Source organism: Xyrauchen texanus, chromosome 24 (assembly GCF_025860055.1).
Source record: "Xyrauchen texanus isolate HMW12.3.18 chromosome 24, RBS_HiC_50CHRs, whole genome shotgun sequence".
NCBI classification, from domain to species: Eukaryota; Metazoa; Chordata; class Actinopteri; order Cypriniformes; family Catostomidae; genus Xyrauchen; species Xyrauchen texanus.
The window spans coordinates 11,032,262-11,148,221 of record NC_068299.1 but is presented as its reverse complement, the minus strand read 5'-3'; the positions used below and the strand labels follow the sequence as shown (position 1 = coordinate 11,148,221).

The 115,960-nt window shown below is 37.3% G+C and overlaps 5 protein-coding genes across 14 annotated transcripts in view; 3 read left to right on the top strand and 2 right to left on the bottom strand.

Moving 5' to 3' along the window:
- Nucleotides 1-3,512: 3,512 nt before the first annotated feature.
- On the top strand, nt 3,513-41,094 carry thbs2a (thrombospondin 2a). 3 transcript variants are annotated; one of them, XM_052089873.1, is made up of 23 exons: nt 3,518-3,823; nt 3,930-3,995; nt 4,423-4,491; nt 4,876-5,429; nt 6,472-6,556; nt 8,490-8,683; nt 10,887-11,027; nt 11,133-11,226; nt 12,586-12,759; nt 14,940-15,116; nt 16,166-16,339; nt 17,039-17,166; nt 17,595-17,747; nt 29,692-29,910; nt 29,995-30,102; nt 30,477-30,636; nt 31,566-31,684; nt 32,827-33,061; nt 37,198-37,425; nt 37,507-37,778; nt 38,073-38,170; nt 38,262-38,401; nt 38,977-41,094. In XM_052089873.1, exons 3-23 carry the CDS (start codon nt 4,425-4,427, stop codon nt 38,982-38,984), a joined length of 3,528 nt encoding a protein of 1,175 aa, XP_051945833.1. In that variant the 5' UTR covers nt 3,518-3,823; nt 3,930-3,995; nt 4,423-4,424; the 3' UTR covers nt 38,985-41,094. The 3 variants fall into 3 exon arrangements, with proteins under 3 accessions (XP_051945835.1, XP_051945833.1, XP_051945834.1); XM_052089875.1 differs by lacking the exon at nt 38,977-41,094 and having other exon boundaries at nt 3,513-3,823; nt 38,262-38,409; XM_052089874.1 differs by lacking the exon at nt 3,930-3,995.
- A 4,980-nt stretch (nt 41,095-46,074) lies between these two features.
- Nucleotides 46,075-93,903, top strand: LOC127617651 (proteasome activator complex subunit 4A). Of its 4 annotated transcripts, XM_052089671.1 has the most exons (46): nt 46,075-46,571; nt 47,933-48,073; nt 48,490-48,606; nt 49,475-49,531; nt 53,388-53,432; nt 54,797-54,946; nt 55,401-55,464; nt 55,556-55,630; nt 55,820-55,942; nt 56,149-56,241; nt 59,910-60,175; nt 60,625-60,811; nt 62,200-62,289; nt 62,384-62,448; nt 62,563-62,713; nt 62,828-62,926; nt 63,017-63,083; nt 63,176-63,243; nt 70,193-70,408; nt 71,319-71,476; nt 71,635-71,730; nt 71,879-71,934; nt 72,024-72,080; nt 72,260-72,315; nt 72,411-72,509; nt 72,602-72,664; nt 73,857-73,952; nt 75,784-75,915; nt 76,114-76,323; nt 78,565-78,701; nt 78,864-79,047; nt 79,837-79,945; nt 80,060-80,213; nt 80,631-80,700; nt 80,870-80,995; nt 81,912-82,064; nt 82,217-82,321; nt 84,025-84,116; nt 84,312-84,443; nt 84,566-84,774; nt 84,916-85,001; nt 85,991-86,119; nt 86,316-86,471; nt 89,714-89,876; nt 90,730-90,863; nt 91,444-93,903. In XM_052089671.1, the coding sequence occupies exons 1-46, from the start codon at nt 46,321-46,323 to the stop codon at nt 91,576-91,578; spliced, it is 5,622 nt and encodes a 1,873-aa protein (XP_051945631.1). In that variant the 5' UTR covers nt 46,075-46,320; the 3' UTR covers nt 91,579-93,903. The 4 variants fall into 4 exon arrangements, with proteins under 4 accessions (XP_051945631.1, XP_051945632.1, XP_051945633.1 ...); XM_052089672.1 differs by lacking the exon at nt 49,475-49,531; XM_052089673.1 differs by lacking the exons at nt 89,714-89,876; nt 90,730-90,863; nt 91,444-93,903 and adding an exon at nt 87,435-89,704.
- A 431-nt stretch (nt 93,904-94,334) lies between these two features.
- Nucleotides 94,335-97,385, top strand: LOC127618163 (probable G-protein coupled receptor 75). The gene is made up of 2 exons (XM_052090460.1): nt 94,335-94,508; nt 95,047-97,385. Exon 2 carries the CDS (start codon nt 95,154-95,156, stop codon nt 96,813-96,815), a length of 1,662 nt encoding a protein of 553 aa, XP_051946420.1. The 5' UTR covers nt 94,335-94,508; nt 95,047-95,153; the 3' UTR covers nt 96,816-97,385.
- Nucleotides 97,386-98,097: 712 nt separating this feature from the next.
- On the bottom strand, nt 98,098-104,458 carry LOC127617985 (endoplasmic reticulum lectin 1-like). 3 transcript variants are annotated; one of them, XM_052090187.1, is made up of 14 exons: nt 104,197-104,458; nt 103,081-103,185; nt 102,915-102,995; nt 102,679-102,756; nt 102,544-102,598; nt 102,403-102,455; nt 102,086-102,309; nt 101,588-101,741; nt 100,779-100,940; nt 99,618-99,677; nt 99,376-99,491; nt 99,197-99,274; nt 99,028-99,110; nt 98,098-98,935 (listed from the first exon to the last, which is right to left on the bottom strand). In XM_052090187.1, the coding sequence occupies exons 1-14, from the start codon at nt 104,323-104,325 to the stop codon at nt 98,931-98,933; spliced, it is 1,383 nt and encodes a 460-aa protein (XP_051946147.1). In that variant the 5' UTR covers nt 104,326-104,458; the 3' UTR covers nt 98,098-98,930. The 3 variants fall into 3 exon arrangements, with proteins under 3 accessions (XP_051946147.1, XP_051946146.1, XP_051946144.1); XM_052090186.1 differs by having other exon boundaries at nt 98,099-98,935; nt 99,035-99,110; nt 101,603-101,741; XM_052090184.1 differs by having other exon boundaries at nt 98,102-98,935; nt 99,035-99,110.
- Nucleotides 104,459-111,539: 7,081 nt separating this feature from the next.
- Nucleotides 111,540-115,960, bottom strand: part of LOC127617954 (mitogen-activated protein kinase kinase kinase 4-like) — a 44,144-nt gene continuing 39,723 nt past the window's right edge. Inside the window, exons 25-27 of one of the 3 annotated variants that reach the window (XM_052090141.1) lie at nt 114,970-115,076; nt 113,244-113,423; nt 111,540-112,339 (exon numbers count right to left, since the gene is read on the bottom strand). In XM_052090141.1, the coding sequence (XP_051946101.1) occupies nt 112,319-112,339; nt 113,244-113,423; nt 114,970-115,076 (308 nt within the window). In that variant the 3' untranslated portion in view covers nt 111,540-112,318. The remainder of the gene's footprint in view (nt 112,340-113,243; nt 113,424-114,969; nt 115,077-115,960) is intronic. The other 2 variants (XM_052090139.1, XM_052090142.1) reach the window with 2 other exon arrangements.

Genomic DNA, 115,960 nt, shown 5'->3' with positions numbered 1-115,960 from the left:
AGATTCAGGGGTTTTTGGTGTGGAGAGAGAACTAGAGGGAGAAAAAAAGAGGAAATTATGCTGAGAGGTACTTCCTATTCAGACTGTTAGCAATGCAGCATTGCAGCACCTTCTGTGCCCAGGGACCCAGGGCCAGAGCTCCTCCCTGCCTAAACAGCCTATTATCTTACTTTCTCTTTCTCTCTTTCTCTCTTTTTGCCTCTGCTTTAAGCAGGGTGGAAAAAGTTCAAATCAGATTCATATTACTATGCTATAACTCTATTGTTCCTCATAAATACAGTAACTTTCCTCGGTGTTCTGTGTGTCTTTAGGCATGGATTTGTTTCTGTGCAAAAGAAAAGGGAACCAACAACTGAATGGCAATTAAATGCATCCAGCATCATGGGACAGAAGTGTGACCAATCAGCTGACTCCATTATGTCTCATTCTGAATAAAATTGAAAAATGCTGTAGTCCTGTTGGTTAACTAAAATTGTAATTATAATTTTGTATGTGTAATGCATGTAAGAAATTTTGTTTTGCTAGTGTTTTAAATTTGTTACAATCTGGCAAGTGATTTATAGGCTGTTTTTAGAAGATAAAGTCTTACAAAAAATAATTGCCATGCTCTGGTCTCTTGTCTGGTCATGCGCGTGCATGGGTGCGTGCGTGCGTGTGTGTGTGTGCGTGTGTTTGTGTCTACAAATCCTGTGTTTCATTCAATAGATACAGTAGATCCCTTTTCAAAGCCATGTTCCATTTTTAATGACTCTTGGAAAAGACAGGACAGGCCTGATAAGATCAATTTAATAATCCACATTATGTAAACACTTCCATGTGAGACTTTTGTCTGTACTGTACACTGTGTGGAGAACATTTTGATGGCACATCATTATTCTAAAAGGAGTGAAAAGCTGAGATCTATTTGTCTGTGTTTTTGTAAAATTCCTTAATCCTCATCTCTCCAACATCATAATGAAACATTCCATCTCTTGCGGATTCTTGGGATCATACTTATGTAACCTGTTATCAAGTACTTTTACTGAATAACACATATTCTGAAGGTAGAACAATAGCAATAAAACACATATTAAATCAGAACCTGAAGCCTATGCAACCTCTGCATACCATCATTTTAATTAAAGATAATCAGCTGTTATTGTTTTTTCTGGACGAAATCCATTGAGGTGCTTGTCAGTGAATAAAAATGACCATGGAGAGGGAGATGGCAGCATCAACATATAACACAGGCAGCAATATAAATCCAAGTTTCCTGAGACTTGAGAATCTGAGGGAAGCCCAATGTCACACTAACTCTGTTTTAGAACCCACACATTAAACACCCACATTTTAGTGTATGGAAACACACTGGTGGAACTAATGTTAACAACCAAATTGACATCCAATATGTCAGCTCATGTGTTTTAACAGCATGCATGTTTACTCTTCTCTGGATGAAATATCACTCTCTGGGGTTAGAATGAAACCATATAAGACAGACAGACAGACTTAAGTATTTTATGACAAAATAAGCATTTTGAATCAGCCGTCTGGCGTTTCCAGAGGAAATCTTTTCAAAGATTGTGCAATATACACTATGGAAAAACAATTTTATCAAATTATTAGTTCTTGTAACACAATACGCAAATCTTGGCTTGAACTTGTTGAAAAACACTGCAAATATACAATTCAACTGTAAAATTACACTAAAGATAACAAGGTTATGCATTTAGATTTGTTCATTAAATGCATGAAAAATATCATGTTAAAGACATTGTGACATAGAGATTTATGCTTGTCTCCAACTAGGAACTTGTTAGTTTATGAACACAGATGATATCACATCATTCTAGTTTGTACTTTTCTCTTGGTCCTCGTATGATGTATTTTAGCCCAAAAAGCTCACCATTAGCTAAAACCACACAACACCCTAAATGAAATTCCTGGGTTCTTTATCCCTTGATCCTTCCAATGGTGAAATATACGAGTCCTGTCTAATTGACACACACAGCAGTGTGAAGCAGAAACCTGCATAAAACCTGATTCTTTCCAGATTTCACGCCAGCGGAACAATACCAATGAACGCGTACATTTTCCTCTGTTTTCAATGACAGTAATTTCCAAAGTGTGTCCAGAATTTCAAAAATCTTTCCTCCCCAATAACAGTTTAAAAAGATTTACTTGGTTCATAAGAGAAAAATAAAAGCATCAAAACACGCAAACCTGTGAAGTGGGGGGCACAAGATTACGATGGGGATTTTGCTTCATCAGTGAGTCGATTTTTTGGAATCCGTTAAATAAAAGATGTCCTTAATCACCATTTCGGCAGATTATCTTTATGCCAGTTGGTGAGAAGGTGGCGACAAATGAGCACCTTTAACTTGTTATGAGTGAGTCAGTGAATGATCCAATGTGAATGTTCAAGACCGAAGCAATTGAAGTGAACAAGAACAATTAGTCCACTTAAAAGGTTTATTCAAAAACACAAATTGGTTTGCTCAAGTGAAAAAGATTTGACAAAAAGACATTATTCACAGCAGCGCCATCTTTGATTTTTTTTTGACAAGAATGACATCGAGGCTGTGAGAAATAGATGTCTCTTCAGTTGATTTTACAGTTGTTTAAAGTGTTTTTAGATTGTTCCATCGACTAAACATTGAAAAATATCTTTCCAAGAAATTTAAGTTCCAAGAAATTTAAAAACAACATACATTTTGTAAAATCTTATGTGATCTAGCAGCTTTTTGATAGCTTTATACAATGCATATCATTGAAGTGATGGTCATTTATTCCTCACAGCCTCGTTTTCATTCCCATCAATAATCAAAGATGGCGCTACTGTCTACAACAAACAGTAGGCCTATATAAAATACAGATTCAACATGCCAAGTAACGGACGACAACGTAACACAGTGTGTTCTGCCATGTTCTGAGGTGCTTGCGTGACCGTTTGAAACATGTTAAATAAGACAAACCAAAGAGTCCACGTTCAGAAATAAACCTGACTACGTTTTCCACACTCAAATTCAAGTAGTCCTCATTTTTATTGACACCGGAGAATGATTTACGACTCCTGTCGTTGAACCACAGATTTGCACGACGTGTCCTCAGAAACAGGCTCAACCGTCACAATACGTTAATAATGTCTATATTTTATAACAGGTAAGTATTCTATTTACATTTATACATTTTACCAGACGCTTTTATGCATAGACACGTATAATGCATTCAAATACATTTTATCAGTTTGTTATGGTTACATTTACGAGACATAAAGCTGATTGTTGCCTGTCATAGAGAGTTTTTGAATGTTTCCTAGTTTGCAAGTGGTTAACATTTGGCGGTCAGTGATTGTAGGCTATGCGCGAAAATCCACAAACTTCTCTGTCCATTCTGCACTGTGCTCTCATCTCAGAGAGAGGGTACCATATCTTGCGCAAGCCTCTGCCTCTCTGCACAAGTCTCTGAAAGTGCTTAATGTTCCTCCTCCCTGTGAGTTTGGGTCGGGATTTGGACGTGAAGAAGTTACTGGAGGGGAGGGCGCGATACATCAGTGCTAGAGCATTGGGAGGCTACCGGCATGTGACATTATAAGACAAGAATCATGTAATTCAGCCCCTTCAGCAGGTCCAGCTTTATATCCGAATATGACTTACTGTTGCGTATATAGAGCTTCAGTCCAGTAGTTCTCGGCCCATTGCACTGAAAGTCGCGAGCCGTGTGGATTTTATAGGCACTGTGGATTTTAGTCTTTGCGCATCTTGTAGACCTTTTTTTTTTCCTTTCAGCATTTTTGTCAGCATAGAGGACATATCATTTTGCGTTGGATTGCAAATTACAACAGGTAAAAGTCATTTTGAAGATATTGCAAATGTTTTGTTGCATTTAAAATAATAATAATAATAATAATAATAATAATAATAATAATAACAGTGTCCTTTGCCTCCTAGATTTTAAGGAATATTCCAGGTTCAAGTCAGGCTCAATCGACACCTTTTGTGCCAAAATCTGTTACAGTAAGGCATTTACAATGGAAGTGAATATATATATTATTATTATTATTATTATTATTATTTATTATTATTATTTTGTTGTGGTATTCAGCATTATGCCACAAATTGAACCCAAAATATCCCATTAAATAATTGTACTATTTCCCTCCATGAGAGTGACTGTTACTTGTTTACCTACTAAAACATGTTTGACAGACTGTGACTTCACAGTTTAACTTTTTGGTGGAAGAACCTGTTGCCAGCTGCAGCAAAAGTTACCCTGTTGTCAATTTGAAAATGCTGCATTTTAGAGTTGAGTAAGAAGATGAATTTTGGGAGGCCAAATTACACAGAAATCTGTCAATGTTGAACATTATGTTTTCATACAGGAATAATTAATTATAATTAAAAGTTTGTTTTTTATATATATATACTTGTGTGTTTCTTTAAGTTATGATACTCAGGAGAAGTCTCTGCTTGCTGCCCTTGGTGTTACTATGCATCAGAGCATTACCTGAAGGTAAAAGATTTACACCTGTTCCTAAATTGTTCATAATTATTTAAAATAGTGCACATTCTTCTGTTATTACTGTTCTTTACCCATTCAATCTAATTCTGATTACTAAATCTGTTACATACATTTTGAAGTTTGCCACTTTACCCATTATTATCTGTGCCTCCAAGAATAACGTCTGTGTTTGAGTTATTAATTGATAGTGGTACTCAGTGCAAAGTTGAAACTGCTTGTGAATGATATGGACCTAGACCTGAATTAATGAATCTAGACCTGAATTCTGAAAAGCTTTATTGGGTTTATATATTCGTCTTATAATTTGTATTGCATAATTTCACATAGTCATCTGTACTTTATTGAATCCCAATGCATCTGTACTTTCCTGAAAAGATGACCATGTTGAAGATGAATCTACGTTCGACCTATTCAAAATCAGCGGCATTAGCAGAAAGACAATTGGTGCAAAGCTTTTTAAGGGCCATGACTGGGACTCACCGGCGTACCGTTTCATCCGTTTTGACCACATCCCTTCTGTGAACACCCCAGCCCTTCATCAGATCCTCAAGCAGATCCAGAACAATGAGGGTTTTGTGTTTGTGGCCACCATGCGGCAGGACAAGGGCTCCAAGGGCACCCTGATTGGCCTGGCAAGTCCCAGTGGGAGCCGTCAGTTTGAGATTGTGTCAAATGGACGTGCCAATACACTGGATCTGGCCTACTTGGTGGAGGGCTCTCAGAATGTGGTGTCCTTTGAGGATGTGGACTTATCTGATTCGCAGTGGAAGAACATCACGCTGTACATTCATGGAGAGAATGCTCACCTCTATGTGGGCTGTAGCCTCATTGACAGTGTGATCCTGGACGAACCTTTCTATGAGCACCTGCGGCCAGAGGGACGTCAGATGTATGTGGCTAAAGGATCTATCAGGGAAAACCACTTCAGGGTAGGAGAAGTTCTTCTCCATCAAGTCTGTGCTTTTAACAATAATTCTGCATAATGATTTTCTGCTGGGCTGTAAATTAGAGATTGAAAAGATCCATGTTGCGTATCTAAAAGAGAAAGTCCATTCTATATTATAAATGTGTTTTTCCATATTTAAACGTATGTAGAGTATATAAGGTTTTAACTACACTGTAAAATTTGTTTTGTTGGTGTAACCTGTATTCAGGTTGATTCACTGATACTTGAAACCCCCCCCAGAGATTTAGAGTTTACATGTTACCACATGAAGTACATTTTTAGGTTGCCATTTTTCAGTGTAAACAATGTGGCTCATGTGGTAACATTCAAATTCAAAAATATAATTTAACATCCCTGAATCAACTTGAAAACATTAGGTCAGTGGCTGTCATCCTTTCTGACACGAAGCTCTCCTCTTCCCCTCCCTTCCCCACAAGATTTGAAGCAATATTCAAAACAAGGAGTGTCCTAAATATTACAATTAATCTGATGATTCTAGATTTTCAGGAACTGTCAGATTACATGTTGTAGGGCTACATCATGATCTTAGCTCATTTAAGCATTTCAATGAATTATCACATTTTAATATAACTAATTTAAAACAATTTAGTCATCCTGAGGCCCACTTGAAAGTTTGCTGAGGCCCCCTAGTGGGCCCCTGGCCCCTGATTGAAATAAACTGCATTTGGTTACACCAATAAAGCAATGGTTAGATCTGGTAGAAATATCTCAAGGTAACAATTGTAGGTTACCACTTTTAACAGCATATGCAGTCATACAAATGTACAATGGTTGCTAATCATGACCAAAATTAACGGGTTAACTTATTTATTGTATTAATTTAAGTAGACGTCTTCATGCTCCCTAAAGACTTTTAAATCTGATTGAACCATGACCAGATTACTACTTATTCAGCCTTGATATTCTATGGTGCTTTTAATCTGAATGAAGAAAATTATCAAGAATATAGGCAGTTTGGCCTTGCAATTGACTGTTGAAGTTATAATCTCTATGTCTTCTCACAGGGTTTACTACAAAATGTACAGTTCCTGTTTGACACCCCAATAGAGAGTATCCTGAGACAAAAAGGTTGTGAGATCGCCAGACCTGGTAAGAATTCAATCTTATCTCCTATGATATGTTTAGCATGGGAAAACCACAGGTGTTTGTGGAAGAGCTCAAGAAAGTTTACCTTCAGTGTCTACTTTCATGAACTCTGGCTTGTTTTTGCATAAGAGTAGTGTTTTAGGGATCAGATTATGCTCTCATAATGCCTTTATGTTTGAACACCCCAGGTTTCAAAAGCTCTATAGGATTCACTCTCTGCAGTTCATGATCAAATTTGTTTTAAGAGGGTTGATATGTTTTCCGTTGGATTCCGTTTTCATTTGCTGCTCTTTTGGCTTTCACCTAAGTGGGTCATGGAATCTGCAGATGAGTGCTGTGGAAATTTCTGACCATATTACATCATGTTTACTGGAAATGCTTGTGTTAGTTTGGTAGTATAAGGGTCAAGCAATGTGCACATGCCATAAAGAGGAGAGGTTGTCATGCTAACATGCATAAGTAAGGTGTTCATATGTCATAGTGTTAGGGAAGGTGGAAAAAATGGTAGAAGTACATACTCACATTATTTAATACACATACAATGGGTTCCCATGGTTGTGCCCATTGGTTTCCTGGTTGCGGTGCTGATATAGTCTATTTGATCAGTGAATAATCTCATTCCTAGAGCTGATTTCATTTTGTGCTGAAATTTGTCATTTTAGAGCATGACAAAAAAACTAAGCCTTGTGTAAGCTGTACGGGTGTAGCTAAGCATGCTGTTCCTTTTTATAATAGCTGAAAAAGTATGCAAAGGATATGTGCAGTTAAAAAAGGCTTCCATTTCCCTCTGGAAAATAAATGCATGCCAACACGGATGCATGCCATATGCTGAAAGTTAGGATGCCAGTGCATTGGTCTCAATAAACTCACGAGTGCCCCAGTTTAAGAGTGCCACGTATTATTAAATAAAAGCTAATCTGAACTGCACAAAAGCCTGCCTAGAAAGTCACTGAAACAGACATAAGCATGCACACACACTTATTTTCCCATCAATGACTGAAACCCTCCTGAGATTTGAACGAGTTCAGCAGTCTCTTTAAAAATGGCGAAGCCTGCATGAACCTCAGAGGGACCTCTGGAGGTAACAACATGGCTTCCTTGATTTAGTGTCTCCTGCCTTCCATTAATCTGTGGAAAATTTACACAAATGACCCCAAAATGGCTGCATATATCTAATGGGAGTTTTGGCGTAATAGACAGCATTCCTCTGCCGTTGCGTATTCCCCCCTCCTTTTTTTTATTGAAGACATGCCTTGAAAAATCACTGTCTTCATTTAATGTTACTTCTGAGTAGCTTCTGCACATTTATTACACATAAGTCAGAAGGGTGAGATATTGTGAAAGAATTATGTACTTTAGGGTTTTTTGTAATCCATGTATCCTATATGCTGCTGTATTTTTATCATAAATGCTCACATGATCCCTCTAAACTGAACTTGTTTGCATGTACCAACAAATTACAAATTCAAGTCTGTTTGCTATCTGTTTATCTTAGGTTTATCAATAGGCTCAGTTCTTAAAGGAATATTTCACCCAAAAATGAAAATGTTGTCATCATTAACTCAACCTCATGTAGTTCCAATCCCACATAACTTTCTTTTGTGGAATGCAAAGTAGTAATTTTTAAGGATGTCTCGTTTAATTTCAATACAATGGCTGTTGATATGGACTCACTTTGAAGCGTAAAAATGTGTGATAAATGTAGCCCTCACGACTCGGACATCATTTTCCAAGTCTTAAGGGCACACAATAGGTTTTAGTGAATAAAAGCTGAAATAAAAGTTACTTAACAGCGAAATCACGACTTTTCCCATTACTGTGCTTTGTACGTTTATGAGTGCGTGAGAGAAGCTTCTTCATTGGCAAGTCCCAAGTGTTGTAATAAACACATTAAACTAACATTGTCAATGACCCACTACTTTTTTTTCTCTCTCAGAGGAAGTCAGTGTGCTAAATGAGAGTACAGAGACGGTGTCTGTCAGTTCGGCCATGACCAACTTCATTGGGCAGAAGGAGAAACTGGCATCGGATATGTGTGAGCGCTCCTGCGAGGAGCTCAGCACCGTGTTCCATGAGCTCAAAGGTCTTCGTATCATCGTGGGCAATCTCATCGATGGCTTACAGAAAGTGGTAAAGTTACTTATACTTAGTGATTTCTTTATCATCACATTCCCTGGTCAGTAAAGGTCCTAGGTTCATCCTAAAATTAAATTTATGTCGTCATGTACTCACACTCATGCTGTTCCAAGCTCGTATGACTTTCTTTCTTTCGTGGAACACAAAAGTAGTTGTTAGGCAGAACAGTCACTATTTACTTTCATCGTATGGAAATAGATGCAATGGAAGTGACTGGTGCTTGAGACTAACCTTCTGCTTAAAATCTCATTTTGTGTACCACAGAAAAGCACAAAAGACATCTGGACTCTCTGAGACTCCAAACACAAATGTAACAATTTTCATGAAGGACAATTGAAACAAGTTTTCGATGTTAAATTTTGCTAGTAAAATATGGAAGCGTCATGATGTATCAACCTGATATTTAAATGTTAAGTGTATCCTTCGAGCTATTAAAATGGCCTCAGACCTCAAACAGAACATGGAAGTATTTTCCTTTGTACTACATAGAATTTTACTACAGATTAAAGATTTGATCTTGCTGTTTCAGATTTGAAAAATAAAGCTCTTGTAGTCTAAATAGAACCATTAAAGGAAAAAAGAGGCAGTGGAAAACGTGAAAATATGGGCTTGTGTTTTATGGCTTGTTTTAGAGGGAGATAGGAAGTGTGAATAGGAACAGAGTCGTGTCTGGCAGTGTTTAAACAGCCTCTTAATCCTCCACTGAGGGAGTCTGGGCATAATCTCTGGGAAATCTAGCCGCTGGATGCTGCAGGTCCCAGAGGCTCTTCCAGACCATGTGGTGTTCTGATTCACAGCCTTACACTCACAGCTACTACCTATGTATTGTGTTTTCACATATAAACACACGTTAATTCATCAGAACACCCTGACCCAATTTTCTGCTTTTCCTTTCTGCTGTTGTATATATTTAGTGTGCTTCAATAGTTAAAAATGAAGTAATGTTTCCATTTTTCTCCTTTTCCCCTTTACACTTTTCCTCCACATTCTGTCAATTTCTTCTTTCTCAACTCTACTCGTTGCCACAAATACAAATTGGAGAGTTAAGTGTAATTCTTTAGGTAATACTATAGTTTTTTGGGCTAAAAGTGTGGCCAAAGTTCTGGTCATGTCTAGAATAGGGTTTTGCCGATTCCATCATATATTAATATCTTGCAAATACTCTTTCTCATGGTATTGTATTGATACTTTAGATCTCCGTATCAATTTGTTTGTTCATATCATACCCAACAGTTCAATAATGAAGAAGTAGGTCGTCTAAATACTCTGAGACCAGCGTTTCTCAGTGTAGTCAGAGCATGAAACTGATTAAAATTTAATCTACACATTCTGTATTTCTTTCATGGACACGCTGGGTATTTCTCAGTCGAAATTGAATTGAGATATTGTGATGCACTGTGATATATTGAATTGTGGCTTATGTATTGCGATATGTATCCTATACTGAGATGCTTGGTGATGCTGAGCCCTAGTCTAGATGGTAGCCCTTGTTTTGCAAAATTCTTGTGAGATTGACAAGGTTCATTGTGTTTATTTGGAGTCCCCCATTTGCGGAAGGGCTGGACTGGCAATCTGGCATACCGGGCATTTTCCCGGTGGGCCGACGCACTTTAGGGCCGATCAGGTGCGGACTGGCCAGCGTGAGAACCGAGCCGGTGGGTCGGCCGCGAAACGTGCCGAATGGGCCACAATAAGCAAAAATAGGGATCCTGCCTAGGGTGCCAAAATGGTCAGAAACAGCCCTGAATGTATTTGAATACAACTGACTTTACATTCAAAAGTCACTTGTGGAGACTTTTTTGTGTCGTTTTAGCATGATGACCGACTGTTGATAATATGCATTGAAATCTTTAAGAGCTGCAGTTTTCAAGGTTCCTCATAATTTTCCTCAGGTGATTATAAGCTTTAGTGAACAAGTGTGAGAATTTTAGAGCTCAGGGCTTACCATCCAGTCATGTACAAAAGTTCTTCGGTCAGAGGTCACAATGAGAATATCATACCAGATTCCTACTGCCAGAGCTTCCTTTTGTTAAAGTCAAGGAGATTGATATTGAATAACGCATTAATTATTTTCCATACCATTCAAGTTTAAATCAGCTCTATTTATATTATATATGCATGTGGAAGACATTGATAGGAATATTTTCTCCTTTTGACCTTATGCATCTTTCTGTCTTGCTGTGCATCTGTCGGTTAGACTGAGGAGAACACGGTGATGAAGGAGGTTCTAGGAAATATGAATAACATCAAAGACAAGCGCATGTGCTGGCAAGACGGCCGACTCTTTGAGAATAAGGAGGACTGGGTTGTGGACAGCTGTACAAAGTGTACCTGTCAGGTAGGAAAAACTGTGGTATGATATGGATGGATGAGAAAGATCGAATAGCGATCTGCTTTTTGTTTTAAATAGTCTGTTGTTTTTATTTATGGCTTTATTCTGCAGGAATCAAAGATTGTGTGCCATCAAATCACATGTCCTCCAGTAGCCTGTGCCAGCCCTACTTTCCTGGATGGAGAATGCTGTCCATTGTGCCTGCGTGAGTAATGTTTCTGATATGTTTATGAAATACAAACAGACTCTCTCTCTGTCACACCATGTCTACACTGGATGCGAATGGTATGTCACAAAGCATAAAAACGTAATTGCTGCAATTATAATTAACAAAGCTGTCTACACTGATAGCACCCAATGCAGTTTTGACAGTATTGATGCACTGTATAGCTACTGCAGCACTTTTTTTCCTTAGTCTGTTTGAAATAAAATAAATTTTTCACAAATACTTGGTATTTGGTATTGTTTTCACAGTACTTAAAAATGTGAATTGACTTCCTGTAATAGTACAAATTTTGTATGGAAATGTACACTCAAAACAATATTTTACCCTATTTTTAAGATGTATCCATTTCAACTGAATAACAAATTTCCATCTAATTGAATTGAATAGTCTTGAAGAAAATGTAATTAATAAACTTGCATTTTGTAAGATTTGCACATTTTATTTTGTTAAAGATTAGGCAATTCAATTAGATGGAAATGTGTTATTCAATTGAAATGGATTCATCTTGAAAATAGGCAAAAATATTTTTTTTGAGTGTAATTGGTCCTGCTTGACCCGCTCTGAGTGTCAGCCGTCATGGGAGGCGAGCACACTAACGAGGAGGCTAAAGGCTACAGCCTCTAGCATCAGTCGCTAGTGTGCCTCTTGATGCCAGGGGAATGAGGTTTACATGTACGGCACAGCTATCACATACCAGCTTTCTCCTGTGAGCCCCCCCCAAATGGACATTATAATTTAAATATACCTAATGAATACCCAACTATAATTTAACTAATATATATTTTTAAATGTTTTGAATATGGTAAAAATGCTAATTCAATGTTTCTATCATTGTATTAATTTTAAAAAATAAAGTTTTTCACCCAATTTAATGGTGCTGTGTCATATTCTCAAGCTTACAGCTTATTGGAACATGGTACAGTTAGTCAACATTTTAGGATGACCTGCAGCTTCCGAACATCCAGCATAGGTAATCCCAAGATGTTGTGTCGCCACGTATTGTCGGTCATTTCTGTTGCAAATAGTGTCATACGTACATTCATAAACAAGCCAGATTTCTATTGAATACTTTTATAAGTTTTAATGATACAGAACTGTTATTGTTGGCCAACCACACATTTTTATTAACCGTGAGTAACAAGCATCACTGTATGTTCCCATACTCTGATGTGGGCTGAGAAAGATGATGTCATGTATATGCAATGTTGCTTTTGCTCTTTAAATATACTAGCCATGAGGAGCACCCTGATGGGTGTGGTGGTGGTGGGGTAAAAACGAGGTTTTATTTTAATTCAAGTCACCAGCACTAAATGTGCTTGTGTGTTTGTGTATGCACAGCTAAAGACAGCGAGGACGATGGTTGGTCCCCTTGGTCTGAATGGACGGAGTGTACCGTCACATGTGGGACAGGCACTCAGCAAAGAGGCAGGTCATGTGACGCCACAAGTAACCCCTGCAGCGGCCCCTCCATCCAGACCCGCCGTTGCAGCCTGGGAAAATGCGACAGTCGTGGTGAGACAGCTGTTCTTACCGTTTTCTTGACATACATTCTCTAAACACCTGCCATTTGTACATCTAGTTATTTTGATGGATTTTCGTGGAGGCAATTCTCTTGTCTGTTTTGTCCATAAAGCCTTAAAAGCAGATCTAGGAAGAAAACCACATAACAGCTGTTTGATTGGTAATGATTTTAAACCCTGCTTCTTGTGGTCTTTAGAAATGTGCTCTGTTACACATCTTCACCTTCTAACTGCAAGTGCATAGTTTTTTCTGTCTTTGTTTTGATTCTAGGTGTATCAGAGCATCAGCGATCATTGTAAAAATAGAAGTTATGTTCTCATCTAAAAGGGTGTGTGTTTGAAAGAGTGTAGCAAGAGAAGATTGAGTTCTCAAATGCAGCTGTCATATTAGGGTCGTTTGAGATGTCAAATGCCTCGCCTTGAAAGTAGACAAGATTCGGCGGTCAAAAAAGAGTTGTCAGTTTGGACAATTCTAACTTATTGTAGTGGACCAGCAAGCTACGTTTGTAACATTTGTATATTTTGTTGTTGAAATGGATGCAATGCAATTGAAATGCCATTGCTTTTACAAGAAACCCGATAAAACTTTTATTTAATTTCCCCTTTCCATTAATTTTTTTTAATTATTATTATTAAATTTGAATAGGGTTAAAGTCACATAGCCTATACAAAGATGACACTGTCCAAGTATAGACACAAATGATCACACACGATACACATAAACATACTGTATGCACACACACTGAGCTAATTATATTTTATATCTGCTAATCCTGAACCTAACCCTCACAAAAACCTTTTTGCATTTTTACATTTTCATTAAAACATTGTTTAGTTCATTTGATTAACAGGGACATTTGGAGTGTCCTCATTATGTACAGTAGTTTATGCCAGGTCATCCTATATTTTAGGATGGTTTAAAACACACAAACAATATTAGAAATAATGGACTAACATTTTAGAAAAGAATAAACACATTACAGTAATTTTAAGCCAATGAGCATTACACTTTGTTGTCATCAAGTCTTTTCCCATCTTTTAGTTTGTGCAATTGCAGCCGCCACGCTGTCGCAAGAGTATTTTGGCACACATCAGCATGACATCATTTCACACAGTAATTCTAACCGGCATGCTAGCAGTAATCACTGTTTATTGGTTCTGTGCAGATCTCAAGTGAGCATGCAAGCTGTTAAATAATCAAATACATAATAATAATAATAATAGTCAAATCATTTCAATAAAATAAAAATATTAAATGAAACAGTAAAATTTGAAGAAAAAGAACTAGTTAAACCAGTTTACCCAGACTCTGGTTCTCAGTTCATTTCCAGCTAAGGTCTTTGAGAAATTGCTTGTTTTTAGTGGTGTTTTCTAATTTTCAGTTTGTTATGAACTTTAGAAATAGGCCATATTCACTAAAAATCTCTGATTTTCATTCCCTTGAGGAATGCAACAGAATATGATACTGATTTCATTTTAAAGGCAATCTGAAGACTTAGTATCATCATGGCTGTTTTTTCCTCAATTGTTGTAAATATTTACGAAGCGTGCGCTAATAGATAAACTCCTTTCCCTCAGTGTGGGGAGTGAACTGCTATCCGTCACCCACTCTCAATGAGGTTTTAATGAACATCATCTGGCTCTTTGTGGTGTACCAATTCAGGACCGCTCTGCTAACTCTGGCTTACAACTGACTCAAATGTTTTTTTTATAACTGACAAATGTTACCAGCTGGTGTCTTGGACAGCAATTGACAGACTGCATTTGATAGGCCTGTGTTACATTTACCACTCTAAAAATATCCTTAAGTACTCATACATGAAACATCGAGTTTTACATTTACAATTGCCCAACAAAGTACTTTTAGCTAACTGTTCCCCAATGAATGTATGAAGTCAGATCCCCTCAACTTCACACAAGAGTCCAGGTATTTTTACCACAGGTTCATCACATTAACAACAATATGGACATGTTCCACAAGGTTTGACAATCTGAAAGGCTAGAGGGTGGTATGTCCAGAAGGTCAGGAGGTCATTGTTTCATTGAGTTCATTGGGAACTGGACTTAATATTGCAAACGAAAGGTGTCATTGTTTTGGGTATGTTTGCTGTCTTATGTAAGCCAGTGCATATGACTTTGATAGACATGCCAACTCCCTGGCTTTTATCATAGTCCGTCAAGATGGTGGTTGGAGTTTGTGGTCCCCCTGGTCTTCATGCTCTGTAACTTGTGGAGAAGGGCAGATCACACGTATTCGCCACTGTAACGCCCCCGTACCTCAGCTAGGAGGAAAGGACTGTGAGGGCAGTGGGAGAGAGACGCAAAAGTGTGAAGCCAAACCCTGTCCAAGTGAGTGCTGTGAGCCATAGAGTTCTCTTTAAGTTGATAATTTTTACATGAATTTTGACAGTTGGCATCATTTCACTTAGCTTTAAGCCTGTGTGTTAATATAATCACAACACATTTATGCATTTTTCCCATTGATATATTAGAACTTTCCTTGCATTGCCATACTTTTGACTATCAGCATAATGTTTTGCCCAGTTTGCAGCTTATTCTGGCCAAGAACTGCCAGTGTAGACAGGAAGAAACCATCTGACTGGCATATGAAGCAGCCAATTACAGTTTCTTTTTACATGCTGTTTAGAAGTAGTTACATCTGAAATAATTTAACTACAGGAATAGAATGGCATGGAAAAAAGTAATTAAAAAAATGGGACCAACTGTACAGAAAAATATGATGATTTTTTGAAAATGTAACATTTGGCCAAAGTGAATAATAATGATTATTTCACAAACAGAAAATGAAATAGTGGAATTTATAGTGCTGCTTGTGAAATCCTAGTTTACTTACATTTACATTTATGCATTTGGCAGACGCTTTTATCCAAAGCAACTTACAGAGCCCTTATTACAGGGACAATTCCCCTGGAGCAACCTGGAGTTAAGTGCCTTGCTCAAGGACACAATGGTGGTGGCTGTGGGGATTGAACCAACAACCATCTGATTTAGCCCACTACGCCACCACCACTCCGCTACTTGCCACTAAGTGCCTGAAACAATTTTTCATATACATTATTTCACAGATTTGGTGACATAACCTGGCAAACTTTGGTAAATCCAGTGATTAGTTCTTACTCAAAAGCGCTCAATATATCCAATCGGTACCTTGTAAATATGAGCAAGTCAGAATGTAATAGATGATTTCAGCCAAATCTCGCCATTTTTGTGTGCAGTATGCATCAGACAGTCAGTGAATGGATTGTGGGTGGTCCATGGGCCTGCAGCCTGAGGCTTTGACTATATTAGACCTATTTGCATAATGTGACCTTGGAATATAATAATAAATAATTTGTATACACAAACTTTCCATTTGAGATGATCACATCTTCTTGTAGTTGATGGAGCCTGGGGCCCATGGTCTCCTTGGGCGATTTGCTCTGCCACCTGTGGGGGAGGAACAAGGACTCGAACACATGTGTGTAACAGCCCTCGACCACAATATGGCGGCAAGAAATGCCCAGGAGACTCTCAGGACACTGAAGCGTGCAACAAACAGGACTGCCCTGTGGGTATGTTACTAGCTTTTCATAGCTCACTCTCTGAGTGTCTTGTGCAAGTATTACATTAGATGTCTCACTGGAACATTTGTCTTAAGATGGTTATTTTATATCTTCTGCATAACTGCATCAATGGTAACATTTTTGATTTAGAAGAGAATATAAGTAGAACAAGGAGTCACGCAACAGAAGATATGGCCCCACAGATCTCACCATCATTCAGTCAGTCCAACACACGAAAAAAATCGTACGGATTTGTACAAGTTGGGTTGTATGAATTGTACAAGTTTGTACAAGTTTTACAACAGCCAATCAGGTGATTCTCCCTCGTCTCCTTCTAAAACGCGACAATTACTTCCTGAATGATTCATGGCAATATTTTGGAAAACACCCTCAATATACAACATATTACACAACTGCCTAGAACTTTTGCATAGTACTGTACACTTATGGGCCTTCTTATACTGACAAATCATGTATAGCTTTTCTAACATTAGAGCAATGAAATTTCCTTTTTTTGGGGCACTAAACATTATATTTTAAGAGTTTAAAAATTAAGAAGAAAATGTAGCTGGTTCCGAAACCTCTACCTGACGCTTGCATCGGCAAAAGTGCCAATCCTGTATGAAAAAATTCTGTATGAAATGCATATAAACTTCATGAGTATAAAGTGTAATGTCTCTCTCCTCTACTCATTCTCTTCTCTCTCAGACGGTTGTCTTTCTAACCCATGCTTTGGGGGTGCAGAATGCAGCAGCGCCCCTGATGGCTCGTGGGAGTGTGGACCCTGTCCTGTCGGTTTCCGCGGGAATGGAACATTCTGTGAGGACGTAAATGAGGTACAAATGGGAAAGAGACTGGGAAAAAAATGATGCAGTCAGCAGTGTGACAAGCAATTGCTACAGTATACGGCATTACACATAATTCAACACAGAAAGCAAAGTCCATGGACCTCACTGTACTTTGTAGATACACTGATTTGGAGCCAACAAGACCCAATGAATGAGTAAAGGATTGACAGTTGTGTATTATAAAAATAAAGGGTTAGGCCATTGTTTGTCACTCAAAGCCTTAAGTTTTCTTGCAAAAATTCTTAAGCATTTAGCTCACTGTACAAATTTGATCTGTGCTGGAATAGTTTCAAATCTAGTTCAGAAAAACCAAGCTCTTGAAAAATCAGGTACTGACACACAGCCATGAACAATATGTCATTTAAAAAATTTGTCTTAGCATACCTGATTGTTTGTTTGTTTTTTCTATCTTATAGTGTGACTTGGTGCCTGATCTGTGCTTAAAAGTCGGTGAATCCCAGCGCTGCATTAACACGGACCCAGGGTTCCACTGCTTGCCTTGCCCTCCTCGATACAAAGGCAATCAGCCCTTTGGAATGGGAGTGGAGATTGCCAAGCAAAATAAACAGGTCAGTTATGCTGTCTTCACACAGACTGGATCAATTATTGCATAAGTACAAAACTGTGCTTGTTTCCTATTTTATGCACATTAGCCTGGCTGAATCTGACCTGTTCCGACTGTATCTTGAATATGTGAGACTCAACATATGTGCCTCTGTCCTCCTCGTTTGATCTGGTGGTGTAGGGACATTTAGAGCAATGAAAACTGCATGCAGGCCAAAGTTAAAGTTTTCCACTTATTAACAAGTTTTTTTTTAAGTCTGGCACAGGGCTTGAAATTGGTTCCAGTGGAGACAGTCCACAAGGATAAGTATGCTCTAAAATACATATGTGATATTTTGACATTCTTTCTTTTCTTTTTTCTTTTATCTAATTGCTGAAATGCTATAATACAACATCTAAAGGGGAAATGTTTATGTTTAAATACTATCCCACCTTAATATGAAAACACAACTATAAGTAACAATTTGTGCATTGATTTCCCTGAAAAGTGTAGACGCTGTGGCTCTATGACACTATCAAAACATTGCTCTGTTTGTTCATGCATCCCTACCAACCCTAAAATGAAAATTCTGTCATCATTTAGTCACCTTCAGGTCATTCAGAGAGAATGTTCAGTCTTAGTCACCCCTCACTTTCATCTTTTTTTCCATACAATGAAATTGAATGGTGACTGAATATTTCATTCTTCCTAACATCTACATTCTGTCTTATTGTTTTGATCTAATTCCTGAAATGCTATAATACAACATTTAAAGGCAAAATGTGTCATTTTTATGTTTAAATACTTTCTAATATCCCAGCTAAATATGCAGACAACTATAAGTAACAATTTGTAGGTTGACTTCCTGAAAATAATTAAAATAATGAACAATATAATTTATAATAAAAAGGGCTGTCAATCGATTAAAATTTTGAATCCAATTAATTACATGATGTGCCGATTGATTAACTGAATTAATCACAATTAATCGCATATCAATATTTAGAGTAAGGTCCCCAAATTTTAGCTGGAATTTTATCCGGTTACATAAAACAAATTTTAAGACCAAGCAGAAGCCTCTGCCAAACGCCTGCATCAGCAATTTGCAAGTACTAAGCCCCATTCCTACTATGACAAATTAGGGCTGCAACTAACTTATTATATTGATAAACAATTCATCTAACAATTATTAGAATGGTTATTGCAACGATTAATCATAAGCTTTTAACCGACTATTCTGCTTGTGTCCCAACTTAAAAGGTTGTATTAAACGTGCTTACTAACAATAAAGAGGAAAAACGTTTTTTTTTAAATACCTCTAAATGACATTCACTGAATTAAAGGGGTAAAAAGACTTTTTATAAGTTTAATTCAGTAAAGAAATTCACTGCAAAAAATGATATTGTTATCAAGTGTTTTTGCCTTGATGTCCATTTAAAAATATCTAAAAATCCTTAAAACAAGATTCATTTAATTGAGAAGCAACATATAAAATATTTAGACTAGCTTTAAGAGAATGCATCTTAAATATAAGTGTATTTTGTCTATAAGTGTATTTTTTTTACTTGGTTATACTTCTGCGAGTGCATTAAAGACAAAATATACTTATATGCAATATCTATTCTCTAAAAGCAAGTATAAATATCTTATATGCTTCTTCTCAGGTGAATGCATCTTTTTTTAAAGGATTTTTAGATATTTTAAAATATTAGTATTTTTAATATTATATTCAACATTCTCAGATAACAATATGTTATTCTGCTGTATAGTGTAGTAGTTTTTCATGCCAATTTTGTGAAAAATCACTCAGCATCTTTGGGGTTTTGATTTCAGAAGAATAGACTTTATTATCACACAATAAAGCCGAGTTGCCTACGGTGAAACCACAGTACCAACAACAACTACAACAACAACAACAACAACAACAACAACAACAACTCAAGCATCTTTGGTTTGGTTTTACTTAAATACACCTCCTCAAACAAGGTGGGGCTTACATGCATTATCTATCATGCTCTTCATTGACTCTGGTCTTGACCATATTAAGAAGTAACAGAATGTCCTTTGGAAGAGATCAATTCTCCCCTAAGTAATGCTATTTTTGTTTCTGCACACACAGACAAATAGTCAAACCTATGTGAGCACATATTCATCACGTCACAGGCCTTTACATAGAGTAAACTGCATGTTTACCCCTCAGACATAACTGTGGTATAAATCAACAAAGTTTTCATCGATTACTCCTGATTAACTTGATAAAAAATATACTACATATTCCCTCCTCTGTGACTTTCTATAGTCACAAATTAACATATTTAAGCATGTACGTGCTCCTGGTTTGGTCTTGTTTTTGGTTGTCACAGTTATGTAGATTGCATTAAACAAAATATTCATCCTAATTTTAAGAGTTCTTGCTTGTAGTGTAGATGTCTTCAACCCAGATGCTTTATGCATCGTAGAGGATCACCCTTTGGGGAGAGGTTAACCAGCACTTACACCCAGGGCGTGGTTCTTCATATCTTCTTATATATTCATTGAAGGAATCAATTTCCTCCCAAGTTGGTCTTTCTGTCCATTCAGGGTAGCTGCCATTGTATTGGGCCATTCACATCAATCAAAGTCATCTACTTTACTGTTGCTCGAATCCAAGATGATTTTACCAATGGTAACACACAACAGAATCTTATTCCTTCCACAATGTTGTTATCCAGATATTATATTAATTTTAGTTAATTGTGCACCCCATTTCTTTTGGCAATCAGGTCATGTTAATTTTTAGTCACCACCATATATTCTTTTCCATTCTTCATTATTATTAAAATGTACATGAGTTCAATAACAGCATAAACAAAAATAATTTTCCAATAGTAATTCTTCATCCTGCAAACAATCCCAGGTTTGCTTAATACTTCGTTAATAATTTAGGCACTTCTTTGTATGTAACGGTTCTCAAAGCTTTACCTCCAAAATCAATCTATAATTGGTCTTCTACACAGGGTGTGATCCCTGATAACACAGTGATAGAATGCTTGTTATTCATCGCTGTGATAAAATATTTTAATAAAGCGGTTATTAAGACACTGTCAGGTTGAGTGGAACTCACAACTTCTGGCAGGTTTCTTCTAGACCTCCCTTTTGATGCTTCTTTCCTTAAAGCATCCATCCACTTCCTTAAACCCAGTTCACCCTTCTTGGGCATGTTTCCAGGGCGGTGGCGCCCTGTCTTAGGCAGCTCTCATTTTGCAATTGGAGAGTCTTTACCCGTCATTGGGTCGTCACCTCTTGCCACTGGAGAATTTTACCCATTATTGGGTCATCATCACTTGTCTCTGGTCTCGGTACCGCTCAGTCTTATTATCCAATCTTTAATAATTTGGTATCTGGAAACAAACATTTTCCCTTGCTTCAGGGAGCATCACCTGAGAACCATCACAGCCAATGGAGCCATCTACAACTGCTCAAACATTGAGACAGTCCAAAACATGGTTAAATTCACAAAGCATTATTCACAGTTCAACAATCTATTGAAATTGTCCAAATGAAAAGTAAAATGCAACAATTGAACTCATTTACAGTTCACTAATTTCCATTCAAGTTGTTATATTTTCTCATTTAGCAAAGGTCATAAAAGACTTTGTCTCTTGGTGAAGACTATCCATCAGAACAAATCAAAATACAGGATCGCCTCTGTCAAGCTTCTAAGATGCTTAATTTAAATCATCACTTAATTTAATAATTTCTAGGTAGTTTTAGAACCTACATTTATTCTTCCAGATGTACACTCAACCAAATCTCTTATCTTTAGTATGAGATTCAAATTGCCCTCTGAAAACAACAAATCTTTAATCATGATGAGGAAAGCTGTTTGAACCTTTCCTTCATATTACTGTATCTAACATTATTGTCAAATCACATCATTTTCCATGTAAAAGAAAATAAAATCAAAAGAAAATAAAACAAATTAGTGATATGGTTCTAGCCCACTTAAAAACTTAAACTGAGAGCGAGAGGGAAAGAATTTTGAGAGAGAGATTGCACTCCTTCACACTGTTGTTACAGTTATTCCTTTTTTTTTCTTAGAAAATCACAATAACACATTTGTAATTCTACAACAGTGAGAATAGTGATAAATGTAATTTAATAAAATGATATAATCAAATATATTTTATTATATTATCTGCTTTCAACCTTTGCCATTGTAAACCATCTTCAAGAAAACTTCTAGAATTTCTACTTCTCTTATCCCTTCCCTCCTCGCGCAATAAAATTAATGCGCATTTGTATTCAGACCATTGAGAAATTTAAGTTTTCATTTAAAACTCTCTTATGATTACTTTCTCCCTTTTCTTACTCTTTCTCAGGAGAAGGAATTTTCATTATGTCAAATAAACCAACATAAATCACCTTTTTAAATTAACAGAAAATAAATTGAAGATTTTAAACAAAATAAAATAGTAAAGTGGCACAATGGAAGTTCAGACATATATCTTGTGTTTTGCAATAATTGATCAGTGAAATACATTATGTCCTTTGAATTTCTTACTAGTCTCATTTTTATATCCTAATGTTATCATCCTTTAATAATATGATTTTTCAGCTATTATCGTCTAATACTTATCAGCATTTCATGATCAATTATTCAGTTAAATAACAGAGACAGATGTCACTGTTCATAAACTGTATACCTCTTAAATTGTATTTTCATGGATTTAACTCAAAATAAAAATAGCTTACTAGAGATAGACACTTAATTAACACCTTGTAGTACTGATTAATCTTTTTCTTTAAAGTGAGGGTAGTCTTTGGAAAATTTAGGGGAGTAAACAATCCAATATGTTACTCTTACTTTGCCATTAAGTTTTTATATTTAACCTTCATATCAACAAATTCGCAATTAGATGCTGGATTGAAATTTAGACCCTCAGAACAATTTCGACATGGATATTACACCCATGGATGGCATTTGGAGAATCAAACATCCAATTAGTTATATATGACTGAAATCAACTTATCAAGAGAAATTTGAATCCACAATTGAAATATCAATTTAGTAATGATTACCAGCAGTCATGATAGTAAGAGGGCCAATCAAATAACAGCCCACATACTGTATTTCTCAGACTTTTTCTTTTCTCCGGACTGTCTCCTGTAACATAAGCTTCTTCAATAAATCATCTGGCCCAGCAATGTTGATAGACTGGTTCCAGAATGAGTTATTGAAATGACTTACACAATGCTGACAACAGAGAGAGTAAAACATGGTTAGCATCAATTTCACACAGAATATACACATTACATCAAATTATTTATGATATTCAATTTAATCCTAATGTTTCTCTATGGGTTTCACCTAATACCAATCTCCAATTTTTCCTTAGCATTATCAATATTTTGTCAATCAAATACACCACATATTGGGACTTATTTTAATTCTATCTGTCATGACTGGTCATATACCAAACCCAAGAAAAAACTTATCTAAGCAAATTTGAAACGTAGAGAACATGAAATGATTTAAATTATTCTTAAATTTATTTTCTTTAATTCTAGTCTCAGTGACAACTTTCAGTGTACCCATGATCAACCAATGCCTACACTGTATATATAAAACAAGAAATAAAAGAAAAATGTCTAATCTCAAAAGAAATCAAAGAAAAATGTCTAATCTCAAAAGAATCTGCTATCTCTTTTGTCTAAATTTGGGGGCCCCCTGTGTTTGACTAGAGACATTATGAGAGACACCATGAGAGACACCAGGTTGAACCCCTCCTGCTCTTTCTCCTTACAGAGTGCAGGATCGGTTTCTATTAAGAGCACTTAGGTTTCACTCAATCTCTCCAGTCAGACATTCCTAGCAAAAATAATAAACACTATCTGTTTTATTTTTGTTGGTTGATCAAGTTTACACCAATAAAGTTGCACACACATGTACATTGTTCTCCAGACATATTTAAACACATCAAAAATAAAACATATAATCATGGGTTTATATACATTTATATAACATTTATATATCAAGACATTATAGTTTAATTTAATAATGTTAAAAATGTTATTCTCTCATATTGGACTAGACAGAACATAAAACAGACACGAATGAAATTTTCATTTGATTTACTTTTCATATTCCAATTTCAAAATCCTTCTTTTAATCTCCCTTTCCCATTTTCTGTGGCTTTGATAACTACTGGCCACACTACAGTGAAATGACATCCACATTCTATCCAAAGTATTTGGAGCTGACCTTTGGGAGCTGACCTTTGGGAGCTGACCTTTGGGGTCACATAGGGAGGTATTTTTAAAAAGAACCCTGTCCTTTTACCCTCCTCTGCATCTCTCAGCTTTTCTCTGCCCTGTCTCATATTCCTCAGTGAATTTTAAATTTTCTGGATATAGCTCTTACTTTATTCTTTTTATTTTTCCTGTTCTTAGTTTTTACTCTTATCTTTTTTATTTATTTTTTTACATTTTAATCTAAATGTCTTTCTAAATCATTTTCCTTATCTTCTTCTAATATATGAATTATTATACCCCATACATGAATACATTTCCTATATGTTTGTCAATTTTTAGGATCGGTTTTCATCTAGATTTTAGTTCTTATTTCTCCACTTGTTCCTTCTTCATTTTTACTTGGCATATAAAAATGAAAAATTATTTTAGCACCATTAATTTAGATAAATCAATACATCTAGAGAATAAATTAATCTTTTATTTTTTAAATGTATTTCTTTCTACACTAATCTTCAACGGCAATATTTTGAAACAATTTTCCCAATTTCTTTCACCTTTACTTTTTAATACACAAAGTTCATTCACGTCACTTTATTATTTATTTATTTTGCTTTCTCATTTCTTTGAGATGTTACACAGTGGACTTCTAGATTTTACGCTTTCCACTGGAGTTTTACCTTATGTAATATAACAACACTTATCTTAAATACAACCTTTGTTTAAATTCCAATTACTTAGTTGACTTCAGTTTAATGCAATACACTGGACTTAAAGCTTTAATTCTTATTCTCTTTATTTATTATTTTATTTTTCTCCTAACTATTTTTGATTTTTTAAACTGATTTTAATTACTTTACAGTTGTTTCATTTTTTTTAATTTCAATTTCAAATGTTTTATTGTTACTTGTCCCTGTGCTTTAAAGGTTAAACTTTAAGCACAGATATCTTTTGACTTCTCTGTATGAAGTTCACTTCTCTTCTGTGACTGAGTAGTTCAGAGCCCTGTCATATTTTTCAGCTGCTAGTCTAAAAAAACCTCACAAGCTAAGAGTTAACTTTCTGTCTACGCAGCAAAGCTGAGTCTCTCTAACTTGGTCACACACCCTACAATATCTCTTGAATGTATAGATTATCTGCATGAAGTCAAATACATTTCTATGCTACAGTCTAGTTTAGGAGTTATGTTCTAGCCCATTCCAATCAACAGCTGCTAGACTAAGAACAGCCAAGACTAAATGTTTTCCAGCCAGTTGTAAGTTAACTTTTTGACTTCTTTTTTCCTAATTTTGTTTTACATCTATATTAAATGTATATTTCTATCTATATATCTTTATCATTGGTTTTATCTCCACTTCACAACCAGAATATTTATTAGGTGCCTTTTCTTCCTGTTATATCAGCTCTTCTCTGCCTCCATATATTGATGGAAGGTTGAAAATAGCCCAAATATATTTTCTCTGCTGTAAATTGCATATATACACCTTACCATTTATGCAGCACAGGCTGATATTTTGGAACATTTTTAGTTTTCTATATTTTAACAAAGTTAATTATTCCAAAGTTTCTCAAGACAGGCTTTCAGTCCAATCTTTGTACTGGGCTTATGTCTGTACTCAGTCATACACGTCCATACACACTTGCTCTTTACACACTTTCAAACACAAATACAGATACTCTCACAAACCACAGAAATGACCACACTTTTTACAAACACAAGGCCTTTATAAACACAGAGCTCACAATAACACAAAATAATTCTAGAACGCAACTATTCTACCACTCCTCTTGAGTGACCCGTTCCTACAGGTTTTATACACACAAACACACACTCCTCTTGAGTGACCCGTTCCTACAGGTTTTATACACACAAACACACACACTCCTCTTGAGTGACCCGTTCCTACAGGTTTTATACACACAAACACACACTCCTCTTGAGTGACCCGTTCCTACAGGTTTTATACACACAAACACACACTCCTCTTGAGTGACCCGTTCCTACAGGTTTTATACACACAAACACACACACTCCTCTTGAGTGACCCGTTCCTACAGGTTTTATACACACAAACACACACTCCTCTTGAGTGACCCGTTCCTACAGGTTTTATACACACAAACACACACTCCTCTTGAGTGACCCGTTCCTACAGGTTTTATACACACAAACACACACTCCTCTTGAGTGACCCGTTCCTACAGGTTTTATACACACAAACACACACTCCTCTTGAGTGACCCGTTCCTACAGGTTTTATACACACACACTCCTCTTGAGTGACCCGTTCCTACAGGTTTTATACACACACACTCCTCTTGAGTGACCCGTTCCTACAGGTTTTATACACACACACTCCTCTTGAGTGACCCGTTCCTACAGGTTTTATACACACAAAACAATTAACAAAAATTTACAGATGATTGCATGCAATTATTTCTTCTGGAATCAAAACCCTTTATTTATTCTTATTTTCCTTTTTTTATTGGTTTAGAAGAGCTTTTTGAGCGTTCTTACCACCACAGGCTGAACTGGCAAGTAACACAAACGTTTATAAGCAAAATATGCTTACCTCCTAATGGTGGCCACCGTGTTTGTGTTCAGCCTTCCCAGCCAGCCTGTGATGTAAAGACTCTGCTCTCTTCTGTCCCTGTTCGGAGCCAATTGTAGTAGTTTTTCATGCCAATTTTGTGAAAAATCACTCAGCATCTTTGGGGTTTTGATTTCAGAAGAATAGACTTTATTATCACACAATAAAGCCGAGTTGCCTACGGTGAAACCACAGTACCAACAACAACTACAACAACAACAACAACAACAACAACAACAACAACTCAAGCATCTTTGGTTTGGTTTTACTTAAATACACCTCCTCAAACAAGGTGGGGCTTACATGCATTATCTATCATGCTCTTCATTGACTCTGGTCTTGACCATATTAAGAAGTAACAGAATGTCCTTTGGAAGAGATCAATTCTCCCCCCTAAGTAATGCTATTTTTGTTTCTGCACACACAGACAAATAGTCAAACCTATGTGAGCACATATTCATCACGTCACAGGCCTTTACATAGAGTAAACTGCATGTTTACCCCTCAGACATAACTGTGGTATAAATCAACAAAGTTTTCATCGATTACTCCTGATTAACTTGATAAAAAATATACTACAATAGCTGCTAAAAAATTTGTACATTGTTTTAAAAGAGAGCCAAAAACATATTTTGTTGCAGTGTATAATGCAAATTTCTGTTCACTTCAATCCATCTTTAACTCACTAAAAACCATAAGAAATATGATAATAAATACACAGTGAAGTCGTGAGCCAATACATTATAATCAAGCTGCAGCAAGGGTGCACGCTCGAGGGACAAATGTCCCCGCAACAGAGTGTGCATCAGCTGGGTGCAGTTTCAATCTCTCCCCCTTAGATCAGGACATTCACGCAACTCATAGAAAGTCGCTGACCGTACAGAAAAATGCCAGTTTTGGAGTTTGTAGTTATTTACATTATCTGCTTCCATATTATTTGAACTTTAATAAAGCTATAACGCATTAAATATAACTGCATTTAAGATGTAATGTCAGGGTGTTTCCTTTAAAGACGCTCGACAGGCAAGTTTTGCTTCAGGTGGAGCTCCAGCTCCACTTATTCCACAATGAGAGTGCTTCTGTATTTACTTACTTTGTATTTTTGCATTATAATTCCCTCATACTTTGCATCACCTGAAGCTGTTTGGAAGGTTTAGAGTGCATCTGGACTGTGAGCTGTGTAATTCTTCCTCTCCTCAGTCAGGTGCGAACTGTTGTGCTGCTCTAATCATTAGAGTTTCTTATGATCTCATGTTACATTAAATGAGATGAAACGACGTTTTATTGTCGACGTTGTCGATAATGTAGACTAATTGTTTCAGCCCTATGACAAATGAAATGTTTAATTTCAAACGGCACATAATAATAATGAGTCAAGATACGTTTTTAGATTTTAAGTTTTATAATGTGTGTGCTGTTTTGTACGGAAGCCCTGAACTGCAAGGTGAAAAAATAAATAAATAGGGCTTAAATTTTTTGAAGAGAGAAAAAAAAAAAAGATTTTAAGAGAATTTTTATTTTTTTAATTTTGTACAGAAGCCCTGAACCGCAAAAAAAAAAAAAAAAAAAAAAACATTTGAAGGGAGAATAAAATGTAAGATTTAGGCTCAGGAAGGAACTGATTTTTTCCAGCTTGCGGTTCATGGCTTCTGTATTTTTGAATGTTTCTATCATTTCTATGTTTATTTAAACACAGCCCAAACAACAACATTGGCTTAACCAATAACATGAATTTGGGAACTATGTGTAGGCTAATGGAAGATGTTGAGAGTCTTCTGGAAACCTGTTTGAAAAACAATAATTATTTTAAATTCCATTTGGTAGCATCTGCAGAAGATACACAGCTTACCTTTCAATTTTAGTGTTGCCCTATACAAGATCCTTTCCCATAAAGAATGTTCTGCTATCATCTGTGGTAGTGGTAACAAAGTGGTTGAAGATCTTGGCTTGCCACCTAAAGGTACTTTTGTCAAACTCATCCCCAGGTTGCTTCAGAGAGATTGTCTCTTTAGAAAGTATTCAGGAGACCACTTTGGACAAAGTATGTCTGCTTAATGAAAAAGTCTCTCCACTGCTGTGCCCTATAGTGGAGGCCAACCATATAGATTGTACTTTCACTCAAGGTTCTGTCTGCCATTACTCACTGATGAATCAGTTTTGCAGATTTCTTGGAAAGCTAGCTCATGTTGTTCTGCTTAAAGGTTTTATAACGTCCTCAACTAATAGGTTTGTCACTGATCTCCAGTTTCACTTGCTTTGATCCAGTGAGCTAGAGTAGTAAATTTAGAATTGTCTCATAGCTCAGTCATATTTCACAGCTGAGATCCAAGAGCTTTTCAAATGAACTGCCCAGCGGCACAATTCTGAAACCATCAATAGGTTGAAATTGATCACAGTTTTAGTCTAAAACGGTCTCAACACATAGTCAAAGGGATAGTTCACCCAAATAATTTAAAATGTTTCATCAGTTACTCACCCTCAGGTCATTTCAAACCTGTATGAACTTTTTCTTCTGTGGAACACAAATGGAGATGTAAGACATAGAATGTTCAGTCTCAGTCATGGCATCTTTTTCCCAGACAATAAAAGTGAATGGTGACTGATGCCAACATTCTACCTACATTCTTTTGTGTTCTACTTTTTGTTGAACATCTATTTTTTCTATGACTACTTTTTGTTGAAGTGGTATTAGAGGTAGATGGATACCTCAGTTTTACCAATTAATCGGTGCCGATAGTTGCTTGTTGTAACAATCCCTATCGTTAAAAATCTATTGCGTTAGTTGCCGATAGTTTTCATAATTTCATAATTTCAAGAGATGAGTCCTGGTGTGTTTTGGGCTTGAATATACTTAAAAGTCCCACGTTATGCACCAAATCTTTTTCTGGTTATTTTGGGGATTTTGGTTGAACAATAAACTGCATCTGGGATTTTTTTCATGTAGTACTCTTTGTCTGTGCCCATCATAGTAAGGAAAGTATAAAATTATTTTTTTGGAAATTATATAAATCAATTTAATATACTATCATCTGATTAATTGGTTATCGGCCTTTCCCACCACCTTAGTTATCTTAATCGGCAAAATCCACTGTTGGTCGACCTCTAACTGCTATTGAGTGTTGCTGATGTTCCTTCTCCTCCATGCAGGTATGTGAACCAGAGAATCCCTGCATGGACAAGACCGACAACTGTCACAGGTCTGCTGAGTGCATCTATCTCGGCCACTTCAGTGACCCCATGTATAAATGCGAGTGCAAAATCGGCTATGCTGGGGATGGCCTCATTTGTGGTGAGGACTCCGACCTTGATGGCTGGCCCAATCAGAACCTGGTGTGTGGAGCTAACCAATCCTATCAATGCAAGAAGGTAACTGAAGTCCTTTCTTGTCTCCAAGTCTTGGCTACAAGAAAACAAATATGATAACTTGTGAAAATCCCTTTGCTTGTGCAGGACAATTGTCCTAACCTTCCAAACTCAGGGCAAGAGGACTTTGATAAAGACGGTGAAGGAGATGCCTGTGACAAAGACGATGATAATGATGGAATCTTGGATGAGGGGGTAGGCAAACTCTTTAAAGGGATAGTTAATCCAAAATATTAAAATTCATGTTGTTCCAAACCCATATGACTTTCTTTTTTCTGTAAACATAACATAAAAAAAAATGTTAGGCAGAAGGTTAGGAACTGACATCCTCAGTTGTATGGAAAAGAGATGTAATAAAGTGAATGATGAATGAGGCTAACATTCAACTTAACATCTCATGTTTTTTTTTAAAGAAAGTTTAAAGTGTTTGGAACAACGTGAGGTCAAGTAAATGATGAAAATGTTTTAAAGCTAAATATTCCTTTAATTCTATTGTTTAAATAAAAATCAGCAATTACACAAAGGTCATATACTGTATCTCCTAATTTATTTATTTATTTGTGCTCCAGGACAACTGTCCTCTACTGTATAATCCCAGGCAATTTGACTACGATAAAGACATTGTTGGTGATCGTTGTGATAATTGCCCATATGAGCACAATCCCGCTCAAATCGATACAGATGGTAATGGCGAGGGTGATGCCTGCTCTGCAGACATTGATGGAGATGGTGAGAAACTGCCAGCTGTGTTTCCTTAACAACTACCAAATAAACAATACTAATTTTAAGTTAGTACACCTGGCAAGCTTAGGTTCCAATAGTTGATCCCAGTGGTCGACCGATACACGTTTTTTAATGGCTGATGTCCATACAGAAAATGCCAAAAACTAATATAATGCACAAATATATACACCGATCAGCCAGAACATTCAAACCACCTCCCTAATATTGTGTTGGTCCCCCTCATGCCGCCAAAACAGCTCCAACCCACATCTCAGAATAGCATTCTGGAGATATATTCAGCAGTTACAGAAATACTCAAACCAGCCCATCTGGCACCAACAATCATGCCATGCTCAGATTTTATGCACTGCACTGCTACCACATGATTGGTTGATTTGATAATCACATGGATTTTGTTTGTGCCAGACGGGCTGGTTTGAGTATTTCTGTAACTGCTGATTTTCTGGGATTTACACACACAACAGTCTCTAGAATTTATGCAGAATGGTGCCAAAAACAAAAAACATCCAGTGAGCGGCAGTTCTGTGGATAGAAATGCCTTGAAGAGAGAGATCAACAGAGAATGGCCAGACTGGTTCGAACTGTCAAAGTCTACAGTAACTCAGATAGCCCCTCTGTACAATTGTGGAGAAGGATATCATCTCAGAATGCTATTCTGAGATGCGGGTTGGCGCTGTTTTGGCGGCACGAGGGTGACCTACACAATATTAGGCAGATGGTTTTAATGTTGTGGCTGATCGGTGTATATGTTTTATAGACTAATAACATTTAATTTTAGTGATTGGAATGTACACATTGGTTGTATACATACTATGTACATATCAAAATTCCAGAATATTAGCTGATTTATCATACTACTAACAGGCTTCTTTAACTGTGTAATGGGAACAACACTCTGTTTGGTTGTCCTGCAGAGGTTCTGAATGAGCAAGATAACTGCCCATACATGTACAACAGTGACCAGAAGGACACAGATATGGATGGAGTGGGTGACCAGTGTGATAACTGCCCTATGCTTCACAACCCTGACCAGGTACAACACACACTCCAAAAGCACAGGTGTACACAAATAGGAGGGATGATTCATAGCCTCTAGATAAGTTGTTCTCATCTGGTTTTGCTTCAGGACACATATTTTACATTGGACATTGAGTGGTGACATCATACAAAAATACACAAGTATGGCCTAAAAAAATCATACATTTAAATGTTTTAATATTACCATGAACGGCTTAGGCCCAACCATATGCTAAATTATAATTATGATGTTTTTAACATGACGTATGTAGTGTAGTCATAGTCATTCTTTTTTTGATTGCATAGTTTTTGAGGATGGGGGCATGCCATGAAAACAATCTGTGCTGGCATCTGACTAATTTGTATAGCTTCTACCAAGTGACAAATGAATTTCGATTTTACACCAAAATACTAAAGATTTTGATCGGATGCATTGTTTGACATCTACAACGAAAATACTCCCTTTTAGACTATTGAGCCAATAAACCTATTTATTTTGCTATTGTATTTATTTTCTTGCTGTCCATCCACAACCATATCAGAAAACTCCTGCGAACAGTTTCCGGTCACGACCAAGTTGAACAACTACTATACATGATTCATATTGGTAATTATAAGAATGACACTACAGCACTTTAAAGGGTAACTAAACACCTGCTCAGAGTCTGACTCCACCCACTAGAAATATTTGAAAATGCAGGAAAAGTGGGCAGACCCCGGCGGGGATAGAGGGAACGAACCGAGTGCGGGGCTGAGCGGAGGGGGGCACCTGAGACTCGTAGTGACGGATTAATTGACAGCTGCTGTCAGACTCTATGTTATTATTATTCCTCACACGGTCGCAAGACGACGTACATGAATCTGGCGTGGTGAGCTGGAACCTGCTTACTTCAGCTGTCACCGCTTACGTCACGAAGTACCGCAACAGCCAATAGGAAAATTCAACTGCAGTAGCCACCGTTCAACCTGAAGAGGGCAGCACTCAGACGTTTTTACACCATATATTGTAGAATTAAAACACTTTATACACAAATGTCAAAAAAATTACTTGAATCAATGACCAGTACTAATAAAGCCCCATGCTTACAGATCATTAACTAAAAAAAGTTGGTTTAGGGTTTAGTTACCCTTTAACTGAGAATTTGCACTTTTTGACAGTCTGACTCTGATAATGACCGGGTTGGTGACCAGTGTGACAACAATCAAGACATCGATGAGGACGGTCACCAGAACAACCTGGATAACTGTCCCTACATTCCCAATGCCAACCAGGCTGACCATGACAAAGACGGGAAAGGAGATGCTTGTGATTATGATGATGATAATGATGGAATCCCTGATGATAAGGACAACTGCAGACTGGTGCCTAACAAAGATCAACTAGACTCTGATGGTAAATGATAGTATTGCTTGGATTATACAGTAGTTGCATGTAAATTAAAATACTGTAAATAGAAGAGATTTTCTCTTGCTACAAATTGTGGAAAGAAAGTTTACACAAACGTACGCTCCCAATAACAGTTATAGAAATGCCGGGACTTCAGATCAGGGCAGGAACTTTACATATAATTGCTCCCCATTCTGTTTTCTCACAGAAGGCTTAAAATGGGAATTTCTTTCAGGCCTGCGACAGCATGCCTAACTTTACATCTGTAAAGTTTCATGGAGCCAGAGCAATCATCTTCAATCCATTCATGTTTTTACAAGTTCAATATACTATGCCACAGTTTTCCCTTTTGCATCATGTGCGATTTAAACATGTTTTGAGCTTGAAAATCAATTTTAGTGTAACCAGGGTCAGAGTTGTTGATCTCACCCTCTTGTGAGCTCACCATTCGCAGGTAGTTACTGAAGGGTGCCTGTGATTACCTCTGTGACATTTTGCAAGGGCTACCTGAATTTTTTCCTGCTGGTTGGAAAATGGAAACAGGTTACAATACAGGTACAGTTAAGAGGTCGGTGTTGTTAGATAGTAACATACTTTTCTCACCTCATTAGATTTTGTTTATTTGAGAGAGTCAAGATGGTTCCAAGGAGAGAAAAGAAACTGGAAGAGTCTTGCAAGAGTTGGCCTATGTGCAAAAGCCTACTTGACATTGCCATCATATTTTAGTGCTAGAGTCTGGTTTTATTAGATTTCACAATTGAAGCCAGTCACATGTTCATGTAAATGACATCTGAGATTGCTTGTTGTGCTTGGAGGAGAGAACTGGGATGCTAGGCAGAGTTTTCATCCATACTTCCATCAGATACAGTATTGAATAGTAATGTATTACTCACAAAAGCAAACAAGTACCAAGTGTTTTTGGTTTGGTGCAGATCTCCTACCAATGATAAGAAAATTCTGGAGGGAAGATTTAACCTCAGCATATCTCACTGATTCAATGTGAAATCAAAATTAGCGCTATTTATTTCTTAATATATTTTAAAGGGATAGTTCACTCAAAAATGTAACTTCTCTTATCATTTATTTACCCTCATGTCATCCCAGATGTGTATGACTTTCTCTCTTCAGCAGAACACAAATTAAGATTTTTTGAAAAATATCTCAGCTTTGTAGGTCCATACAATGCAAGTGAATGGTGATCGGAAATTTGAAGCTCCAAAAATCTCATAAAGGAAAAATAAAAGTAATCCATATGACTCCAGTGTTTAAATCCCAATCTTTAGAAGCATATAGTTGGTGTGGATGAGAAACAGAACAATATTTAAGTCTTTTTTTACTCTAAATCTCCATTTTAACTTTCACTTTTAGATGTGAAAGTGAAGCTAAACAGGCACCACATGTGACTTTCAGACATAAAAATGAAAGGGAATGGAGATTTAGAGTAAGAAAAGGACTTCAATTTTCAATTACTGGAGTCATATGGATTACTTTTATGTTTCCTTAATGTGATTTTTGGAGCTAAAAAAGTCTGATCATTATTCACTTGCATTGTATGGACCTACAGAGCTGAGATATTCTTCAAGAAATCTTTGTTTATGTTCTGCTGAAGAAAGAAAGTCATTCACATCTGGGATGGCATGAAGGTGAGTAAAGCCTGGTATACACTGTACGATTTTTGCCATGATTCTGCCATCTGAGACAATTTCGAGAATCCTTTAGGATTTCTGTCATCGCAGGGCAAAATCGGCAATCTAACAACATTCAGTGTGACTTGTTCACAGACAGCCGATTAATAGCCTTTGCGATGATCTTCAGCCTCCAAAGAAGTTCTGGCAGTTTCAGGAATTTAGCATCGCAGCCGTATAGTGTGACTGCTATTACGACGGCCAGATGAGATATTCCGCTTCTCTCTCGCACCCCAATTCACTTGGAAAGAAACCTGCTCTGTGTTTGTACCACCATAGCAACATTTGTGCCTAGTTATCACTCTCCTCAAGCACATTCAATGTTTTTTCTTCTTCACATTTTATATAAAAAGTTTTAATAAATAAATAAGCAGAAAATACTTGGAGAAAAGTGTAACAAGTGAGCAATATGAAAGCATTATTCACTGAATTAAATAAATACAGAGCTTAGGCTACAAAACGAAAATACATATTTACAACGTTATTTTAATGACTATTTTACTTTTAATAAATTCACTTTAAATGTCTGTAAACTTCTTTAGTTAATATTCACACCACTCCAATTTTATTTATAAATAAATTAATAAAATAAAATAAAATAAAAAGACAATTTTCTGGTATTTATGGGACATTTTAATCCAAATCAGCAAATACAGTTGGATACAACTATAGAAATCTACGTCATGTCTGTGCATCATCCATAGGGAATTTGCAAACGTAATATATTATCAGTAAATATGAATTTTCAAAATTTTGCATGGCTGATAGGTTACTAATCTAAAAGAGGAGAAAGACGTACTATAACCCTTCTTTTTTGTTTTCTCCAATGTGAACGGAGAAGTTTGTAATTTTTCAGGCCACAAGTCTTTTTATTTCCGCAATGAATATTTGCTTGTGGTAGATAATTATTACTCCCGCACTCACGTTCATTCTCAACATATGTAATTCTTAATCCGTAACGTTTGTTTGTTTGTTTGTTTGTTTTATTTTTTTGAAAGGGGACAGTGTACATTAATCAACATTGAAACAATGTAAATGTACCCGAGTTAGCTCAGAAGTGCTAATTCTAACGTGAGTCACGGTCACTGATCGGGACGATTGGGACAACTAGTCGGCTACGATCTGTATCGTGCAGTCTGACATATTGTCACACAGTGCGTCATGGCGATATAAATGCGTTCATATCATCCAGTCTGAAAAGCAACTATCTTAAAGGACTTTCCAAAATCGTACAGTTTATGATGAGTGAATTTTCATTTTTAGGTAAAATATCCCTTTAATTATCTTATTGTGCATTATTAATGAGTTCACTTAATTACTAAGCCTTCAACAATTAATTATATGAAAAATAAGATTTAAAAAAAAAAATTATTATTTAATTAATCATGCCGCTGACCTGTACGTAAATTCCATAAGAAATATCTCTACCATCAGATCAATGGTAGCAATTTGGTTGATGTGATGCAACCAAAGTGAGGTGCTCCAAAAACATCTGATGCATGAGTTCAGAGACCAACAATTAAACATAGAGCAGAGGAAAGTGAATTTAAAGCCACTTTTGTATTGTCTAAATGCTTTACTTGTCTATATTTATATGTATACGATGTAATGTATTTTAATTATCTGAATTGTAATATTTATTCTATTTTATATTAATAATTCTTTTAATTTATTATATTCTAAATTACCTTTATTTGGGGCCTTTCTCAATAAATATTGTAATGCGGTTACATAATCGGCACATAATATAACATTTACCATTTTAATAGTTTGTGTAACGTAGGCGAAGAGACGATGATGTGTGATAAACCCTTGTGCAGTTTTATTTAAAAACGTGATATCCAGAAACCCTAAATACAAACGTGAACAAATACAAAAACATGAACAACTTGACTTGACTTGACTTGAACCAACATTACACAAACAAACAATACCTGACCATGGACAATGGGAAACATGAGGCTTAAATACATGGACAAGGGTAACAAGACAAACAAGTTAACCAATGACAAGACAGAACTGATAACAAGGTAACTAGACAATAAACCAATGAAAACAAGACACTTGAACATGGAGGGAAACATGGAATCACATGACCAGGGGACCACATGACATGAAATACATGAACAAACACATTAAACATTACAGATTGACAGCCCTAGTAATTACAAATAGAAAAAATAAATCTTCACATTACCAGATGGAAAAACTTGCTGCGCCTCTGACATGACTTTCATTTTCAGCTTTACTTTTAAACCTTTCATCTACCTGGCTCGTTTTTGGAAGGCAACAGCCATATTTCACAATCCAAACAATTCTTGATGGATAAAATCAAGTCCCGTTCTACAGTCTTTCTCTGCGAATATCCTGTTGCACTCTGAAATATGTTCAATGGTTTTCGAACAGTTCTTCGTGTTGACTTTAATTATGAACTGATCCAATCTTGTTTGTCCACAGGGGATGGAAGAGGCGATGCGTGCAAAGACGATTTTGACAATGACAACATTCCAGACATTTTGGACGTCTGCCCTGAGAATGATGCCATCAGTAACACTGACTTCCGCAAGTTTCAGATGGTGCATTTGGACCCCAAAGGAACTACCCAAATTGATCCCAACTGGGTGGTCAGACATCAGGGCAAAGAGTTGGTTCAGACTGCCAATTCTGACCCTGGCATTGCAGTTGGTGAGTGTGTGAGCATTCAGAACAGTCAATCTGAATATGATTTTTACTTGATATAAATTAATCTTCTTAATTACACTTTAGGTTTTGATGAGTTTGTCGCTGTGGACTTCAGTGGCACTTTCTATGTCAACACTGACAGAGACGACGATTATGCTGGGTTTGTGTTTGGCTATCAGTCAAGCGGGCGATTCTATGTTGTAATGTGGAAGCAGATTACACAGACATACTGGGAAGAGAAGCCTTCAAAAGCCTTTGGCATCTCAGGTGTTTCTCTGAAAGTGGTCAACTCCACCACGGGCACAGGGGAGCACCTGCGTAACGCCCTGTGGCATACAGGGGACACTCCTGGACAGGTGAGACTCGCTCATCAGACATGATAAGGAAAACACGGTATCAACATGAGCAAACGCCAATCATTCACAAAGTTCTACACATCCCCTGTCCGTTGTGTGTTCTTTACTAAGTTTGTTGGCTAACTTGGTAACGTTTTCAGCTATTATTAAATGTTTTGAACACATTTTGGCCACATATAAATCCATTTAGCAGAATTCCACAAATTCTCTTCTGCCTAGGCCTGCTTATAATTGACATCTGTAAGCATTTATAAAAAGCTTTTTTCAAACGAATCTCTGCATTTGCTTTGACAGGTCCGCACATTGTGGCACGACCCTAAAAATATTGGCTGGAAGGATTACACTGCTTACAGGTGGCATCTCATCCACAGACCCAAGACAGGATTCATCAGGTGATGAACAGAAAGCCCTTAACCGCATAGACAGCCATAGTGATCTTATAAATGTCTGCCAAGTTAATAGATCTATGTTCTTTTTCTCCAGAGTGGTGGTTTATGAGGGGAAACAGATCATGGCGGACTCAGGGCCAGTTTATGATAAGTCATTTGCAGGAGGGAGATTAGGACTGTTTGTGTTCTCCCAGGAACTAGTTTACTTCTCTGACCTCAAGTATGAGTGTCTAGGTGAGTAGATTAGCATTACAGAACTTGAGCATGCAAGTGTAAAGGACTGCTTTTTTAGCACAAGAACGTGTTCGTTCTAAACGGTCTCTAAGAATAATGTGTATAGACCCATTTAACACTTTGTCTAATGTTGAAACCCCCAAAGCAAAGCACTGGTAAGGTACCTTGTGTCATAATTAATGGCATAAGAGTGAGAGTTTGAATTTATTTCAACATTCATTTTTAAGAAATGTTCCATATTTTATATTATTATTAGGTTGACAGTTTTACAAACTGCCTAATGAAATAAAGTCCGGTAGCACTTTATTTTACAGTACTGTTCTATATTTACGTACTAAACAACAACAGTAATTACTAGTTACTAACCCTAAACCTACGACCAACCCTAACCTGAACCCATATAAAGTACATGTAGTTACCTAATATTACTCTGTACTTTCTTGGGTAATTACACCAAGTATACTGACAGAACACATACTGTAAAATACAGTGCAACCGAAAGGCCTGTATTTCCAAAAAAAGATGCTGCTTATTCAATACCAACAAACTCCTTTTAATTCTTTTCTACCTTTCAGATAACTGAGCAAGAAAAGAACGAAGCAGAACCTGTAAAAGACTATAGCACAACAACATACTTGCACACTTTGACAAAACACTAAAAACCAAAGACTTTGGAGATCTGTAGACATCACAGAATGACATGGACCAACAAACCAAACTATCCTGAGGATTAAGAATGAACATGTATCGCAAGCGCATTTATAGGGATAGCTGTTTTGTGCTGTCACTCAAGTCAAAAGAAGGGTAACGTTAATAAAACATGAAAAACAAAAACACGTGTTTGTTTGTTTCCCAAAATGTACAACATTTTTAGGAAAACCAATTACAAACCTCAATTTTCTGACTTCCTGTGTAGTGTGTATTGTTACATTGTGCATCATTTTCTTTGGATTTGCTTTTGTAACGGACACATCTTTTTCTACAACCCTCAATTCTAACAGGGGCTTTGGGTTTGAGCATATAAATGTTTTAGAGACCTTTGAGATGAAGATGTTTATATTAAGACTGTATCATAGTATTTATGACTCTTGCATTTCAGTATCAAGTTTATGTCTAGTTTTTTGCAGTGCTTTCAGAACCTAGACATTGTAAATACTAATTTATTTGTTAACACTGACAAAATTTGCCTATTGCAGTAAGAGAGATTGAAGAGATTTTAATTAGTGTGCTTATAGACATTCACTATACAATGTCATGCCTATGCAGTTTTGTATTATTCAGTACTTGATAGAATTGTTTTCTAAATGTGAGATGGAAATGTGAGTATTTTGTTTTGGACCCCTGATATCACACTGCATTTGCTAACTTTAACACAAACTTGCTGGTTTTGAACCACCTTTTCCTTTGAGTGTCTTGTATTTTATGCTTTTTATCATAGAAAATGTTATGGGACTAAACATGAAACTTCATAGGACTGAGACTCTAGTTTATATATCAATACATACATTGTATGTAAATTATGTTATTCGTTCAGTCCAGAATGTTACTGAGCCTTAAGATTCATTTATGTGTTAGTTTTTTTTTTCATTACCATATTTCATATTTTTGTAACAAATAAAAAGTACGCTTTTGATTTGAAAGAAACAGTCCACCCAAAATTGAAAATTCCCTCATCATTACCATCCCAGATGTGTATGATTTTTAGAAAAATATCTCAGCTCTGAATGGTGGCCAGAAATGTTAAGCTCCAAAAAGCACATAAAGGCAGCATAAAAGTAATCCATAAGACTCCAGTGGAGGGGGGCCTGGGTAGCTCAGCGAGTATTGACCCTGACTACCACCCCTGGAGTCACGAGTGACTCCAGCCAGGTCTCCTAAGCAACCAAATTGGCCCGGTTGCTAGGAAGGGTAGAGTCACATGGGGTAACCTCATTGTGGTCGCTATAATGTGGTTCTTGCTGCCAGTGGAGCTCGTGGTGAGTTGTGGAGAATAGAGTGAAGCATCCACACTTGGTATGTCTCTGCGGTAAAGCGCTCAGCAAGCCATATGATAAGATGCGTGGATTCACGGTCTCAAGACGCAGAGGCAACTGAGATTCATCCTCCGCCACCACAAGGACTTAGAGCGCATTGGGAATTGGGCATTCCAAATTGGGGAGAAAAGAAAAAGGAAGACTCCAGTGGTTTAATCCATGTCTTCAGAAGCGATATGATTGGTGTGGGTGAGAAACAGATCAATAAGTAAGACCTTTTTACTATAAGTTCTCCTCCCTGCCTAGTTTGTGGCGATATGCACGAAAAAATAGTTTTATAGTAAAAATAATTATTTAAATATTGATCTTCTTCTCACCTAAACCCATCAAATCACTTTTGTGATTTAACCTCTGGAGTCGTATGGATTACTTTCATGCTGACTCTTTGTGCTTTTTGGACCTTCAAAGTTCTGTCCATTATTCACCATGTACCTGCATAGCTGAAATTATCTTCTAAAAATCTTTGTTTATGTTCTGCATTGGTAAGAAAGTCATACACATCTGGGATGGCATGAGGGTGAGTAAATAATGAGAGAATTTAATTTTTGGGTGAAGTATTCCTTTAATAATCCCAAGAAACCTTGTAAAGTTTTCTAAAATTGTTATTCTCACAGTTTTCTCTGTTTCGCCTTTTTTCCTCTCCTTAAATAAACAATTTACACAGTTTTCCATTTAGGACTGGTGCTTTAGAAACCTTCCAAATATTGTACAACATCCTTAACAGTATAATTATGTTCTAGCAATGATTTCCCATCGATTTCATAATTCATAATTTAACAACAACTGCACGTATTTCCCTCAAATGTTATGAAACTTAAACGTAAAGCATTAAAAATAACCCCCAACGGGTGGATTCAGTTTGAATGCGAAAATATTATAACAATATTGAATGGCTCCATACAAAGATGACTGTTGAACAAACATCCCTCAACAACATACTGTACAGACATTATCCAGCTACATTCTTTCCCATGGTTTACATCGCATTTGTAGACGCCTTTTTGCATTTCCATTGGCCTTTGTAATCCCATCACAAATTTTGACCCTCTTTTTTCTTGCGTTTTAAAGGTTCCAAGTCTTTTCTGATCCCAAAGTCCACTATAAAACACCAATTGGCATTATGGGACTTGCAGCTGCTCTACAGCTGATGCCAACATACCACTGATATGCTGTAAATGCGGTTAGACCAAAGAGAAATAAATATGCACATTTTACAATCCAAAAACTTGCTTAAAGGTACAGTATAAATACATTAACAGACTATTGTCACCAGGCCAGGATATTGGGATTAGTTCACCTAAAAATGAAATACTGTCATAGTTTAATGACCCATTTAACTTTTTTCCTCCATGGAACACAACAGGAGATGTTAGGAACTTAAACTCAGTCAACAATCAATTTCATTGTATGGAAAAAAAACAACACAATGTAAGTGAATGGTGACTGACGCTGTCACTCCCTAACATTCCTTGAAGGACATTTTTGGTTATTTTACTTTAGGCCATAGAAATCATCTTTATTATGATGTCAGCAATCATCCTTGGTTATGTCAGTGCAGAAAAGGAAAGGAAAAATGCAGACTAAAGCATTTTCGAAGGCTGAAAGGGCACTTTCATTTTTGCCATTTTACAGCCGGTTGGGTAAATATTGTGGATATGCTTGACATTGCTGGTTGAGTTTCAGTTTGCTGTCAGAAATATTTGCTTGTCTGAGTGCAAGGGTCAAGGAGCTGATCATACATTCTTGGTTATGTTGGGAAGGGTATCTCTCAGTGTTCTGGATAATCACATGTAAATGTGAAAACATAAAGTAGTTTCCACTGGACTGGGCTGGAAGTTCAGTAGCCTGTGTGGGAAGTAACAAACTGTTTCCGCTCCTGAATATAAACCAGCACCATTATGACATTGGCACTTGTGACTGCTTGAGTTAACTCAGCTGAGAGCTCTGCCAATGCTTCTCAGTTACACTGAAACATAAGGGTTTATCTATGACATTCAGGCTTGTTCTTAGACTCATGGGTGCTGAAAAGTCTTGGACTGACTCCACTCGCACATTAACCTTATCAGGTTCATGTTCGGTACAGCCCATCAAGTTATAACTCTAAAAATGAATCATTTAAAATCAGGTCAGGTCTTAAAGAATGAACAGAGCAACATGGATGTTCATAAATTAGTCCTCCTAAGGTGCGGCAAGCCAAAACCCATGTTTTTCCAGAATTGAATGATTCTCCAACTGATGGGGGCGTGTGCCTTCACAGCACAGGAGCAAGACCTCCCACTGTGACTAAACCGCTGCTAGACAGGATTTTTTGAGTCCCCCATGATGCCTGTGTACCCAAACAAATGGACAAAACATGGAAAAATAGTCACTGACTGTTTATTTAAAGATGAAACAGATACCTCTGTCAAAAATGACAAATAGTTATTTTCTTAAGTCTGAGGACATCTTATATTAATGGTCTAACTGGTAAAAATAAACACATTCAGTCTTATCAGTTGTTAGTATACATGACTTTGTACTAAAACCATGTTAAAGGAATAGTTCACCCAAAAATTATAATTCTCTCATCATTTACTCACCAGATGTGTATGACTTTCTTCTGCTGAACACAAATGAAGATTTTTAGAAGAATATCTCAGGTCTGTAGGTCCATTCAATCGTGTTAATGGTGGCCAGAACTTTGAAGCTCCAAAAAGCACATAAGGCAGCATAAAAGTAACCCATGCAAGTGGTTAAATCCATGAATTCAGTAGAGATATAATAGGTGTGGGTGAGAAACATAAATATTTAAGTATTTTTTTAATGTTTTTTACTATAGCTGTGTCTCGAGTCCTCCGGAGGTTGCATTTGTTGGCCGAATACGTCATCAAGGCTGATTCGTTTCAGAAAAGCGAGTAGGACACTTCGGAGGATGCACTTCGGTGTATTCATCGTGGGAACTCACAACCCTTCTTTGCTTCAATGGAAATGAACATCATTTGTCTGAAAAAAATTATACCAATTTGCCCAAAAATATGATGTTCAAGCGATGTTAATTCCCGAGTTGAAGTACCTCAGTAGATGGGTGCAGAGTATAAAATTATGTATAATAATAGTAACATATAATTAAAATAAAGTATTATAGACTAAATATACAACCGTAAAATCTATTGTCTTTTCTCATTATAAATATCCTAAAATGTACCTCAAACACTCCCTTCCAAAGACACTTCCCTTGTCACTCGAAGCACTCACACGTTAAAGAGAGGCGTGTTGTCATAGCAACCATGATACGTTCTGTTTCCATTTGTCCTACCAAGGCCGTCTCATTTAAATGGGGCTTGTTTTAAGAAGGACGCTCTGTATACGGCAGCCTTCAAATGACATGTCCTAGCTAACATGCAGGCTTCAAAAGGAGACACAGCTTATAAATCTCCACTTTCACCTTCTTCTTTGTTTGTTGTTGGCAATTTGCATGTTTTGTGCATATCGCCACCTACTGGGCAGAGAGGAGAATTTATAGTTAAAAAGGATTTAAATATTGATCATTTTCTCATACACACTTATCACATATCTTTAGAGGATATGGATTAAACCACTGGATTCGTATGGATTACTTTTATGCTGCCTTTATGTCCTTTTTGGAGCTTCAAAGTTCTGGTCACATTCACTTGCATAGAATGGACCAACAGAGCTGAGACTTTCCTCTAAAAACCTTTGTTTGTGTTCAGTAGAAGAAAGAAAGTCATACACAACTGGGAAGGCATGAGGGTGAGTACATGATGAGAACATTTTCATTTTTGGATGAACTATCCCTTTAAGGAACAGCTTGACTAGCACACTAGGTCAGTGAATTGGGGGATGCTGAATAAAGAACATCACTGACTGCAAATGGATGAATGAACTCAACAATAATGCACTCTCGCATAATTGTCAAGGGAAATAACTAGGCTAGAACATTTTGTGAATGTGTTACAGAGGCAAGTAAATTATTTGTACAATGACGACCTCTACTGGAAAATATTTATTTTCCCTGTAAATCCTGTATGTATGTGAATGTGTGTTAAAAGCAAATTTATAAATATAAACATAATAATAATAATAATAATAATAATAAATTTTTACCTTACTGAAACGCTTGAAATTTTATTGTAATAAAATTTTATAAATTACCGTATTTAATAAAGTAATACCTTGTTTTCTGGCGCAATCAAATACAGTGATAAATGGTTACATGATTAAAAGTGATTGTTGTCAACTCTTCTCAACTCTGGCATAAGGATTGTAGACTTTTTTTGATCAGCATCACACCACGTACCTGTTTTGTGATGAAAACAAATCTGCTGAACTTTATAGCTACTGTAGATCTAAATGGAAAGACCAGTCATATGTGCACAGGCTCACGTGTCTTCTTATAAACTTGCTGACCTTCCGAGGGGCTTTTTAAGGCCTTCTTGTTTACAGATCCAATGACTGCGCTCTTGAGTAATCACACGTGGGCACAGATGTCAACAGATCGTAATGGGTGCGCAATCATGACACAGTAATAAAGCTACTACCTGCTTAATTACAACAAAAATAAATTCCTAATTAACCAATAATCATAAATACATTTTATTATTTTGAAAGTAAACAATGTTAAAGTCAACAGAATACGATTTCTTGTTTTTTTATGTGTCAGCTGTGTCATATCGAGATTTGTTGCCACATTGAGAAAATAATTTACGACTCCTACTATGGTATAGGTTTATAAAGACATTCCTATAGGAAGGGCGCAAAGCAGCATAACAATATTAATTTTCAAAACCAAAACATTACAGTAGAATGTTGTTGTTATTGTATATGTTGTTGGGTTTTATTTGTATTATTTATGAACAGTACAGGAGAGTTAGCCTTATAAAACATTACATAAAAACTGAATACATGAAATAAAGCAAAATTACAAATAAAAACTATACAAATAAATGACAAAAAATTACAAATATAAAAACACAAATAAATTCATAATTAAATAAAACACATTCAGATAACACTCCTGAACAGTTCAATGAATCAATAAATATTTGCAAAAAAATAAATAAAAATAGATAATAATTAAATAAAATTCCGTTTTTTAGGTAGAACACAAGAATCCTAAAATAAATGTATATAAAGACAGAAACGCCAAAAGCTAGTTTCTGAAGTAGTAACCATGCATTTTGTATATGAGATTGTCCACAAAGGCTTAACATTTAAAAATGATAGGTCTACTTCACACCTAATATCCCAATTTAAAAACAATACAGTCCTAAAAAAGTTTTTATTAAAAACCTCTTTTACAGAACCTATTTTCCCAGTTAGAATCAATGTTGTTAAAAAACATCGGCCTGAGGCAATTCACAGTCATGAGCACTGCCGTCTCCATAGTAGGATACGTAGGATTTGTTGTCCCGACAACAGTGACAAGTCTTAATACTATCTTCTTGGATCTGAGCCTATACACCGTATACTATTATTATTGTTGTTGTTGTTTTTTTATTTATTGTAATTTTTTTTATTGTACTATTTGTATATAGCAACAAAAAATGCGTGCGCACCATATTGTGCACTCACGCGGTCAGGTGGAAGTGACGCACAGTGAGGAGGGTGGAGTTGCAGCATGTGTGACTGAAGGGAAACAAATACATGGAGCGCCCGTATGGAAGTACGATGCATGACAAGCTGTCCTTAAAAGAAGTGCAAAAAAATTTTTTCCGAGACTTCAGAAACGGTGTGACCGATGATAGTGCGCGTCTTCCAACAAGATATCAGTACTATATTGTGGTTTTTACGTTTACAGTAATTCTGTAATTGTAAAATAATTATCTTTCCATCTCAGAAGCTCATCTCTATTTGAAAGATATATATATATTTATTTAATTTTTTTTCATGACTGTTTCTAATATAATCGAAGTGGAGGAGCCACATTTGGGGGAGTGTAATATGAAAAAGGAGGCATTCGAACTATTGGGGTTTGTTCCTCAAAAAGATATAGTTTACAACAAGCTTCTGCCTTACAAGAACAAATTAGACGAGGAGTCCAATGAAATCTTGGCACAAATCAAAGGAAACCTCGGCCGAGCCGTCCAGCTCAGAGAGATATGGCCAGGTGTCTTATTCTGGACGAGGAAACTTTCCACGTAAGTACATCCACGAGGTTCATCCAACTTTATCCTGAACTCACCCGTATGTTTTGTTTTGTTACTAGTGTTTGTAAGATAATTAATCATAATCTTAATAAATGCCATTTTCCATCTTGACATAACTTGAAAATGTGATGTTCATATTTAAATTCACTGTTAGAGGAAGCACTGAATGACCCCTTTGTATTTAGCAGGATAAAGCAGGTAAAAATAGCTACGTTTTAAATAGAGAAGAGCCCTGACTGGTGCCGCGCATGCGCAATGAATGACTTTGTTTCACTGTCATTTATTTACACTTATGTGTCATTGTTCAAACAAAGAAAAACTATAGGGTGTGAAATGTGATCGCTTTGATAATGATGCATGTACGAGATTTTACACTGGGGTTATCGGTTACCTTGTTGATGTTAATAGTTTTTAATAAATGATTACCGATTATTGACATAAAAATAGTTTACTTCGCCAGCAGGATGTTTTGATTGTTTAAACCGTATGATATTTAAAAGAAGCAGTCATTTGGATCCTTCATTAAGCAAAGGAATTGACTAGATTGTAACAAGCCCTATTTTTTCCATTGCAAAATGACTTGTTTTCCCCACTCAGTGCTATTTCAAGAGCACAACAAGCACAAACTGTCACTGATGTCAGACAACGTGTGACTATGAGATGCAATACAGGGCTCTGTAAATAGTAAACAAACATGCACAGAAATACTGTACTTAGTTTCATCCGAGAATATGGGTAAAACAAGACACTACATTATTCCATGGAAAAATATTAATGGAACTTGTGGATTACAGCAGTAAAAATCACAATCACTCTCAATGAAAGTTTCTGAGTTCTCTAAATCTCTCCAGTTTGACTATCTACACTTTAAACCCAGCATTCATGCCATTCCCATGTTTGAAGATCCTCAGATGACCTTAGTTTTGGCCTCAGTGTTTGTGCTGGCTGTGGACTATGTGTGTGCAAAGGTTAGGTTTTTAGGACAGTTCGTGCTTCATCAAAGCCAATCTAGAGAACATCCCAAAACACACTCTTAGCAAACCACAAGCATTGCCAGCCCAAGCATGGAAATGTTGCTATCCAGGTCTGACCTATTTTAAGCTTTTGTGTCAGGTCAGACAGGAGTCAACTTCCTTTTCAATGGAAAGCAAGCTTCAACAGCTTGACCTAAATCATGTCATTAAAATTATTTATTTTAAGGTATCGTTTATAACTTTTAGCAAGTATATCCAAGTTGACATCATTTAAAGGGCAATCCAAATTAAAATGTTTCTTTTAATCATTAAAAGATACAATTTCTTTAAATTATAATTTGAATACTTAACCTCCAAAAATCCTTCCTTGTCTTTCAGGTACATGCGATTATATGGGAGGAAATTCAGCAAAGAGGACCATGTGCTCTTTGTCAAGCTGGTCTACGAGCTGGTCACCATTCCCAAACTGGAGATCAGCATGATGCAGAGCTTCGCCCGTCTCCTCATCAGCCTTCTGAAGTAATATTGATATTTTACTTGGGCATTTCTGTAGTAATCTGAAAATTATTTAGCCATGCCTATAGATGTGGCAAAATATTCTATTATTATTCTATCATTAACCTGTTAAAGCTCATTTACCCCACCAATGGGCCTGGCTTCACTTTTATTTAGTCTAATATCACATTTACTATATAGTCTGCTGTTCAAAATTGTTATTAATGTTGACAAATTATTAATCTGTACATACATGTAGTAAATGCACTTCTACAGGTAAAAAAAAAAAATGGACGGTTACAGTCCTGGATGTTGATTGACTTTAAATGTCAGGGACTACCGTATTAGCCGTGACAATATTCACATTATACTGCTGCATGATTTGTGAATAAAAAGTAGTAGCAAAACAATAGTTCCATTTAAATTGTTTTGTCTTCCAGGAAGAAAGAGCTGCTTTCAAGGGAGGATTTGGAATTGCCATGGCGACCCCTGTACGAGCTGCAGGACAGGATCTTGTACTCAAAGACAGAGCACCTCGGCCTGAACTGGTTTCCCAGGTACATGCATTTCCCATTCAAACTGTTCAACAGGGACATTATTGAAAAGTGGATTACAGCAGCAATATCTATCTATCCCTTTAAAGGAATAGTTCACCCAAAAATGAATATTCTTTCATCATTTACTCACCCTCATGCCATCCCAGATATGTACGACTTTCTGTATTCTGCAGAACATAAACAAAGATTTTTAGAAGAATATCTCCGCTTTGTAGGTCCATACAATGCAAGTGAATGGTGACTAAAACGTTGAAGCTCCAAAAAGCAAATAAAGGCTGCATAAAATTAATCCATAAGACTCAAGTGTTTTAATCCAGGGATCGAATTGGTTTTGAGTGAAAACAGACTAAAATGTAACACTTTTTTTAACTATAAATCTTGACATCTGCTCCCTAGCACCATCTAGCGCTCTTCACATGCATCAAGCACTAGGAAGTGTAATCAAGCTTGAAATAATGTTTGTGCCTAGAGACTGCAATGGCAAGGTGTACAGTGAAAAAGGAGTTACATTTTGAGTTTTATAGATTACCTTTTTGCTGCCTTTAGGAGTATTTTGGAGCCATTCACTTGCATTCTATGGACCTATAGAGCAGAGATATTTTTCTAAAAATCTTATCTTCCTTTGTTATATGCATCTGTATATCTACTGTTTAAAACAGGCTTACCAACAACACGTGTTTCAACAATTACTTACATGCAGTCACCTTAATAACGTCCATTCCAGCTGCTTGCCTGTCACAGGTGGCATGCTCTGTCCTCTTAGTTCTTAGCACTGGTGCTGATGTTAAGCATCACATAAAGAAATGTTGGCATAATAAGGAGGAAGTGCTGAGAGTGTACCTGTGTTTTCTTTCCCTTTCATGTTCAGTTCTCTGCGGCCACGCTCTTCCTCTAAGTACTTAATCGTTAAACTTGCTCAGAGGTGGTAAGAACCATGTTACTTTGTGTCAATATATTAAAGGTGCACTCAGTAATTTTTTTGTTTACATTTTGTTGGCTGTTTTTCATTCTGGTGATGTTTGACTTTATACTGACTCCTATTGGTGTGGATGCATGAAGTTTTTGTTTATTGGATGCTTTACATTGAAGCCGTCTGTATTTCTTTATATATATATATGGCATCAGGCTTCATTGCATTGTGTCTTTAAAATGTACATAGGTTGTGTTTGTTTTTACAGTATATGGTTTGATTTTTCTTGTTTTGTTTTGATGTACTATAATGAATTGTAAAACTCCTTGGAAAATAATTTTATAAAGTAAACATTCTTTTTATTGTTATTATTATGATTGATTTTGTATTTAGGCAACAGATATGAGTGGTCTTCATCTCATTTGGGTGTATATCATTTTATATATATATATATCCAATGAAATTTTAAAGGAATATTCCGGGTTCAATACAAGTTAAGCTTAATCGACAGCATTTTTGGCATAATGTTGATTAACACAGAAAATTATTTTAATTTGTCCCTCCTTTTCTTTAAAAACAAAAAAAATACAAAATCAAGGTTACAATGAGGTATACTAAACTATTTTTGGAGCGTTTAAAGGCAGAAATGTGAAGCTTGTAATTTTATAAAAGCACTTGCATTATTTCATTTGTTAAATCTCATGTATTACTTGAGCTGTACATTTGTTTAAGTCATTTTAGGGTTTGTTGACATTACATCATCATGGTAACGTAAAATTGGCTATAACTTTACACAGAAAAGGTTGGTAAGCGATTTTTATCACTCTAAAATTATTTTAACCCCCCTGGGGTCGGCAAACGCGCCAGCGCGTTTTGCTGTTTTTTTTCACATAGCAGTAACATAGACTTAAAATACTCCGTCATTTATGGTCATATAAATACAATCAATACATGATTATAAACTATAGAGGGTCTTCTTTTTTTGTGTACACTCATATTAACATCAAAACCTTGTGTGTTTTTTTTTAAATAAATAAAATAAAAAGGGTAAGCTTTCAGCAGTCTCTGTGTTCACGATCATATTTCAGAAACACGTCACTAAAATTAACTTAAACTCCGCGAATTCTTCTCACACAAACATGAAACATATGTCTAAAGAAAGCTTAAAATGTCTACTTTTAAATAAAACAATTCAAATTTAAAACAAATATTCTCCTGCAATACAATCTGTTTGAAACAAAGCAATGTACAGTTTTTACCGGTCCATCTCATTATCTGTAATGTGATCCCACCCACCAGCAGAGCGCGCCATTCATACGCTAATGTGCTGAGGCGATCAAGGGAAAAGTACACGCCCCCGACTGCGAGATTTGATGTAAACAAACACAACTCAACTTTTCTGCGTGCTTGTAACGATACACAGGCGATCAAACTCTTGGCTATTAAGGAAGAGTTAACATTTTTCTCAGACGAAGAGGTGGACATTTGTATTTTGAAGAGAGATTTGTTCCAGCAGAGGATACAATTTCAAACGAGTAAGTCATTTAGTTTTCATTAGCTGACATGCTATTTTATATAAACATGTACATATTTTACTAGTGGGACTGTTTCCAGACAGGATTCAAAGTTTGACATTTGACATTCAAAGTATTGACATGTCCTAATAGGCAAGTTTTAGTTACATGTAAATGTTGTTATTTACATTGTATGCTGTATGATATAAATATGATATGTAATATGATATTAAAATATAATCTAACATTCATATTATTTTTATGTGTTTATGCTGACTCGTTATCATCAACAAAGCTTCTGCTTGCAAATATGTGTTCAGGTTAAAATGCACTTTAAATATGCCCATATTAGAAAATCAGCTTATTATCATATGTATTTTGGATCAAATAAACGCAGTCTTGGTGAGCAGAAGAGACTTCTTTTAATGGTAGTGTAGGTCTAAAATTAAGTAAAGTCTTTATGTAAAGAAAATATATAGTCAGATTACTTCTTTTAACTTAAAACTTGATTTTGATCATTAAGTCTCCTCACATTCATTCTCTTTCTGTCACATTCCTCATTGATGGGCCCAGAGGAGTGTCCTCATGTGTGAATCTCATCGATATTCATGATCGTTCACGCCTCCTCGCATATTACCATTCAGCTCTAAAATTGTCACACAAAAGTTAAATGACTATATTGTTTTGTATGAATGAGAGATCAGGATGATTTTCACATCATTTTGTAGCAAAACTCTAGGCTACAAGATCCAGTTCTCAAAAGTCAAATGTTTAGTATGTTTAGTATGTGTTATATGGCCTTATTTCAGTGACTTAAAATTTTCGTTTTTTCAAAAACCATGCATAAACATTATTTTCTCAAAAATACAAACCTGTCCATACATGTTGCTCACATATTATTGTAGCCCAGTTTGTGCTGAATACAGCGTTATCAGACTTTAGCCATTAATATGGTTTTTAAGCAACTGAAAAAAGCACAAATATCAAGGCATGTCAAAACTTCTCCAGGGCCCAAAACACCCTCAGACCCCAGAGGGTTAACATGGATATTGTTTACATCTTGCTCCTGTACTTTTAAAACAGTGAGTATTTTAACGTTCAAAACTTCGCCGCATTCACTTCCATTGTAAGTGCCCCACTGTAACCCGAATTTTTGCTTTTTCTTTTAAAAGAAAAGGAGGGACAAGTCGAAGTAATTTTTGTGGTAATTGAGCTTTTGTTGATTGAGCTTAAATTTATTGAACCCGGAATATTTCTTTTAATTTCTTTTTCTATAAAACGTTTTATGATGAAAAACTACTGAGTGTACCTTGGACAAATATGATGCATGTCACATTGCAAAAAACACTGGCACCTTGACACAGGCTGTTGGACTTAAATTGTCCAACCCAATGCTGTTAGCGGGTCCCTTCTGTCCGCTCTCACACAATTCAGTGGCATGCCAACACATTATTGTATTGTAAATTGTTCTTGAGTGTTCAGTCTGTTTGTGGCATCCGCTCCTCAGACATCTGATACTCCAGTGTCCTTGTTGGCTCCCACTACATGGGCTGAAGGTCACATTCTTTCCTCTTTCTGAGCCAAGGTGAAAGATTACTTTGGCCCATTTAAAAACAAAAGCAATCAGATTCAGTGGCCTTGTCTGGGTGTCATTTATCTGCAGTTTTTGGTGACACTGAAAGGCTTGTTTACATTTAGCTGTAATTTATGGTGCATGTGTTTGTTGGGTTTCATCATGTGGTGAATGTGATTTGATGTGTTGGTTTTGAAGGTCAGAATTTCATGAATTAATCCATGCACATTAGATGCAGGATAAGGGTATTTATACAACTTAAAAAGAGCCTTGTTGGTCTGCTTCTAAACAGCATTTAGGTCACAGTTGGCCAGTCAGACCCCAATATGTCCAACTATGCACAGCTTTGATCAAAGACAACTAACCCAATAAACTAAAGACTCAAGTGGAGTGGTGGTGGCGTAGTGGCTAAAGCACATAACTGTTAATCAGAAGGTCGCTGGTTCGATCCCCACAGCCACCACCATTGGGTCCTTGAGCAAGGCACTTAACTCCAGGTTGCTCCGTGGGGATTGTCCCTGTAATAAGTGCACTGTAAGTCGCTTTGGATAAAATCGTCTGCCAAATGCATAAATTTAAATGTAAATTTCCCAATTTCCTCTGCCACTGGCCTCACCAGAGCTTTCCCTTATGGTAGATATTAAGATGGGTGTATGAAAAGAGAGATTTGTAATGCATGAATTGCAACTAACTAAAAGCACTAGTGTGTTGACCTTGTTCATAGTAGAAATGTTTACAATGGAAAGTGCAGTTAGTCACTTGAATGTGTCTTTTCCATTTGCAGCTCAGTGGAAGCAGTTTTAAAGGCCTTAATCAAGAACTGCAGGCCGTAAGTACATTCTTCTGTTTCATTTTGTTGTGGCAGATGAATATCTTCATGCAGATACTAGTAGTATTACTTAAATCGTTGCAAATTTACAACAATTGAAAAACATATTCAAATCAATGGGCACTGTAACCAAAAGGCTCTGAGCCTCACACACTTTACTTTATTTGTTTACCTCTTGTATGATATGACATTTAAAGGGCTAGTTCACCCAAGAATGAAAATTCTGTTATCTGCTCACCCTCATGATATCCCAGGTGTGTATGACTTTCTTTCTTCAGCAGAACACATTTGAATAAAAATAAAAATATATCTCCGCTCAGTAGGTCCTTAAAATGCAAGTGATCAGACATCTGAAGCTCCAAAAATCATAGACAGTCAGCATAAACGTCATTCATATGACTCTAGTGGTTAAATGAATCTCTTCTTAAGTGATGTGATTGCTTAAATAAAATTGAATTCCTTATGAAAACACCCCTTTAGGTACATTTATTTAAATACTTTAAATTACATTTTTATTTGTTATTATATAGATTTTTATATTACTTCATTACATAGATAAGCATGCTTTGATGCAGTGCTAGGAGATTTGCATTATATTTTGAAATACATAATGTCAGATATTAGCTTTTTTTAAACCCCAAACATTTTCAAACTCACAGCACTATATTCAGTAACTCTAGTTATCATCCTAATTTGGCTTTATGGGTGTTTCCTGTCTCTGGAAGACAGAAGTGACCCAGGATCAGTCCTATCCCACTTCAACATGAGGTCAGAGAGAATAGTAATATCCTCCAACAGTAGATCCAACAGTAGATTATTGTAATTGGGATAAGATTGTGCAATACTGCCTACTTTTATAGTGGTTATTTTAACATTTCTAAGAGAAATGAAAAGACAGGGGCAAAGACATTCTTAATGGTGTAATGGCTTTATTTCCACTTTAGAACAGTCATTTTAGACTTCGAGTCTCCAGCAACCATGTGGAAGTTATCATGGGTGAGTCCATGTGAGGCTGCATGCTAAAAGCTCCTCTCTGGCTCATCTGGGATTATAGGAAAGGTCATTATGAGTCTTGTCAGTGAAGGCCATACTCTTAGAATGTGAAGATAAGACACTATTTTCAGATTGATAATGAGTTGGCCAGTTGATGACTGACTGGAACCAATGTGAGTTGTGAATAACTGTATATGTTCAGAGTCTTTAAGAGACTAAGACTGATGGACTATAATCCTTTTATGAAAGCACTTTAACTAGTGCTTGTTTATGCAGCTTACAGTTTCACAGGGCATTCAGATACAAGCCAGTCTATGGTATGTCCACATTTACATAGCCAAGTAAGTATGCGTGTGTGTATGTATGCACAGATATTTCCCTGAATCAGCCACACAGGAGATGCTGGATGAGTGGAAACCTCTGATGTGTCCATTTGATGTCACCATGCAGAAGGCGATGGGATATTTTGAGCTGTTCCTTCCCACCACTCTCCCCCTAGAGCTGCATGAAAAGGGCTTCAAGTGAGCACTGCCTGAACCACATTAAGACACACTTACATTCTGCTTTACCTCTCACAGTCACTACCATTCACCTGTCTATTGGACTGAATTAAATAGACTATATCATGAATAATGCTTTAAACAGATTAGATGGTCAGGGATGATATATAGTGATAAAGAATTATAAAATAATGAATATATTTGGTGTTTCATTTTGAAAGGAGTATAATATAATGTAGTTTGACAAAAAAATGTTTTCCTTACTACTTCAGCCTGCAACCAATACAGAAATCTTGTATTTGATTTACTTTGTTTTACATCACCTCATATTTCACTTAAAACATACAAAATAGAGGATGTAAAAGTTTGATAAGGATATGGTCTTCCTAAAGATAATATAAATTGAATTCATGGTCGTCTTGTAACTTTCTGTCACATAAATGGATATTTAGTGAAGACGTTTGTGTGTCTACAGACTTTGGTTTGATGACTTAATCAAGCTCTGGGTGTCTGTGCAGAATCTTCCAAGCTGGGAAGTGGTGAGTATAACTGATCTTTGAACTGTGGATTTCTGTGCAACCTCAGTGATGTCACAGTATCAGTATTAACCTCTTGTTTTTTCTGTTCCAGCATCTTGTCAGTCTTTTTGCAAGACTGGCAAATGACAACATTGGTTACATAGACTGGGACCCATATATACCCAAGGTGAGATGGTCACCTGTTTGATACTTGCTGTGAAGGGACTGTCCGTTTTCAGTATCATAAGGTTTCTTTTTGTTAACACTCATGTGCACTGTAGGCCATTCAGTCCAGATCTGATTCAGTGTTCAAGAGCGCATGATACTTTGTAAATCTTTTATATCGTGTTTCTCACATTCTTACATTTGTTTGCAGATATTCACTAGGATCCTTAGAAGTCTTAATCTTCCTGTGGGCTCTAGTCAGATGCTGGTGTCCAGATATTTGACAAATGCTTACGACATCAGTCATGTGGTCATCTGGATTTCTGCTTTGCTGGTCAGTGTAAAATTTCCGCACCTCCCTTTGAAAAATTTGCTTTTAATTGCGATTGACATGCCTTTAATTCTGTGATGAAACCAATTGTGTAATCAATTTGGATCTTTTTGACATGATCTATTGTGGATCGTAAGCAGAAATCTGTTTTTAATTGTCTCATCATGTGCGGCGATCTTGGTTTATGTATGAGTGCAATTGTATTTTAGGGAGGGCCCAGCAAGCAGACACAGACCCAGCTCAGTGGATTTTTCAACAGTATCGCCTCATTTTTCTACCCTTCTAACCATGGCCGCTGGCTGGTGAGTCCCACAATAGAGAGCTCTCATAATGACTAGTGTGCATGTATTGAAAAATGGCTGGGCACTATGATGGTACATGGTACATTATTACTACAAGAACGACAAATAAACATGAAAATCTTAAAATGCACAATGTTATGTGTCCCCAAGACCTACAGGGATTTCAAAACACAAAAGTTTAGTTGTTTACAGTTGCTGTGCAATGTCGCAACTTGCCACAATAATATAAAGAATTAAGCAAATTGACTATTTTACAAAAGCTTGGAATGTGGCTTATCCAATCTAGAGTCCAATTTAGAGTCAAAAATGAAAATTCTCTCATCATTTTCTCACAATTTTGCCACCTTGGATGTGTATGAATTTCTATCTTCTGCAGAACACAAATGAAGATTTTGTTTATGAATATATCAGCTCTGTTGGTCCATTCTATGCAAGTGAATAGTGGACAGAACTTTGAAGCTCCAAAAAGCACATAAAGGCAGCGTTAAAGTCATTCTCACTACTCTAGTGGTTAAATCCATGTCTTTAAAATGCCCTTCACCAAACATATGTTTGACTGAGAAAGAGGTCAAAGTTTTTTTTCTTTCATTATAAATTCTCCTCCCTGCCCTATAGGTGGTATTATGCACGAAGAATGTGAATTGCTAAAAAAAAAAAGGAAGAAGAATCTGAATGTGAAAATGGAGATTTATAGTAAAAAAAATAAAAAAGAGTATTTATCTGTTTCTCACTGACACCAGTTGTATCACTTCTTAAGACTTGGATTTAACCAAAGGAGTCATATGGATTACTTTTATGATTTCTTTATATTATTTTTTGACCTTCAGAGTTCTGGCCACCATTCACTTGCATTGAATGGACCTACAGAGCTGAGATATTCTAGATTTTCTTCTAAAAATCTTCAGCAGAAGAAAGATAGTCATACACATCTGGGAAGGGATGAGGGTAACATGCGCTCTATTTGGTTCATTAAAGACCAGACGTGCTGCTGCATTCTGGATCATTTGCAGAGGTCTAATTGCACATGCAGGGAGGCCTGTAATGAGAGTGTTACAGTAGTCCAGTGTAGTTATGACAAGTGACTGAACAAGCAGTTGTGTGGCATGTTTAGAGTGGAAGGGTCTTATCTTCCTGAATATTGCAGAGTGTAAATCTACATGATCGTGTGGTCTTTGAGATGTGGTCTGTGAAATGTAGTTTGTTATCGTTGGTTAGCCCTATATTTCTGACCGTTTTGGAAGGCGTTACTGTAGTTGAACCCAGCTGCACGGTGAATGTTGTGTTCAACAGCAGGGTTGGCTGGAAAGACAAGGAATTTGTTCTTTGCTGGATTAAGTTGCAGGGGATGTTCCTTCATCCAGGCCAAGATGTCTGCCAACCAGGCAGCCATTTGAGCAATTACTGTGGTTTCATTGGGCTGGGAAGACAAGTAGTGCTGCGTGTCATCTGTGTAGCAGTGGTAAGCGAAACCATGTGCCTGATTCAAACTGAATGATGGTCCCAGTGATGTTGTGTATATAGACAAGAGAAGTGGCCCAAGCACTGAACGCTCAGGTGCCCCAGTAAGTAGCTGATGTGGCTTGGACACCTCACCTCTCCAGGCTACCTTGATGGACCTAAAAGAGACATATGAATTAAACCAGTCAAACACAGTTCCTGTGATGCCCAGTAAAGTGAGGGTGGAGAGTAAGATCTGATGGTGGACTGTGTCAAAGGCTGAAGATAAATCCAGTAGAATCAGGACGGATTATCTGGATTCAGCTTTCGCCTGTCTCAGCGACTCAGTGACAGACAGCGGGGCAGTCTCGGTGGAGTAAACTATATACTGTAATTGGATTATCTGGTGGGAAAAGGCATTTCCACATGGTTATTTAATATATTATAAATTTGTATCTATCTAAACACTTGCCAAAATATCAATATTATGATATACTGGATCATTACATTACCATGATAAAAAAATTAGACATACCGTGGTATAAGATTTTGGTCATACCCCTCACCCCTTTATTGAAATCTAAACATAACATTTGACCAAGGTATGAGGGCCACAATGCTTGTGGAAAATGCTGGAAAAACATGCAGAACAAAAAAATACTTGTTTGTTTGCCAACATATCAGTGATTGATTCTATTGAACATACATTGTTTTACAACATTATAATGTGAAACTGTTGAAAATGAATGTCAAATTGATTGTCCTTATAATCATATCATGGGTCTTCAGTTGCTGTCCAGATTTTAATCTCTCTCCCAGAATGTTTTAAAAGCCTCAGACACGAGAGCCTGCAGCTGTGTCTGTTTAAACAGTGCTGTTATCAACTATGCATGCTATGCTTTTTCTAGCAACATCATCTCACAGACCACTGGGCAGCTTGTTTTTCCATGGTTACATGTTTTCATTGTCTCAGGGAGACATCTAGTTTCGAAAGCTTTGTCCTTGTGTTGGTGTCACATTGCAGTGTTGATATTTTGTGCCCCCTCTGGGCCTGCTGTTGATGACGTGTGTATTGTAACTGTGGAACATCTGATTTGTTTTAAAAGCCTCCAGAAAGTATTCTTCCTTTGATGCAGATGAATTGTGTGGTTTGTGGTGGGCATCACAGGGTACAGAAAGTTTTATGGGAGGAATGAACACGTCAATGGCCACCAAACTCCCCCATGGAGATGGATTTGTTAAACAGGGAACTAGAAGTTGGAACTGCCTACAGAAGACAATACAAGCTCTAGAACAACAATGTTTATTAACCCATCCACAAAAATCATGTTTGCTTTTATTACTTCCAGGGCTCAATTACACATTTGTCTCCTTAGAAAATTAAAAAAACATTTCTCATAATTTACCCTCATGACATCCCAGATGTGTATGACTTTCTTTGCTCTGCTTAACACAAATTAAGATTTTTAGAAGAATATCTCAGCTCTGTAGGTCCATTCAATGCAAATGAATGGTGGCCAGAACTCTGAAGGCCACATAAAAGTAATGCATATGACTGCTGTGGTTAAATCCATGTCTTCAGAAGTGATATGATCAATATTGGAGTTCTTTTTTTACTATAAATCTCCACTTTTACATTCTTCTTCTTTTGTTTTTAGCTATTCACATTCTACAATACGTGCATTTCACCATCTACAGGGCATGGAGCATAATTTATGGTAACAAAAGGACTTCAATATTGATGTCTTTCTCACATACAACTATCATATTGCTTCAGTATACATGGATTTAACCACTGGTGTTGTATAGATTACTTTTATGCTGCCTTTTAGTCCATTTTGGAGCTTCAAATTCTGGCTACCATTCACTTGCATTGAATGGATCTATATAGCTGAGATATTCATCAAAAAATGTCATTTGTGTTTAGCAGAAGAAAGTCATACGCATCTGGAATGGCATGAGGGTGAGTAAATGATGAAAGAATTTTTATTTTTGCCTAAACTATTCCTTTAAATCCACAATTACAGACCCATTACAGATGTGCAAGCAGAATGTTTGCTCCATCAGTCTGTTCCCCAGTTATAATAATATCAATATGGTTGGAGCCATAGCAGAGGAATAAATTAAAAGATATTATCATATTGTGAATGTTTTCCATAATATCAATCAGTTACATTCCTGTTCAGCACATACTGTATATGAATAGCTAATTTTACTCCATTCATCACCAGATGAAACTAATGAAGCTTCTTCAGCGTTTGCCAGCCAGCGTGGTGAGACGTCTACATCGCGAACGTTATCGGACACCAACGTGGCTGAGCCCTGTTCCCGAGAGTCACCGCCTGAGCGAGCAGGACATCACTGACTTTGTAGAGAGTATGAAGCAGCCTGTCCTCCTGGCCATGTTTAGCAAAACCGGCAGTCTGGATGCTGCCCAGGCCCTGCAGAACCTCGCCCTGCTCAGACCCGAGCTAGTCATTCCACCAGTGCTCGAGAAGTGAGTGTTAAGTGTTTGTGAGATGTTGATGTGTTATTGCTGGGGAAAAATGTGGCTTAAACCAGCCTAAGGTAGTTTGCTGGTCTTAGCTGGTTTAGGTTGGTCACAAGAAAGCTGTTCCGCTGATTTACAGGCCTGACCAGCTAAAACCCCATAACCCAATTAAAACCAGCCAACAGATCAGCCTCACCAAGCTGAGAGACCAGCAAACCAGATTTGGCTGGTTTAATTATTATATTATTTTAGTGGGGGCTTGAGTGAACAGTTTTGAGAGTAAATTAATTTGTCGTCTTTGTTTAGTTCAGGACATGTGCCACCCTTAAATCCTTATTAAACCTGCAGTTTTAGATATTACAAAGTTTACAAATGAGTTTCATCTGGGGATAAACTGGATTAGAACAGAGTCCTATGCATCATGAAATTACCCTTTTCTTTCGTCTCAATTCAAGGACATATCCTGCCATGGAAACCCTCACTGAGCCTCACCAGCTGATCGCCACTCTAAGTTGTATGATCGGTGTGGCACGGAGCCTGGCATCCGGGGGCCAGGGGTTCCCAGAGGGCCCCACACACATGCTGCCTCTCCTCATGAGGGCTCTACCTGGGATCGATCCCAATGACTTCAGGAAGTGCATGGTGAGAGATTTATGAGAACAAGATGATGGGTATATGGTTCTGAAATGATTATAATTCAGGTTAAAGTGTAGATAGATGAATTAAAGTGTAGATTTAAAAAAAATATGTATAGGAGTATTTTAGTGGGCCTGGGTAGCTCAGCGAGTATTGACGCTGTATACCACACCTGGAGTCACAAGTTTGAATCCAGGATGTGCTGAGTGACTCCAGCCAGGTCTCCTAAGCAACCAAATTGTCCCGGTTGCTAGGGAGTGTAGAGTCACATGGGGGAACCTCCTCGTGGTCCCGATTAGTGGTTCTCACTCTCATTGGGGCACATTGTTGCAATGGTAAGTGAGGACCCAAAAGCGATATAACAAAAGAGTCTTTTAATGTCAGTTCAGGAAGCAATAATGAAAAACACAAATGTTCTCCTTCAGAGAATGACAGCGAACATAAACAACCCGCAGAGAGGGCGATGCAAACAGAAGACTTCCTAGAGAACTTCAGTAGGCGTCACAAAGTAGCGGCCGGGGGTAGCAGTGAGTGGCGACTGGCTGCTGGTCTCCCCAGGGAGGGCTAGGGTCGAGAGAAAACACTTAGCTGTATCCAGCTCCTCTCGCTGTGTCAGGCGAGCTGGACAGAATACAAATAATGGGTAGTTTGGACGGGAACAGGTAGGAAAGCCAGGCGGATGCCTACAGGACAGGAATTGGACAGCGACAAACGAGACAGTGCTTGTATTCCTTTGCGGGAGAAACTCTAGTGAGAATCCGACAAAGGAAGCAGCAAGAACAGAGAAAGAAGTAGAGAGCTAATCAGAGGAAAACGGGAACAGGTGGGAAGAGAATTAGCGAAGTATTCAGGGGAGATAAGGAACAGCTGGAGGAGGAGAAAAGAGGGAAAGGAGAAATGACCAAAGAGGGCAGCAGAGGGCGACAGAGAAAAGAGAAAGAACAGGGACAAGACATACCATGACAAAACAAAGATAAGACATAACACACGTGGTAAGTTGTGCGTGGATCGCGGAGAATAGCATGAGCCTCCACGTGCAGAATCGCCGCGGTTTCATGCACAATGTGCCACATGATAAGATGCGCACATTGACAGTCTCAGAAGTGGAGGCAACTGAGACTTGTTCTCCATCACCCGGATTGAGGTGAGTAACCGCTCCACCACGAGGACCTACTAAGTAGTGGGAATTGGCCATTCCAAATTGGGGAGAAAAGTATTTTAGTCTCCTGTAATCATACATTTTTGTAATTTATATTTGAAAGATTATTATGCTATCAGCTGTATTTTATGTATGTAGTATGCACCAATAAATCAGGGTGGTAGTGAGGAGGGTTAGGGTAGCAAACAACAAATGATGTCTGCATGTTTTCAAAGATTTGTACCATTTCTTTCAGATAACATTCCAGTTTATTGCAACTTTTGTTACACTTGTGCCATTGGTGGACTGTTCTTCTGCTGTTCAGGCAAGAGATGACCTCACACAGGTGAGAGCCTGATATCTTTTGTGCATATATTCATTCATGTGTGACTCCGTTTCAGTTCATTGCTTCTCGTTTCTCCCTACTTTTGTCTTTGTAGGTGGAAAAAGAGCTGTGTTCAGCCTCGGCAGAGTTTGAAGATTTTGTTCTTCAGTTTATTGATAGGTATAGAGATCTGTCACGTTGTCATTTGTTGTAATACATTATAGTACACATTGTGTGTATTTGTATCTGCATGTGAATCTCTTTCCCATTCTCACAATGTTTGTTTGTGTGTAGGTGTTTTGTGCTGATTGACACCAGTACTCTGGAACAGACCCGTGAGGAGATGGAGACAGAGAAAATGACTCCTCTAGAGAGTCTGGTGGAGTTGGGCCTGTCCTCAACTTTCAGCACTATCCTAACACAATGCTCTTTGAAAATATACCAGGTTAACACACACCCAAACTGTGCTACATAGAATTAAAACCTTCCTCATAACACACATTTCCATAGTCCTATGACTAAATAGTGACACCTGAATATATGTCCTTCATTTTCACAGGTGGCTCTGGAAAAGATCTTCAACTTCTCCACTACAAAAATCTTTGAGACTCACGTGGCTGGACGCATGGTGGCAGACATGTGTCGAGCTGCAGCCAAGGTCTGTGTCCTGAGCTCAACTCATGGACATCCACATCTGACACAGTCTTTCAAACGTTTGGCTAATCATTGTTTCATTCATTCTTTTCAGTGTCACCCTGCAGAGGCTCTCAAGCTTTTCGTGCCTCACTGTTGTAATGCCATATTACACATGACAGGTAAGTTTCACCTGCATGAGTGTGTGTTAATGTTAGTGTATGCGTTGTCCTTTGTGTTGCAAGTTTCTTATTAATGTACCGTGTGTTCTCAGATGAGGAGGTGTTAAATGAGGAGGAGCTGGATAAAGAACTGATGTGGAATCTCCAACTGTTGTCTGAGGTCAGTTCAGCAGATTCTAGAGCTCAAAGCAATAACCTTCTTCAAGAAAAACATAATGTCACTTTACTGTATCTAGAAATCTGTATCTAGAATCCAGAAATGTATATCTTGAAATCTATACCTAGAAATCAAGAATTCTATACCTAGAATATTTTATTCTTTAGAAATCTAGAACTCTATGTATCCACCTTTTTACTGAACGTGAAAGTGTTCCACGATTGGACTGTTTTCAGTTTCTGGCCTGCAGTGTTATCACTCGCATTAGTGCATATTCTTAGCAGGTAATGTAATATTTAAGTTAATACATTTGTAAATAATAAAATATATATAGTGCTGATACTTCGAGATGACAGTGCCTCACTTGAGTGTGTAGATGTCATGAAGCGATGGTCCAAGGTTAGTTATGTAAAGAATAATTGACGACGGACCGTTGAATTATTGAAAAATAATGCACACCCGAGGTGGTTATGCATTCACGACGTGCAGTGACGTGACCATTACACCTCGGGTGTGCATTATTTTTCAATAATTCAACGGGCCGGAGTCAATTATTCTACTTATACCACCGTTACCACACCTTAAGACATTGTTCAAGGTTTTATCTCAAGACAGTTTCTGGTTTTCGTCCCTAAATCACTCTTGTGAGTGGAACTACTTTCTTCTGCCACGGATTCAGCATCTTGCTTTGATACAGTTGGAGCATTCGTTGCTAGTTCGAAAACGTCACTTTAGAACTAGCAACGGAGAATTGCGAGGTGTGTGCTGCTTTTCTGGAGCACTTGAGTAATAACCCAGCAAACACAGAACGTTGTCTCAACGTTGCCAACCTTCAACTACCTTGGTGTCACAACATTGTTTTTTTACTGTCGTTGCGAGTCACTGATTAAAGTTGTGCTTACGTTGTAATGACTACCACTGTACAACATACTGTACACATCATTGTCCTGAAGCGTGAATATCCATTTAAATTTCAACTGACAGTTGGGCTGTCTGAAGCAGATCTGCTGTGATTCATCGAGGATATGTGAGTATTGCTTTTCATTTCTGCGTCAGCTAAATAAAATGAGTTAATATTGAAACAAAACCCAGAATTTGGGAGTTAAAATGTGTAAAATGTACAGATGTAATGTTTGAATTGTTTCATTGTTCAAATAAACGCATACCCATTTGCATTTGGGCATTATATTTTATGTGAATTTGTGAGACGTTACATATCTTAAAGCTGATATTCAGCCTTTTCTGTGTCAATTTGTAATGATTTGTTTTGTGATATTTTCAGTGGCGTGTCACAATGAGCCACATAGGTGGAAATGCAATTAAGCCAAAAAGTTGTTGTTGTAGCAAGAAATGTTATGTATGTTTGAATGAATCTTCCATTAAATAATGTGTGAAAAGGTGGAACAGAAACATAATAATTAGTCTAAATCATTAGAAAGCCAGGACTTTAATTAACACTTTAGTGTTTATAACTCAAAATGTGTTTCAAGGTCAAAGTGACACAATGACAGAGCAGGTGTCATATTTTATCCACCAAACATGAAGTGGGTTTCCATCCAACAAATTTTATGCGCATTTTAAAATTGCGCATAAGATATCTTGAATGGAATCTCTTGATATGCGAATAAACTTTCTAAACTCGCTTAAAATGTAATGCGCTAGGAGGTTCGGCTAGAGTTTTGCATTAGTTAAAATGCGCATTAAGGTGATGGAATCTGTTTATTCGCAAAACAATGATGTGTTTTGGCCATTCGTGAGTGTGCAATAGCTTGATGTGACTAGCCCACTGAAAGGTTCGACTTTGGCACACAATTCTTTGAACATAGCGCTTGTCATTCGGAAATGCTTAGCCCACAGCTGGACGATAAAGTGGGTCCTCACAATCTGCCAGAACAGTTTTGAGAGCGGGCGCTCCTAGGTATGCGGAGACTGGCGGTGCATGGGCATCACAGCTATTTCAGCCCACATTATATCAGATATTACACTTATTCTGCAGTGTCTCGTGGATGCATTTAATAAAATGAGACACTTACTCCAATCTTGCAAATAAAACTGTCCCCAAAGGAAGGAGAGGTCATTCAGCTGCTCCATTATGACGAGGCGGCTCCCTCATGATAATGCGCATTACATAGTGGATGGAAATGCACAAATAATATTTTCTTAAGTTGATTTTTTTATAAATGCGCTTTAAAAATGCTAAACATTTTGGATGGAAACCCGGTTAATGATGTTAAAAGAATGTTAAGCCAAAATTGTACATTTGCTGGGTCTTAGCTGGTCATGGTAAAATCTTTGCTCGTGCGAATAAAGCAATTAATCAGTGTTATTGTTGTTTTTGTTTTGTTTAACTCAGCAGCCCAACATTCTCAAGTTGAGGTAAGCTGGTTCAAGAATTTTAAGTCTTTTCTTAAAAACAAATTGAATAATGGATGCTAACCAGTTCTTTACTAATCCTATATATTTGATCCAAAGATGCCAGTGGACTACAGAGCAGTTATACACCGCACACATTCAGTCACACCACAGCATTTGAAAGGAAATGCTTTCATTTCAGATCACCAGATCCATCAGATTCATATCAGCAGTTACAGAAATACTCAAATCAGCCCATCTGGCACCAACAATCATGCCATGCTCCAAATCACTGAGATCACATTTTTTCCCCATTCTGATGGTTGATGTGAACATTAACTGAAGCTCCTGACCCGTATCTGCATGATTTTATGCACTGCTGTCACAAGATTGGCTTAGATAATCGCATGGATGATTGTTGGTGCCAGATGGGCTGATTTGAGTATTTCTGTAACTGCTGAACTCCTGAGATTTTAATGCACAACAGTCTCTAGAATTTACTCAGAATGGTGCCAAAAAAATACAACATCCAATGAGCGGCGGTTCTGTGGACAGACACACCTTGATGAGAGAGGTCAACAGTAACTCAGATAACCGCTCTGTTCAATTGTGGTGAGAAGAATATAATCTCAGAAAGCTATTCTGAGATGCGGGTGTGCAATGTTTTGGCAGCATGAGGGGGACCTACACAATATTAGGCAGGTGGTTTTAATGTTGTGGCTGATGATATATATATATATATATATAAAACATTTTCCTAGGATCATCATGGACATTCACTGGCAATGGAAGCATGCCAGATATTGGAAGACAGAATTGTAAGTAATGTCAAAGTTGAAGTTTACATGTAGCTCTTCCACTGTTCTTGCCATCATTTTCTGTCACTTCTGCACCCTCTTGTCCCATCAAAGGCCTAAAATATAATATAAAAAGCTGTTTAAATGTCTCAAGGTTTAGGCGCAACTAGGGTAGTGTCAGCACTATACTAATGTTGTGTATTTCTTTTTCAGCTGTCCAGGCATCAGTCAGGCTTTCTGAGTTGCCGGTAAGGAGAGGGAGACAATAACTTTAGTATTTTACGTTTTAAGGTTGTAACGTTTAACATTCTTATTACATTTTTGTATAATATGTTATAATTCATAAAGGAATATTGTGGGTTCATTTAAGATTAATCACAATGTTGATTATCGCACAAAATAATTTCTTTAAAAAAAAAAGTTCAAATCAAGGTTACAGGGGAGGTGAATGGGTTTTAGAGGTTTCAAAAGGCAGAAATGTGAAGCTTATAATTTTATAAAAGGACTTGCATTACTTTTTATATTAAAAGTTGTGTATTATTTGAGCTGTTAAATTTAAATCAACAATAATTTTTTTTATGATCGTTTTATGGTTTACTGCATTACATCATTGTGGCAACAAACTTTACACAGGAAAAATTAATAAGCAATTTTATCACGCTAAAATCATGTTAACATGCATATTGTTCACGTCTTGTGGAGAATTTCGAAATAATTTCTGTGGTTATCAACATTGTGCTACAAATGCTGTCGATTGAACCCAGAATATTCCTTTAATTTGATCTAATACTCTACATGTAGTGCAATTACAATAATTACTATACCATTGTAATATGTATTAATAAAGTTGATGACCTATGACCCTGTTGCCTGTGTTTTACTCTCCAAAGTTGAAACTGACACATGATAAAAAACAATTATTACAATATTTGTTATTTTATTTTGAGGCTTTGTGTGCGATTACTGAAAAATATTAACCATAATATATATACAAGAACAAGAAGAAATAATGGGTAATCGAGTTGTGTGTTTCAATTGCATCAGTAATAAACAAATGTGGTTGGAACATCGTCTCACGGTCACCCTGAATGTTGCCACAGCCTTCTCATGTCTTACATTTCTCGAACAATGTTGCAAACACGTCTCGAACAATGTTGCAATGATAAAAATGACGTCACTACAACGGTCCAAACATACTCCTATGGAAGTACGTGAACGCAGACGCACCTTGGTACGCAAATGTGCCAACACTCAATTCATAACCCAACGCAAGTTTGCACTGCATTCTCAGCGTTGCCGCAAGGGGCGCTTGTGCAGATTTTCTTCTTTCAATCAACAACTGCAGGGCGGACTTGGCAGCAATTTTAGTTGAATCTTTAAAAAAAATATATACGACTTTGTCCCGTCCATTAAAACGAACTTGTTTTTCATCCGTGTCTTGCCCCACTCCTCAAATATCAACTCATCTACCACATCCGGCTGCATCTGAAAACGTAGGCAGATGACTTGCTGCCTAATCAGTTAATTGTTTAATTGAGCTGTTTTGAATAAATGGAACTCTTAAGGAAACTGGTCTATATATATATTTTTAAAGTAACTTATTTTCATCCTGCCTCCATATACAGCCTCCAAAGGCAGCATTTTCCTGGTTTTGGACACATAGGCCTAGCTATAAAATACAGGTTTTGGACACCGCACAAGTTTCATGTTCACACCTAAAAAAATCTATTGCCCTCTTGTGGTCTGAGGTTTGTAACTACCAGAGCAATGCAAAAGCGCTCGCATCTGCGTTTACATACTTGCGTGATGTATGTTTCGACCTTTAGTATGTGCGTAATATGTATGCTTGTCCACGTGTGTGAGAAAAATAATTGCACACCTTAGAACGTCCATCAACCAATCAGAATCAAGCATTCAACAGACCTGTGGTATAAGTTGATTTATATCAAGTCTGTTGAATGCTTGATTCTGATTGGTTGATGGACGTTCTTAAATGTGCAATTATTTTTCAAGGAAACGCACAGCTATAAAGTAGTTCCAGGTCTTGACTGCACAACGGTTCCATATCACTGTGCCAAATTATTTCAGTTATTTCAAAGAGCCCTACAGGCTACCACAACAAAATAACCAATTAAGTAGATTGGTTGAGAACGACAAAACATTGTCTAAAATATCCTACATTTGTTTAAATACAGTTTATATATAATCTGAAATATCTGTGCGAAAAACCCTCATGCTCCCCCTCTCTCACACACTTCCCCATTCATGGACACTTATTATACATGTAAAGCACACATTTAAGGCCCAAACATACTCATGGGAGAAAAAGTCTTCATCGTAATCCTGCATCTCAGTTGGGATGAAAAAAGTTATTAAGGTTTACAAACGGGAATATAGCGACACACATTTTGACCATTTTGAAGCGATGTTACTTCTGATGAGAGCTGCAACAAAAAAAACATAATCCCAGAAGTGATCTCTGTCAGTTTATGAGTTTCTCTCTTTCGATCGCTCAAATACAAACTCACATAAACATGCAATACACATAAAAAAAACCTTGTTACTCCAGTAAGTGCTCCAGTAAAGCAGCGCAAGCTTGCTAGTTCTGAAGTGACGTTTTCGAACTAGTACGAAAGCTCAGACTGTATCAAAGCAAGATGCTGAATCCATAGCGGAAGAAAGTAGTTCCACTCACAAGAGCATTTTAGAGATGAAAACCAGAAAATGTCTTGAGATAAAACCCTGAACAATATCTTAAGGTATGGTGGTATAAACAGATGAATTGACTTTGGCCTGTTAAATTGGTGGAACATAATGCACACCGAGGTGTAACGGTATCTCCACTGCACGTCCAGACCGCATTACCACCTCAGGTGTGCATTATTTTTAAATAATTCAATGGTCCATTGTCAATTATTCCTTACAAAATTATCTACTTTGAGTTGTTTTGACAGCCAAAAACAGCACAAGTTGAGCCTGAAATAAATTTTTACTCCATCTGTATTGCTCTTTTCGGTAGTTTTTACATTGCTTCTCTACCAGAAACAGAAAACGGGCAATTAGAATCATCATGGTTCTCAGGAGTGCTGTGTGGATTTATGTATAAATATGTATCTAGAAAACTATACAAGTAAACCCAGAAATATACAGTATACCTACAAATCAATACCTGGAAATCTAGAACTCTGGAAATCTATATGCAGGAATGTAAATCTAGAAATCATCTAAATCTGTAACTAGACATTTTTTAATCTAAAACTCAACATCTATGTAGAAATATTAGACATCAGAAATCAGTATCTGTATATCTAGAACTCAAGTCTAGAAATCTGTATGCTGACATGTATGAAACCTAGAAAGCTATTCCTGGAAATTTTGAAATCTATCCCTAGAAATCTAGATCTCTTTGTCTAGAAACAAACAGTATGAAGAATTCTATTTCTAGATATCTATTCCTGATTTATCTAGAACAAGTTTAGAAACATACATGAAGAAATGTAAATCTAGAAATAATTTCCTATCATTCTTTTTCATTTATATCAAGACATTTTTAAATCTAAACTTAGAAGTCTAGAACTCTGTGTACTATAAACGTATGTAGAATTCTAGATCTACAAGTCTATACATAGATATCCAAACATCTATATCTAGAAATGTATTTCTTAGAAATGTATATCTAGATATTTTGCAGTCTTTATCTAAAAATCTATTCCTAGAAACCTAGAACATTTTATCTAGAAATCTAGTAAACTGCATCCAGAAATCTACAGTACTTCACCTTCTGCACACTTCTCTGTCTGTAGGTGACCCGTGTGGATGGTGATAAACTCTTACTCTACAGTTCTCAGCTGGTTGAGATACTTCAGTTAACTCTACACCTGAAATGTAAGCTGGGCTACAATCTGGCCTGTAAGCTGCTCTATCACATCCTGCGCTCCACCTCCCTCATCTACCCCACTGACTACTGCAGCGTTCCTGGCGGCTTCAAGCACCACACTGACAAATACCTGCCAATCAAGGTTAGTCTCCACTCTCTAGTGGAAATGAGACTGACGTTTCAGGCATTGACCCTCTCATATTGACACAAGCCTCTTCTGTGCTCAGAATAAAATAAGAAATATGATCCTGAATCAAAATGGTAATGCTGCTTGGATATTAATCATCGGAATCCACTGAGTAGTCAAGAGTGCGTTTGAAAAGGACAATCGCATTTGATGCCTTTCCCTTTTTCTTGCATGCGGCAATGTGGTCAACAAATAGAAAGACAAATTGTAGCAATATATCCAATGGCATAGAAATCACATTTGTTAATAATCAGAGTCTGGGCTGCAGTGCCATCAGCCTGGTTAACTGGCATTTTTATTATTTTTTTTGGTCACTACTCTTCTTGGAAGTGCATTTTAAGGAGTGTGTGAATGTGTACGTGTACATACAGTAGAAAAGGTTGTGTTCGTGCTCCTGTGACCGGGTATTACTTCTATCCTCTCAAATGTCTGTGAAGAGGAACAGATGAGATGATTTGGCAAATGAATGGATTAGTGGAGTGACGTCACTCTTCCCAGGCAGCATTGGTTTGCCTGAGTGCCTTTTCTGAGAACAGACGTCACACTTCCTCACTGTCTGGCGTGTTATGCTGCTAATTTGAACTTGATTCTGTTTGAGTCATGGTTAGGTTTTAAGACGAACATTCCTAAAATGATCTCTGTTTGGAAAAACACTAAGAAATACACACCCAAACACAGTTCTTGTATTGAAGCTGCATTGTAACAATTATGCACAGTGCTGTACAGATACATTGAATTGTAATCTGTATTTGAGACTAGATATTACAGTATTACAAATAATATTGCTAAATAACCATTTGTGAAAAAGTCCTGCCTTGGAAGCTGATGTTCTACTGGTTGTCCTCTTTCTTGTCTCCCATGATAGGACTGGGGTCGGACAGGGGACCTGTGCAACCTAGACATCCAATGGCACATGCCCAACACAGAGGAGAAGGAGTTTGTCTTGTACCTGTTGGATCTGTTGCTGAAGCCTGAACTCCAGCGTCTGCAAAGACACACACAGGGAGAGCAGGACATCAGCAGGTCAGACACCAGATACAAGGACATGTGATCTGAGATTTCTTTGTTTATTTCATAGACGGATAGATTTCATTTGATTTGATATATTGATCCACAAAGGAACATTCAGGAATAAAAGAACAAATGGAGGACAGCTTATTTGTTTTGTGGTGTCTCTTCAGGGATGATGTTCTGCAGAGTCTGTCCATTGTTCATCATTGTCTTTTGGGAGCCGGCAGCCTTCTGCCCCCATTGCATGGAGAACCAGTGCCTGAGCTGTGAGTCACACGCACAAAATGTGCCACAATTAAAGTATATACAAGACATAATTTACTCACCCTCATATTGTTTCATAAGCAGAGGCTCACACCAAACTCCCGTGAAAATATTTGTTTTGGTTATAACATTGTGATGTTTCTCATAAAGGATCAACAGTATGGTTCAGCTGTACGAGACAAATGTGTACACCGGAGTAGACTATGGTAGGAGAACCTCTTCTCATTTTGAAACTCTGCTCTAAAGCTGTTGTATTAAGTGATGATTAATCAATGGATTATTCATTCTCTTGCAGACCTGTCTAGAGAGAACTACAGAGAAGACATCTATAAGGCGATTAGACCTCTACTGCGTAAGGACACACTTCAACTTTACAAATGTTACAAACTCAAGTCCTAGTCTTAGACTAGTACCTCAACTTAAATTCAAATCTTTTGTAATTCTAACTGTAGGTTTAATGCAGAAGTTTATATTCTTTCAGGATATATTTACAGTAGAATCTTTTTCATTTGTCTGATGTCATCTCCATAGATCACACACTAGAACATTCAGAAGATGACACCAAATCCCTTTTCTCGATTATTAAGGTAAACGGCATTTATGTCAGGTTTTCTCCAGCAAATGTCAAGCTCTCTTTTGTGTGAGTGTGTACAGTACATGTATGACTGTTTTCTCTCCATAGATCATCAATGACCTCCTCCACTTTAAAGGCTCTCACAAACATGAGTTTGATTCTCGCTGGAAAAGTTTCAGCCTGGTCAAAAAGTCCATGGAGAACATGGTGAGGCGCTCTAGGAAAAACAGCTGTTTACTTTGTGTTCTCATGTTTTCTATTTAGCATATAGTTGACTCTTTTTCTCACACACTTTCTAGCTTCATGGCAGTAAACAGCACATTAGAGCTCTGCTCATAGACAGAGTCATGCTGCAACATGAGGTAACTGTATAATAATAACATTTGTATATATCATTTGGGTGAATCTCACGAAACCCTGTCAAGAACTTGTCCCGATCATATTTCACCCCAAATCAAAAGAACTTCTTAATTTGTAAGTATTTATATACCAAAGTACTATTTTTTGTACTCTGTTTAATTTATGTTTATTTCATTTAAAGCTACACTATGTAACGTTTTGCCTTCTAGCAGTTCAAAAGATTAAACTGCATGCGTCTTGCAGAAGAACATTGTTTTGGTTATTGTTCGGCTCTGCGCAGATGAATGCGGTTAGAGGCGTTGGTGTACACAAGGATACAGGACATTTTATCAGAGCGAATTGACAAATAAATAACGAAAGAAAGGAAAATAAGAATATCCGAAAACATGTCATCTGAGCAGATAAGTGCCATATCTTATGCTGTTGTTTTGACTTATTGGAAACCTTGATGTTTTGAAGTAAATGACTTAGTAAATGATAGTAAAACCTGAACTGTTTGACGTTGTGGGGACATTTTGTCAGTCCCCATGAGGAAAACAGCTTATAAATCATACAAAATTAGGTTTTTTGAAAAATGTAAAAATGCAGAACGTTTTCTGTGAGGGTTAGGTTTAGGTTTAGGGTTAGGGTTAGAAAAAAGCCATCTCTGTGTCGCTTTTGAATACATTCAGATCTCAGAGTTGTCGCCACCTCTGAAAAGCCAAGCCGATGTTGATTTGGGTTTTATTACGGACTCTGTTGCTTTCCCTTTTTGCTTGTAGACTCTGCTCTGTTCGGGGTTTCTTTGTTTTTACAACCGGTGATTCCCCGCAGGTTAGCCGTTTTGATTGATCCATGGTCAATTTTCTCATTCGTTGTGACAACAAACTTTCAGCTTCAGAGACTCCCACACACGCGCTACAGTAGCCGAAGCTTGTTTTCTCTGTGTATGGATATGACGTCAACACATACGGGCGAATGACGTATGTATGCGATTTCCCGCTTTTGAATTTTGGGTGTAATGAGACCCGGACATACAGTATTTTAGTGAGATTCACCCTTTTATTTGATATTTGACATCATTTGGACAGTTTTTCATACAAGGGTGTGTCTCACCCTCACATTCTGAGAACATTCCAAAGAGTTTTCAGGCTCTCAGTTGTTCTTGATCATTTGATTTCAGCTGTTGATGGATGTGTTTTGTGCATGTTTTAGCTAAGAAATTTGACCATGGAGGGCTGTGACTACATGACAATTCACCAGGACCTCATGAATGATTTGCTTAGACTGTCCACCAGCAGGTACAGTCAGGTATGATAAGGTCATAAACACACACATGCATTTATTCACACAAAAATATGTAAAAGGGCATTAAAGGAATAGTTCACCCAAAAATTACGTTTACTCACCCTCATACCATCCCAGATGTGTATGACTTCTGCAGAACACAATTTATGCCTTTTAGAAGAACAATCAGCTCTGTATGTTCAAACAATGCAAGTGAATAGGTGCCTAAATTGTGATGCTCCAAAAAGCACATAAAGGCATCATAAAAGTAATCCATGCAACTCCAGTGTTTTAACCTCTTACGCTCTGCAGGATTGTTTTGGGCTGCCACCTGAAATTTTTCACACTCAAATTTAAAATCTCCCTGTTCACACATACAGTGGACTAATTTCTAATTGTCTCATTTTACAGATAACCCCCAAAATTTTAAGAAATTATTGCAATAATTAATACAAAAACATTGTATATGTTTACAATTTTATGATAAACATATATATGCACTACCGTTCAAAAGGTTAGGGTCACTTACTCATTCTGTATTTTTGTTTTATAAATTTTTTCACATTTTAGAATAATAGTAAAGTCATCACAACTGTGGACTAATAGAAATGGAATTATGGGAATTATGTTGTAACTAAAAAATTCTAAATAAAATAAAAACTGTGTTATATTTTAGCATCTTCAAAGTGGCCACACTTAATGTTATTTGTCTAGTTTTTGCAGAAACTTACTCATTGGCATTTTCTCAACCAACTTCTTGAGGTATCACCCTGGGATACATTTAAACAGTATTGAAGGAGTTCTGATCTATGTTGGGCACTTAGTGGCTGCTTTTCTTTATTATTCGGTCCAAGTCATCCATTTCAAAATCTTTTTTTTTTTAAATAAAATTTTAGTTTTGTAATTAAATGAATAAATATGGTGGCACAATTATAATTTTGTCTACAAAACCAATTTCAAACATTTAAGCATACGCCTTCAGATCAAAAGGTTTTTTTAGATCATGAGAAACATTTCAGTCATGTGACCCTAAACTTTTGAACAGTAGTCTATATTTTTAAATACAAATTTTTTTTATGTCAAAAGTTTTAAAGCATGCCGTTTCAGTTCTGTGTCCTCAATTTTCAATCAAAAAGTATTTTTGTATTCCACTGGATGGCTGCAACTATAAAAAAACGAATTGTCCTCTATCACCTTCCGTCACATTATACTGATTTGAAATGTAAACCTCACCCATAGACATCAAGTCTTTTTTGAAGTGCTGAGAGCTTCCTCACTGTTTTGATGAATATATTGTCTATGTTGACTAGAAGCCCAATCTAGGTGTCATTTTAAAGCAGAGAATTCCAGCTTTACATTGATGTGGAACATTTCATCTTCTATATATGAACCAATTTTGCTGATGATTTGTTTCTCATACTTTTTCTACTGGAATTTTGTTCTAAACTTGTATAACACACCATTGGATTATTCACACAAGCAAGCTAACAAACAAGTAAAAAATTAAATTCTTTAACTCTTTAAAGCTAACAACCCAAGGTAAGTTTTGATGTCAAGGTACTGTTTGAGGCTATTTGTGGCTTACAGTGGTCAGCAAAGAAAATAGATTTATTTGCATTTTATGTCTTACCAAAATAAAATATGGATTACTTTTATGCTGCCTTTAGGTGATTTTTGGAGCATCAACATTTTGGCACCCATTCACTTGCATTTTATGGACCAAAAGAGCTGAGAAATTCTTCATTTTAGTTCAGCAGATGAAAGAAAGTCATACACATCTGGGATGGCATGAGGGTGAGACAATTCATTTTTGGGTGAACTGTTCCTTTAATAAAGGGCGTCTCTCTCACCTTAGGTGAGGGGTAAAGCTCAGAACGTGCTGTTTACTGCTTTGGGAACCTACAACTTCTGCTGTAGAGACATCATACCAGCTGTGCTAAAGTATCTGGACCCAAACCGCACTGATGTCACCCAGCAGCAATTCAAAGTAAGTATCACATATCGTTTACAATGAATACACAACCAAAGAAAAGACAATTCTACTATTATGACACAAAACGTCTATTGGCCATCATACGGGAACATATTTCGTTTTTTGTCTGTTGCCCATTTTTTGATTTACAATAAACCATGTCTTCTTTTTTTCACCCCCTTTTCTCCTTCTCTCATTCCCCACTTTTTTCAGGGTGCCTTGTACTGTCTGTTGGGGAGCAACTCTGGGATATGTCTGGCTAACCTGCAGTACTGGGATTGCATTGCTGTGACATGGCCCGCCATTGTGCATTCTGGCATGAGCCCCTCCATGTCTCTAGAGAAACCTTCAGTCGTCCGGCTCTTCGATGACCTGGCTGACAAAATCCACCGCCAGTACGAGACTATCGGCATTGACTTTTCTGTAAGTTCAGCCAGTAAAATTCACCTAAGCAAATGAGGAATATTTAAGCTGAAGTGCACTAGACCAAATAGTTGGGATGTGCAAAGTGATTAATTTCACTGACGTTTAAACTACAATTTTGAAGTCGACTAGTCTAAAAAGAAACCAGCCTTCAGAAATCAGTCAAATAGATTTGTTTATGCGACCTGTTTAAAATAAATCATCTATTCCAAATCTGACGCTAAATTCATTGAAATTTGAAAAGGGGCATTTATCTGCGACATGCTCGCCTTGCATTGTCATTGTACATTAAATATAGAACATGACACAATTCACTGAATCAATGTTAGCAAACATTTAACAGGCATATTTATTGAATACAATTGAATGAATAGTGCAGGACCAATAGAGCAACCCAGCCTGTTCTAAACGGAATTCACCAAGTAAAAGTTACTTAACATATTAAAACAATCATGACATTGTTGAAAATAATTAACAGGTAGGCTAAGCCAATTCCACGAGAGAGATAATATGTGCTGAAAAGTTGCATGAATTTCACAACGTGTTGTCCTGCATTAGCTATTGATCTAATATGACAGCTGTTCGGTAAAGAGCATTAACCAATTTCAGTTACGTAGAAGAAAAAAACAAAGTAGCTATAGGATAGAATATAATAGGCCTGTGATGTAGCCTATGCACATGACGTGCACACAGAATAAAATATAGGTGCTGTCGGCACCTCATTGAAAATAGTCTTCTTAATCAGCAGATTTAAAAAATGTCATACCTAGATGTGGCAGGAAGGAGGGTGGGGCCGGGTTGTAATTCTACACACCCGGTCCCTTATCAGGCTAATTAAGCCTCCGAGAGGGACCGAGTGTGTAGAATTACGACCTGGCCCTGCCCTCCGCCCTGCCACACTAGCCTAAAACAGTCATTTTCTAGGCTACTTACTCAAAATCTACTTGCCGCACCACCACCGAAGGGATTTCACAGCTACTTTGCTGAGTTTGCTTGTCTGGGCGAGAGGACATTTTCCTGCATGCGCTGTGAGTGAGAGAGGGAAGAAGCACGCGTTGCCTGAGGTAAAATTAAACTTTTTTCAAATTATATTTGTATTATTAATTCTATTTAAAATATCTCCACTTTTTTCTCCCCAATGTGGCATGCCCAATTCCCAGTGTGCTCTAGGTCCTCGTGGTGGCGTAGTGACTCGCCACAACAAAATGGCACCGATATATGCAGAAAAGGACAGCGAACAGATTTTAGGAAAAACATTTTATTTTTATTTTTTTATAGAATTCCTTACTCATTTGTCGCCATGGAAATAGCCATAGAAGCTGGCATGGTGTTAAAAACAAACAAACAAACCAAATAGAATGGCAAAAAACAATGACCGTTCAAACATCATGGTGTCTCTGCATAAGCTGGAATGTGGGAAGGATTTTAATAACCAAAAAATCAAACACTTAAGCTTTAAATAAACTATGAGCAATGGCTGTTCTTTTTACTTAACGTTTCTTTAAAGGGATAGTATACCCAAAAATGAAAATTCTCATCATTTACTCACCCTCAGGCCATCCCAGATGTGTATGAATTTCTTTCTTCTGCAGAACACAAATGAAGATTTTTAGAAGAATTTCTCTGCTCTGTTTGTCCATACAATGCAAGTGAACAGTGACCAAAAAGCACAAAGGTAGTATAAAACTAATCCATAACTACTCCAGTGGCTAAATCCTTGTCATTCGTGGGTGTGAAGAAGATCAATATTTATGTCCTTTTTTACTGTAATATCTCCACTTTCACTTTCACATTATTCTTTTGTTTTATTATTCACATTCTTCATGCACATCGACACCTACTTGTCGGGGCTGGTCAAAGTTGGAGATTTATTCTAAAAAAGGACTTAAATATTGATGTTTCTCACCCAAACCTATAAATTCCTTCAGAATATATGGATAAACCACTGGAGTCATATGAATAAAATGTATGCTGCCTTTATGTGCTTTTTGGAGCTTCAAGGTTCTGGCCACTATTCACTTGGATAGTATTGACCTACAGAGCTGAGATATTCTTCTAAAAATCTTCAAATGTGTTCTGCAGAAGAAAGAAAGTCATACACATCTGATATGCCATGAGGGTGAATAAAAGAGAGAATTTTCTTTTTTAGGTGAACTGCTTAAATTAATTTATAATAGATAGTAAATGTATAAAATGTTACAATAAACAGAATAAACTGATCTTTACTGTTTTGTTTCCTAGATCCCAGAAAGTTGTGTGGATGTTGCACTAAAACTGATGAAATCTAGTAACCCAGAACCAACCCCTCATGCGGCTTCTGAACAGGAGGAACTGGAGGGAACTCAGAGAGGGCAACAGAAGAACAAAGACTCAGTACTGTGAGTTAATACACTAAAACATACATAAAGAAGTGTGCTGTACATGCTTATATCCTGCTAAATGATAAATATATACAAATCTCTCTCTCTCTCTCTCTATATATATATATATATATATATATATTTATTTATTTATTTATTTTTATATTTTTATTCTGACAGAAAATATGAGAAGCTTGTGGCAGATCTTTTAGACAGCCTCTATGACAGAAACATGCCCTGGAAGTTTGAGCAGATAGCTATCGGCTTCCTCACATTGATGCTAAGAGACGATCACCCCCTGCCTTCCTCTGCTGTCCTGTTTTTCATCCAGAGCCTCAATCATGACTCACTCTTAGTTCGCAATGTATGTCTGTGCATGTGTATCTGTAAGTATGTATATACGTGTCAGGATTTGCCAACATTTCTTCCTCACAAGGATAGTTAATCAGCCAACCAACTACATATTTTTTTTATATTATATTTTTTTGTCCCCTTTTCTCCCCAATTTGGAAAAACCAATTCCCACTACTTAGAAGGTCCTCGTGGTGGTGCGGTTACTCACCTCAGTTCGGGTGGCGGAGGATAAGTCTCAGTTGCCTCTGCTTCTGTGACCGTCAATCCGCGCATCTTATCACGTGGCTCGTTGTGCATGACACCGCGGAAACTCACAGCATGTGGAGGCTCATACTACTCTCCGCGATCCACGCACACCTTACCATGTGTCCCATTGAGAGCAAGAACCACTAATCGTGACCACGAGGAGGTTTATCCCATAAACTTTGACTTTACCCTCCCTAGCAACCGGGCCAATTTGGTTGCTTAGAAGACCTGGCTGGTATCAATCAGCACACCCTGGATTCGTGCTTGCGGCTCCAGGGGTGGTAACCATTGTCAATACTTGCTGAGCTACCCAGGCCCTAACTACATATTTGCTTAATAAAAAAAAATAAATGCAGATAGGGGATAGGAAATATAATAGCTTAGTATAAAAACAACAGGAGTCAATGGACCGTCCCAACATGATAGAAAAATTAACATATTAGCTTGTGTGTCTGTGTTTGTACATATTGTCAAAATTAAACTTCCAAATGAAAATGCAAAGAAAACTACACTTACACACATTTCATTCTGTTGTGCGCTGTTTATTGTCCAGGCTGCGATATCAGCAGTGAGTGGAATTCTGAAGCAGCTCAAGAGACCTCACAAGAAAGTGGCTGTGAATCCATTTGACATATCTGAGCTCAAAAACTCCCAACAGTCCTGTGAGTACTGTAAAAAAAACAGTATAGTAAGAAGCGAGTACATAATCTCACTAATTAGACAGACAATTTCATAGCGGTTCAGTGCTGTAAATATTGTCCCCTCTTGTTCATTAGGTGATGGTGTTAGTCTACGCTGTTTGATGGCTGGAGACAGAGCTGATAACCAGTGGCTGCAGTATAACAGCAGCAGATTGCCACGCTCCCAGCAGGACTGGGATGAATGCTGCTTCATCGAGAAAACCCACTGGGGTTATTCCACATGGCCAAGGTACACCCATACATGTATATACTGTATGAGAGCTGAAACTGTTCTGAAGGCAAAGGATGTCCATATGTGTAGCCACAAGGACATTATGCATTTTGACATGAGACTAGTGAATCTTTACTGACCTTGTCTGTGCAAAGTTATTTCCATTCTTCAGAAAATTCTGTAATACCTATATATTATACATGTTGTGCACAAGAATACCAAGAAGTGCAGAGATGCAATCATATATATATATATATATATATAAGCAATTTTTAAGGAAATATATTTATGTGATTTTTATTTTATTTTTTTTAACAAAATGAGGGATTTGAGGAAAGCAAGTTTTGTAGAATCTGAATGGCTTTGGATTTGTGTTGCATCTGTCAGTCTGATAATAAAAACTCTTTGTTCGTCATGATTGATTTTTCTCTTTAGGAAGCTAATGCTCTATGCTCCTCCTGAGGAACAGCCAAAACGAGACAAAACAAGAGAGGAGATGAATGAGGTGCACAATATTCAAACCTACTGACATCTACATCCAGACACAGTTTCTAGAAACTCATCTGGCACTCTTGGTTCTTTGAACATTCAGATTTAATTTCCATACTTATAATCTTGGTTTGGCTTTCCAGCTTTTTATTTAAGTTTATTTGTGGCTGTTTTCTGTGTTGTAGAGCGAAAAGATCATATACGACCATTTCTCAGACCAGTTGTTCATAGACCAGCTCGTCAAGTTTTTGTCACTGGAGGACAGGAAGGGGAATGATAAATTTAGCCCGCTGCGATTTTGCCTCTTTAAGGTGAGAGTCTGTAATGATGCACAGCTAAACTGTATTTTTCAAACCCAATGGCTAATGAAATGTTGACTGTGCAGTCTTCAAGGAATATTCTGGGTTTGGTACAAGTTAAGCTCAATCGACATAATATTGATTACCACAAAAATACATTTAGACTTTTTCTTTTAAAAAAGCTCAAATCTGGATTACAGAGAGGCACTTACAATGAACTTTTTTACATTAAAATACTTACTGTTTCATAAGTATAGCCACAAGATGTAAACAATATGTGTTAACATGATTTTAGTGTGATAAAATCACTTACCTTTTCTGTGTAAAGTTGTAGCCAATTTTACAACTTTGTTGCCATGACAACAGACACTAAATCGATGATGATTTAAACAACTTTACAGCCCAAATAATAAATGCATTTTGACTGAAGAATTGTGTGCTTTTATAAAATTATTAGCTTCACATTTCTGTTTTTTAGCCCTCCAAAAATTGGCCACATTCACTTCCATTGTAAATGCATCACTGTAACAGAGATTTTGGCTTTTGACGAGTCAAAATACATTTTTGTGATAATCAACATTATGCCACAAATGAACCCAGAATATTCCTTTAATCCCTCTTCACACTAATTGCAATGTAATATCTATGTCTGAATGCCACTTGAACAATTAAAAGTATATATTCTCCAAATTCAAATTGATGGATATGGATGCAAGTTTCATACAGTCTTTTTAGGAATAGACCTTCAAACGTGCTAAGCGAAATCATTTATGTTGTTACCTAATAATAGGATGTGACTTGCAAGTTTGGGACATTTTAAAAGTAAAGAAGTTGACTTTTTCTTTGTTGTTTTCAATGTCAGCAATATAGATATTGTTTTGAAATGAGGGAATATTTGCATCTTCAACAATATCTTGTGTTGTAACAGGGTCTTTTCCGGAACTTTGATGATGCGTTCCTCCCACTGCTAAAGCCTCATATGGAGCATCTTGTAACAGATTCCCATGAGAGCACCCAGCGTTGTGTGGCTGAAATAATCTCTGGACTCATCAGGGGCTCCAAACACTGGAGCTACAGCAAAGTACACACATATGCACATGAACCTTATATATACTATATATTTAAACACAGTTATGATGATTTAAGTCAACAGTATCAGCTTCTACTGTTTACTAGTGGTGATACATGCCTGATAAACTCTTGAACTTGACTCTGTATATGTGTGTGTTACAGGTGGAGAAACTGTGGGCTCTGCTCTGTCCACTCCTCCGTACGGCCCTCTCCAATATCACCATCGAGACATATGCTGACTGGGGCACCTGCATCGCCACTGCATGTGTAAGGCAGTGCCTCTGTTTTTGTCTTTAGAACACATTCTCCTTTTTTAGCAGGGTTAGGTCTGTTCGTCTCCTATCATTGTGTTGAAATCTGAGCCCAGAAGAAACTTAAGTTTAAAGGGTTAGTTCAGCCAAAAATTCTCTCATCGTTTACTCACCCTCATGCCATTCCAAATGTGTATGACTTTCTTCTGCGGAACACAAATTAAGATTTTTAGAAGAATGTTTCAGCTCTGTAGGTCCTCACAATGCAAGTGAATGGTGACCAGAACTCAGAAGGCCCAAAAAGGACATAAAGGCAGCACAAAAGTAATCCATAAAACTCGAGTGGTTAAATCCATATCTTTTGAAGCAATATGATAGGTTAGGGTGAAAAACAGATCAATATTAAAGTCCTTTTTTTACTGTAAACCTCCACTTTCACTTTATCATCCCAGATGTGTATGAAACTCACTTTCACACCTGAATGCACAGCTGGAATGGCATGAGGGTGAGTAAATAATGACATAATTTTTCATTTTTTGGTGAACTATCCCTTTAAACACCTCTTACCATCTATCGGCAGGAATGGTTCTAGGGTCAGTGGATATTCAGGGCCTATCCCACACCTCTGTGGATTCCTAATGTATGGGGCCATCCTTTGATAAAATATTGAAATACAACACCCTTTACAATAACTGTGAGATTTCATTTATATATAGTAGATCATTAAATACTAAATTACATTACTAAAACTAAAAGGTCCCACTAACTTTTGTGTCAGCTTCAGATATGCTCCAACTCTATGTACTTAATAATGTGATTTAAAAAACACTATATTGTCTCTTTCGGCTTTCCATAGTTACTTTAGATGATAGCAGGCTGTAAATAGGCTAAAATAGGTGCTTATGAGAAACTGATTGTTGCTAGTTTTGCCAGAGTTTGTGAAGTTTCACAAAAATGCAAATATCCTGGTTCCTGACTTAAAGTTAGCAAATTCCTCGAGCACTACAGGAGTGCTAGAAAGCAGCAGTGTGTGTGTGTACTGTGCTGTTATTTTCATTATGGTGTTATTTGGTGCTATCGATACTGTAGAAAGACAGGTCTCATTAATGTATATTGATTTCTTAATATTAAAATGTAATGTTTTAATATCAACTTGATACAAGCACTAGTACTGACCTCACTGAGCCAGGTCTCTGTCATTTCAAATAAGAGTCCCCGGTGTATTTTGTGCTTGTATAAATTTGAAAGTCCAGTGTAATGTACCAAATCTTAATTTGTTTCTGGTCATTATTGGGATTTTGGTTGCACAGTAAACTGCATTTGGGATTTTATTCATTTTGGACACTATATCTGTGCCTGTCATAGTAAGGAAAGACACATTTTAACTATCTATATATCGATTTAAAGGAAACCCAATTTTCAAATTCATCTGTTATCGTCTTTTCCACCACTTTAGTTATCAGTATTGGCAAAATCCACAATTGGTCAACCTCAACTTGAAACAACTTGAAAACGGATGCACACGTCACAGCTATCAACTCTTGTTATCATGTGTTGTTATCTACTATCAACTGCTGAAATCTTGCCACTTCCTACCTTTGGGTCACCTGACACTGAGAAATACAAATATAGCTATCCATTGATCATGATTGTGTGCACCAACTTGTATGTAAATTAGGCCAATGACTCAAAATGTGCATATTTGTGTGTATGTTATAGGAGAGCCGAGACCCACGAAAGCTACACTGGCTGTTTGAGATGTTGATGGAATCACCGGTCAATGGAGAAGGAGGCTCGTTTGTGGATGCTTGGTATGACATCACCATCACTACCACACTTCAAAATGTCTTAAAAGAATCTTGAACAGTTTTTCTTTGGTAGATGAATGTCATGCATTAAAACAATGAATGTGAATACAAATTTCCCAATTTGTCATTTAAATGGGCACAATGTCCTGTCCTTCACTCCATCCCTCCCTCTCTCTCTCTCACTCTCTCTGTTTTTAGTCGTCTGTATGTTTTGCAAGGAGGTCTTGCTCAGCAGGAGTGGAGAGTCCCAGAGCTGCTTCACAGGCTACTGCAGTACCTAGAGCCCAAACTCACTCAGGTCTATAAGAATGTACGGGAACGTATAGGCAGGTATGTGCCTAAACATGCACATACACCCTTAGACCCATTTATACCTATACATCACAACAAAACAATAGCCTGAACACTTTCTCCTCCTCTGATCCATCCGTCCTTCCTCTCTTATCTCTCAGTGTGCTCACCTACATTTTCATGATCGATGTGAATCTGCCCCACACTCAGCCGACCACATCCCCACGCATTGGAGAGTTCACGGAGCGCGTGCTGGCCAGACTCAAGCCGTTAACGGAGGGAGAGGAAGAGATCCAGAACCATGTGGTTGAAGAGAATATTAAGGGAGACCATGACGAGAGGACACAGGCCATCAAATTACTCAAAACCGGTGTGTGTTTTGTCATATCTCTCTGTGTTTGTGAGCTTCTTTGAGAAAATGCAAAAATGTGTTCATATGTTTTACAGAACTATTTGAGTGAATTGAGGCTGTTCATACCAATTTACAACGGTGATTTTGTATGTGTTTTAGTGTTGAAGTGGTTGATGACCAGTGCTGGACGCTCCTTTTCTTCTGCTGTCCCAGAACAGCTGCGCCTCCTTCCTCTTCTTTTCAAAGTGAGTCCCATTTTTGTCTTGGATCTTCCTCCATTGCCAGGAACAGTTTTTTTTATTATTTAAATGTAATTAAAATTTTAAAATGTAATAATTTACTGACCCTCATGTTGTTTCAAACCCGAATAACATTTGTTTTTTTTTGGAATACAAAAGGAAGAATGGGACTGAAAGTCTCAGACACCATTCACTTTAACTTTTGTCCATACAGTGAAAGTGAATGTTGACTGACGCTGTCAGTCCCTAACCATCTACCTAACATCTCCCTTTTGTGTTCCACAGATTAAAGGAATAGTTCACCCAAAAATAAAATTTCTCTCATCATTTACTCACCCTCAGGCCATCCCAGATCTGTATGAATTTATTTCTTCTGCTGTACATAAACAAGGATTTTTAGAATAATATCTCAGCTCTGTAGGATCATATAATGTAAGTGAATGGTGGCCAGAAATCTTGTGCTTCCTTTATGTGCTTTTTTAACTTTAAAGTAATTCGTAAGGCTCCAGTGGTTAAATCCATGCCTTTAGAAGCAATATATGATAAGTGTGGGTGAGACACAGACCAATATTTTAGTCCTTTGTTCTATGAATCTCCACTTTCACTTTCACATTCTTCTTCTTTTGTTTTTGGCTATTCACATTCTTATCGTCACTTACTGGGCAGGGAAATGTTATAGTTAAAAATCTTAAATATTGATATTTTTCTCACCCACACTTATCATTATCTTATAGGTTACTTTTATGCTGCCTTTCTGTGCTTTTTGGAGCTTGAAAGTTCCAAAACTATATTTTTCTAAAAATCTTAATTTGTGTTCTGCAAAAGAAAGAAAGTCACCTCTGTAACAACATGAGGGTGAGTAAATGATGAGAGAATGTACATTTTTGGGAGAACTATCCCTTTAAAGAAAATCATACAAGTTTGGAACAACAAGAGGGAGAGTAAATGATGACAGAATTTTTATTTTGGGGTAAATTGTCCCTCTCTGTTTCTAGATTGCTCCTGTGGAGAATGACGACAGTTATGATGAGATGAAGAGAGACGCTAAGACCTGTCTGTCTCTCATGTCTCAGGGGCTGTTGTACTCTGAACAGATCCCACAAGTCCTCAGTACACTGGAAGAGGTGACTGACCAGTGCTCACAAACACATATACTGATATCTGTTGTAACATCCATCTCGAGTGCTCTGATCACAAATGAACAGCTTGTTAGTGCTACACTGCTAAACAGAAGGGTGAACACATCACAAATAATGAATGTCTCTCACCAATAAAGATGGTATGTGTGATCTGACCAGGAGATGGTGCTGTTTGTTACAGATCTCAAGGAGCAGCTCATGGCATGCACGATACACAGTTCTTTCCTACCTGCAGATCATGGTGTTTTACAATCTCTTCACTTTCCTCTGTGATGCCAAGGCCGTCAGTGACGTGAGAGCGCTGGTGTTATGCCTGCTGGAGGACGAACAACTGGAGGTGTGTGCATACATCTACATACACACATCATTTGCCCCATTTGTGAACCTTGTGTGTATATAAAAATAAAAAAAACTGCATGAAGCAGCAGAGCAGAAGGGAGCAGAATACAGGCATGTTGAGACATGCTTCTAAAAGTTGAACAAAGAGTCTTAGAAATGTGGTACTCGTGTCTATTTTATGGTGATAAAGCATTGAGGCACATTGCAATGGTCAAATAAATACTTCTAGCTTATGTTTATGTACTGTAGTACAATTAAAAACAGCTCCGAGAGAGAACACGTCTTGCAAATCATTTGTAAAACCATTCTTAGGGAATTTGTTGCATTGAATTCAATGTGACAGTTTAAGTACAAATGGTTTCAAATGGGATCTAAAAACAAATTCTTTCCATTTGTTTTACCTATTCACAGTAAAATGTACAATTACACACACCTTCCATCTTCTGGAGTCCCACACACACACACACATGTGCATAACATGCATACACAGGCCAATAGGAACAATATTTGCACAAAGACCATGCAAAGCACAGACACACTGGTTGTGCTTATAACTGTACACAGCCCTGAAGTCTAGACAAATGAGTCTGAGTCTGTTGTTACTGAATTCATTTCCATAATATGTCCATATAAACACCCATTAAAGACCTTTTACACTTGACTCCAGTGAATTAAGCCTGATCACTGTTCAATGTCATATATCTGATCATATCCTCAAGCAAAGCAGCTGTTTGTGTGTTCATTCAAGTTTTTAGGAAGGTAGGTCTAAGCTAAATCAACTAGAAATAAGTATGACCAACAGTTCATGAGTGTAATCGCTAAGATTAAATGTGTTGAACGTCAATTACGTACAGAAAGCCGCTTTATCTTTCTCTTTTCAGTGATGTTGCACTCTTGTTTTCCTCTCTTCTCTCTCTCTTTCTTGCTCTCTGTCCTTCTATCCCTCTTACTGTTACCATAGCAACTCCCAGCTGCAGCAGTATTCTGTTTCCATGGTGATAGATGTTCAAATTTGCAGAGAAGACAGGAAAAGCAGAGAACAGGCTAAAGGGAGGAAAAGAATGGGCTATATAATTAAAAGTGGTTTTCTTCCACTCGTAAACCTATGAAATGACTGTACTTTGGATTCCTTGTTAATGTTGCATAGGACCCATTGCCTGTTGACTTAATGAAGTCAGTCAGGTGATCATTGCTGTCAGAACGACACAGTGACCAAGGTTAAAGGACTATTTCACCCAAAATTGAAAATTCTCTCATCATTTTCTCACCCTTACGCCATCCCAGATGTGTGACTTCCTTCTGCAGCACACAAATGAAGATTTTTAGAAGAATATTTCAGCTCTGTAGTCCATACAATGGAAGTGAATGGGTGCCAAAATGTTGACACTCCAAAAATCATATAAAGGCAGCATAAAAGTAATCCATATGACTCCAGTGGTTAAATCAATGTCTTCTGATGTGATATGATAGGTGTGGGTGAGAAACAGATCAATATTTAAGTGCATTTTTGCTTGAAATTCTTCCCCCTGCCCAGTAGGGTGTGTATGCATGAAGAATGTGAATCACCAAAAACACAAGAAGAAGAAAGTGAAAGTTAAAGTGCAGCCTAACTGAGCAGGGAGGAGAATTTATAGTAAAAATGTACTTCAATATTTCTGTTTCTCACCAACACCTATCAAATCGCTGATGGAGAAGGGATTACTGTTTTTTGGAGCTTCAAATGTTGGTACCCATTCACTTGCGTTGTGAGGACCTACAGAGCTGAGAATATACTTCTAAAAAATCTTCATTTGTTTTCTCCTGAAGAAAAGTCATACATGTCTGGGATGGCATAAGTGTGAGTAAATGATGAGAGAATTTTCATTTTTTGGGTAAAATGTTTCTTTCAGGATCACAGCAGATGGGCAAAGATCACAAGATTTCATCACTTCAATACAACAGCCATTGTTTCTGTATTCCAATAGCAGGGCCCATAGAACTTCACTGATTTCCACAATTCTAATGGTCTTTATTCACAAAGTTGTGCATATCCCTTACCACCTGCATGTATGTTCAATGGAATATTCCAGATGCAATACAAGTTAAGCTTGATTGAAAGCATTTTTGGCATGGTGTGTATTACCAAAAAAATTATTTCTACATTTAGTCCGTCCTTTTCTTTAAAAAAGCAAAAGTTAGAGTGAGCCTCTTGAATGGGGCCAATCATTAAAGTTTCAATACTCACTGTTTCAAAAGTATAGTTACAAGACATAAACAATATGTGTATTATTAACATGATTTTAATGTGATAAAATCCCTTCTTAGCCTTTTCTGTGTGAAGTTATATGAAATTTTGTTGCCTGACGTGATGACGGAACACTGTAAAACCTAAAACTACCATAAAAATGACGATTTAAACAACTTCAAAACTCAAATAGTAAACAAGTTTTCAGAAATGAATTGATGTATTTTTATACAATTATAAGCTTCACATATTTGCCTTTTAACCCATTAAAAAATGGCCCAATTTACTTCCATTGTAAGACCATGACTGTAACCTCATTTATGTGGTTTGAGTCTAAAGTGTTACTATTATTATTATTATTTCAACATTATGCCACAAATGCTGTCAATTGCACTTAACTTGTATTAAATTTGAAATACTCCTCTCCTAAATATATTGGGTAATTTAATTGTACTTTCAGCTACTAATAAGAATGCAGTATTATTCTTAGCTCTGTATAACACATTTTACTATGTTTACATGCTGGTACATTCCATAGAATTCTGCACATTTTCTCCCAAAATTGGCATTGAAAATGCAAAAAGGCCTGCAGATTTAACTTAGCCAATCAGAAACCTCACTACAGACCAGCAGCGCAACTGTATAGAGAATTGTATTTTAGAACAGAACAGCAATAACGCTGAGTCAGCTTACTAAATTAGCTTATGTTCTCTTTTCAACATGACTGGAGTGCTTCTCTGGAACTCTGGTGTTGTGTTCTGTGATCCAGATTGCACTGTTTGCTATTTTACAAATGTCCCTTCTTTTCTTCCATCCCCTCTGTATTTTTCTTTTTAAGTTCTCACACAAAAGAAAAGACCCCATCTGTCCTTACACTCCACCCTCTCTTTGGGTGGATCACTGAAAGGAAAACTGTCTGAATATTTGGTTTTGGCCTGAACTGTACCAATATTAGTTTCTTTATCTTTCCTTCTCTCTATCTCTCTCTCTCTCTCTCTCTGTGTGTGTTTTTTTAGGTGAGGGAGATGGCCGCCACCACTCTAAGTGGGTTCCTGCAGTGCAATTTCCTCAGTATAGATGAACCAATGCAGTCCCACTTTGAGTCTCTGAGCAAGACCCGTCTGCCCAAGCGCAAAAGGAGAGAGCTGGGATCAGTTGTGGACACCATCCCTTCTGCTGGTAACACATACACTTTTACACAGTAGACTATGTATGCATGTAGATATGGATGGATAAAATTAGCATATAATATCAGACATTCAGAGAAATATGTGACTTTTAAGCTGATGTCACTGATTTTCTTGAAACAAATAGATGTTAATCACAAGTACAATGTAGAGTTACGCATATGCAGTATATACATATATGCAGTATACACACACACACACACACACACACATATATATACATATACATACACACACACACACACACACATGTTGTGTTTCCATGTTTTATGGGGACTTTCCATAGACATAATGGTTTTTATACTGTACAAACTTTATATTCTATCCCCTAAACCTAACCCTACCCCTAAACCTAACCCTCACAGAAAACGTTCTGCATTTTTACCTTTTCAAAAAACATAATTTAGTATGATTTATAAGCTGTTTTCCTCATGGGGACCGACAAAATGTCCCCACAAGGTCAAAAATTTCGGGTTTTACTATCCTTATGGGGACATTTGGTCCCCACAAAGTGATAAATACACGCTCACACACACACACACACACTGCATATGCGTAACTCTACATTGTACTTATGATTAATATCTATTTGTTTCAAGAAAATCAGTGACACTAGGTTAAAAGTCACATATTTCTCTGATTGTCTGATATTATATTCTAATTTTATATATAAGATGAATTTAGGTAAATTGGCCCAATAAGTGGCCCAATTCATCCTAGATACCTTTATTCATTCTGTCCAAAAGTCTGAGACCACTAGTGAAAATGGTTCTATTTTCATTATTAAAAATGTGTTTTATATGTTATGTCAATAATTCTACCTGAATATGTTATTTTACCTGTAGACTTGGTGCGGCGCCATGCAGGTGTGTTAGGTCTGAGTGCCTGCATCCTGTCCAGCCCGTATGATGTGCCCACCTGGATGCCCCAGATTCTCATGGGCCTGAGCGCCCACCTCAATGACACACAGCCCATAGAGGTCAGCTCTCTCTCTCTTGTTTACTTGTATGTTCTCAGTGTGGAGAAAAGGCTTTTTGGATGATCAGTTGCTGCAGATTGCAGTTGGCAAGAGGTCCAAGCATTGAATCTGTTGAAGGTCAAATCCAAATGCGAAAGACATAACATTTGAGCGTTTCTGGAGGTTCATAGTCAAAAAACTGTATTTGTGATGCACTCAAGGTATTGAATAAGCAACTGAGGTAGACCAGCAAATAAAGTGCAATAGTCTTGCAGTCACGAGAGAACTTGAGCTGAACCGAAGACTGTGTGGTACAGGCATCAACAAAGCATCAGTTTTTTATGTTGTGGAGCATAAAGCAATAAGACCAGACTGTTGCCCTAGATCTGGTCAGCAAAGGTCAGCTACTTATGATGGAGGACTCACAGGCTTTTATGCTCTTAAAGGTAGCAATTCTTTTAACAGTTTAATTATGGAGAGAAATGAATGAGTTGTTGGCAGTTGAAAAAGGTTTAGTCTGAAGAACCATCCTTGCTGCATCTCTCTTTTGTTTCTTTTTCTTACTGTCTTATTTGTTTGTTTATGTTTGCATTCTCTTTAGATGACTGTGAAGAAAACCCTCTCTGATTTCCGTCGTACTCATCATGATAACTGGCAGGAACACAAGCAGAAGTTCACAGATGACCAGCTGCTGGTGCTCACAGATTTGCTGGTGTCCCCTTGTTACTACGCTTAGCTCTGTTATATACAAACTATGGCTCTGTTCCACAACCTAGTGAGCTGCCTTACTGTATACAGCCTACATTTTAAAAGATATGGCACCTCATAAAAAACGAATTGGAACATTCTACATACATATATCACTCCTTATGCGAAACGCACAGGAGACCTGACTAACCATTGATGTCAGTAAAGTTTGACTTTAGAATGTCAAACTTTAGAAAGGCTGTGATGCTCGAAGCATAAAAATACATCACATTCACAAATAGTGGGTAAAATAGTACATTTTGATTTAGATTTAAATATTTTGATCATATTTTTGGCATCAAATGAATTACATTTATAAACAAAACATTTCCCTTGATTTGACCATCATTTTAGGATACACGCAGTTAATTTGGTCAAAACAAGGAATCTTAGAAGGTAGCATAATCAGTCATGCCTGCCTTTTGGAACTGCCATTGTGTCGGGAGCAAGCCTGTGATCCCTTAAAATGCTGCCTAGGCCCTGCTCATTAGCTTTTGGTACTTACTGTTACACTCACATTGACAAATCCTTCATCTTCAGACCCTACTTAAGATTGCTTTATTCTCTTTTGCATAATGACGCTACTGTCTGGTGTAGGGGAAATGTTTCTTACATTTGTCTTGATGGAAAGGCAAAGCTAATTTGAGTGCCTGAATCGTGTGTGTGTGTGTGTGTGTGTGTGTGTGTGTGTGTGTGTGTGTGTGCGTGTGCGCTGTGTGCGTGTGGGGTGGGGGTTTAAGTGGTTTACGAGGACGGTTTTTAGGTTATAAACTGATAATTACAAAGGTATTATGCTATAAATGTGGTTTATGAGGACATTTCTAGTGTCCCCATTATTCAAATTGCTTAAACATACTAAACAATGTTGTTTTTTTTTTATTTATTTTTTTATGTCAAAATGCAGAATGATTTTCGTGAGGGTTAGGTTTAGATACAATATAAAAATCATTATGTCTACGGAGAGTCAAAAGTAAAGCTGCACCTGTGTGTTTACTGTACGAATGTCTGGGATTGTCTCATACTGAATGTTTGGTGGACAGAATGTTAATGATGTTAAACTATTTATTTAGCAATTGTTGCAGTCTTCTAGTTATAAGATAACTAGAGTCTTTTTTTTTGTTTTGTTTTTTTGGGATACACTTAATATTTAAGGGGAATGTATTGCAGGTATCACTGACCTGCATTATATAATGTTCTTGTACAGTTTGCATTTTTGAGTGTGTGTGTGTGTGTGTGTGTGTGTGTGCGTGCGTGTGTGCGCAGAACAGAATTTCTATTGGATATTATTCAAAGTATGGCTTGTTATGTACCACTATAATGCAGTTTTCTTCACTGATTTCCATATTTATTGTAATACTAGCATTATAAAATTTTTTGCAGTAATATGCATGCAATATGATGTCATTTTTGTAAATGCCACATTTGTATTAGCTCACTTAAGTTGAAACATTTTCCTCGAGTAAATGTACTTTTTGAAGTTATGCTGTACATTTCTCCCATGCCTCATACAGAGGGTTGAACAGTGTGTGTGTGTGTGTGTGTGTCTATACTTAAATACTAAAAGTAAGAAGAGACGGAGAGAAAGTGATGAAGAATATAATCATGGATGCTGTTACAATACACTCAAATTATTTTAACCCTATGGCTTTTAAATCTTTTGTCTTTATATTTCACGGACCAGTTGTTGATATTTTCAGTCAAAAAAAAAAAAAAACTTTGTATATATTTAATAATTTATTTGATTGAAAGTTTTTCTTAACAGTTTTTGATCAACTATTGCATTTAGGGTTTGCATTTTAGTTTATTGTACTGAGCCATGTGTTTTCATTAGATTCAATAAGAAGATTTTAAAAGGTACTGTACAGTTTACAGTTGTTAAGACAGTGTCTCAGGCATCCAGAAATTGTCCTTTTGTTGTTAACTAACATGCATATTTACCAAGATTTGCTCTATTTTTTCTTTCTTTTTTTCATTTTTTTTTCCCAGTAGCAACAGTTACAGATGATACTTTTAAAACGTCTGTTTGGAAGTTAACAAGCTTGCATAATAAGTATAATTAATGCTGTGTCAGAATCATGTTATAAGACATACAGAACTGAACTTTGATCAACTGGCAAAGGTTTAATGCCATAGAAGATGCTTGTGTTAATATACTCTGAGATGATAATGCTAATGTTTGTCTGATTCTTTACCGGTTGTTGTTGTTGTTGTTGTTTCTTAATATCCCTTGTAATATATACACATATATACATGAAATATAAAAGTAATGCAAAGACAATTTTTTTAATAAAGTGTGACAAAGTAGCAGATTTTATCTGTATTTTTTGTCCTTCTCTGTTATTGTTGCTAATGAATAATTTACATATTTGGTTTACAACAGGACAACTTTTTTAAGTGACAGATAGATATCAATCGATTTGATTGTTCCAGAAATTAATATTTTGTTTCTCCTTCATGAAACAATACTATTTCCAAATAGTCTTAATGTGGGAAGAGTTTGCAGAATGGTAAAGCTCTGCGTTTGTTTATTTATTTACAGTAAGTAATATATATATATACATACATATCTAAACCATAATTACCATAATCTTTTATAATTTAAATGTGTATTAAAAAGACAATATTATTAAAATATCAAAATATACAGAAATACAATTCAAACTGTTTACTCCTTTGGTTTCCTGAGTGAGCGTTCAGTTCTCACGGGCACGCGCTTGTTGTCTTTTCACGGGCTTCAACGTGATTTCAATGAGGCGCGCCCACTCTCCAACTGTACATTAAATGTACTCGATTTTTCATATTCATCTTATGCTCCGATATAGAAAACGACTCTTTTTGCAATTAGGATGCTTGTGACGTTCATTAACCTTGGATGTGGACAGCACGGCGTCGTAAAAATTGACAAACAGAGAATACATGGTAAGAAAATTTGAATTTTTCTGCATTTTGAAGAGAACGTCAGACTTATTACAGGTGACCAGCATGTACAGACTCAACGATATTTTAGACGTTTTTTAATGCTTATTGTAATGATACATAGGCCTACATTTTTTTTTTTTTTTTTGATTTTCCATGTTCTCTCAAAGGGGTAGATGTGTTTTCTGACGCGATTTTATAGTCGGCCCATATTAACCTTCAGTAATAATCATTCTTATCTGAGGAATAGAAAACCTATACAATTCTGTGTAAATATTTGCAGACTTTTATTAATTTATTGATTCGATTTGTGAATGGCAGGAGCGCACGCATATGAGATATGGTACTATAACCATTCTGATGCTGCATGTATTTGTAAATAAAATAAAATAAAACAGTGATCTTTTTTAGAAAATCCATACAAATGGGGGCATTTTGGTCATTATTAATTGAGTTTTTAATTATTTAGTTCTTATTCTTTTTTAATATACTCATAGCTTTATATTTTCTATTAATGATCGGTTCTTCTCCATCCTTGCAGTCCAAAGGGTCTACCATGAGCCAGCTACACAACGGAAATATCTCACTCTTGGGTGACCTAAAGGCCAGCTGGACAAAGCTCTGAGGCTGTGAGCACTTTGTGCCCCCATGTGTATCATGAACAGCACTGCCTGGCCTTTGGACCTGGCAGAGTTCGAGAAACCTCGGAACTACAACAGCTCCCAAAGCCAGTCTGTTTCCACAAACGGCTGGGCCTTGATCCACACGGCCACCCTTGCCTCCTGCTCCCTCCTCTTGGTCCTCATCTTTTGTCTCGGTTCTTATGGCAACCTGGTGGTCTTCTTGTCCTTCTTCGACCCCGCATTCCGGAAGTTCCGCACCAACTTCGACTTCATGATCCTCAACCTGTCATTCTGCGACCTGTTTATTTGCTGCGTCATTGCGCCCATGTTTGCACTGGTGCTATTTCTGGATACCGGAGATGTTGGCAGTGGAGTATCCAAGGGCTTTTGCTTTGCCTTCCACCTCACCAGCTCAGGTTTCATCATTATGTCCCTTGAGACAGTGGCTGTGATTGCCCTGCATCGCCTTCGCATGGTCCTGGGTCAGCAGCCCAACCGTACAGCCTCTTTCCCCTGTACTCTGGCCCTCACTGCTCTCTTATGGACCACCAGTTTCACTTTGGCGGTATTGGTTACCTTGCGAGCATATCCCAAGAGCTCTGGTCCCTGCCTGCCCCACTTTGGTCTTACTGGCAACAAGGCAAAGGTAGTATTATATGTGTACATTGCAGATTTTGCTTTCTGTGTAGGTGTAGTGTCTATCTCATACCTCATGATCGCCCAGGAGTTGAGGAAGAATGCACAGGTACGAAAGTGTCCCATTATTACGGTAGATGCGAGACGTCCACCTGCTCCTCACCCACAGCTCATAGCTGCTGGTTTTGAGGGCATGCCGTGTACAGTACAGGTGCCCTCGCTTTACCGCAACCAGACATACAACAAGCTCCAGCATGTCCAGACGCACTCCTTTACAAAGAGAACCAACCAGCCCCTAGTGCCTGGGGCTGCTGCTGGAGCAACCTGCTGTCAGCTGGTCTCCACAGTAAACCTGGCGACAGCAAAGGACTCTAAGGCTGTGGTGACATGCGTGGTAATCATTATCTCAGTGTTGCTGTGTTGTTTGCCACTAGGCATATCCTTGACACAGGATATGGTGTCACCAGAAAGCAGCTTTATTCATTACCAGTTCGAGCTTTGTGGATTTGCCCTCATCTTCCTTAAGTCTGGCATCAACCCATTTGTGTACTCTCGGAACAGCGCTGGTTTGCGACGCCGTTTGCTCTGCTGTCTCCAGTGGCTGACGTTGGGCTTTTTATGCTGCAAGCACAAGACACGCCTGCATGCCATGGGCAAAGGAAATCTGGAAGTCAATCGCAACAAGTCTTCACACCACGAGACCAACTCGGCTTACATGCTCTCCCCAAAGCTCCAGAGAAGGCTTGTGGACCAGGCTTGCGGACCCAGTCACTCCCGGAACTGCATGCCTAGTCCTGTTGCCACAACTGGACACAAGCCTCGGCCCCCAAGCACATCTACTCCCATCAACACACGCATAGAGCCCTACTACAGCATCTATAACAGCAGTCCGTCTGTAGGACCTAGCTCCACAAATAGCCTGCACCTGGTCAACTCTCAAACCACTGCCTTTGCCAAGAGCTATGTCGCTATGCAATACCACATCCACCAAGAAGTGCTGCAGGACTTTGACAGCACCTCAGCTAAGCAGATTCCCATACCATCAGTCTAAGACACCTTCTACAGAAGTTTCAGAACATCAGACTACTTGCTCTGCATCCAAAAGAGAGCATTTAATGTTCAAGAAACAATGTCTGTCATTGGGAGTGTGTACATGGGGGCGTGGCCGAGCAACGTCTGTGAGACGCCAGGAGAGAAAGAGCAGTAAAGATTGACTTCCATTAAATTGTTTACCCAGTTCCCGCTTCCTCCTTCAGAAGAGAGCTAGTGATTGTCACAGTGGTGCCGAAACCCGGGGAGGAAGCGGGAGCCTCTCTCTCCCCTCCGGCAATCTGGACTGCCCTTTTATCCCTCTCCAGCTCTCATTGCAACACAAAACAGCTGTTAGAGATCATTTCCCACAGGTGTCAATAATGACCGCTCTTCCTCTCCCGGCCTCGCTCTCCACAGTCGTCACTCATCCTCGCCCTCATCTCCACAGGAAGGTAATACTCAGACTTTTAAAATAAGTAACTGATGCTTTCCCCAAAGTGTTGTGAACTGGACTGAAGGATGTTATATTTTTACATTGACATGGCATTTTCATGTAATAGTACTCACTCAGATAAAGTATTTGTGGAAACATCAATTTTTTATATCAACTTATTAAATGTTTTGCAAGTGCTTCTTGCAGTGTTTCATCTCTTTATTTTGAAACTCAACATTTTATAATGTGCCACTGCCATTTGCTTTGTCAAACATCTTTAAGGCATCTTCATGTTTTAGAATTAAGAAAAAGATCAATATTTAAGCATTTGATTAGTGGTAATGCTTTTTAGAGCTGGGCTACATATTCTGTGAACAACTGTTCGGCATATAGAACTGCTAGCACCATGTAGTGTTAAGCACACAAGCCTTAGCGGTTTATTTCTCCATAAACACCATTTATGATGTTATAATGACTAGTACTTCTATAACGATTTTACACAAGACAATGAATTGCTTTGTGTTTTATTGTAAAACGAATTGATTTGTGCTTGGCAAACAGAAGCTTGAATGCAAAATTAATGCAATTCATCCTCCAGAGATAGTTCACCCAAAAAATTGAAATAATAATAATTGTTGTTCAAAACCCACATGACTTTCCTCCATGGAACACAAAAGAAAATGTTAGGCAGAACGTTTGCCTCAGTCACCGCTCTTTTCCATATAATGAAAGTGAAGTGAAAGCAGTCTGCCTAAAATCTCGTGTGTTCCAGAGATTAATTAGTTATCTATTTTTGGGACAACACAAGGGTGAGTATGATGACAGAATTTTCATTATGGTTGAAAATTACCATTTCTGAAATGTAAATGTACAGGTGGAGCAACAACCAAAATTATGGTTAATGCAACTCAATTATAATCATCCTTTTAAACTTCTTGTAAAAGAGCAACCCTTCACCAACATTTTGTTGTTGTACAACAGGTACAAGTGTGAAGAAGTCACCCAGTTTTAGGGGTTACATTAAAGGTTTATCACAAATTCTGAAAATAACAATGATACCGAATTTCCAAAGACCAGTTTATTTTCACTTTCCAGTGCATAAAAATATTGCATTTTCCTTTGCAATTTGTAATTTCATGAATTGTTTCTTCAGAACTAACTCACCTCTTTTAGAAACAATATAATTAACCATCTCCAGCAGCACAGTAGTAAATGGCAAGCATTGAATTACCTGAAGTTAGCAGAAATAATGCATGGTTAAAACAGTTGAACTCATCTATTGACTGACTCTCCCAAGTGAATCTTTTGAAACCAAGGCCTGGAAACGAATTACACCAAAATATGAAGTTGAAAAAATATTCTTCAACAGGTTTGAGATTTGTTAATAAAACATTGAGCATTCAGTCCTAGCTGCATTTCCAGCTTTAAAAGGGGTTCATCAAATCTCCACCCTGTTTTGGTCTTCAATCAAAATAAAGTGCAGTCAGTGACGGCGTTGTCATTGTTCTTAAATGCAGCTCTGAGGTTCAGCATGTCTATTTTCATAATCTGTTGAGCTAGACATTATCAGAACATCTTCCTCCAGTTCTCCAAACTATTGTCCATTCCTCCATCACAGTACCAATGATGTAGTACTAGCTAGGGAGAGAAAGAAGTCCATTCTCATCTGCAGTGTCCAGGACCTTGCAGATTACTGGAGACTCAACCTATAGCAGAATATTAAATATAAGAATAAATTAGTATTAACGTCAAAACACAATGTACTTCTGAAGGATCTCATCAATGCCATTCTCTTCACCTCTCACCCTAAGAATATATTTACAGGTCTGAGGTTCCAGCATGTATACTGTAACAGTATGAGGCAACTCTGATTCCATACACCTAAGACAGAACAGATAGGTGTTAGTGAGTTTATTCACAGATAAAGCCAGAAAATGTCATTGCATCAAGAATAATTGGTAACATACTTTAGCTTGACTATAACCTGTCTCGGTGTTCCTGTTAGGTCACATACGTCTCCATTGCCATAGAAGTGAGAGACAACTCTGTTGAGGTATCACCATGGCAACATATTAAATGAGACATATTACTAAAATCTTTAACATTTATTTAAAATTTCAGCTTTTATGTGAGAGAAATATCATACATCACATTCGCTCCATCTTTCAAAAAAGATCGCACCACATTCTTCTTGGCCCAGTTCAAATGATCCTCCCGATTCCAGCTGCCCACTACCACAATGTTCTTTCCTTGCTCTTTATCCTTGAACCAAATTCACAATATTGAATTTACGGCCTCTCAAAATCCAATGCTTTACGCTAGACTGAAATTTGCTATATATTCTAAATTATTCAATGCTTTAACAACTCATTTTCGAGTTTATTTTACCTCATGATACTGGTGGATGTGCTTTCCATAACAGAATTCATATTTCCACCATCCAACACCCTAGAAAAACACAAATGTATTGAGCCACGAATCCTATTAAAAAGAGAAGTCTGTCAAATACAGAGGCCCTAAAAAGTACTTGGACATTTAAATGTAGTTAATAGTTCACAAAAAAAAAATCAGCTTTCTGTTCTTGGCTGAGATGCAGTTCTGCTCACTACAATTGCACAATGGGGTTATAAGTGTTTCCGTAGCCTTTCTGTCAGCTCGAACCAGTCTGGCCATTCTCTGTTGACGTCTCTCATCAACAAGGCATTTCCGTCCATAGAACTACCGCACACTGGATGTTTTTGGCACCATTCTCTATACACTCTAGAGACTGTTGTATGTGAAAATCCCAGGGGTTCAGCAGATACAGAAATAATCAAATCAGCCCATCTGGCACCAAAAATCATGGAGATCATATTTTTTCCCCCATTCTGATGGTCGATGTTAACATTAACTTAAGCTCCAGACCTGTATCTGAATGATTTTATGCATTGCAGTTCTGACACATGATTGGCTGATTAGATATTTCCATGAATAAGTACAATAGGTGCACCCAGGGCTGGACTGGGAAGCGAAATGGGGGGGGGTGTTTGGTGATCCAAAAGTTGGTGAGTGGGGGGGGGTATGAATTTCTGCATATCGCGGCAGCGTTCTGTGGTCCGTTCTGCATAACGCACGGCTCATTTGAGCTTATCGCGGCCAACCCACCGGCCCACTCAGTTCTCCTGATGGCCAGACCGCCGCTGATCGGCCCCAAAGTTCGTCGGCCCACCAGGAAAATGCCCGGTATGCCAGATTACCAGTCCAGCCCTGGGTGTACCTAATAAAGTGGTCGTCTACAATGACTTTTTAGTGGAATGTAATCACAACTGATTTTCACTTTACCTATAGACATAATCCACAATTATTTTTTTAGCATTTAAAACCAAGCAAACATATTTTTGTGAAATATTATGTTTGAAACATGTGATTGTGCTCATTTTCTTTTCAATAAAGACCACTTGGTTTAATATTTTATCTAATGAAATGATACTAATGGATTTTTAAGTGTGGCTTAAATGTCCAAACACATGTTGAGGCCACTGTACAGAAGACAAATCTATCCATCCTCACCCCATGCAGACAGTATGAGCCACTCAGGAACTCCTTGATCAGCTGTTCATCAGTTAGACGAGAGATATGGGTGATGCCGACAGTGACCTGAGATTGCCCGCCTACTATCAGGGGCTTATGGGTGGAGGTAAAGGCCTCCTCCTTCACTGGAGATGTGTCCTCCTTAGAGAGAGACAGAGGGAAACAATCAATTTTAGATGTTTTGAATAATGTGGAATGTTCTCTTTATTCTGATCATTTCAGAGGATTCCCTTATGTCCTCCAATGAAGATCAAAGAATCAACTTTAAAGGTGCACACGACATTCACTTTTTGAATATGTCATTTTGCACTCACACTGACACCTAGGGGCGTGGATGCAGAATCATTCGAACACAATAGTTTTCAGCTAAAGATGGCATTGTAGAAATTCACTATTCACAGTAAGCCATGATGAATTCAATCCACGAGTGAAAGTGTCTAATGACAAGGTGGTTACTGAGATTAAGCGAGTAGTATTCATGCAGGTTATATTGCAGCCCCCATGAGGAGACCCTCTCAGTGTAGAATAAAACAGCTTTTATAAGGTTACTGATGTGACTCGAGTCTTCATCTCATGTGAGAAGTCATGATTTTATACATATGTTCCAAAATTACTATGCATTTCACAAGGAGCAAAACTTTTAATGAGGAAAAACTGACTGAGTGCACCTTTAACTATTCATAGTAGCACAGTTATCCATTACAGCCCCCTTTTATCCAAGCAATATATTACTATCCCACACAAAGGGACAGTATAAATGTAGAGGATAAAGGGCATGTCTTTCTCACCCTAGATCCTCTCACCTCCCTCTCGCTGCTTGAGCTGAATGGTTGTTTAAGCAGCTCTTCCTGCTTACGGTCCAGCTGGGAGAGACTCTGCGGTCTGAGAGGAGAGCCACCCAGAGCCTGGCAAAAGATGTCATTGACTGGTGAAGACTTGAACCTGAGGAGATGTGGGCTGGGTTATAAAACAGAGGTCTATGCTTTAAAATGCCACATAATTGTAGCATAATTATGGACCTTTATGTCAGGAGTTTGCCTATGATGCCCTAAAATGCTACTTATGTAGGCAGCTCACTAGATTTTGAAAAAGAGACTTTGACTATATTCATAAAGAGACAGATGACCCAAAAATGGCAAATTAATTAATAGAATCCTCAACATTCTGTCACACATAATGTAAACCTTTGTGTTCCAAAATCCTCTTGTTATTGATTATAAAAACATTTATCTACATATTTGTTTTGCTCAAAACCTTGATTGAGTTGGATGTACATGTGTGTATACCTGTATTTCGGGTGAGGACAGAGTAGGGGTGTGAGCACCACCACCTCATACTGACAGGTGAGGACCTCAGCAATAGTGAGGATCTCGTGTTTTGCCTCCGGGTGACAGACATAAAGCACTGTGGTGGAGCGAGGCTGATTCTCTCTCAGAGTGCATTCAGTCCCATGTCCCATCTCTACAGGATAGTATGGCGTCAGCCGACCCTCTATATTCTTAGTTGGCACCTAGGGACCAACAAAGATGAGCGAGTATCAAAAAAACCCTCATGTTTCTACACATCTAACTCACTTTTATCTACATATCTAACACTCACAAACCTCTGTGTTGGTGTCTGATCCTTCTGTTTCATAGTCCTTTGCATTTTCTGATTCTGGAAGTCATATGGATTTAGAACAACATGAGAATTTTCAATATTTCCATTTCAAACTATCCCTTGCAAGTATATAAAAATGCCCAACCTGCACCATAATTGTTTTTCATGGTTCCCAGATAGTATTTGTGAGTGCTGATCTTCTGAGGGAATGACAGTGACAAATAATCAGGTAGGATCAAACATGTCCATTAGCAGCATACATCATGAACAGTAACTCTACCTGCCCCGTCTCCTTGTCCTCATGGTACTGTCGAATATACTTCCCGTGGCATACCTCATATGTCCAATATGACTCAATCTACAATGCAATGAGAAGACAGTTGTGAGGAAATGTAAACTTAATTTCTTTTGTGGTGCATTATTAATCTTATGTCAGAATACTGATTTTGTTTGACTGATATGCAACATTTTATTTGGAGTAAAAAAAATAACAGATATCCAGAAACTGAAACTCACCCTGTAGGAGCAGCTGCTCTGTTTGAATAACGGTTCCAGCAGCATGGCTGGGCTCGGCCCGCTGTACTCTCTCATATCATCCTTCCAAAGAAACAGAGATTAAATTAGTAACATGAAACGTAACTAAATTATACACTGAAACACTCAAGAATAACCATAATGATACCTCCTGGGTGCTGGATAAAGATGGCAATAAGCACTTGTACTTCTCTTTTTCTGCAGTTGTCATGATAACATAATCATCTTCTTTGTAAAGGGCCCCTGACAATGGCTATGAAAAAAAGGAATATTTTTTACAAAAAAAGACAAATTTACTTTCTGCGCACAGGATCAAAGAAATAAACCTGAAAGTGAAGCTCTACCTGGCATTCACAGTGAGGTCCAAAACTCTAAGACCACTGGTGAAAATACTTTTCAGTTTTTCTTCTGATATAATACATTTACTTCAGTAAACAGTACATTATCCGGCTCAGCATAACAATCAAAGTGAAAAGGAAAAATTTGAAATTAAGATTTTGTTTTGTTATTTTATAGCCATTTGCTTTATAGCACACTCAAGCTGACATGGATTCCTCAAATCTTAATAGGTAACCTAGAAATACTGTAGAATCTTCATTCTACTTTTCTTTGTGGTGTGTGTGTTTGTGTGTGTGTGTGTGAGCGTGTATTTATCACTTTGTGGGGACCAAATGTCCCCATAAGGATAGTAAAACCCGAACTTTTTGACCTTGTGGGGACATTTTGTCGGTCCCCATGAGGAAAACAGCTTATAAATCATACTAAATTATGTTTTTTGAAAATGTAAAAATGCAGAAAGTTTTCTGTGAGGGTTAGGTTTAGGGGTAGGGTTAGGTTTAGGGGATAGAATATAAAGTTTGTACAGTATAAAAACCATTACGTCTATGGAAAGTCCCCATAAAACATGGAAACACAACATATGTGTGCGCGTGTGCGTGTGCGTGCGTGCGTGCGTGCGTGCGTGCGTGCGTGCGTGTGTGTGTGTGTGTGTGTGTGTGTATTAGGGCTGTCAATTTAACGCGTTAATTAATTGCGATTAATTTCCTGGTGATCTTTTGGACACTGAATACACATTACACTAACGCTCCACATTCCACTCAGAGATTGCCCATGCTTGGACAATAAATATAAAACTTGATATATAAACTCTTTATATAAACTCTATAAAACAGATGCAGCTGTTCTGAAGCAACCTATAAACAAGTAGCAAATGTTAAGTTGCATTTACATCTGCCATATGGTTGTATTAGATGCTTAAACTCACCAGGCTGAAGTCTGCCCCAACCCAGTTAATTCTGAAGGGAATTTCATCAGAAAACACAGGTGACCCTTCACGGTTTGCAGAAATTCCGACCCAAATCATCACCCAAAGGCACCGCAAAAACACCCGCATCACCCGTACTCGGCCTCCAAAACCGCTATCGGGTCATTAGAAAAGATGACTAAAAACACGGTTTGTGGAGGTGATCAGTGAGTCCCGATGGCCAGCTGACTCCTGCTACCATGACAGGAGTACAAACAGGAAGTTTATCAGGAACTTGCCGTCTTACTACGTCTATTTCCGGCATTAGGCGGAAATCCTCATCAGCCAATAGCTAGTGATTGGAGAAACGAAGTTTCCCCAAACTTCAATAGCTTCGGTAAATTATATTTTTTTCAAATTGAATGTACTTTATTAGCATGATTGTGTTTACATACAATATTGCCAAAGCATTGATACAAAAATATGATGACAAGACACAAATAATAATAAAACAGCAACAAATAACAATAAAAACAGAAATATATAATACAGTAGATTCACTGTTTCGAAACGCCGCACGCTGAGGACATCTGCTGGTCACAGCCGTGTAACTGCAATGAGAAGATTCAAGTCAGCTGCAATGACTCAATGCATTAAATTCCATTAACTGCCCTGTTTTTATCATTTATTTGGTTGTCTACAATATCCTGGAATAAACGGATCTGAATATTTGCAGAATAGAATGACCTTCTTATATACGTTTTTTAAGATTACCGTTTAAAAAAAAAAATCAAACAATATAAGAAATGTTTTATTCCAAAACAACACTTTGTTTTGTATAAACTTTTTTTTTAATCATTTGAGGTTACAGCGAGGCACTTACCTGGAATATTCCTTTAATTTGTGTTCTGCAGAAGAAAGAATCTGGAATGACATGAGGGTGAGTAAATTATGAGAGAATTTAAATTTTGTGGTGAACTATCGCTTTAACATGAACTAACAATGAGCAGTTCTTTGACAGCTTTTTGGTTGATGTTAATTTTACCATATACTAATACATTTCAAATCAAAAGTTATTCATGTTAACATTAGTTAATGCAAGGTGCGTTCAGCAATTATTCATGGCTGATCATGGCTGACTGTGAATACAAAATTTCTACAATAGCATCTGAAACTGAAAACGATTGATGTTAAATGATGCTGCATCCAAGCCACTAGGTATCAAAATCCAAGATGACAAAAAGACAAAATAAGTTCCTGTGTGCACCTTTTTTTTTTTTTTTTTTTTGCAGATGCAAGATCAACTGCCGATTGGGTTATTCAATTTATAGCCGATAGATTTGCTAAGTGGCCACCAGTGTCAAACTAGTATTTCTCACCTTACTGAAAGCAGAATATTGAGTGAAGCAACAAAATCCCATCACAGCCAGTCAGAACATATTGATGTTTTGAGGCCCCCATGAAATCAAATTAGTAGTTTTGTGGCTTTTAAACCATGTCTTCTAGCTTTGAGGCCATTCATATGCTATTGTACTCTTAAAAGTTGACAAAATTCACTTTAGGCAGATATACACATTAAGACATCTTTTTAACAAGCTTTATCACGTCACACCTTTTGAGGACACTATTAGAGTTAGTGGGATAAAGTCAGAGAATTGTTCATTTGTGCCATGAAGCTAGATTAAGAAATATGAAAATAATAAAATAATACAACCTGAAATAATAGTTTCCAGTTTAAAAACAACAGTATTGCATAGCACACAATGAGAGTAACAAACAAACAGGAAGTTGAGATATTGTCTTAGTGTCTATTTATTTACACACAGTATATTTTCAATGGATAATACTAGAAAGATGCACATTTTTGGACTACTACACATTAATGAATATGTAAATACATTTTTCATTACAAAAATCCATCAGTTAATTCAGTTGTATCTCCTTGTTCTGTGTTTGCTCAGAAATGGTGTCACTGTTAGAATGGTGATCTGGAACAGAATACACACTTTAAACAGATCCGGAAATCTATCTTCTCTATGGCAAAGAAAACACCATTGTTGATCTCAGTCATAACTTTGAGATCGATTTTATGTGCGGTTGGACCGTCTGTGACAGATTTGGTGTTTTAGGGGTAAGACTCAATAAGTAGATATGTAGTATGCTGGGATAAAGAATGCTGATGTAGTAAAACATAATTCTTTTTTTTTTATATGAACTGTCAATATTTCCAAAAACAAATTAAAACATTGTCTGGATGTAATGATATACCGTCACAGTTGTTTTTGTTTTTAATTTCAGAGCTCAAATGTGTTGGCAAAGAAAGTTTCTTATGTTCCTGTGATTGGCTGGATGTGGTAATTCCAGGAAATCGTCTTATGCAAAAGGAAGTGGGAAGAGGATTGAAAGACAGTAGTGCAGAGCCATCGCAACCTTTGGGATTACCCGGAAACCTTTTGGGCATCCATTTGAGAAAGTATGTTGTATTCTGACAATAAGATTTTACTAAATCTTATATTTCCCTCTTTTTATTTTCAACACCACCAAATTAAACACGAAAATGAAAACTCTGTAAGTAACTGTAGTTATTTACTCATCCTCAGGTTGTTCCGAACAGATATGCTTGTCTTATTTCTGTGGAACACAAAAGCAGAATTTTTGAAAAATCTTCATGCAGCACTTGGTAAATACAATGACAGTTCATAGTCTATCAAGCTCCAAAAAAAAGCATCATAAAATATTAAATAAGGCATGTCCCTTATTTTCCAAGTCTTGTGAAGTTATCTGATAGCTTTGTGTGAGAACCAGGCTGAAATTAATGTTGTTAATCTTCCCCTCTGCTGCAGCTCTCAAAGTACCATCTTCTACCTCGGACCAAAGGTTTTTGCGTCACAGTCCAGAAACTCGAGAAGGAGAATGGGTGAGAGCTACTTGGCCTTTAAGCAATGAGGAATCCATAGCAGCAGTGCTTTTATTGATCTTCCAATGATTTTGTTAAATGAAGGCAAATCCCTCAGTTGACATCTCAGACATTCAATACATTTAACAAGTAAAGATTGAATCTTGCTGACATATATAACCTATAAGGACTTTGCTTGCTGAGTTTGAGTATGAATGTTGATGAAAGGAGTTTTAACAATCAGTATCCAGTACTCACAAATGCCTGGAAAAGTTATGGAAATTCATGGTCATAAAGGATGGAAACCTGTCTAGTGCCAGTATACATCAAATGTCTTTGAACAATGTTTTGAAATTCTATTCACACTCTGTCCATGTCCTTTTGCCCCTGGTAATGTTGTCAAACTTTTACTTTTTTTTAAACTTCTGATAAGTAATATTTTCTTGCCATTTCTCACAGGACAGGTTGGTTCTCTGGCCCCATTAGGAGCCCCTTGCGGTGGCCTTGATCCCTGCTGAACTGGCTCTTCTGGGTCTGTGTGCTGGTCTACCCTCTCTGCATGCTACTGCTGCGGTCATGGTCACAGTCACCTTCATCTCTACATTTGTATTCGGTCTAGCAGGTACTTGGGGAAAAGACAGGTGTATTGGTGGTACTAATTTAAGCTGGTATAACAAAAAAGCAAAATAAAGAAATATATATTCAATTTAAACATTTAAAGGTTTGGTTCACCCAAAAAATGAAAATACGGTCATCATTTACTCACTCTCATGTTGTTCAGAGCCTAAATTACTTTCTTCTGTGAAACACAAAAACAGACTCCGTTTCCACTCACTTTCATTGCATGGGGAAAAGCAGTGTAAACATTTTTCACAAGTAAATCATAACAAAATGAGGGTGAGTAAATGATGACAGAATGTATATGTTTGGGTGAACTATTCCTTTATGATTGGGTCATGGACACATAGGTTAACTTTTAGTCAGTAATCTTTTTTGGCAAACAATCTAAGAAATAATGTATTGCTCTTATTTTTCTTCAACCTGATTCCTCAAAATATTACAATATAAACAGAGGTCAATTGTGCTATAGCAGTAAGTACATCAACCACTTTTATCTGGATTTAATGCATGTTGCTCAATTCATACATGCATGGATAAATGGCACATATGTATGCATTTTTATTGTCTCCTGCATCTAAATTGCTCTTAAATGTCACATCATGTGAGAAAAACAGGTTTAAAAATTAATGTCAGAATCAAAAGTATTAAGGCATCTCAACGCCATTCATCCGCGCGCATTATTGATGCTCACACGCGCCATAGATTAAAGCCACTCGAGGAAAAAGCAAGAACTCGTTTTGCGCACAGTAGTTCATTGCCGCACGAGGAAACGGGAAGATCTCGCACGCGAGGAGATGCCTGACAGCACGCGCAAGACATTCTCTCAAAGTCTCCCGCTCTATCTAATCTTATCTGCTACTTTTGCTCGCTCAAACAGTGACTCATATGCAGCGGGTCCGTTGGTGAAGCCACGTCTAAAGATGAAGTTGAGCTTGTTATGAATCTTCTTATAACAGGCATCCAATCACAACAGACTTCCGGAAATGGGCAACATATCTGGCATTCATTTAGAAGGTAATCAATTTAATGTTAGTCAGTTTGCTGATGACATTACTCTTTAAAAAAAAAATGAACAGCAAATACCCCTAGCACTTCAGTTTATTAAGATTTTCTCAAAAGCTTCATTTCTCAAAATGTGAGATATTGGCCATCCATAATCATCCTAATTGAACATTGTATAATATCCCAGTTAAAACAACGTTAAATATTTAGCTATCTGGATATCTAAGTCGGTGGATAATTTAGAAAAATGTAAATTAATTATGAATACTTGGCTCTGGCACGCGAGGGTTTAAACCTCTTAAGATCCTTGCCATTTTTGGGGATTTCCGCCTGGATTTGGCCTACCCAAATTAAAAAGCTTCCCATTCCCACATACTTTGGCCTAAATACACAGTTTTGGTGTCATTTTACAGGAAACCCTTTGAAGTTGCATAAAACACTGCTAAAAATTAAAAAAAATTAAATATATGTTGTCTGAACAGTAATAACCCTCCTAAAAAAAGAGGCGCTTTTTGATTTTTTTTTATATAAATTCATTTTTGAAAGTGTATAAACTCAAGCCCTGTAAACCCTAGCAGCAAGCAGACAGTTTTGGCTGTTTCCACTAGATGTCAGCAAATACCTGAAAAAGGAATTATTATTTAATATCTATTTCAATTTATTTGAAGGGAGGAATATTACCTTTTTTTGGTGTACTTTCCGCCTACCCAAATCTAAAGTCTCCCCATACCCATATACAGTGCTATAAATGCAAAATCCCAGTGTAATTTTACAGAAAACCCTTTGTCATTACATAAAACACTGTTGAAAGTGGTAAATACGCGTCTTTGTGTTTTGCGCACGTAACCTACCTAGTGATCACTTCACAGTCAGGATGCAATATCACAGCCCCTGATTGGTCTATTTGATCTTGAGAGACATTGCCGGAAAGCTGAGGGTCTAAGCTTTACGGCAATATATGCTTTATCCGGATCGGATGTTTACATATTTTCCTGGATTGTTGAATATCATATAACATTACTTTGTGGTGTTTCTGCACTCGCGTGACATATCGAGGGATTACTTGGGCACAAAACCACAGAAAACACTGAAAAACGGCTCATTTTGCAGAGAATAACCTAAGGTAAAGGATTATGTAGCATTTGTGGCTAACTGTGCTGTCTAGTACGAGTAGCACGGCAAATATTCAATAATTTCACTTGTATGTTTACAAATGTTGATTGTATACTTCATGATTCATTCGAAGTGTATTAGATATGTGATTATACCTCAATAAAAAGACTTATTGGAACTTCTTACTGGCAATGAGAGCTTTCAATTGATACATGGTTTGTACATGTGCGTCATATTTGAGCGATATGAGAAATATGCGTATTCAAAAACGCACATAATTATGACATGACACGGGTGGAACTATGTAATTTATTGTAAATAAGTTACTTAGTGTAAAACAAATGCCAAAGTGATGCATATCTCAAGAAAGTAGACATTCTAAGCTTTCAAATGGTACCAGATATGAGCTCATAACTCCTCCGCATACATTTAAAATTGGAAGTACATTATTACTGACGTAATTTTAAATCCCGGATCCGGGATCGTGGATTTTAAATGCGCGCGGATTAATGGCGTTGAAATGCCTTCATACAAAGGTTTCATCTAAACACATTGCACACCAATGCGGTAAAAACTACTAATATTTTCCTTCACGATTCAGTTATACTAAATGCAGTAATCATATACTCAATATTCTGTTGAAATTAAGTTTTAATTTTAGCTTGTTTAATCTCCTTTGTTTAATACAATGTTTCCACATCTTTTGACCAATTTGCAAAATTTTTCCAGTTGTTCGACACTACTGTTTTTGTAATAATTTTATAGAGACCGTACTCAAAACAGAAACCCCATTAAATATTTTAGAGCTTATTAAATATTTTAGAGCCAAGTATAATTAGAAACATCGGTCTCAATTTAAAATAAAGCTTTACAGTATGTTAACAGCATCATTTATTAATCTTAAAAAAATAATTTCTATGTAAACTAATGCATTAAAAATTGCATGTTATGTTAATGCATTATGAACTAACAATGAACAATAGTATATTTATAAGCAAACATTAACCATAATTAATAAATGCTGTATTAAACCATGATTCCTAATGCATTAACATACATAAGCTTTGAAAAGTATTACTGAAAAATATACATTTCACCATAGAAATTGCATGACTTTTCTTATGATTTTGCTAATTTCTGTGACTTTGCCAGACCTGGAAATCACAAGTTTAATTAGCTATTTCCAGGTTCATCATGCCCATGTGAACCCTGTTAACATTGTCAATTATCTAACAATGAATAATGTAATATACATCATTGCTTGTAGCCCTTGTTTCATGCATGCCAATATGACTGGCCGTTGCACAGTGGAACCGACAAATCTTTGCCTTCATTTTCAGCATCAGTTGGTATCTGCTGGATGACCGGACAGACTGAGATTGACAATGGTTGGAACTATGGGAACAAAGAGTTGCAGATGAACAACAAATGAGGAAGAACTGTCACCAAGGCAACAAAATCATGCCGAAATAAGGGCACTTTCACAACAGAGGAATTGGCAATTGCCAAGCAAATCAGCCCTTATGAGTGAAATTTGAGGAACAAATCAGTAATAAGGAACACTGAAAATAGACCCAGCCCTGTGTACCTAGAGAGAAAAAGCCATTTGAATCAGGGTCATTTTGAATCTGAGAGCAACCTCTGACACACTTGTGACTCACCATTTGTCCATGAATGTTTGTTATTGTTTTTTTAGAGACGTGGAGGCCATTTAAAAAAAAATTGTGTTTATTAATATTCTTTAAATATTGCAAACACTGTTGGAGGAGCAGAGAACCAGCAACATTGATGCCTGTGTATTAGCTCATTTTCTATTTGTCCACCTGTCCGAGTGTAGCAGCAGAAGGCGGAGTCAGACTGGCCTCTTCTCTCTCATTGGTTGGTTATGCTCTTACACCCAGATCATAAAGGCACGCCATTGGCCAGCAGGAGGCTGGGCTGACGCAGCACAACTACTTATAGGCTTAAATATGACTTGTTAACAGTGGGCTCTGCAGTAAGGCAAAATAAACACAAAAATACCTTTAACAAAAAGAAAAATTTGAAACCTCCTCTGTGACCATCAGTCCAAGGTCTGTATACTTTCTTCAGTGAAAAGATATTGTGCATACAGTCAGTCCACGTATTGCCAAACTCTCCCTCCATCTTCCCTTCTCTGATGCTTTGTGCTGTCAGAGGTGAACATATTTCTACGAAAGTCTCGAACTAATGTACTTTGTCTCCTTTATCTTGTATTCCCTGTGACTCAATCAACAAAATTCATTTACCAGCAATAAGTGGTTATTAAACTTCAGCTTTACAATATGCTTTGTACAAAGAAATCCCGAACCATATTCTTACAGTATGTACAATAAAACCCTCTTCTCCAAACAAGCTTTTCAATCCATCTGCTCATGAGACTGTACATGTAAGACTTTTCTACTTTCGGCAGTCTTTTCATTAGAGAGTCCAGAGTTCTTTTCATGCCATGTGAAGTAGTGCTAGAATTTTGGTAAACGTGACGACTCCTGATCACTCTTCATCTGTGCAGACCTGAAATGAAAAGACATGAGATTGACATGTGAGTGTCATTCCATTGCCTCAGCCAATCAGGTGACAGCATATGATGGTATGTGTCTACCTCACCCTTTTATTAGTAAATCATTGTCGACTGGTAGTTAGTGTGTGTGAATTTGGTTGTTTCTGCATTTAATTTTTGCTGTTTACAAGTGTGTAACAAGTTTCTCAATGAGGATAACCTGGTCAAATTCAGAGTAATACCAAGTACATACTAAGGCTTAGTTCACACTGGACAGAAATCCAATAACTGTTCACACCATAATTTTGTAAGTGATGAAATCTGATCTGTTGTTCAGATAGTATAGTGTAATTCCATGTCAACTCAACCAGAGGTCCCCGGCTCAAAATGTAGTTTATATGTTTTATATATAAATACATATTTTATATATATATATATATATATATATATATATATATATATATATATATATATATATATAAATACTTTTAATATAAATGTTATAGGCATTTCAAAAACACAACCTGATCAGACTACTTCCAAAAACAACGCTTTTGAACAGATTTCAAACCACATATGGATCAGGTTTGTAAAATACTTTTTGTTGTTTTTGCCATTCAGACTACAAGCAACTAAACATATTTGAATTTGGACTGTTGCTGCCAGTTGCGGTCTGAATGCATGCAATGTTGACTTCAACAATCCAAACGTTTGGATTAATAATAATTAATAAAGCCTAAAAGTGCTGAAGGTCAACATACATGAATACATTTTTCTGCGTGGATCTAGATTGGGGTCTGTTAATTGATGTAACAGATTGGAAATTTGGCACCATGAAATTTGACATCATCTCTCTGAAACCTGTGAGCACATGAAACAGCAGAAGGAAGAAACTAGCTCTGTGGAGCATGTTCAAACCTTGACAAACGGGTGGTCAAGCAGGGCGCTGGCAGTCCAGCGGCGCTTGGGTTCATTCTCCAGGCAGTGTGTCAGGAAGTCCTTCCCCTCTGTGCTTAGCTTTTCAGGAATGGGGGGCTTGTGGCCCATCCCCACTTTATACATGATCTGGAAGTTATGCTCATATTCATGCCACGGTCTCTGTATAAAACAAACAGAATGGAAAAAAAGGTGTTTCTTCTTTTGGTTCAGAAACATGTTTTCCAGTTCACAAACTAATTTGTACTACAAGACATACAGTTGAAGTCAGAAGTTTACATACACCTTAGACAAGTATATTTATAATCAGTTTTTCACAATTCCTGACATTTAATCATAGAAAAAATTCCATGTCTTAGATCAGTTAGGATCACTACTTTATTTGAAGAATGTGAAATGTCAGAATAGAGAGAATTATTTATTTCAGCTTTTATTTCTTTTATCACATTCCCAGTGGGTCAGAAGTTTATATACACTTTGTTAGTATTTAGTAGCATTGCCTTTAAATTGTTTAACTTTGGTCAAACATTTTGGATAGCCTTCAACAAGCTTCTCACCATAAGTTGCTGGAATTTTGGCCCATTCCTCCAGACAGAACTGGTTTAACAGAGTCAGGTTTGTTGACCTCCTTGCTCGCACACACTTTTTCAGTTCCGCCCACAAATTTTCTATCTAATTGTGGTCAGGGCTTTGTGATGTCCACTCTAATACCTTGACATTATTGTCCTTATAACATTTTGCCACAAATTTGGAGGTATGCTTGGGGTCATTGAGCTTTAACTTCCTGGCTGATGTCTTGAGATGTTGCTTCAAAATATCCACATAATTTTTCTTCCTCATGATGCCATCTATTTTGTGAAGAACACCAGTCCCTCTAGCAGCAAAGCACCCCCACAACATGCAGCCACCCCCCCTATGCTTCACAGTTGGGATGGTGTTCTTTAGCTTGCAAGCCTCACCATTTTTCCTCCAAAAATAACAATGGTCATTATGACTAAAAAGTTCAAATTTTTGGCTGATTTCTTTTGATTTTCCCATGATCTCAAGCAAAGGAGCATGGAGTTTGAAGGTAGGCCTTAAAATACATCAGCAGGTACACCTCCAATTGACGCCAATTAGCCTATCAGAAGCGAATTGACTAAAGGTTTTCCACGCTGCTTAAAGGCACAGTTAACTTGGTGTATGTAAACTTCTGACCCACTGGAATTGTGATATTGTCAATTAAAAGTGAAACAATCTGTGTTAACAATCGTTCAAAAAAATACTCATGTTATGCACAAAGTAAATGTCCTAAATGACTTGCCAAAACTTTTGTTTGCTAATATGAAATCTGTGGAGATCTTAAAAATTATTTTTGATGACTTCAACCAAAGTGTATGTACATTTTTCTGACTTAAACTGTTTAAACTTTAATACTCTGTCTAAGCTGAATCTGGTCTCATTTTAATTTGTCGAAATCTTTTATTTCTTTTTAAAGAGTCATATCAGGCAGTCATGACATTCAGTTTGTTCAGGCATGTGTGGGCAAGCTCAGAAAATTCCTTTCAAGTATTTTCACTTGAAAATGTTATGGAGCAGACATGTTTTCAAGCAGTACACTACAGAAAAAGGTCCCTTTCAAACCTAACAAATAATGCAGCAAAACCAAAAAAATAAAAAGAATCCATGCATAAAGACCAAACTTTACAGTAAGGACTATATACTTTACCTTCCCAGTGACCATCTCTATTAGAACACAACCAAGGCTCCAGATATCAGCAGCACGGCCATGACCTACACCCTTTGCTCTTGTGATGACCTCAGGTGCCATGTATGCTAGAAGTAACAGAGAAAATGTAACAGAGTTTTGATTTGGCAAATCATTAAAACGCTAAATATTCTGTTGATAAAGCTTAAAATACATTTTCAACCTAAAATGTTAATTCTCTCATCATTTACTAACCCTTGTCATCATGACTGACTTTCTTCTGCGGAACAAAAAGATGTATGCCATGTTTATATAATTCAAGTCAAAGGGGTCCAAAACCTTTAAGCTCCAAAAGGACATAAAGGTAGCATAAAGGTAATCCATAAACGGCCAGCCAAAATTTGGAATAATGTACAGATTTAGCTGTTTCAGAAGGAAATTGGTACTTTAATTCACCAAAGTGGCATTCAACTGATCACAAAGTATAATCAGGACATTACTGATGTGAAAATACAGCACTTCATTTTTAAATGAAGCTTAACATTGTGTTTGTGTTTGTTTTTTAGTTGTCACAGTATGCAATAGACTGGCATGTCTTAAGGTCAATTTTAGGTAAACAATGGCAAAAAAGAAACTGCTTTCTCTAGAAACTCATCAGTCAATCATTTTTTTTAAGGAATGAAAGCTATACAAAGTTTGAAATTACTGAAGATTTCATACAAAGTTGTAACTACAGTCTTCAAAGACAAAGAACAACTGACTCTAACAAGGACAGAAAGAGATGTGGAAGGCCAGATGTACAAATAAACAAGAGGATAAGTACATCAGAGTCTCTAGTTTGAGAAATAGACGCCTCACATGTCCTCAGCTGACAGCTTCATTGAATTCTACCCGCTCAACACCAGTTTCATGTACAACAGTAAAGAGAAGACTCAGGGGTGCAGGCCTTATGGGAAGAATTGCAAAGAAAAAGCAACTTTTGAAACAGAAAAGCAAAAAGAAAAGGTTAGAG

What these genes read in the sequence shown, in the direction of transcription:
- LOC127617985 (XM_052090184.1), bottom strand. Translation starts at nt 104,325, where the DNA reads ATGCGGGTGTTTTTGCGGTGCCTTTGGGTGATGATTTGGGTCGGAATT. An exon ending in TTGGGGCAGACTTCAGCCTG is followed by an intron (nt 103,186 to 104,196) that starts GTGAGTTTAAGC and finishes TTTTTTTCATAG; the next exon opens with CCATTGTCAGGGGCCCTTTA. An exon ending in CCTGTAAATATATTCTTAGG is followed by an intron (nt 98,936 to 99,034) that starts GTGAGAGGTGAA and finishes ATTCTGCTATAG; the next exon opens with GTTGAGTCTCCAGTAATCTG.
- LOC127617651 (XM_052089671.1), top strand. Translation starts at nt 46,321, where the DNA reads ATGACTGTTTCTAATATAATCGAAGTGGAGGAGCCACATTTGGGGGAG. An exon ending in ATCTTCCAAGCTGGGAAGTG is followed by an intron (nt 55,465 to 55,555) that starts GTGAGTATAACT and finishes TTTCTGTTCCAG; the next exon opens with CATCTTGTCAGTCTTTTTGC. An exon ending in ATGACTTCAGGAAGTGCATG is followed by an intron (nt 60,812 to 62,199) that starts GTGAGAGATTTA and finishes CATTTCTTTCAG; the next exon opens with ATAACATTCCAGTTTATTGC.
- LOC127618163 (XM_052090460.1), top strand. Translation starts at nt 95,154, where the DNA reads ATGTGTATCATGAACAGCACTGCCTGGCCTTTGGACCTGGCAGAGTTC.
- thbs2a (XM_052089874.1), top strand. Translation starts at nt 4,425, where the DNA reads ATGATACTCAGGAGAAGTCTCTGCTTGCTGCCCTTGGTGTTACTATGC. An exon ending in TGACCCTGGCATTGCAGTTG is followed by an intron (nt 37,426 to 37,506) that starts GTGAGTGTGTGA and finishes ATTACACTTTAG; the next exon opens with GTTTTGATGAGTTTGTCGCT. An exon ending in CAGGGGACACTCCTGGACAG is followed by an intron (nt 37,779 to 38,072) that starts GTGAGACTCGCT and finishes TTGCTTTGACAG; the next exon opens with GTCCGCACATTGTGGCACGA.